The 138,725-nt window shown below is 48.7% G+C and overlaps 2 protein-coding genes and 1 pseudogene across 4 annotated transcripts; 2 read left to right on the top strand and 1 right to left on the bottom strand.

Moving 5' to 3' along the window:
- Positions 1 to 17,789: 17,789 nt before the first annotated feature.
- LOC149324544 (uncharacterized) lies at positions 17,790 to 96,810 on the top strand. Of its 3 annotated transcripts, none has more exons than XR_016286827.1 (3): positions 17,790 to 17,928; positions 73,576 to 73,670; positions 94,014 to 94,053. XR_016286827.1 is itself a non-coding variant. In XM_089565428.1 (3 exons), the coding sequence occupies exons 1-3, from the start codon at positions 23,886 to 23,888 to the stop codon at positions 96,786 to 96,788; spliced, it is 1,410 nt and encodes a 469-aa protein (XP_089421554.1). In that variant the 5' UTR covers positions 23,548 to 23,885; the 3' UTR covers positions 96,789 to 96,810. The 3 variants fall into 3 exon arrangements, 2 of the variants coding, with proteins under 2 accessions (XP_089421554.1, XP_089421552.1); XM_089565428.1 differs by lacking the exons at positions 17,790 to 17,928; positions 73,576 to 73,670 and adding exons at positions 23,548 to 25,205; positions 96,782 to 96,810 and having other exon boundaries at positions 94,014 to 94,096; XM_089565426.1 differs by lacking the exon at positions 17,790 to 17,928 and adding an exon at positions 23,548 to 25,205 and having other exon boundaries at positions 94,014 to 94,534.
- LOC149324545 (uncharacterized) lies at positions 52,877 to 53,457 on the top strand. Its single transcript, XM_089565425.1, has 2 exons — positions 52,877 to 53,200; positions 53,276 to 53,457. Exons 1-2 carry the CDS (start codon positions 53,074 to 53,076, stop codon positions 53,455 to 53,457), a joined length of 309 nt encoding a protein of 102 aa, XP_089421551.1. The 5' UTR covers positions 52,877 to 53,073.
- A 16,355-nt stretch (positions 96,811 to 113,165) lies between the features above and the next one.
- Positions 113,166 to 116,611, bottom strand: LOC149324543 (uncharacterized; annotated as a pseudogene).
- Between the last annotated feature and the right edge of the window lie 22,114 nt (positions 116,612 to 138,725).

The following is a 138,725-nucleotide window of genomic DNA, read 5'->3' as shown; positions in this document are numbered from 1 at the left end:
CATGCTGTTCGCGCAACAGAGAAGGATCCTTCTGTGCACAGTGAGTTCACGCTATTTAATGCGTGCACGATGTATCTTGTAATCGTAAATAATTCCAAAATGCTTTTTAGTTCTTATGCAAGCACTTGAAAGCAGACCACTATCACGCTAAGGTCTTCACTGTACCTGTTTTACATACGACATCAATAGAATTAAATTAACATTCAGATGCACAATCGGCTATGATGATGTGCCAACCCTTCAGCGGACGAAGCACGATGGCTGTTTCGTCAATGGTAGTGATTAAAGCGTGGTTCACAACCACCGCGCCGAAATTAGCGGTGGTGGTGGTGGTGAAAACTTTTAATTTCTGAAATAGAGTTTGGGAGCCACAGAGTGGCCACGCTACATGGTCGGCGTCCCTAGTCCGGGACACCGCATGACAATGCCCCGTCTCTAGCCCGTTTCACCAGAGCCCTTTGGGACTCAAGCGAGGAGCAGTTGAGAAGGGCAGTCTCCCATGCCTCTCTGGAAGGGGTAGGGGAAGGGGGGAGGTGGGGATTTTGAGTACATGCCCACACCATGTGGAAGATATCACAGGTCTCCCCACAGTGTGGGCATCGCTCATCCATGTTAGGATCGTGATGCTTTAAGATTGCAGGACAGAGTAGAGTACCTGTCTGCAGGCGCCTTAAAGTTCGCTCCTCCGTCTTACTCAGCCCCTTTGCAGGGGCCGGGAAAAGGCGGTGGATGTCGCTATAATGCGTTATAATTTCCTTGAATCGCAGCAGCGGCTGGTTAGTCTCCGAGCCAGAAGAGCTGGGATGAGGAGCCCGGTGAGTAAGCGCTCGGGAAGCCGCGTCAGCGGCCTCATTACCTCGTAAGCCCTGGTGGCCAGGAGCCCAAATGATTCTTTTGGGTGTTGGATCAGTGGCAGTCCGTCTTAGAATGCAAGCAGCTAAGGGGGAGATCTCCCCTGCCAAGTAATGATCACATGCTTTTCGGGAGTCCGTAATGATGATTTTCGAATTGGCGTGGGCGGCAGCAAGCGCTATCGCTACTTCCTCGGCTGGGTTCCGAGTAGAGGAGCGCAGGCAGAGGTTGCCTTCTTATCCGTAGAGGTCACGCTGCACCCTTCGCAACTTCGAATGTCAAGAGCACAAACTAGAACACGACCTTAGCTGTACCAGCACCGACATAACTAATACATGAAGGAACAGGACGCCACTGTCTGTGACCGGTTCCGAAAAGCAGGCGCGAGCGCCCGACATGATGCGACTGAACAAGTTCGCGAAACACGCTATGGATGCGTGACGGTTGCATGGGCCGCGCGGCTCCGAAATCTAAGGGGATAGAGAGAAAGAGAGATCTTTTCTACTTTCAGAAACTTCTTACGGTTCAATCTTGTTTTTTATTATAGCCAATAGGAGCCAATTACTTTTTGACTTAAGTTCACAGCGGCTGGAGGCGCCGTTACGGCTTAAGCGATATATGCTTTAACAACAGCTGTTGTCGGGGTAGTTAGTGATCTGAATAAGCCATCTTATATTGCGCTAAAGCTACGACACATAAGGGAATAACACAAGTACCGGACGAGCGCGAACTATCAACTGATTTATTCAGGGCCTCGCCCCTAAATTTTAGAAAAACTCATGCATGGAAACCTTCACAGAAAATGCTCATAAAATGGATATTGCGTTCGGGACTGTAGCGAGCGAGACAGGTTCTTGGTTAAGCCAGGTCAGCTTGAGTCTGCTAAAGCATTCGAAAAAGCTTAACATACATGACAATAAAATAATAGCGTACTTACATAAAAGTTGGAAGTTCAGCACTCTGTACTATCTTCTTCTTCCTGTGTTGTGTTCGCGCTGCTGATACATATACATATACATGATCCATTCGGTGTCAAAAACTCTAAGGATGTAGCAGGCAACCTAAAAAGCTGGATAATATCTGGTACACGTTTTATGTAGTTGTACAGGGCCTTTTTTACTCGATCCCGCATGCTGCCCTGCTGGCGCGAGTTAAAACATGCATTGAGGACAATGGGGAAGTGTCCCTACAGAACTCAACAAGGATGACGGCAGACAATTTTATCGCTACGCTGGAATTTTACCTGAACCGCACCTTCATAACATAGGTGAACAGGTTTTGCTTGCAACGGCTTGGTATATGTATCGGCTCATGTGTGGCACCTGTGTTCTGCACATTTTTTTATCATTGACCAGTCCTTGACGAGGGCTTTAGATGGCTTGCAAATTTTAAAAGTATTGAGCATTGTAGATGACTTTTTAATTCTTTTAGCAGGGAAGAATGATGTGCAGTGTGAGGATTTGAAGGCTGGTATTTTAGATCAATTCAGAAGACTTGCTGAGGGGTGGCTTCAAGCACGAAGTCCCTACCGCGAACACTTTACAGTGTTTGGACATGCAGCTAACTGGTCCTGTCCGATTTTCACCTATGTTTAATGCGCCATCCCAGGCTAGCAAAGGATTTACTTCCATTCGATTCAGCTCACTCGAAAACTGCCAAGGGAGGCATTGCTGCCCTTTGTCTAGAGTAAGCGATCAGGAGGTCGCGCAAGCATAGAATGAGTGATCGCTTTGGAAACCAAATTTCAAGATTGGCCGCTGCAGGTTACCCCTGTGCGAGCGGGACAGCGGTATGTGAATCTCTTCTCCAGAAGTTCCAGAAGTTGAAACAAAAAGCGCGCAAAAGGGCTACAAACAATGATACGCAAGCTGCTGTGATGCCTTACGCACACACTATCGTGCACAAAGTGAAGAAAGTGGCCAGCAGGTACGAAGTAAGCAAGGCAGCTATGTGGGTAAGTTGGTTGTACATTTGAGGGGAATAACGCGCTATACACGGAAAAAACAGCAACTGACATGACGGATAAAGAATAAGCGCGCCTATCCTGCGTCCGTCGTTTCAATGGCTGTTTTTGTCCGTGTGTAGGGCGTTATTCCCCTCAAAGGTGAGAAGTACCGATGGAATTCTCAGCGCCAAAGAGGCTAGGAGAGCTGTACTCACGCATGGCAAAGTATAGGGAGAGGAAAAGTGGTTGTGGAAAAAGGCACCTGAAGCACTTTGTAAAATGTGCGACAGGAGTGGTTTACAAAAAGCGTGACATTGGGGGCGGAGCTGGTTACGAGGCCGACGACGACGCGAAACCCAGGAACGGACGCCAAAGAGCTGCGCTCTAAAAACAAAAATTCTCTGCCTCTCCCGTAACCGAGGGTAGAGTAAGCATGAAATGTTTACGGGCCTAATGTCATCTCGGTGGACACCCGAACCGCACCGTACAGGAAGGGAGGAACGCCACCACCCGTTCAGCGCGATGCCCTGCCATTCGAACGCAAGGTTTTTTGAGGAAAGGAAATGGCGCAGTAATTCTCTGCCATCTCGGTGGACACCCGAACCGCACCGTAATGGAAGGGTGGAACGCCACCACCCGTTCGGCGCGATGCCTTGCCCTTTGAACGCAGCGCTTCTCCCCCGGGCCCCTATGCGCCTGCGCGGCTTTGCTTCGATGCGCGAAGCCCCTAAGAGATCACGTATGACAACGAAGTGTATCGTGGCATTTATGTGCTTTTTGCACGCGTTATTAGAAATCGAAAATTATAATTCCGTGCATTATCAAACGCACAGCGACTGATATCTTGATAAACATTGAGAAGGCACTGGCAGCAGTTCTTTTTTGCGACTCCTTTGGAGACCAACCGGCGCTTGCATGCTGGTCGCGTAGGAGGGCTTACAGAGTCTTGTTAAATCTCGTTAAGTCTCGTACGGTGCCCGGATGTTCTCGTTTCAGAGCCCGGATGACTGGAATTCAGTGCCCGTATGAGTGGATTTCAATGCCCGGATGAGTGGATTTCAATGCCCGGATGAGTGGATTTCAATGCCCGGATGAGTGGATTTCAATGCCCGGATGAGTGGATTTCAGTGCCCGGATGATGGCTCTCGGTCTCGGCGTGACGTCACCATACTGCCGACAACGGGGGCTAAAAGCATTTCATGCTTAAAATTGGCGCGCAGTGCGAACTCATGCCAGATGGCGCGGCGAGCGCACGACGTCCGCCAGCTGCGGCGGTTGCTAGGCAACGGCTCAAGGACGGTCTCTATGGCTCCTCGGAGCACCCTCGTAGGGAAATCGCAGGTGCGTGGCCAATGTAGCTTTCGCTACAAAATGCCACTTACCTGTGAAAGACCTATAGATGCCAGACAGGGCGCTGCGTAAATTATCGTACAGGTGAGTGTGAGCGTTCATTAGGAGATAAGGGTAGCAGGACAAATTTCTCAACATTGCAGAGATTGCAAATATCTACCATGCTTTCATGAGACAAAGATTCTTGGCAGGGGCAGTAGTGCCAATGCACGCTAAAATTTGGAAGCGTTACTGATATGGAACGATAGGAATTGTGTAAGTGGTGCATCAGTTGGCTTGTACAACAAGTAGTCGTTTTTGAGCTGTCTTTTAGGGTTCGATGAGTGTACACGTGTATCAGGGCTTGTCGTGAATGTACCTTGCGCACATGCGCGGTTGTTTTCTATATTTAGGGTCTCGGCCCCTCAATAAATCAGTTTATAGTTTGCGCTCGTCCTGTGTTTGTGTTCTTTTATGTGTCGCCGTTTTCACGCGAATAAAACATGGCTTATGTAGCTTAAGCTAAAGTTCCTCCAATAAGCCGCTAAGGAAGTTCCTCGCTCTCTCTTCCCTCTGTATGAATCCTTTCAGGGTTAGGGTACGCGCAACATAAATATCCCTGAAAATTGAAGATAGGAAAGGGAAATTTGAAGGTCGTGGTTTCGAAAATCACCAGTAGCATGCTGTGTTTTGTCTTCTGCATTTCAGGCAAGTACATTTTGGCGATAAAATAACTGCACTATTAATTTTCCTTTAATAAACACCACAAAATAAAAAGATTAAAGGTCCTCTATATCCCCTGGTTATCGGTAACTGTTGGCTTGCTTCAAGTATGTCTTAACGATCCGCTATTTTCCCTTCTCTTCTGGGCTGAGTTACTTAACGAAAGCCTCATTTTGGCAGTATTGATGCCGTAGGCCCTATAAGAGCATCTGTAAGCATCATAGGTAGGGCCTGTCAAGCGAGATATCGTTTAAAACTCTTTTCGTTCCACGTCGCTACTGGCTGCAGCATCATAAGTGCGAGAGCTAGTGCTACAGAGGCGCACACGACGTACGGGACGACGTCAAGTCACGAAAAAATGCTGTCATGACAACCGTTTCAAAGAAAATAAAAAAATGGACATTTCGGCACCCCTACCGGTACCTTGATCAAACTAGGATGAGCAAATGGGCCACTGCCTTATGTTGCGACAATTTTCGTCGAAGATAATATGTGTATCCCTGGAAGATTGTGTCGTGTTGGTTGATCGTATGTGTTATCATGTGAATGCAGAGCGATTCTGTGAGCAAGCGTGCTGATACAGATTTCTCCTCGGCAGTCACACGAGCCACGTCCCAGACGATGGCTTGGGCAGTGCCTTTTAAGGCGAAAGCCTTTAATGCCTCATCGTTGTAAGCAGCAGTTGTCGACAGAAAATGTCACGCTTTTCAGTTGGTCGAAACGGCCGTGACGTCACAGTGCGCCAATTTCAAACGGGGCCAATTGCACCTCGCCTAGTGACCATGCAACCAATAGACCGATTTCACAAAGCCTACTGCGCATGCGCGCGTTTACCGGAAGTAGCCAGACGCCATCTTGGTTGTAGTCCTTCGTGGCGTTGTCTGCACGACAGCCCACATTACTTTGCGCCTTGACAAGCATTATACCCGGCCGCACTTTCCGCAGTTCCGTTTATTGTGTTGAGCTCTATAAAGGAAACAGAGGCTCCATGGCGTAGTTTCGAGGGGTGCAATGTTGATCGCGGTAGGAGCAGCGCAGAGAGGGTGGTCAGTTGCCCCTTGAAGTGGAGTGAACGTGGTGGCGACGCTGCTCTTGTTACTAGAACCTTGCTTTGGAAAATGCTGCAGGTGACGATGCAAACGCGCTTGACCGCCGTTTTCGTTAATTTTGTCAGCAGAATATTTCAACGCATAGCGATGCACGCGATTTTATTAACGTCTTCGGAGAGTATTTACATTTCTTGCCACCACATTTAGCTGTTCCAGTATTCGCTGTATTCATCTAGGCATTCGCTATAGACGTGTCACACAGCGTTTGTTGTCTTTATTTTTTCGTCATAGCCCTTGCTGAAAACTGGCCATGCGATAGTTTTTTTTTTATTCACATAAACACATAAGTGTATCACGACGTGCTCGGCGGGTCACCAGCAGGAAAGATGAGCATTCGAGCGAGCTATGCCGTTTTTCTAAATGGAGATGTGACAAATGCTTGTGTTCAGTACAGAATGAGAAAAAGACAAGCCAATCGGGGAGCTTTTGAGTACGCTTAATTAGGGTGTAGGGGTTTTTAATTTCGTGACCAATAGTTTTATTTTGATTATTGCTACACTAATTACTTTTTTATTTAGGTTAATATAATCTTCTGCCAGGGCGTCTCCCGTACGACTCACTCTCGCTATTTTCGCAGTACGAGTACAGTAGATGGCCTTTTTTTTTTTCGAAAACAACGGGCAAAATGTGGATGATATCCCGGCATAAATGGTATGTGGCTGATACTGCAATGCCACTTATGCTCAACGACCAGTGAGCTGGAATTATTCCACATTTCTACAGTTTTATAGCCTCGCTTTCTCATTTCGTGAAATAGAGAAAGCATTATCACTAGTATGGCAGCTCGAGACATCAGGAGTGAATACGTGTATCAAAAGAACATTGTGGGTTCCTGAATACGACAATAAATCTGAGCACACTTCTTCCCTTACAACCTTGCGCCGGGCAGAAATCTCTGCAAGGACGGCTTGACGACGCAGCACGAAGGCAAATCCGATCGCCTTCTTTTCAACAATTTAAGGGACCGCCTCAAAGCTGAGCGGCGCGTAAAAGACATTTCATACAGCTTCAGAACTTGAAAATTAATGTCCACTGATCAACAGGGACAATACGGCTAAATGCACTGAACAGGACGTCTTCACCTGCCTTTCGTGAACAGCTTCTACGCAATGTCTTGGGTACTTTTTCTCATCTATAAAACGGAAAATCCGGGACCCTCTGCTTCGCACAGTTGTCGGAGCTCATGACACCCCTCAGGTGTCCACAGTGCCGCAAATCTAGTATTCATGCAGAGAAACATCGTGTGGCGACGCAAACAGGGCTGCTTCTTTCACGTGCGCCACGCACCGCGCCGACGCGGCCGCCGGCCGGAGTACCACAACTCCCAGAGTGCATCGCGGCGGCGGTGGCGTAGCGCAACTGCTTGTGAAATCGGTCTATTGAAGGGATCGTATAGTGATGCTCCAAGTAAGTGGGACTGAGCTTACTTAATTGCTTAATTACCCAATTAGCCTAATTAATTTTTCTAGTTAGGCCATATAAATAAAGAAAACGGAGTAGGAAATTGGTCGAGCTCGGAAATCGAACCCCGGTCTTCGGCGTGCGAGACGAGCATGCTATCCACTCCGCCATGCCAGCTTGATGGTTTGGTATGAACAAAGGCGCGTCTAGTGAATACGGTGTCTTCGCTCACTCCCATCCTCCTACCTTTCCTTCCGGAGAGGTTTAGGTGTCCACCGAGATATGAGAGACAGATACATTTCCTTTCCTCAAAAACCAAATTACCAACGAGCGAGGGAATGGGCAATGGCGTTCTATGGACTCCCTGGCAGCGTTGCAAGATGCTGTCGCGGTCCACTCTTAGAGCCGAAGCTGAACATCTTAACCACACATCAGTGACACTTTAGGTAAAAAAGTGCCCCCTGAATGTTGACGGGTGTTCACCGAGATTTGTGAGACAGTTACTGCGTAATTTCCTTTCCTCAAATACAATTTTCATTTCCTTCATTACGGCCCTCTTTGTCTTCTTTCACTCCCACTTCCTCCCTTCCTCTACGGTGCGGTTCAGGTGTCCACCGAGATGACAGAGAATTACTGCGCCATTTCCTTTCCTCAAAAAGCGTTGCGTTCAAAGGGCAAGGCATCGCGCCGAACGGGTGGTGGCGTTCCGTGTACTCCCTGGCAGCGCTACAACACGCTGTCGCGTTCCACTCCTAAAGGCGAAGCTTAAGCGTCATTAATTAGCTGTTAATTAGTATTCAGGCATTAATCAGTAGTCAATCATTAATTAGTGATTTGTCATCACTTAGTAATTAGTACTCAATTATATGTGACGCCACCAGTGCCACAGAAGCAGCGAAAGTGGTGCGGAAAACGCTTTCGCCTCTACGCACTTTAGACAGTCAAAGTGCCCCCTGAATTTTTGCACTGACAGGCATCATTACGTTGACAGGAAAGGAATGTTTGTGGCACTATATGAACCAGGATCAGCCGATGGCTGTCCTGGGAGACGCCCAAGCTGCAGCAAACTTTATGCCTTCAGTTTTGCGCACGAGGTAACTTCGGACATGCTAGGAAGGACCAACAGCCCTGATCTGCCGAGATAAACCACACATATTCCCTAGCCGTCTGCAAAAGGCACTGCCATCGTAAAACTCCGGGAGCGGTAATTAATATCCACGAGAACAAAAGGTTGCCAGAAATAGCTAGCGTTTAGCACAACTAATACTCAATCGGTGCGGATAAAGTGGTCATATAAGGTATTAGATCATCTCCCTTTAGAGCACGAACGCTCACTATTCATAAAGCGGCAGTCAGCGATAGCAGTGAGCCCCAAATTGCTTCGTATTCCACGCTGGTGACCGATGACAAATAATTACGAGAGCAGTGTTCCTCGCCTCAGCGTGCAGCATTGCGCGTGCCTCTGGCCGCCAGACAATGCGGGTGAAGTGCTTGGCCTGACCGTCGCCGCTCTTCTTCAATGGTGCCGTTAAGGACTAGCTGGTGTAGCTGTTTCAGCATCGTCCATGATTGCGAATTGACGGAATATTTCAGACTTTCGTGGCCGTCTCAGCAGTTTGTGCTGAATATTCAGGTCGTTTCCAGAGCAGAACGGGAAAAATTATTTTATGTATCTCGCATTGACCACAATATGGTGATGCCTAATGTGGTGGGCATCGGGGAGGAGCTCCGGAAAAATGGAGCCTCCTAAATATCAGGAAGTCCTTGCTTAAGCTCTTTGTTTTTAGACAGGCTGATATTCCTGTGATGTCATTTGCAAGTATTGGGAGAGAGTGACGGATATTGTTCTCTATTTCAATCGTCTTATTGCCGATGGTGCGACAGGTGGCTCCATTAAGCCAATCGCCAAGGCTTTGTAGCCAATACTACACGACTGCTAAAGGGATCTCGAGATCGCTCCTATCAGTTCACAGGCGACAGCTAAACTGAACAGTTTATTTTTTACGCATACTTTCAAGGCCCGTAGGCACTACAGATAGGAGTGCTGAATTTGTAGCATTAGCTTCAGAACAACAAAACAAAATTAAGGCAATTACAACCGCGATCTTGAAGTGAATGACATCACAAATGGAGACTTTGTAGGCCAGAAGGTGGTGCCATTCAGTAGCTGTTCTTGGCCAAAAGGAAGAATTGTGTGAATGCTGGCACTCCGGCCTTGTGTTGATGATCGATGCGCGATGAGGTGTAGCTGGGTGCGGTGAAAAGATTTTCTTTCAGGAATGTATTAAAGAAGTACATTTTATAAAAAAGACATTGGCGCAAGTTCTTGAGACACAGAGGAGGGTCGGGCCGAATAAGTGTATGTTCAATGTACATAACGCTGGAATGATTGCACTGCGGCACTGGTTAAGCGATGGGGCCGAGCCCTGCGATGGCAGGTGAGGCAACGGTGGAAATTGGGAGACTTCGGTGTCTCCTCCAGAGCACCTCTCACGAGCATTCATTAACTGAGCTGCCACCCGCCATGGTGGTCACTGCGCATAGGTCAGTCCAAGGGTGATTAACAGGATCCAAATTCACTCTAGGGGGCTTGTAGAGAGGCATTTCTGCCGATGCTGAGTGTCAGTCATGGTTCAACGGGAGATCTGGCGGCAGTGATCGGCATCTTGCGCGATTTCAGACACAGGAGTATATTTTGTAGACGCCAAGTTGGTGAGGGAGAGTGGCATCTACTGTAGCAGGAAGATAAAATTCGTAAAGAAGGAAGAAATTAAAGAAGGCATGTGAAGCACAGAAAAACACGGCGATGGCAATGCCGCTCAGGCGCCGGTTCATCTTCGTCTTTCGCACAAATCTGCATCATCTTTTTACAATACATATTAGGTGTTTCAGGGACAACTTAGAATTTTCTTTAAAAAGGCTTTTTAGGGTAAAGATACACCTTTTGTGGCCAGTTTAACACCACTTCCTGGGCGTGTTGGAAAATCATGCTTACAACTACACGGCACTAAGAGAAACAAGGACAAGTACGGAAACACCACAAAGCGCTGACTTCAAAAAAAAAACTTTCTTGTTGCGCGCAGCGCATGCATATCCCCTCTCGCGCGCATGCGCCGCAACGAATGAAAAAGGGAAGATGACAGGCTTTATCTGGCGCCTGCATCGCCTTGCACCAGGACCCACTCTCACATGAACATGCAAGCAAAACTCAGGATAAAAAATTCAGGAGGCACTTTTACTGTCTAAAGTGCGTAGAGGCGAAAGCGTTTTCCGCACCACTTTCGCTGCTTCTGTGGCACTGGTGGCGTCACATATATTTGAGTACTAATTACTAAGTGATGACAAATCACTAATTAATGATTGATTGCGGATTAATGCCTGAATACTAATTAACTGTTAATTAATGACGCTTAAGCTTCGCCTTTAGGAGTGGAACGCGACAGCGTGTTGTAGCGCTGCCAGGGAGTACACAGAGACGCGCCTCAGCAGTCGGGAAGAGCGGACGTGTCTACCGTCGGCTCCGCCGAATTTTATGATCCTTTCCCGAAGCATTTGCCGAAGCGCTGCGACACCATCTGGCTACACTTCCAGAACAACGAGGAGACCACCCACCCTTGTTCAGGTGGGACCGTTTTCTCAAATTCTTCGAGAATTTGAAGACCAAGCGGATCGCGCGAGTTGCTAAGCCTAACAGTTAGGCCACGACTCAGCTGCCCGCCGCGGCTCCGCGGGCAAATTCTGCCGCAAACCATGACGACCCTGATGGGATACGACCCGGAGGGGATGCAGATTGTCACCATGCCGCAGGCGAAAACCCCAGTTTTCGACAAGGTTACGGAGGCGATTATCCAACGCAAGATAGAAGAGTGGGAACGCGCATCAGCCCGTGACAACCACTCGGCACGGCAAAAAGGTCGAACGCTAGATGGACGCGTCACCGCGGCAGGGGATACGCCGCTGCAGCAGACGCCCCGCACGCAAGTCAAGCGTTGGAAGCCTCCTCCGCAGCCGCGTCTGGACAAGCAAGATGCAGTGATCATAATCAAACCTAAAGGAACGCTGGATCTCAGCAAATTCAGGGGAAGCAACGCGGTCGGAAACGCCTTGCACATTGCTGCTGGCGTCGACAAGGGCTCAGCCGAGCTCAGCGTTTGGCCCATATGGGAACAGAACATCATCGTCGTCGGGGTGCGAGACGCCCAAATAATCAGAAAGATCCTGGCAATTCACGAAATTCAGCTTGGGGACAAGGCACAGGCAGTGTACTCCTACCTCCGCCCCTCCGACGACACTTGCAAAGGAGTAATACAAGTGGACCCGAGGGTTTCCAACGAAGACATCACGAACGCGCTTCGCTCCCCGGACGCACCAGTGGTGAGCGTGAGAAAATTAGGTTCCTCCAACGTGGCGGCCATCACGTTTGAAGGAAGAAAGGTTCCGTTTCACGTCTTCTACTACGGTGAAGCGGTTCCAGTACGCCTATACAAGAAAACAACGCCAGCCTGCGCACTGTGCGGGAAACTTGGACACCAGGCGGATGTTTGCCCTTGCCCTTCGAAGTCAAGATGTCCGCAGTGCGGTCAGCAAGATGTTCCAGAATCCCACGACTGCCAACCCAAGTGCACTGTCTGCGAAGGTCCACATCCCATGGGGTCGAATCAGTGCAAGTACAAGTACCGAACATCACAAAAAACCAAGCCCAAGACAGGAGAAGTCAACCACCGGTCAAGATCCAGGCTTCGGAACCGGTCCGGCAGCAGAGGTCCATCGAGCAGCGGGGACCGACTGACCCACCAGGACCAGTCCAGCAACAACTCAGCACCACCCGGCTCACGCTCTTCAAGCAATGGACCTGGGGCTACCGATAATGTGTCGCACAACAACGGCAGTCGTCCAGCCGAGAAGACAACAGTACCCCATAACAAGGAGCAGCGCAACGTCAGCAAGGTGAGCTGGGCAGATGTAGCTGCCTCCTCCCCCGAAGCGTTGGCTTACAAACGACTTAAAGCAGAGATTGAACAACTAAAATCAGAAAATAGCACATTGAAACAGCAGTTAGTCACCGCAGTCAATCCAAACAACACATTACCTCCATCGACGCAACAGGCATGTCCGATGCAAGAAGATAGGGCAGAGCTACACCCTCCGTCTCCACACCAGTTAGATGCTAGCACCCCCGAGAGGCAAGCAACTACACCAGACGCACCCCACCAGGCACCAACTCCGCAGGCACCACCATCGCAGGCACTAAAGCAGCAATGTACAGAGCACCCCCAAACCCAGGAACGCATCACTCGCTTGGAAAAAACAATTCAAGACCTCATTGAAAATAAATTACAAATTATGATCGAGACGACAATCAAAAGTATGTTCGAATCAGTTATTAAACCCATGATGGAAAACCTCGAACCAGTTTTAATAAGGATGCAATCGCAGGAGATCAGAATTGACCGCAAACTTCAGGAATTATCAGATGTTTCTCACAACAGGGGCACAAAACTGCAGGGTAAAATGGGAACTCGTCGTGTGCCAAGCACTCAGCCAGATCTACAACCTGAGGGCGCACCACATGATGAGGCACAAGTTTCTAGTGTTCAGCATGGCTCCACAACGTAGACATAAACTTACTATCCTACAGTGGAACTGCAGGGGACTAAAACGGAAGAGGGAAACATTACAGCAATACATAGACTCTCATCCCGATACGCCGCAAATAATAGCCCTGCAAGAAGTGAATATGGAGGCTAAGATCACAGGATACTCAACACATCAAACAAATCCCTCGACATGCATCTTGGTCCACAAATCATGCACGGCAATCACTGTAGACCTTAATCTAGACAGCGACATTGAATATACCTTCATAAAAATACTGCCACAGCACAGAAACAGCAAGAGCACCTATATACTCAATATATATAGTCGCCCCAAACAGCACCGCGTAGCCTTCGACGTGATCTTTCTTAAAGCCCTAAGAGAAGCCCAAAAAGCTCCCCTAGCTATAGTTGGCGACTTTAATGCTTCTAGCCCCCTATGGGGATACCCCAGGGAAGACACGAAAGGCAGAAAACTAGCATCCGCCATCGCTGACATGACCCTGACCCTGACCCTACTCACGGACCCGCAGCACCCGACGCGAGTCGGCACCAGCGTAACGCGGGATACTTCTCCCGACCTCACGCTCGTCCGCAATGCCCGCAACTATGAGTGGCTCAATACAGGAGAGACCCTAGGCAGCGATCACTACGTGCTGCAGACCATCTTCGAAAGCAACAAGCACAGCAAACCACGAGGGCAAGCCAGAATTACAGACTGGGAGACATTCAGAAAGGACACCAAACTAACCACATCCGAACAAATAACCAGCTACGAAGATTGGGCGGCTTCCATTCTCGACCTTAAAGAAAAGCTCACAAAGTCTCTTGCCACCACAGAGGGCCACCCAGCTGTTGACAACCACCTCCTACACCTTTGGGAAGCAAGACGTAGTCTTATAAAACGGTGGAAAAAACAAAGACACAATCGTAAACTAAGACTTCGAATAGCCAAGCTTACTATTCAAGCAGACCAATACGCATGGGACCTCGCTCGCACCAATTGGCTAACGAAGTGCGAATCCCTCAAAGGCCGCCTAGACACCAAGGCTACATGGAACCTTCTGCGATGCCTAATTGACCCTCCGAAAGCGAAGAGTGAACAACACAGAAATTTGCATCGAGCCCTACACAGCTTTCAAGGCACAGATCAAGAACTCGTGGATGAACTGACGCGTCGCTATATCTGCACCGCGCGAGACCCACAACCCTACAATAAGGAGTACCGTGGGGAACCGAACGAAGACCTAGACAGAGATTTCACTTCAGAGGAAATCATTGCAGCACTAGCAGATATGCGCCGAGGCACAGCCCCTGGACAAGACAAAATTACTGTCGGACTTCTGGCCAACCTCGGCACGGAGGCTCTGCAGCAACTCACGGATTACATAAACGAATGTTGGCGTACCGGCACCATTCCACAAGCATGGAAAACAGCCAATGTACACTTTATTCCCAAACCCGGCAAGAAAATCAGCATCGAAAACCTGCGCCCCATATCCCTCACGTCGTGCGCAGGCAAACTCATGGAAAAGGCAGTCCACACCCGTCTCTCCAATTATCTTGAGGACAATGAGCTACTGCCACACACGATGTTTGGATTCCGGGCACACTTGTCCACCCATGATGTGCTTCTGCAAATCAAACGTGAAGTCATTGATCCCGCACGCACAAACAATAACCGAGCGCTTCTAGCACTTGACCTGAAGGGAGCGTTTGACAATGTCAAACACTCCACAATCCTCAACAACCTCCACAGCATGAACTGTGGACAGCGAGTCTACTCGTACATCTGCGATTTCCTTACGGAGAGAACCGTCAACATCAGCACCGGCACAAAACACACAACGCAAGTGAAGATGGGCACGAGAGGCACTCCGCAAGGGGCAGTACTATCACCACTTCTCTTCAACATTGCACTCATAAATCTCCCACCTCTTCTCAATCAGGTACAGGGCATACGCCACGCCCTGTACGCTGATGATATAACCATCTGGACAACCACGGGAAGTATGGGAATGATTGAAGAACAACTACAAACAGCAGCGACAACAGTTCAAAATTATGCCCGGGCGTGTGGACTAACCTGCTCACCCGAAAAATCCGAACTCATAGTCTTCCGTCAACGCAAGAATCAAGACACCATCAATATCCGCATAGACAAATCATCCATCAAGGAAGTTCAGACCCTGAAGATACTGGGTCTGTGCATAAATAGCAACGGCAACAACCTTCTTGCCCTCCAGAAACTACGGCTCGTGAGCGAGCAAGTCGCCAGGATGATCGCCAGGATAACGACGCGCAAATCGGGGATGCGAGAAGACGATACTCTGCGACTGGTGCAGGCTTTCGTTGTAAGCCGCGTCGTCTACGTAGCGCCCTACCTCCGCCTTAAGAAGCGTGACATCAAAAACCTCGACATCATAATCAGAACTGCCTCAAGAAAGCCCTGGGACTCCCTCTTGCGACATCCACGGACCGGCTCTTGCGACTGGGTGTGCACAACACGATCGATGAGCTGATAGAGGCACACCTTACGGCGCAGGTGGTACGGCTCTCCACAACTCGAACTGGCCGACAAGTCCTGAGTGATTTAAACATCAATTGCCCCCGACAGCTAGACACCAAAACTGACATCCCAGCCTCATGGAGAGGACAACTCAAGGCAGCTCCACTACCCAGGAATATGCACCCTGATTTTCACCAGTCAAGACGACAAGCACGAGCCGAAGCCATGAAAAGACACTACGGCGGGCGCGAGGGCGTGTTCTATGTCGATGCTGCGGGTCCCGAGCAGGGAATGATTGCCGTCGCGGTAGTGCACCAAAATGCAACAGTCGACGGACTAGTACTGGCTAGCCAGGACATATTGGCTGCGGAAGAGGTGGCGATTGCTCTAGCTGCAACACACACTAGCTCAATATACATTCTCACAGATTCACAGACAGCGTATCGCAATTACCTCAGGGGCAGGGTCGCACCGCTAGCAGCTAAAATCCTGCAAGATAGCTACATCCGTGGCTACCAACCCACACACAAACAGTTAATATGGGTACCAGGCCACCAGGGCATCCCAGGGAACGAGAGCGCACATGCCTCAGCCCGAGCATTTCTCCCCCGGGCACCCTGTGCGGATTCCGTGGAACCTCCTACCCCACTACTAACTTACAATGACATACTTCAGCACTTAAGATTATCCCGTCGGGTCTACCCTCCGCCGGCTAAGACACTAGATAAAGGGGAGGAACAACACCTCCGAAAGCTACAGACCAACACTTACAACAACCCACGAAGACTACATGCCATAGACCCGGAGTCATTTGACTCACAATGCAAATTCAGCGGGGAGAAGGCGGACCTGTACCATATGGTATTGGCCTGCCAACGAAATCAGGCGATCACTGTTAATAACCAGCCAACGCAGGAGGGGTGGGAGGCAGCTCTGTCCAGCTCGGAAGAAAAGAGTCAAAAGCAACTCATCGGAAGAGCCCGGACAGCAGCCTACACCAATGGGGTTCCGGACTGAGAGCTCCAACCACGGCTACAACCTCCTAAACCATTTCATTAAAATATTTTCACCACCACCAGGGAGTACACGGAACGCCACCACCCGTTCGGCGCGAGGCCTTGCCCTTTGAACGCAACGCTTTTTGAGGAAAAGAAATGGCGCAGTAATTCTCTGTCATCTCGGTGGACACCTGAACGGCACCGTAGAGGAAGGGAGGAAGTGGGAGTGAAAGAAGACAAAGAGGGCCCGTAATGAAGGAAATGAAAATTGTATTTGAGGAAAGGAAATTACGCAGTAACTGTCTCACACATCTCGGTGAACACTCGTCAACATTCAGGGCGCACTTTTTTTTACCTAAAGTGTGGTCACTGATGTGTGGTTAAGATGTTCAGCTTCGCCTCTAAGAGTGGAACGCGATAGCATCTTGCAACGCTGCCAGGGAGTCCATAGAACGCCATTGCCCATTCGGTTCTACGCCTCGCTCGTCGGTAATTTGGTTTTTGAGGAAAGGAAATGTATCTGTCTCTCATATCTCGGTGGTCACCTAAACCTCTCCGGAAAGGAAGGTAGGAGTGTGGGAGTGAGCGAAGACACCGTATTCACTCGACGCGCCTTTGTTCATACCAAACCATCAAGCTGGCATGGCGGAGTGGATAGCATGCTCGTCTCGCACCCCGAAGACCGGGGTTCGATTCCCGAACTCGACCAATTTCTTACTCCGTTTTATTTATTTATATGGCCTTACTAGAAAAGTTAATTAGGCTAATTGGGTAATTAAGCAATTAACTAAGCTCAGTCCCACTTACTTGGAGCATCACTATACGATCCCTTCAATTGGTTGCATGGTTACTAGGCAAAGTGCAATTGGCCCCGTTTGAAATTGGCGCACTGTGACGTCACGGCCGTTTCGACCAACTGAAAAGCGTGACATTTTCTGTCGACAACTGCTGCTTACAACGATGAGGCATTAAAGGCTTTCGCCTTAAAAACTATCACGCACGAACTAAAGAGGCCCAGAGTTAAATCCCCACATTCCTGACGCACTGCAAGTTACATTTCTAAAAAATTCAGGGGGCACTTTGACTATCTGAAGTGGGTAGAGGCGGAAGCGTTTTCCGCACTACCTGCGCTGTTTCTGTGGCACTGGTGGCGTCACATATAATTGAGTACTAATTACTAAGTGATGGCAAATCACTAATTAATGGTTAATTACTGATTAATGCCAGAATACTTATTGACTGCTAATTAATGACGCTTAAGCTTCGCCTTTAGGAGTGGAACGCGACAGCGTGTTGTAGCGCTGCCAGGGAGGGACGCCGCGTTTGAGCGCGGAGCGATCGGACGCGTGGTGCATCGGCTCCGTCGATTTCTCGGCTGTAACCGCGGCAACCTGATGTAACGCCTAGCAAACCTGTGCGACTGCAACCGTGAAGTCAGCAGGAACCTGGAGAACCCGATCACACCGAGGTACGCTGAATTTTTAGCCATTTCGAGCAACCCTCCGCATCACCACGTAGCGGTCGAGCCAAGCCTAACGGCTCCGGCTCCTCCGCCGCTGGCTGCGGAGACGCCTGCCGGCCAACCTCTCAACATGGCTCTGCCTGAACAACGCGGATATGACCCCACGACTCTGTCGTGGTCATCTGTCCCTGTAAGCCAGCCAGAGGACGGCCCATCCACCATTTCGGCGCAGCAAGCTGCCCTTTTCCAAGTCGTTGAGAGCCGGCGCCGCCGCCGGCAGAACGCACGAGGAGCGGCAATGCCCAAGACTCCTCTCAACAATTCAAAAACGGGAGACGCTCGCGCTCCGTCTTCTACACCTCCACTGAAGACTTCTCCACCAGTCTCGAAGTGGACTCCCAAGCCAACGGTCAGGATGAACCCTGACGACTACGTGGTCGTGCTGCGGCCACGCAGTACGGTCTCCCTCAAGACGGCCTTCCAGCAAGGTGAGCTCGGCGCTGCCATTTCGCAACTCATCGGTAGACAGCACATGAACACCATCACCATTTCACCAAATTGGGAACAAAATATCATCGTCTGTGGCACGCAGAACCCAGAGGTGGTTAAAAAGCTGCTCACGGACCTTCAACTCAACACCAGCAGAGGATCGCTCGCATTTCACGGCCACCTCAAGCTCACCGGTGATGTGTGTCGCGGTGTGATATCTGTTCACAACTTAGAAACCAGTGAGTCACTAAAACATAATGTGCAGTGGCGCGGTGGTGAACTAGTTCATGTGCGCAAGCTGGGACAATCAAACGTAGCTGTGCTGACTTTTGAGGGACGCACCGTTCCGCGTTACGTTCACTATAACGCAGAACTGACTCCCGTCAAGGAGTATAAAAAACAGTGCCAGCGTGCTACCGTTGCGGCACACTGGGGCACCGGGTGGACAACTGTCCCACCCCGGTCAAGGAAAGATGCGGCATTTGTGGCCAAAACGTGGGGCTTGGAACTGAGGGGATGGCCCCCCACGTCTGCAATCCTATGTGCTTAATCTGCGGGGGCCCGCACCTCACCAGCTCCCGCGAATGCACCGCCAAATTCATTAAGTTGCCGCAGCCAGGGACCAGGACGCCATCCAAGGGAGCCAATGCCGGCGCTACACGGGGAGGGCGGCAGAAAAACAACCAGAAGACGCCTTCCCCTGGCAAGACAGCAACGGTAACGCCACCACCCGGAGCAGCGGAGTTCCCAGCTCTCAGCGCTTCATCTGGCGACGCCGCCTGCAAACAACTCAAGGTAGGCAGCTGGGCGAGGGTCGCCTCCTCTCCTTCCCCTCCTCCCTCCTCCCCCACCAGCACCGCCGAGCCACAGGAACTCAAGCGCGAGCTCGCCCTTTTGCGAGCTCAAAACGAAAAACTAGCCAGCGAGCTTAACTCGCTCAAATCCCAATTCCATACTCCGCCCGCGTCGAGCGACGAGGCAGAAAACATAACAGACAGGGAGATCCCTCCTCCTGTGGAGAGTAGCGCCGCGGTTGGCCGCAATTGAAACACAATTGGCTGACCTCCCCAAAATTATCCATGATACCATCGCGCGTCAGGTGGAGAGTGTCATCGCACAGGTGACACAAGCCGTAACGCACATTATCCAAAAATGGATAAAAGACAATCCGCGCGTCCTTAAACGCGTAGGACCCATCAGGGACGCTAACCGCCCCTCAAAATTCAATAGAGCTATTCCCGATGAGTTTGACTTTCCGGAAGACTCCTGCACGTCTGCGCCGGGCACTAGCGGACTGGGGAGTCTAAACAACGTGACCCCACCCTCCGCCTCCGACCATGGCCCCCAACCCTAAGTCGCGAGCAAGAACAACTCAGCCGCTTACACTAACGCAGTGGAACTGCCGGGGTCTCAAGAACCACAAGAAGCGGACTCATCTCCGCCTCTTTCTTGAGAACCTTGAGTTCCTCGTCGCCGTGGTTGCCCTTCAGGAACCCGGCGCCGGTACCAAACTCACAAACTACACTACATTTCAACACAACCCGCAGACATGTATACTTGTTCACAAGCGATACACTGCGCAGGAGGTCACACTTCCAACAACACCGTCTTTCCCATACACGATGGTTTCAGTGCTGCCCCTAAAACGGTCTTACCCACCTGTACACATTCTAAATATTTACTGCCCACCGAAACTTAAGAACGTCACGTTCAATGAAATTTTCACTCAAGCTATGCAGGTGTCGGGTAGGGATCCCCTCCTAATCGTCGGCGATTTCAACGCCGCGAGCAGGCTATGGGGATACCCCCGGGAAGATAGGCGTGGGAGGAAGCTTGCGGAACTTCTTTCCACACTTGGACTCACCCTGCACACTGACCCCGCCAACCCAACACGTGTCGGCAATTCCATTCAACGAGATACTTGCCCGGACCTCACATTTACACGCAACATACGTCATGCCGACTGGCTGAATACAGAGGACACTCTAGGTAGTGATCACTGTATTATCAACACAACCATTTACATGCGTCCCCTGAAACGCCCACTAAAACAAGCTCGTATCCCTGACTGGACGACTTTTCGCACCTCTCTACCTATCGTAGACCCCCTCCAGTCGGGATACGACGCCTGGTCCAGATCGCTCACGTCTACACTCACACTACACGAAAAGCAGATACAGGTCACAGAAACACAAACAGACGTGGACAACCACCTTCTCCACCTTTGGGAGGCCCGTCGCAGCCTCACGAAGCGATGGAAAGAACAGAAACATAACAGACGCCTAAAGAACCGCATCCTCGAACTCACACAACAGGCAGCGGAATATGCTACTCAGCTAGCCGACACTAGCTGGGTGGACCGGTGCAACGCGGCTGCTCGCCAGATGTCTGGCCGCAACACGTGGCGCCTGTTCCGCGCTCTCATCGATCCAATACAAACACGCACGGAAACCCAACCCCAATTACATAGGGCCTTGCACAACTTTACAGGAACGACAGAACAGCTAGCGCACACGCTCAGGGATCGATACCTGTGCACCACTAAGGACCCCCGGCAGGCGGCGTTCTCGTATGCAGGCGAAGAGAACACGGAGCTGGACAAGCCTTTCCAACTCCACGACCTCCGGGCAGCCTTAAGCAAAATGAAGCGGGGCACTGCACCCGGGCGCGACAGGGTTACGGTCAGGCTCTTGGCCAACCTTCCCGACGCAGCCTACGCCGCGCTTCTCAAATACATCAATAGCATTTGGGACGGAGAGACTCCTCTCCCTCTCGATTGGAAATCGGCTCTCGTGACCTTTATTCCGAAGGCCGGCAAACCTATTGATGTGGAGAACCTTCGCCCCATCTCCCTCACGTCTTGTGTCGGCAAGCTGATGGAGACGATGGTGCGCGACAGACTCTCCGATTTTCTCGAAACACAGCACACTTTCGCGGACACCATGTTCGGTTTTCGTCCTCACAAGTCAGCACAGGATATACTTCTGCAGCTTCACCACGACATCTTAGATCCTGTCGAATGTCCCCACAACGACAAGGTGGTCCTGGCCTTGGATCTTAAAGGCGCATTCGACAACGTCAAACACGAAGTAATCCTGGACCACCTCAGTAACACCAACTGTGGCCACAAAACATTCAACTACATAAAACAATTTCTTACAGACCGTCAAGCCTACATACGCATACAAGATACGGAACACGGGCCATACACCATCGGCTCGAGGGGAACACCTCAAGGCGCGGTCCTGTCCCCCCTCCTCTTCAATTTGGAAATGCTTCATCTTCCCTCCAAATTGTCTTTTTTGCCCGGGATACATCACGCTCTTTATGCGGATGACATTACTATCTGGGCCACGCAAGGTAACCTGGGGCACATGGAATCCTACCTGCAAGCAGCGGCGACCCTAGTCGACGACTACGCGGCCTACTGCAGACTCCAGTGCGCCCCATCTAAATCAGAATTTGTGCACATACGTCCCTCCCCTCGGGACACAACACCGCTTTGCATCAGTCTCCCCTCGGGACCGATCCGGGAGTCCAAGGAGATCCGCGTCCTTGGTCTCTTCATACACCATCAACGCAGGGTCGACACTACCCTAGCCAAGCTTCGCACAGTGGGAGACCAGGTGGGCCGCATGGTCCGCCGGGTCTCCAACAAGCGGGGCGGATTACGAAGCAAGGATGCACTGCGGCTTGGCCATGCTTTCGTGACGAGTAGAATACTCTACTCAACCCCCTACTTGCACCTGCGCAAACATGATGATGACCAACTGGAGGTCATCCACCGGAAAGTCATCAAGCGGGCTCTCGACCTCCCGGTCACCACGTCCAACGAGCGACTTCTGGCTTTGGGCGTGGTGAACACATTCCGGGAGCTTCGAGAAGCCCACTTAGTCAACCAATACACACGTCTTGCACAGACCACGTCCGGTCGCCGCCTCTTGGACCGGCTACACATCAAACATAACTACCACATTGAGGAAAGGGAGAGAGTGCCAGAACCCTGGAGACGCGCCCTCCGGGTCCGACCCCTTCCCCGCAACATGTCCAGAGAAGACCATAGCGGTCGTCGCCAGGCGCGCACGGAAGCGTTGGCGCGATACTATGGTAACCAAGAACACGTGTATTACGTGGACGTTACCGGCCCACACCACGAGGGGTGGTACACGGCCGCAGTCGTACACAACACAAACACAATTAACGGGCTGACTTTCAAAGCCTACAACGCAACACACGCGGAGGAGATTGCCATTGCTCTGGCTCTCACGAATCTCAAGTCAAAACACATCATCACCGACTCGCGAGGGGCCTGTCGGAACTACGAGTTGGGCTGGGCTCCCCCGCTTGCCTGGCGCATATTGGAATATAGCTGCCGATGCGAAGATCCAACTCCACGCAACCTGATTTGGGCCCCCGGTCACCAGGGCCTACAGGGAAACGAACAGGCCGATCAGGCCGCCCGCGCACTCTCTCCCCGGGCTATCTCCCTGTCCTTGGAAGCCTACTCCCAATCAGACAATCTGGCCCTTACATTCAAACACGTCACCGATTACTACAAAGAGGAGCACCGGCGCTACCCGGCCCCTTGTAAGGGACTGGATCGCGCTGACGAGCGCCTCCTCATCAAAATTCTTACTAACACTGTACTGTGCCCGGCGGTACTTAAACATTTCAACGAATCCTTTGATGGCACGTGCCAGTTCTGTGGGGAGGTGGCTGACACCTTCCACATGGTTTGGGCGTGTCAGTTCAACCCATCCATCCCCCCCAACCCCAACCCCACCAGAGAGGACTGGGAGGCGGCCCTGCTCGGCTGTCAGGACCTAAAGACCCAAAAGGCCTTGGTTCACCGGACGCGGGCGGCGTTGCTTGCCAATGGGGCCCCGGAATAGGGGCTCCACCTAGTATTGTTAGGGGAAAGGGCCAATAGGGCCTACCCCAATCACCTCTCTGTAAATATTTATTGCACTATAAATATTTTTCACCACCACTGCCAGGGAGTCCACGGAACGCCACCACCCGTTCGGCGCGATGCCTTGCCCTTTGAACGCAACGCTTTTTGAGGAAAGGAAATGGCGCAGTAATTCTCTGTCATCTCGGTGGACACCTGAACCGGACCGTTGAGGAAGGGAGGAAGTGGGATTGAAAGAAGATAGATAAAGAGGAGCCGTAATGAAGAAAATGAAAATTGTATTTGAGGAAAGGAAATTACGCAGTAACTGTCTCACAAAATTCAGGGGGGCACTTTTTTGACCTATAGTGTCGTCACTGATGTGTGGTTAAGATCTTAAGCTTCGCCTCTAAGAGTGGAACGCGACAGCGTCTTGCAACGCTGCGAAGGATTCGATAGTATGCCATCGCCCATTCGGTTCTACGCCTTGCTCGTCTGTAAATTGGTTTTTGAGGAAAGGAAATGTATCTGTCTCTGATTTGTCGGTGGACACCTAAACCTCGCCGGAAGGGAATGGAGGAGGATGAGAGTGAGTGAAGACACCGTATTCACTAGACGCGCCTTTCTTCATTTCAAACCATCGAGCTGGCATGGCGGAGCATTCGAGCTTCCGGCCACCGAGCGTGACGGACGCAGGATCATGAGCTCCGGCGGAGCGGCGATAGCGGCACTTGCTGGCCGCGGAAACAGGTTAGCTGCCGACGCAGATCAGGAATATGAAATTGTTTTGCCTACCTTGCCTACAGGACGTGTTGTTCTTAATACGGTGTTTCTTCACGGAGACGTGAGAGCGAGGCCCTACAGGGTGGAAGATTTTCGGGACGCCCTGGCCAACGCTGGTGCGCTCCCCGACGTTGTGGCGTTGGGGGCGTATCAGATTAACCACGTGTGGGCGGTGACGATGAGCACCTCAGAATCTGCGAAGAAACTTGCTGCCTGCAAAGAGCTACAAGTGAAAGGGCGCCGGTGCATTATTTTCGACCCTGAAGATCAGCAGGTAAAGCTGCGCCTGCACTGGATGCTGCATGGTGTGGCGGACGAAGACATCCGGACTGCTTTCGCGGCGTTCGGCAACGTGACGGAGGTGACGCGGGAGCGTTGGCGTGTCCAAGGCTTGAAGGAGAAAGGCTCGACCACCAGGACCGTGCTACTGAAGTTGAAGCCGGGAATTAAGGTGGATGGTTTGCCACACCAGGTCCGAGTAGCCGGTGAGCTGGCCCTCGTTGTTGTCCCTGGGCGACCGATGCAGTGCCTGCGTTGCCACGGCACGGGTCACGTTCGCCGAGACTGCAAGGTGCCCAGGTGTTCCCTGTGCAGGCGCTACGGACACGTGGACGCGGACTGCGTCCGTACCTACGCGTCAGCTACCGGGGTCGGAAAGGCGAACGACACTGCGGAACTCATGGACATCGCCGAGGCGGAGGAAGCAGCCACTGGTACGGACGAGGCGGGCAAGTCGGCTTCCACACTTGCGACGTCAGGGACTCCCAGTGTCGACACCAAAGCGGCCGACGAAACAGAGAGCCAACAGCCGACGGGAGGCTCCCTCGGCGTCTCTAACGAGACGCCAGAGAACGGAGCGTGCCCATCAGAGCCCGTAGTCGTCGAGGGAAAGGACCTGAACGAGGACCACCACGAGAATACCGGCGCCCGCACAACAAGCGTCACGCCCCCCCTTAACACCCCGGCGAAGCGTTCCCATGACCAGGCCAGCCCTGAAGGGGACAAAGTGGTAGCACCCGGCGTCGAGGAGCCCCCTGCAAAGACGACTCAAGCCCGGCGTTCGTCGTTACGGCCACGCCCAAACCATGCGGCTGACAAACGGTACTCCTCCGCAGGCAAGGTACTACTCGAGCAGACTGATGTTCTTGCGCCGGATGATACCGGCGGCCAAAGTGGCGTCTAGCGGCGCGCTAGACGTGGAAGGTAAGCACCATGCTGTTGGTTCCTTCCTCTTGCGTAAAAATGGCTCCCGCCTCCGCCTTTAGAGTCGCTACATTGAATGTGAGGGGCCTGGCGGCAAGGAAAAAACAAGGTCAGGTGTACCGACTTATTACGGAGCGCGAGATAGATGTATTGGCCGTGCAGGAGACGAAAGTGGACGGCAACGAAGGAACCGACAGCATGGTGCGACGTTTCACGACTAGATTTTATGCTGTCGTCAGTCAAGCAGTGGCAACATCGGCTGGATGCGTGCTTTTTGTAAAGAAGATGCCGGGGCTAGAGGTGCAGGCTTATTTTTCGTGTGTGTATGGCCGGTGTATTGTGCTTGATTTTTGTCTGAACGGCAATGAGTGGCGCATTGTTACTGTGTACGCGCCGAATGTGGCTGAGGAAAGGGTTGCCTTTTTCCAAAGCCTCCAAGAGCGCCTTTGTACGGAGAGGCGGCTCATTGTATTAGGTGACTTCAATTGTGTTCTTAATGCGCGCGATAGGTCAAGCATCCGGGGGTTTCGAGACAGGAGCACTGAAGTGTTGATGCGAGTGATCGAGAACGGAAACCTTGAGGATGTGGCTGAACTTATTGAGGGTGCGCGGACAGTGCAGTTCACTCATTTCCAGGGCTCAAGCCATGCACGGCTGGACCGCATTTACGCATCAGTCGACCTTGCCCCTGTTTGCAACCATTATGAAGTTGTGGGAGTCTCCTTCTCAGACCACTGTTTAGTTGAGTGCTGCCTGGGAAGTGTGAACCGAAGCAAGGCATTTTCGTGGGAAATGTGGAAGCTAAACAACACGCTTCTTCAAGACGAAATCTACTACAGAGCAGTAAAGGATGAAATAGGTAAAATAAACCCGCGCAAGAACCTGAAGATTTGGCAACAGTGGGAGCTAAGTAAAGAATCTTTAAAAATCAAAGCAATAGAAAGGGCGACATGTATCCGTTATAAGGAAAAACAAGACGAAGCTGAGCTAAGGGCACTGCTTCAAACGCTGATGAAGCAGGAATGCAAAGAGCCTGGGAAATGGATAGAAGATGTCAGGAAAACAAAACAAAAGATTGAGCTTATGGAAGAACGGCGTTATCGCGGAGCACTAGTGAGGGCAAGGGCGGAAGACACAGCAGCTGGCGAAGCGCCATCGAAACGTGCTCTTGGTCTAGAAAAAGCGCGCGCTGAAAGAAATCACATCGCTAAAATAGAATGGGGGGGTATCTTATCGGCAGACACTGACCACATCAAAGAAGCCTTTAAAGGTGCACTGAAGAGGATTCTGAACATGTCTTTTTGCCGCGGGAACTCTATCCACACGTTCCTAGCATTCTTAGAAACAGTGACTTATTGCCCTGTGTGGCCGATTTCCCCAATTAAAACGAACTAACGTCCGGCTCCAGCCTTTTTTTTTTTGAATTCTGCCTCGTACGGTGGGCGGAGTCGACCAACGCGTGGAGCGCCTTTCACCCAGTCCCGTGGAGGCATTGCTTTCGCTTTATTTTGTTTTTTAGGTTTCCATGAATAAATAGTTTAATTCGCAGATAATATAGCCGCAAAATAAGCCCGAAGAAATAAAAATACGCGCGGACTATTTGCTACTACGGACTATTACGTATTACTCCGCCGATGGCAGTGCGGCAAGCCGCCACGGGACTGGGTGAAAGGCGCCCACGCGTTGGTCGACTCCGCCCACCGTACGAGGCAGAATTAAAAAAAAAAGGCGGGAGCCGGACGTTAATTCGATTTAATTTGAGAAATCGGCCACACAGGGCAGTAAGTCGCAGTTTCTAAGAATGCTGGGAACGTGTAGATCGAGTTCCCTCGGCAAAAAGACAAGTTCAGATTCCTCTTCAGTGCACCTTTAATGAATACTACCAGAGGCTTTTTTCATCGACTCCTGTAGACGCAGTAGCCTTTACACATCAGTTTCTTGGTGCAATGCCACGGCTTGACGAAGAAAGCAAAAAGAAAATGGAACTAACAATAACTCACAGCGAGGTAGAGCACGCGATAGATCAGTTAAACCTAGGAAAATCACCAGGACCAGATGGATTCAGTGCGGCATTTTATAAAGAATTTAAGCACGAAATTATGCTGTGTTACAATTTTCAATGAAGCCTATAAAATAAACTTATTGCCTCCGTCTTTTGGGATCTCCCATACAGTGCTCATACCTAAAACGGATGATATAGAGAAATTACAATTGGTTACAGCGTACCGACCCATAGCACTCACTAATGTGGACTACAAAATTTTTATGAAGGTATTGGCGCGTAGACTGCAGATAGTGATATCGGATATTGTTGGACCCCACCAGACATGTGGAATCAAAGGGCGCTCAATTTTTTCCAACATTCACAAAGCGCGCAGTGTGCTTGAAAGCTGTGACGACATCAATGGGCGAGTAGCGATGCTTCAGATTGACCTTGAAAAGGCATTTGATTGTGTTTCTCATGAAATTTTGTTTACCGTATTAGACCATGTGAACGTCGGTTCAGTTATCCGTAAGGGTGTAGCCCTGGCGTATCGAAACTGCACGACGAGACTGATTGTTAACAAGAGTTTGGGGGCCCCCATTAGCGTGCAGCGTTCGGTGCGTCAGGGCTGCCCACTCAGCCCTCTCTTGTTTTGTATTTACATCGAAACGCTGTGCATGAAAATCATAGAAAACAATAGTATTAATGGCTTTAGGTTGCAAGCAGCTGAAGTTAAGCTGCTGGCCTATGCAGATGACGTTGCAGTATTTACGGTTGATCAGGGGAGCATAAGTGAAGCTGTCGGGTGTGTACGCGCGTTCAGCGAAGTCACAGGCAGCGGGGTTAACTGGTCCAAGTGCCTTGGCCTCTGGCATGGATGGTGGCCATCCCACCCGGACCATTTCGCCAACGTACCATGGGCGACGACCCCGGGCAAGTATTTGGGCGTTCCGCTCGATGCTTATCGCGATAGCGAGGACTATTGGAAAGAGCAAACTAAAGACGCACGTGACCGAGCTGGGAAATGGAAAGGCACCAGCCTTTCAATTTTCGCCAGAGCTACAGTCTGCAATCTTTTTTTTATTAGCAAACTCTGGTATGTGATGCAGGTTTTCCATTGCTCGCGTGTGAACGTTCAGAAGCTACACAGGATTTTTGCAGTTTTCATATGGGCGTCCGAATGGGAACGTTGTAGCAGAACGAACCTGTTCCGGAGGGTAAAAGATGGGGGGCTAGGGCTAGGGCACCTCTTTTTAAGGCAGCTGGTGAACCGGTTTTTGTTTTTTCGCGACGTCACAGACCCGTTCTTGCGCACCGTGTGCCAAGTGAAGCTGCGGCGATTGCTGCCGGAGTTTGTGGTATCCACAGATGAGCTCTCTGGTGGAGCTTTTGGTTACTACAAAGAGATTGTAGCAAGCGTTCGGTTTCTTTCGGCACGTTTTTCCACCGATTATTTGTGGAAAAGCAAAAGGAAAAAGTTGTACAATGATCTTTGTGATATTGTTTTCCCAGAGCCCATGTACAGGGCCTTGTACAGTGGATGCCCGGGAGGGGATGTTTTAAAAAGGGTGAAGAAAATGCAGGTGCCACCAGGAGTAAAGACTTTCTTTTTTAAGTTACATACCGGGACGTTACCAGTTAAAAAGTTTCTAGAGGGAAAGGATTTCTTTTTACCGTGGGGATCGAACTGCTTAATTTGTAAACAGCCTGAAACAATAGACCATGTTTTTTTGCACTGCTGGGAAGGGGTTTATTTTTGGGACGTTTTACAAAGGACCATAAAGAAAGAGCTACCACTTGACGCGCACGGAATTCGCTATTTAAGCATTGATAATGAGGATGGGGCACCTTTTGATCTCATAATGCTCTTGGGCCTCCACTGTATATGGCGCTCCAGAATGGCAGGCTACCATTGTGACAAAGACGCACGACCGGCCCGAATTTATTTTCGGGAAAGCATGGACTGGTTTCTTGCAATCCAAAAAGCAGCTGCGGAGCCTCCCGAGTGGCTCTCCAGACTAGAGCCGTTGTGTATGTTGCGGGAATTCTAAGCTGACGAAGCCAGTCTCGTGCTGGCTGACCACGACAGTGTCGTATGTATATAGCGCTATGTGTATTTTTGTTGTGCAATGTCATGAGCCAAAGTCAGGCAATAAAGAAAAAAAAAAGCTGGCATGGCGGAGTGGATAGCATGCTCGCCTCTCACGCCGAAGACCGGGGTTCGATTCCTGAGCTCAACCAATTTCTTAATCGGTTTTATTTATTTATATGGCCTGACAAGTAAAGCAAATTAGGCTAGTTGGGTAATTAAGCAATTAACTAAGCTCAGTCCCACTTACTTGGAGCCTCACTATACGATCCCTTCAATTGGTTGCATGGTTACTAGCCAAACTACAATTTGAAATTCGCGCACTGTGATGTCACGACCCTTTCCACCAATTGAAAAGCGTGACATTTTCTGTCGACAACTACTGCTTACAACGATGAGACATTAAAGGCTTCCGCCTCAAAAATTGGCGCACTTCTTCGGAAGAACCACGATAGTTCACAAATACGTGAAATAAGTGGCCAGGGAGATAGCGAATGCTTCTGAAATTGCTGAGAGAACGAACGATTTTGTTAGCACTCCAACGGTGTTTTTGAATGAGAAAGGACGCCAATTTCGCTGCACAGAGCGAAAATACATGCGCTTTCGAAAGCAAGCATGCAAAGCAACCCGTCCAGAGCAGGTAAAAAAGCCAAGTTTTCTCGAGCCACAGCGCCAAGGGTAATCGCGTTTTCGAAATTCTAAACTCTGATAGGGCTGTTACCAACGACCGTGTACAAAACGAACGGCTACAGTAGCGACAAGGCGCCTAATTTTACTAGTCAAAAAGTTCATTATTAATAACTGATTAAGCATCTTACTAAATTAGAATATTCACCGGTTTTTTGGTATCCGCCAACACTGATAATACTGTCCTGCAAAAGCCATGTTTTTACCACATAAAGCGTATTTTTGAAACTTTTTTAAGTGTTCGCTGAAACACCCGCTATCTGAACGCCTAGCGGGTGGCCCACAACCTGGAGGTACGATTGGCAGCCTGACACAAGGCAGTCTTCCCAAAAATAGATAAGCAAACAAACAAATCATGATTATCAACCTGACTACGTTAACTGCAGGACAAACGCCTCTTCCATGCCTGTACAATTAACCCTGTCCTTTGCCAGCTGGTGCCACCATAGACCCGCAAAATTTTTTATTTCACTCGCCCACGCTACTTTCTGCCGTCCCCTGCTATGCCTGCCTTCTCTTGCTATCCAGGTCGTTGCCTGATGACGACGCGTTGTCTTGCCGTCGCATTACAAGTGACGATGATGATGTCTCAGGCTTAATGGCACATACCCACGGCGAGGCATTACATGTCCTGACTAAGCCCATTTCTTCTTCAATCGGACTAGAATACCATTCACCCTGGTTTGTTTTCTTACCCACTGTGCCCTCTTGCGGTACCTTTCTTCTCTCCTACAAGTACGACCCTAAGACATCGTGCTCGACTGAGGTGAAGCCGTAGGGCTTAGGCCCGTCTTCCAGGTGGTTTCCAGGCTGCTGTATTACTGGCGAAAGAGTGTTTCTCTTCGCCGGCTATGGCCCGGTAGCGCACATGCAGGAAGGAAAGATTATTGAGGAGGAAGCGACGCTGACCGATCTTCGCGTGTTGCACTTGGAACCGACACTAGAGAATTTATGTCTGCTTCCGGTCATCGATGCACGACTGGTTGTTAGCGAGATCCCACTCTTTAGAAATCAGATCAACGCTATCCTCTCACCCTAATCGAAGTCGCTAGGCAGATGCTGCAATTCAAGCACATGGAGCGCTTTCGGCGAATCTATATTTCCCGTCGACGATAAATCAATTTTCGACCTAGATACCTATCTCTTGAATAAACACTTTTATAGTAAAAACATTTCATCTCACCCTCTGTTTTCTGCCGCAGCAGTGTCGGTTGTGTTCACTTTATAATCATGTAGCAGTTTATTAATTTTTAACAACACTAAAAGATTTGTCCGAATGCATGTTTAGTCCTGCATACCGATGTTGCTCCATCCAGGATACTTCTTCTGGCAATTCAGGATCATATTATTTCGCTTCAGTCTCGAGCTCGTGTCTAGCTGCATATAGAACATACGTGATATCTTTTTCAAGGCAGGAGCCAATGCGACTTCCCCGATTACACAGTAATCGTGCATTTGAGCTGGGTGCCAGAATGGATTATTCTACGTCTGCATTGATTCGGAAAGGGACACGGTTTTCACCTGTTCCTGCATATCTGTGCACAGGTTCATCCCACAGAATATGATGGGTCCCAATGCTAATGACTATAAATTGTCGGCTCATATCTATAGATTGCTAATATCATCTCTCAACGAACCGACAGCGATCCATACTTAAACGTGCCCGGTAGTAGTCTTGATAGCTTGTGTATCAGATCGTATAGAAATGTAGTCGACAGCATGCTGGCCGGACCATGAAATTCCGTTTGATATCTAGCGGGTGGTATGTTTACGGATGTGGCGGTGGCGCAGGCGCACATGGCTACCCACTTAGATTCCTGACGAACCTTCACCCTGCCCCGACAAAATTGACGTAGCGCTTCACGACTAACGTCACGTGGCTGTGTTGTATACCTTGCCCACTTCAAGAAATGTAAACGGCAGAGAACCTGGCAGAAAGCCACTGCTGACGACATTGAACAGCGCCTTGTCTGAGCCACTCTACGATTTTATCGGGAAGGACGGCTAGCTTTCGTGCTAGTTGAAAAAATCTTTCTTTGCGCGGGCTTTTTCTGTAGAGTGAGCGCAGCTCGTGTTCGAGGCTTTAACAAAAGTGCGAAAAAGCGCGCGGTTTTTGTCAAACCCAATTATTTTTTCCTCGAGAGTAAATAACCACGTGATGTCGGGGGAATAAAAACTGACATTCAAAGCTGCCTTCAAAAAAAACTGCGGCACAAATGCGCTTTAGGTTTTAGTCGTATCTACGTATTGTATTTTGTATTTTCTCAGCTCGCTCTGCTACTTTTTTCTTTCAGTGTGTCTTTCAGCGGCCGCGGTCTTTCAGTGGCTTTCGCGCCGGGGTCCTGAGTCCACAGTCGCGGGTCGAATGTTGCCCATTTCGATCGAGACAGATTACAAAAATACGCTTCGCAAAGTCGGTGGCTAAAAATGTCGGTGGTGTCCAGGTTGTTCAAAAATATGGTTTTAGCGCGGGCGTAGGGCTTCTGTGTTCACTACAATAACACAGCCTTCCATTACCATGCTTGCTCAGGCGGGTTTCCCGTACAGTCGTAGTTAACGCTTATATTGTGTTTATTATGACTCAGAATTTTCAAAAAAATTCCGCTTAACCCAGAGCCCTCGAATATGGTACTGCCCACACCCTACGTAAAGCCGTCGGGCTGTGAACACGCAAAACCCTACCACTCTAAAGCTTTGATATGCTTCAATGGGGTACGTATCGCTCCGGCGTCTGTGAGAAATCACAGACACCCTAAGGGCATGCGTCATTTACTGATTGTCCAAGAGGTCAGCGGCTTCCTCGTCTTTAGGAAGCCGCGCGCCGCGTCAGTCATCGCTAAACTGACCGCCGCTGAACATCACTGGCTCTTGGTGCAGAAGCTGGGCATCTGCACATATTCTCGCACCCGCAAAGAGAAGGGCTCAAGAGGCGCCAGCTGCACGCGAACATAGAAAGTGCTTCCACAACTGAACATAGACAGTGAAAGCTCCGCGGTGTCTTCGTGCCCGATCAAAGCCTCAGAATGCTAGGCGAAGGAATGCGGGCCGGTCGTGTCGCAGCTACCAGTGTTTATAGGCGTAGCGAAATTTCTGCTGTAGTTCCCTAGTGCGGAGTCCTGATATTGACGCTATTTCCTCAAATATCAACGTTGAGTGGACGAACAGTGTTTACTTTCTCTTCAGGCGTCTCGGATAAGCTCAAGCATTTATTTGCGCTTTTAAAAATTCCTGAGATTGTTCTAAAGTTTTCTTCCTTGCGAATACAGGCACGAGTCTTATATAACAGCTGTGTGCTCTGAGAGCAAGTAAATGTGTACGGTGCGCATTGGGCAACTTAGCGTATATTTTTTTTTTGGCGCACACAGCAAAATAAAGCAACCCTTGTGCAAATTCTCAAGTTTCTCACCATGTCATCGTAAGGCCCGGGAAGGAACCCTTTGTAACTTCCGCCCTTAAATCCTGTCTTCTGCCTTAGTGCCGATGCATCTGCTTGTTAGGAATTTCTGTTAAGGTTGCGTTTTGCTTATAAGCAGACATGGCAAGGAAAATGAGGGGCTTGTTATGAGAGGCATTTAACCAAGGGAGTGAAAATTCCTATACTCCCAAAAGGCCACGAACAAGGAACACTAGCGCCAATCCCTCTTTCTGTTGCGTTGAAAGTAGTTGGAGGCGGAATGATTCGTATTAATCACCTTGGCAACGGATGACCAATATACGCAGGCGCGGGGGGTGTTCGCAAGGCATCTGCTTCAGGCGTGGACTGGTAAAAATCGGGCCACTTAATTAATGGTGGGCGGATGTAGAGTTGTCCGCCTGTTCTGCGGGTGGCCGTGCGCCGCGCTTTACACGGGTTTTAATACAGCATTTATTTATTGCTGTGGCATGGTAACATTGGCTGCGATGCTAGTGAACTGTAGTAACCGGGTTCGGGGCTAATATAGCGGGAGTTGAGGACACATTTCTGCATGCTATTATTGACAAATATGTCCTTGCCGTTACTTTCAGTCCAAAAGAGATATTTCTCAAAATAAACTTGGTCTCGGTTCCAGAATTCGACACGCCGCAGATAATGTGTGTAGACATACTAGAGGTGTTAAGTTTATCGCAAACGGCGCACCTGACATTCTAAGTCCATCAGATTGGGCATCGTTCACGCAATAAGTGTGCAATCATTTCGCGCATACTGTTCGCGCAATAGAGAATGATCCTTCTGTGCACAGTGAGTTCACGCAATTTAATACGTGCCCGATGTATCTTGCAATCGTAAATAATTGCAAAAAGTTTTTTAGTACTTACGCAATGGATCCGCAATGGATCTGCAATAGATCCGCTGCTACTTCTTATCTGACCACCGCCAGTTTGTTCAGTTCGGCGCCCATACTTCCCGAACAATGCCAGTCCTCTCGGGTGTACCACAGGGCTCCGTTTTAGCGCCTATCCTGTTCCTCTTGTATGGAAACTACATAGCTAGTCGGGTGGATTTCGAGATAAGACTATTCGCAGATGACTGCATCCTGTATAGCGAAGTTCTGAACCGGCTAGACCAAATTGCTCTCAACAAGGATTTTGGTTTGATAGCCCAATGGTGCACGGACTGGCAAATGGCCATAAACGTTAGCAAAACAGTGTCAATGTCTACAACAAAAAAGAAATCTAAGCTTTGTTTTTCGTACGGATGTAACAGTACGATCCTCAAAACAGTCACTGAGTATAAGTACTTGGGCGTCGTGGTCTCATCACATATGGGTTGGTCAGCTCATGTAGACTATGTGGCAAACAAAGCGATGCGGAAGTTAATGTATATCTAAAACGGGCCCTGCGGTAGTCTACGAGGGAAGCCAAACTTTTGGCTTATGTGATGTGTATTCGCCCGATCTTGGAATATGCGAACGTGGCGTGGTTTCCGTTTGCCCAAAATCAAATATCTACGCTGGAAGCTGTCCAGCGGAAGGCCGCACGTTTTATCTGCAACAAATTTTCGCTCTGCTAAACGAACTAACACGTTGTGCACCTGGCAAAAGTATTACGCTGCAGAAAAGGAATTCAAATCACAAGCTAACAAAACAAAGCGCCATTTTTATTCTGAAATTCTTCCGAACATGATAAAAACTAATCCTAAAAAATTCTGGAATACGATTAACCCAAAGCGCTCGCAGCCATTAAAACTGTACGACAGCCAGAATTGTCCGATTCCAGACAGTCAAGCAGCCGAAGAACTTAACACCGCATTTTGCTCTGTTTTCACAAAAGAACCTGATCATAATTTACCAGATTTTCCCCAGTGCCACCATTCATTCATGTCCGACATCACTTTTAATGCCTCCGGTATAGCCAAAATAATTGAATCACTAAAGCTAACATACTCATCCGGAATTGATGGTATCAACACTAAAGTACTAAAGAGCACAAAAACTGTTGTAAGTGTGATCCTATGCAATAGTTTTCAGCAGTCATTGTCGTCAGGAGTGGTGCCGGAAGACTGGAAAGTGGGCAAAATAGTTCCAGTCCCGAAAAAAGGTCCTTCACATTTATGTTCCAGTTATCGTCCCATTTCACTAACAAGTGTTTGTTCCAAGGTAATGGAACACGTCCTCTACTCTCACATAGTAAAATTTTTAATATCTGTTAATTTTTTCAATCCTAGACAACATGGCTTTCTCAAGGGCCTCTCATGTGATACACAATTAGCTTCATTCATAAATGACATAAGCTCTAACCTAGACCTGAACATACCTGTAGATGCGCTGTTCTTAGATTTCGAAAAGGCCTTCGATAAAGTTCCCCATCAGAGACTACTACTTAAACTCTCAAGATTGTGCATTAACCCCCTTGTATTAGATTGGATTTCTAATTTCCTTACGAACCGAAAGCAATTTGTGTACGCTAACAACTGCTCCTCGTCTTTTTCTCCAGTCCTCTCCGGAGTCCCCCAAGGTACAGTACTCGGACCATTGCTGTTTCTAATTTATATTAATGACCTGCCTAGTAACATATCCTCTAACATCCGCCTTTTCGCAGACGACTGCGTACTTTACCGCCCCATCCACACCACCTCTGACTCTAGAATTTTACAGGATGACCTTAAACGAATTGAAACTTGGTGCGACAAATGGTTAATGTGCCTAAACACTAAGAAAACGTCTTTGCTTTCCTTTCACCGTCGGAAAAACTATCAGGCATCAAGTTACACCATTTGCGGCTCGGTAATCTTATCTGTCCACTCTTACAAATACCTTGGCGTCATCCTTTCAGATACACTAACCTGGTCAGAGCATATAATGAAAGTTACTAACGAAGCCAATCGCAGTCTTGGTTGCCTCCGTCGAAACTTGCGCCTAGCCTCTGCATCCGTGAAAACACCTACTTATCTTACATTTATCAGACCTAAAATAGAATACGCATGCTCAGTCTGGGATCCCCATCAAGCTAATCTTTCTAACACCCTCGAAGCTCTACAAAATCGCGCTGCAAGGTTTATTTTCTCAGACTACTCCTATTATTCCAGTGTCACTGCATTCAAATCACGGGCTAATCTTACTAATCTTGGAAAGCGACGCTGCATCTTCAGGCTGTGCCTTTTTCACAAATTCTACCATACGCCACTCAATGTTTCAGCAATCTTACCACTTCATCGACAGTCAAGCCGCACCAGCCATCCTAAAGCCGTCTATCCGCCCCCAGCACAGACCACAGCACATCTTCGTTCGTTTTAGAGCGCAGCTCTTTGGCGTCCGTTCCTGGGTTTCGCGTCGTCGTCGGCGTCGGCGTCGGCGTCGGCCTCGTAACCAGCTCCGCCCCCAATGTCATGGTTTTCAATTGGTCGAAATGCTCGTGACGTCACAGTGCGCGAATTTCAAATGGGGCCAATTGTACTTTGGCTAGTAACCATGCAACCAATCAAAGGGATCGTATAGTGATGCTGCAACTAAGTTGGACTGAGTTTAGTTAATTGCTTAATTAATCAATTAGCCTAATTAATATAGAGGAGAATGAAGAGGTCAGAAGAAAAGAAAAGAAAGACGCGCGCCGCAGCGACAACAGCGTCCGCGGAAGGAGACGCTGCTGAAAAAAAAAACAGATAAGTATGAAGCCGCGTTCCCTCCACCACCACGCACTTCCCCACTCAGTAAGACGTTGCTCGTTTCATGTACGTTGTGTCGAACATCCTAGACAGTTCCAACAATTGACAGGTTAATGACAGAACACGATGGATAGAAATGCAATAATGTAAATATGAAATAGCCTAATTAACCTTTCTAGTTAGACCGCATAAATCTATAAAACCGAGAACGAAATTGGTCGAGTTGGGGAATCGAACCAGGGTCTCCGGAGTGCGATACGAGCACGCTAGCCACTCCGTAATGCCAGCTGAATGGTTTGGAATGAACAAAGGCGCGTCTAGCTAATACGGCGTCTTCGTTCACTCCCATCTTCACCCTTCCCCTTACGGCGAGGTGCAGGTGTCCACCCAGATATGCGAGAGAGATACATTTCCTTTCCTCAAAACATAAATTTACCGTCCAGCAAGGAGTACAGCCGAATTGGCGATGGCGTTCTGTGGACTCCCTGGCAGCGTTGCAAGACGCTGTCGCGTTCCACTCTTACAGGCGAAGCTTAACATGTTAACCACACATCAGTAACACACGCAGACAGCCAATGGACGCGTCATTCGCTGGCAGCACTTGATTCATCATTCACAACCACATTCTTAACGTACGCTCAACTTGCCGCACATGCCAAGGACGTACACCACGATCACATTCTGCGCCATCCCTCTGTACTTTGCTTTGCTGAAACCTGGATGGATCCCGAAGAGCCTCTCGAAATCATAGATTTCCTATACTGCTGTGGTGCTCGCAGAGACCACAACACAGCGGCGGGAGTCGCTATCTACTTGCGCACAGGTCTCTCTGCAATACCAGTCGAAATGTTTGGCACGTCACATGAACTTGGCGAACTGTGCGCCGCAAAGTTGCCCAACGGCTTGCTGGTAGTAGCTGCCTACTTCGCCCCTACCGCACTCACGAAAGACGTCGTGCACTTCCTGCAACTCGCATTAACCGTCCATCGATCCACACCGATGTTAGTAGTGGGGGACTTTAATGTTGACATAAAGACAAACAGCAATTTCCTAACACTTATGCGGGAGAACATCCCGTTCCTCTCGCTCGTAACGCGTCCCACGGCTGTGACAACCTCGCGAGGCACTTGTATAGATCTCGTCTTTGAGAATCAAGCATTGGTGTACCAAGTCGAACATATATCAGTCTATTTCTCCGACCACAAAGCTTCCTTCATGACTGTCAAGAACTGTTAGTGGAATCTTTGTTAAAGGAATACGTGTGAAAAATAAAAAAAAACTCTGTGATAGCGCATACATGTGTTGCTCGATTTCTTTGCCTCAATCTATCGAAAAGGTGAAACAGCTTTTTGCTGCGCTCAAATTTCGCATTAGGAAGTAACGTAATCGTCGGTAATTTTTTTTTGTTCAGACCGCTCGGGACTGGAACAAACTGCCTGTCGACGCTGTGCGCCACTCCGACCCACATTCCTTCAAGACTGCCATCGAACCACTCTTCACTTGAACATTATGCCCATCCCTCATGTAATACCCCACACCAAGGGGCATTTGAGGTACTAATAATAAATAAATAAATAAATAAATAAATAAATAAATAAATAAATAAATACCAGCGCACCGACTAACCCACGCAGATGCTGACCGAGATTGGGCTTCATACACTATCCAGCCGTTCGCTGCTACAACGTCTGAAATTTTTGACCTTATCTTGCATAACATGATTAAAGTGAATCCTGATACCTACATTTCTTTCAATACTTGCATAGAAACCCGAAATAAGCATCAATTCACACTCCAAGAATATTTTTGTGCCAATAATACCTACAGTTTTTCGTTTTTCCCGCGAGCTGTGCGTGAGTGGAATTCTTTAGATCAGAGTGTGGTCTCGCAGTCTTCAATGGACAAATTTGTTGAACTTGCTAGCATTTTTGTACTGTCAACAACGCGGATGTGATGTCATCACTTTTGCTTTTTATGTATAAATGTAAATCTGTGATAACGTCAGTGCATGAATGACGGTATCCTAAGTGTTTTTTTGTTTTCTTTTTTTTATGTGCTTGCCTCTTTTTGTTGTAGTGTCTTCGCACACTCTTGTGTACAAACGTGTGCATGGTTCTATGCGCAAATGTATACGGGCACTTAATCCACTCCTGTAAAAATCCCTAAAAGGATTGGCAGTATCTCCAAATAAATGAATAAAATAAAAAACCACTTGAGAACCGACCACTATAACGCTAAGGTTTTCATTGTCCGTGTTTTGCATGCGACATCAATAGAGTTAAAATAACAATCAGATGCACAATCGGCTCCGATGATGTTCCAACCCTTCAGCGGTCCAAGCACGATGGCTGTTTCGTCAATGGTAGTGATTAAAGCGTGGTTCACAACCACCGCGCCGAAATTAGCGGTGGGTTCCGAGTAGGCGAGCATAGGCAGACGTTGCGATCTTCTCCGTGCGTGTCTCGCTGCACCCTTCGCAATTTTGAATTTCAAGAGCACAAACTAGAACACGACCGCAGCTGTACCAGCACCCACATAACTAATACATGAAGGGCCGCCGCGGTGGCTCAGCGGTTATGGTGCTCGGCTGCTGACCCAAAAGACGCGGGTTCGATCCCGGCCGCGGCGGCTAGAATTTCTTTGGAGGAGAAATTCTAGAGGCCCGTGTACCATGCGATGTCAGTGCACGTTAAAGAACCCCAGGTGGTCGAAATTTCCGGAGCCCTCCACTACAGCGTCTCTCATAGCCTCAGTCGCTTTGGGACGTTAAACCCCATAAACCAAACCAAACCAATACACGAAGGGACAGGACGCCAGTGTCTGTGACCGGTTCCGCAAAGCAGGCGCCAGCGCCCGACATGATGCGAATGAACAAGTTCGCGAAACATGCTATGGATGCGTGACGGCTGCAAGGGCCGCGCGGCTCAGAAATCAAAAGGAATAGAGAGAAAGAAACATCTTTTCTACTTTCAGAAACTTCTTGCGGTTCGATCTTGTTTTTTATTATAGGCGCTAGAGCCAATTACTTCTTGACTTAAGTTCACAGCGGCCGGAGGCGCCGTTACGGCTTAAGCGATATATGCTTTAACAAAAACGGTTGTCGGTGTAGTTGGTTATCTCCATAGGCCATCTTATATTGCGCTAAAACTACGACACATAAGGGAATAACACAAGTACCGGACGAGCGCAAACTATCAACTGATTTATTCAGTTCGAGCCCCTAAATTTTAGAAAAACTCATGCATGGAAACCCGCACAGAAAACGCTGATAAAATAGATATTGCGTTCGGGACTGTAGATAGCGAGACAGGTTCTTGGCTAAGCCAGGTCAGCGTGTGTCTGCTAAAGCATTCGAAAAAGCTTAACATACATGACCATAAAATAATAACATATATACAATAAATTTGGAAGTTCAGCGTTCTGTACTGTCTTGTCCTTCTTCCTGTGTTGTGTTCGCGCTGCTGATACATATACATATACATGATCCATTCGGTGTCAAAAACTCTAAGGATGTAGCAGGCAACCTAAAAAGCTGGTTAATATCTGGTACACGTTTTATGTAGTTGTACAGGACCTTTTTTACTCGATCCCGCATGCTGAGCTGCTGGCGCGAGTTAAAACATGCATTGAGGACAATGGAGAAGTGTCCCTACAGAACTCAACAAGGATGACGGCAGACAATTTTATCGCTACGCTGGAATTTTACCTGAACAGCACCTTCATAACATAGGTGAACAGGTTTTGCTTGCAACGGCTTGGTATATGTATCGGCTCATGTGTGGCACCTGTGTTCTGCACATTTTTTTATCATTGACCAGTCCTTGACGATGGCTTTAGATGGCTTGCAAATTTTAAAAGTATTGAGCATTGTAGATGACTTTTTAATTCTTTTAGCAAGGAAGAATGATGTGCAGTGTGATGATTTGAAGGCTGGTATTTTAGATCAATTCAGAAGACTTGCTGAGGGGTGGCTTCAAGCACGAAGTCCCTACCGCGAACACTTTACAGTGTTTGGACATGCAGCTAACTGGTCCTGTCCAATTTTCACCTATGTTTAATGCGCCATCCCAGGCTAGCAAAGGATCTACTTCCATTCGATTCAGCTCACTCGAAAACTGCCAAGGGAGGCATTGCTGCCCTTTGTCTAGAGTAAGCGATCAGGAGGTCGCGCAAGCATAGAATGAGTGATCGCTTTGGAAACCAAATTTCAAGATTGGCCGCTGCAGGTTACCCCTGTGCGAGCGGGACAGCGGTATGTGAATCTCTTCTCCAGAAGTTCCAGAAGTTGAAACAAAAAGCGCGCAAAAGGGCTACAAACAATGATACGCAAGCTGCTGTGATGCCTTACGTACACACTATCGTGCACAAAGTGAAGAAAGTGGCCAGCAGGTACGAAGTAAGCAAGGCAGCTATGTGGGTAAGTTGGTTGTACATTTGAGGGGAATGACGCGCTATACACGGGAAAAACAGCAACTGACATGACGGATACAGGACCAGCGCGCTTGTCCTGCGTCCGTCGTTTCAATGGCTGTTTTTGTCCGTGTGTAGCGCGTTATGCCCCTCAAAGGTGCGAAGTACCGATGGAATTCTCAGCGCCAAAGAGGCTGGGGGTTCGTACTCACGCATGGCAAAGCATAAGGAGAGGAAAAGTGGTTGTGGAAAAAGGCACCTGAAGCACTTTGTAGAATGTGCGACAGGAGTGGTTTACAAAAATTGGCGCGCGGTGCGAACTCATGCCAGATGGCGCGGCGAGCGCGCGACGTCCGCCAGCTGCGGCGGTTGCTAGGCAACGGCTCAAGGTCGGTCTCTATTGCTCCTCGGAGCACCCTCGTAGGGTAATCGCAGGTGCGTGGCCAATGTAGCTTTCGCTACAAAATGCCACTTACCTGTGAAAGACCTATAGATGCCAGACAGGGCGCTGCGTAAATTATCGTACAGGTGAGTGTGGGCGTTCATTAGGAGATAAGGGTAGCAGGACAAATTTCTCAACATTGCAGAGATTGCAAATATCTACCATGCTTTCATGAGACAAAGATTCTAGGCAGGGGCCGTAGTGCCAATGCACGCTAAAATTTGGAAGCGTTACTGATATGGAACGATAGGAATTGTGTAAGTGGTGCGTCAGTTGGCTTGTACAACAAGTAGTTGTCGTATTTGAGCTCTGTCTTTTATGGTTCGATGAGTGTACACGTGTATCAGGGCTTGTCGTGAATGTACCTTGCGCACATGCGCAAGGTACATGCGCGTCGTGGTTTCGCAAATAAACCTGTATCATGTTGTGTTTTCTCTTCTGCATTTCAGAGAAGTATACTTTGGCGATAAAATAACTGCACTATTAATTTTCCTTTCATAAACACCAAAAAATGAAAAGATGAAAGGTCCTCTATATCCCCTGGTTATCGGTAACTGTTGGCTTGCTTCAAGTATGTCATAACGATCCGCTATTTTCCCTTCCCTTGTGGGCTCAGTTACTTAACGAAAGCCTTATTTTGGCAGCCTTGATGCCGTAGGCACTGTAAGAGCATCTGTAGGCCTCATAGGTAGGGCCTGTCAAGCGAGATATCCTTTAAAACTCTTTTCGTTCCACGTCGCCACTGGCGGCTGCATTATAACTGCGAGGGCTAGTGCTACACAGGCCCACACGACGTACGGGACGACGTCAAGTCAAGGCATGATGCTTTCATTACAACCGTTTCAAAGAAAAAAAAAGAATGGACATTTCGGCACCCCTATCGCTACCTTGATAAAACTAAGATGAGCAAATGGGCCTCTCCCTTAAGTTGCGACAATTTTTGTGGAAGATAATGTCTGTATTCCTGGTAGATTGTGTCGTGTTGGTTGATCGTATGTTGTATGATGTGAATGCAGAACAATTCCGTGAGCAAGCGTACTGATATAGATTTTTCCTTGGCAGTCACACGAGCCACGTCCCAGACGATGGCTTGGCCAGTGCGTTTTGATTTTTCGTTAAAGCGTTTGAACTATTATTGCACTGACAGGCATCATTACGTTGATAGGAAAGGACTGTATGTGGCACTATATGAACCACGATCAGCCTATTTCTGTCGGTGGGAGACGCCCAAGCTGTAGCAAACTTTATGCCTTCAGTTCTGTACACGAGGCAGCTTCGGACAAGCTCGGAAGGACCAACAGCCCTGATCTGCCGAGATAAACCACAGATATTCCCAAGCCGTCTGCAAAAGGCACTGCCATCGTAAAACTCCGGGAGCTGTAATCAAAATCCATGAGAACATAAGGCTGTCAGAAATAGCTACCGAATAGCACAACTAATACTCAATCGGTGCGGGTAAAGTGGTCATATAAGGTTACAGATCCTCTCCCTTCAGAGCACGAACGCTCACTTTTCATGAAGCGGCAGTCAGCGATAGCTGTGAGCCCCAAATTGCTTCGTATTCCACGCTGGTGACCGATGAGAAGTAATTACGAGAGGAGTGTTCCTCGCCTCAGCGTGCAGCATTGCGCGTGCCTCTGGCCACCGGACAATGCGGGTGAAGTGCTTGGCATGACCGTCCCCGTTCTTCTTCAATGGTGCCGTTAAGGACTAGCTGCTTGAGCTGTTTCAGCATCGTGCATGATTGCGAACTGACGGAATATTCCAGACTTGCGTGGCCGTCTGTGCAGTGTGTGGTGAATATTCAGGTTGTTTCCAGAGCAGAACGGGAAAATTTTTTTTGATGTATCACGCATTGATCACAATATGGTGATGCCTGATCTGGTGGACATCGGGGAGGAGCTCCGGAAAAATGGAGCCTCCTAAATATCAGGAAGTCCTTGCTTAAGCTATTTGTTTGTAGGCAGGCTGATATTCCTGTGATGTCATTTGCAAGAATTGGGAGAGAGTAGCGGATTTTCTTCTCTATTTCAATCGCCTTATTGCCGATGGTGCGACAGGTGGCTCCATTATGCCAATTGCTAAGGCTTTGTGTCCAATACTACATGACCACTAAACAGCTCTCGAGATCGCTCCTGCCAGTTCACAGGCGGCGGCTAAACTGACCATTTTATTTTTTACGCATACTTCAAGGCCCGTAGGCACTACACAAAGGAAGGGTGAGTTTGTAACATTAGTTGCAGAACAACAACAACAAAAAAAAACTAAGGCACTTTCAACCGTGATCTTGAAGTGAATGACATAACAAATGGAGACTATGTAGGCCAGAAGGTGGTGCCATTCAGTAGCTGTTCTTGGCCAAAAGGAAGAATGGTGCGAATTAGTACGGCAAGCTGACACTCCAACCTTGTGTTGATGATCGCTGCGAGATGAGGTGTAGCTGGGTGCGGTGAAATGGGTTTCTTTCAGGAATGTATTAAATAAGTACATTTTATGAAAAAGACATAGGGGCAAGTTCTTGAGACACAGAGAAAAGTCGGGCAGAATAAGTGTATATTTAGTGGAAGTGACACTGGAATGACTGCAATGATTGCACTGGTGCACTGGCTATGCGATGGGGCCCAGCTGTGCGTTGGCAGATGAGTCAACCGTGGAAATTGGGAGACTTCGCTACCTCTTCCCGAGCACCTCTCACGAGCATTCATTAACTGAGCTGCCACCCGCCATGGTGGTCACTGCGTATAGGACAGTCCAAGGGTGCTGGATAGCATCCAAAGTCACTCAAGTGGGCTTGCAGCGAAGCATTCCTGGCGATGCTGGGTGTCAGTCATGGTTCAGCCGGAGATCTGGCGGCAGTGATCGGAATCTTGCGCAAGTTCAGACACAGGAGTATATTATGTAGACGCCGAGTTGGTGAGGGATAGTGGTATCTACTGTAGCAGGAAGATAAAAGTCGCAAAGAAGCAAGAAAGGAAAGAAGCCAGGTCAAGCACAGAAGCACGCGGCGATGGCAATGCCGCTCAAGCGTAGGTTCATCTTCGTCTTTGGCACAAATCTGCATCTCCTTTTTATATTACATACAAGGTGTTTCAGGGACGACTTAAAATTTTCTATAAAGAAAGGCTTTTTGGAGTAAAGCTATATCTTTTGTGACAAACTATTATCAGTTTGTCACCACTTGCTGGGTGTGTTGGAAAATCATGCTTCCAGAGCGCAAAGACAAACACCGACAAGTACGGAAACATCTCAATGCGCTGACTTCAACAAAACTTTATTGCTGCGCGTAGCGTATACATGCTAGATAAAGCGTGACATTTTCCCCTTTTCCATATGGTTGCTGCGCGTAGTGTATACATATACCCTATCGCGCACATGCGCAGCAACGAAAGGAAAAAAGGGAAGATGTCACGCTTTATCTGGCACCGGCATCGTATTGCACCAGGACAAACTTTCTCACGAACAGGCAAGCAAAACGCATGGTAAAAAACTATCACGCACGAACCAAAGAGGCCCGGAGTTAAATCCCCACATTCTTGACTCACTGCAGGTTTCTTTCCCAAAAAATTGGCGCTCTTCTTCGGAAGAACCATAATAGTTCACAACTACGTGAACAAAGTGGCGAGGGAGATGGCGGAAGCTTCTGAAATTGCTGAGAGAGTCGACGATTGTGTCAGAAAGAGCGGCAGTTTCACTGCACAGTACGCACATACATGCGCTTTCGAAAGCATGCATGCAAAGCAACCCCTCCAGTGTAGGTAACTAGTCGAAAAAGCCAAATTTATCGAGGCACAGCGCCAACGGTAATCGCGTTTTGGAAGTTCTAAACACTCATAGGGCTATTACCAACGACCGTCTACAAAACGACCGGCTACAGTTGCGACTAGGCGCATAGTTTTACTAGTTAAGAAGTTGATTTTTTAATAACTAGTTAACCAGCTTACTACTCAAGAATATTCACCGATTTTATGGTGTCCGCCAACTCTGATAATACTATGCCACAAAAGCCATCTTTTTACCCTAAAAAACCTTTTTTTGAAAACTTTTTAACATGTTCGCTGAAACACACGCTATATACACTCCTGGCGGGTGGCCCACAACCCGGAGCGACTGTTGGCAGCCTGACACAAGGAAGACAGGTACCCCGCCGCGGTGGCTCAGTGGTTACGGAGCTCGACTGCTGACCCGAAAGAGGCCGGTTCGATCCCGGCCGCGGCGGCCGAATTTCGATGAAGGCGAAATTCTAGCGGCCCGTGTGCTGTGCGATGTGAATGCACCTTAAAGAGCCCCAGGTAGTCAAAATTAACGGAGCCCTTCGCTACGGCATCCCTCATAGCCTGAGTTGCTTTGGGACGTTAAACCCTACTAAGCCAATAAAACACAAGAAAGGCTCCTGACAAACAGACAAGAAAACAAGCAAATCTTAATTATCAACCTGACTACGTTCGCTGCAGGACAAAGGCCTCTTCCATACCTGTTCAATTAACCCTGTCCTTTGCCAGCTCGTGCTACCTTATCCCCGCAAATCTCTCTATTTCACTCCCCATCGAAATTTTATGTCTTCCCCTGCTAAGCCTGCATTCTCTTCCTATCCAGGTGTCATAAAATTCGGCGCATTTTGGAAACAAACAAAATCAGCGGCGCACGGACGCGTCTCGCCGGTGCGGTCGTAAAACAGGAAAGAAGGGAACCCCACTGTGCGACTAGCCTGCTGTGCGTTGATGCCCCCTCCCCCACCGCTTACCGACACGGAGTGCGGGGAGGGAATGAGTGATCCATGGCGAAGATTTTTCTCGAACGTCCGACTCGCTTCTTCTGCTAACCGGGGGAAAAGGGAGTAGCCTTGCATGCGCTAAGACATGTACCCCTCCTCTGCACTCGGACGTCGGCGACGGCGCCATGCCAGAACCAGCCCGAACCTTCGAGAAGCGGCCCTGGACCTCTGACCAATGCAGACGCGCGGCCGGCGACAAAAAGGAAGGGAGACTGCTCGGCCGATACTACGTGTATGTGGGCGCCTACTTTGGCGCGTGGAACAAACAGACGCGTACCAAGCCTATATAAGAGGGGCGTTGACCGCTGTCAGGTTAATCCCAGCCGCCGTTATGCTTCGGAGAAGCGCACCCGCTTGACTCCCGAGACCAAACCACTCGACCACAACGGACCAACGAGGCATCGTGCGCCAGTCTGCGGCACGGCATCATCGTGCACCTCTGGTCGGACTGTCGCAGTGCCCGGTGAACGAATTGTGTTTTGTTTGCTTGCCTCTCTCTCGTGTTAGTGCACTTTAGGTGCAATATCGTCTTTGTATTGTATTCTCTCTCGTGTTTAACTTTTCACGAGTTACGTTGTTTTGTTAATCACTTTGTATGTGTTTGTACTAGTGATTGTGAAATCCTCTGTATCGTCTCATTGCTGTATAGACTGTTTTGTTCGTGAACCTTTGGCTCCGACCAATTCTCTGGCTTGCGGCCGGCGAAAGCTGGGCACCAAACGACCAAAAACGTCCTGTCACTTGGTAGCTGGTTTCCGCTGAGCTCGCCACGCTGAGTCGAGGGCATCTCCTTTGAGTCCGAGATCGCCCCCCCCCCCCCCCCCCCCCACACGCTTTTATGGTGTTTGGGAGCTTCACGCTTAAGAGTGCGCGGAGTTGGGTGCCACCAGGCCGTTGCCTGATGACCACGGGTTATCTTGCCGTGGCATTGCCCGTCCTGACCAAGCCCATTTCTTCTTCTTCACTTCAGCTAGATTACCATTCACCCCGGTTTGTTTTATGACCCACTCTGCCCTCTTCCGGTAGCTAGCTCTCTTGTCCTCAATTAAATTCGAATCCTGATCGGTACCCAGCACGTTCCGGCCTCATGGGTGAGTACCGGTAAGAAAAAGCTGTTGTATACTTCTCTCTCGCAGGATCGTGGTGAACTGCTTTTCACAATGTGAGGAAACCGGCAAACAAAAACACATCGGTTAAAGACAGGGAATCCACACTATAGGTGTTACCGCACTATAGTGGCCATGATCCCAATAAATGGAATGACAAGCATTTCTTCTCATACCATGGCTAGTTTTTTAATTATACCTTCTGTAACAGGTGTTATATGCTAGGAGTGCAGGAAAACTGGTTGCTTATCGCAACAGCGTTGCACGTTGTTCGGTCCTTCATAGTTCTAAACGTGGTGCTGCAGCAGTAGGACATGATAGAGGAGATGGTGGTAACCCCGGTTCTGAAGCGCGTGTCTTTGAAAACAAAGCGGCTTCCTGACGCTCTGGTAGATTCCTTAGTAAGGCTGCAAGTTACCGCGTGCTTGAGAATCGATGTACAGTCTTTGTCAAAAGTAACCAGGCAGCATGGTTTGCTTCTCATTCGTATAACAGAGCCCTCACCGCGTCCTTAAAGATCAAAAATTTACTTGAAGGTGTGGACAGGGGTTCTTCTTACCATACACAGATTTAGAGCTTGAAAGCTGGCATAGCGGCTTTAATATACGAATTCAGAAGAAAAATGTGCAGCCTGGTTACTTTTGACAAAGACTGCGTAAAAGCTCTCGCGCGCACATCTCGAAAAACTTTTGCAATGTTGACATACTAATTACTGGTTTGGTTAGGTTTATTAGAGTTTAACGTCCCAAAGCGACTGAGGCTAAGAGAGACGCCGTAGTGAAGGGCTACGGAAATTTCGACCACCTGGGGTTCTTTAACGTGCACTGACATCGCACAGCACACGGGCCTCTAGAATTTCGCCTTCAAGAAATTCAGCCGCCGCGGCCGGGATCGAACCCGCGTCTTCCGGGTCAGCAGCCGAGCGCCGTAACTACTGAGCCACCTCGAATTACTGTCAGCACTGTAGCTGTTGAAGACGCACAAAACCTAGACTTATTTCCCTTTTTCTTTTCAGGGTGGTCTCCATGCGTGAATGAATTTCATTTGGTGCGCTCGGGTGTTATACCAAGCACAGAAGCTGATAGCTTGTCTCCAGCGTACGTTTGCCAGATAAGCGGTATTAGAAAAAGAAATATGCCTTACTGTTCGAAGCAGCTGCTAACACGGAGAGTTGAGCTAGTTAGACAGCGCCGGTGCGGTTGTCTTCTTCTTTCTTTGTCCGTCGTCTCAGCACTGTTGTTTTTTTCCACAAGCAGCAGCTAAAGATTTGCGCGCGAGCTTCACGGCAAAGCAAAAATTCGCAGCCATATTGTTTTTTTTTTTATTTTACTAGCAGTACTATGAAAAGCACAGCGATCGAGACACAACGCCATTTTTCATGAAAAATGCGTGTTTATTCAGCCATTTGAGCTGTGCATGCAAGAAGCGGAAACGCAATTGTTAATTACCCGCCATTCACGTCTTTTAGTTTTTTTAGTGGCAGAGCTGGAAAGATAGGCTATTGATTACGATCTGAATCGACTGGCGCTTCATGACAATTGCAATCAGGACTGATACATGGTAAGGTTACGTTACGGTAGGGATGCGAAAATAAAAGAAACAAACGTTCTTTCTGAAAACATCGACAGCAGAATGTCACCAATATTTGGTTCACATAATTTCATAAGGCCGCCTAAAATTTAGTCCCTATCACGGCAGTTCGCTATGAAGGATGCGATAAGACAGTTTTAGCTGACAAGTTTTACTATCCCCTCTGATTACGCTGGCTCACTCAACATAAGCACAGCGAGCTAGCAGCGAGCATGTTTTATAAAAGCAAATTGTTACGCTGGTTAGCCTAAGTGGAGTGGTTTTGACTTCTGACGCCATGTAGCGGTTAAAAATAGCACCCAATTGATGAATAGAACCAAAATTTGTGCATCTAGTTCATATCTCTCTGTTGCTGTTTCCCTGGAACTTCATTAGTGTAAAGTGAACAAGCTTACTTGAAGCGCATCTGATTGGGCAGCTGAGTGAAAAAAAAAAAAACGCGACTTGCTTTGGTAGTTGTTTGATTCACCCAGACCAATGACTAGAGACCGGATTTTAGGCAAATGCCTATTTTTTTCAACGCTTCGTAGGCGCACCATTTTTACATATGAACACAAATTAGGTGTTGACAATATGTTTAATACTCTTTTTATAGTGCCTATAAATGCCTATTTTGGGTGTCAGCACCTATAAATGCCTATTTCCGACGTCGGTGCCTATAAATGCCCTATTTTCCAGAAAAGGGGCCTGAAATATGCTGTGGTTTTGCTTTCACATTCTATTTGCTTTCGAATCCATTTCGGTTTTGAGTAGAACACACACGTGGCAGCATTAGATGACCTCGTCAGTTGGCTGCGATGAACACTGCACCTACGCCGGCTGCGTACACAATACCAACCACGTCAGCCGAAAGTATCGAAGGAACCTTTTTCCTATTTGCTACCATTTTATCGTGGCAGCTTATTGATGACTTTGGCTGTTGTAGTGGTAGTTGGCCATATGGCACCACATTTCGGAAAGTATACGGAATAAGTTATAGGTTCGTCCAAATAATTCCCAGTTGGCTCCAATTGGCACCAACTGTAAAATGTTCCATGAACCTGCTGGAAACAGTTTAACTGATTAAAATTTCCACCTGGGTAACCCGCCTTATTTTCGTTTCTTGTGCCCCAGCCGCATGACATCTTCATCAAATGGCATTTGACGGTAATCGTGTTGGAGCAGGCCACACTAGACAGCTGGCAGTCGTTCGTGCATACGAAAACACATTCGTGCACTCAAACCATAGAGTAAATGACTCAAACAATGTTTATTTAATGCTTGCATGGAGGCCACTCTTCCGGCGTCGCTCCCGGAGGAGTGATGAGAGTGAGAGTGAGACAGTTCTCAGGTGATGAGAGTGCTCTAGTCAGGAGGGCTCAAACTGCCCTCTCTCAGGACAACCTCCAAGGAGACCTCGCGTACTTGTGCGCTAACTTCACTTTTCTTGCGAGCACTATAAAAAAATGGAATGGGGGGGGGGGTGTAATGCTCACTACCAACATTGGACTAATTGAGAATGTGCAGCAACGAGTCGCTGCTCTTCCTCACGGAGAAGTTGCCGAGAAAATCTGCGCAAAGTTGCAGTCCGTCTTGGACAAAAACGAGGGATTCTGAGACCTCGAGCAAATTTCAGGAGTACTTACCGATGAACATTCTATGATACCGAAAAGTGCAAAGCCATCAAATCAATCTTCCTAAGTACAAGCACGCTCCTGTAACATCCGTTGATGTTCAGCGTTCCTTTTCAGCATACAAGCTTGTTCTTACTGATAAGAGGGATAAATTTGAGTCCATCGACCTGGAGATGGTGCTTGTCTGCTACTGCTTCCACAGCTTTAACAGTGATTTCTAGATTTATGATGTTTATTTTACCATGGATCCTCGTGGATGTACGTAGGCCCGTGCAGAACTATGATTCTTTTCGGCATATTCCGCATCAAGCAGCACTGTGTGTAACATTTTCTAGCATCTCGTATTTATGGTTTCCAGACCCTTCTAATGGCAGCCCCATTAGATAGTCGTGTGGCTCCAGACACGTGAAGCCACAAACTATAAAACACTGTTTACACAAATGACAACATATGTATTAATGTTGAAGCATCGTGTATGCCTGCAATAAATAAGTTCAATTCCTGTGTGAGCGAAGACTGAACTCATTTGTCAGATGCTTTGAATTGACATTGTTTCTATCAATTTCTAAATACATCGCCTTCTGTTAAGGTGTTCATTGTTTCTACTTTTGTACACGACAAGCGAATTGTTTGTTTCGAGATATACCAAAGTGTTTTAAAAGGGTTGGTAACCGTCCCTTCTGCTCTGCTGAAGCATGTCTATTGTACGAAAAGTTGTGCGACAGCCTTAAAAGAAACGGCTTCTAATGTTCGCACCTTGCTTAAGGTCCCAAATCATTCCTGCTGTGTTTTTGTTTTATTTTACGGCAGATATTGCGCGCTGAAGTTCGGAACTGTGTGCACTTTTGATAAAGTTTATAGTGCCTATTTTCCTCTGTTAGGTGCCTAAAATGCAATTTTAGCCGCCTATTTATGGCGCCTAAATCATGCTTTTTATTGCCCAAAAATCCGGCCTCTACCAATGACGCACTGTTCGTGCGAAGCGCCGCTTTCAGCCGCTATTTCAGTGTTTTCCTGCTTTCTACGCGGCGCACATCAAGAATTCAGACTCTGGCATTGTATGTTTCTTTTGTCGCTACTAATCTGGGGATAAATAGACAATCTCTTCAGTTCGAAACCTTGGCTGTTTGTCGGGGTGAACACTTCTGCATATGAGTGCGGGGACGTCTACTCATTAGGAAATGAAAATTAGAATGGCTAGAACGCAGCGATTTTCTAAAATTTGATCTGCTTTTGACTGCAAGTAGCCTGTAAGGAAGTTAACGCGGTTTTTCGCAGCTCGCATCGTCCAATCGCTCTTGGTTGCGACTGCGGCACTTTCAGACACCCGCTTCCACATCCGCTCACAGTCGCGCCAGAAGATTGACCATGACTACGCCATACTGCAAGCAGGGATCTTTGTCGATTTTGAAGTGCTTTAAAAGAGTGTAGTCTACAAAATGAGCGCTTGAGACAGAGAAACTGGGAAGAGCTGTTAGGCGCGACCGTCGAGCGATTGGCAGACATCTTGAACTAACCGGAAATTTGGAGGCATTTCCTTACGACACAGCGCTGCACTAAAACGGCAAGCCTTCCGAACATTGGCGCTGCTCCGCTGACCCGCTAGCGGGTGCGCGTACTGCGCATTCGCACTTGGGCGTCCACCGCGCTCAGCCGTGTAATGGTACGTCCACACTAGCAACAAAAACGCGCGCGACACGCCGCGCGCGGCGAGCGGTGCTGTCGCGCGCGGCAAGATTCACGAAAAGCGGCAGCAACGCGCGGCAAACGCGCGAATGGGTGCGAGACCCATTTTTCGTGGCAGCCGCAAAACGACCACCAATCAGAAGCGAGCGAGCCGCGCTGTTGTGGCGCCACCTGTGGCATATGCTAAGAATCATAATGTATCAGCACCGTGATCCGCACACCGTAAATCTCAGACACGCACGCCGTAAAATCTCAGAGGCCATTTCCAGTCAAGGGGGCTGTTTTTGTTAAGCCTTCCCATACTGCCACCGAGACGTTCGACGACGATGGAAGCGTTTTTAGAAACTGTACGCGATTATCCCTGCCTATACGATAAATCGCACATCGATTTTAAAGACAAGGACTTGCGCGCAAACCGCTGGCACATTATTGGGCAGCAATTTGGGATGACAGGTGAGTAATTGGTGAAATTTTCTTAATGTTTCGGGAACATGTGTGAGCATGTCATTGTGTTTGTATACCATGCAGGCGAGCAGGCAGCGGGGAAGTTCAAAAATTTCCGCGACCGCTGGCTGAAAGTAGCGCTCGAGAAGAGGAAGGCATACAAGAGTGGTGCTCCTGGCAGAGACGGGAAACCGAAAAGCGATTGGACATATTACCATCTGCTTGACAGTTTCCTGCGGCAAACTCCGTACTACGCCGATAAGTAAGATGCACTTGTGAAGTGTGGCTTCCGATGGAACGAAATTGGCCGAACAGAGAGCGCGTTATCACGAGAAGTATCGAATGGAACGAGACAGCGCGTGACTCCACGCGCCGTTGCCGCGTGCCGCAAAACGCGACTGTGGACTTGCCCGCGCGCGTCTGCCGCGCGGGCGCTTGCCGCGCGCGCCGGGTCGCGCGCGTTTTTGTCGCTAGTGTGGGCGTACCTTAACGGACCGCAAGACCGGTCAGCTAAAAGTGTCTAATAAAGTGTCAACTGTAAAGCATTAACGACGCGGCTCGTAACGTCAAGAAAGCAATTCGCTCAGAAACATACTGGCAAAATCGCTGAAGCGTCTTTCTGACCGCTCTGATGCATATTATGATGGTTTTCGATCTTTTTTCTCGGCGACAGCAAGTTTACATTTTGCAGTTTCTTCTCGGAGCGTTCATCCACTTGCGTAGCATGAAATAGCAATAATATTTTAATATATCACAAACATAAACATACTCACCCTTCAAATCATCGCTGCCGCACGCGCTGCGGAAACCGGTCACCATATCGCTGCTTCAGGAATAGGCCACGTGAGGTTGGCAGAGTCGCTGGAACGGTCGGGGCGCCTTTCTCAGAGCACTAGCTTCCCCGTCAAGATGTGGACGGTGCGATTGAGTGTTATTCCAGAGCAAGTCAACCACGGCGCCGTTTTTATCAACGGCAAAATCTACTCGTTCGGCTCCTTTGAAGTGGACAGGCCTCACCCCTTAAGGAACGTCGTCGACGTGTCCATCTTTAACCCTGCAACGTCGCGCTGGGATATCTTTGAAACACATTCATCGTCCAGTGGCCAGCCGAATGACATTTTCCGTCGCACCGTTGTCGCCTACGGTCACTGCGCGTACCTTTGGGGCTTACGGAACGGCTGGCAGTCGGCAAGCGTCCTTTATCGTTTCGACACCAACACCATGACGTGGAGCCGCCCTGAAGTGTCTGGTGAGGCGCGGACGCCGAATTGCGGCGCCTCAGCTTGCATGGTCGGTCAGCGAATGTATATCTTTGGTGACCAACATCTTTCCCAAGATGTAAGCGCGCTCGACCTGCATACCATGGAGTGGTATCGCGTCCCCACCGGTGGAGAGGTCTTTGCTCCGGGATTATTCCACACGGCCTCTGCAATAGGGACCCGCGTGTACGTGTGGGGAGGTGGCGCAACTGCCACTTTTCTCGCCCGACGCTTTGAAAATGTCAACTCTTTATACTATCTGGAAACAACCACCTCGACCTGGGTGCGCCCACGCGTACAAGGCATTCCCCCCGTGGGTCGGCACGGGCATTCAGCCTTTGTGTACAGAGGCGAGCTGTACATTTTTGGAGGGTACAACAAACTTACGGACACTTTCTGTGCAGACATGCACAAGTACGACCCTGAGACATCGTGCTGGGCTGAGGTGAAGCCGTGGGGCTCAGGACCGTCTCCTAGGTGGTTTCAAGGCTGCTGCATTACTGGCGAAAGAGTGTTTGTCTTCGGCGGCTATGGCCCGGTGGCAAATATGCAGGAAGGGGAAATTGTTGAGGAGGATGAGACTCTGACGGATCTTCACGTGTTGCACTTGGAACCGACACTGGAGAATTTATGCCTGCTTGCGGTCATCGATGCACGACTGGATGTAAGCAAGATCCCACTCATTAGAAATATGATCAACGCTATCCTCTCACCCTAATCGAATTGTCTAGACAGATGCTGCACTCCAAGCAAATGAAGCGCCTTCGGCGAATTTATCTTTCTCGTCAACGGTAATTGAGTTTTCGACCTAGATACCTGTGTCGTGAATAAACACTTTTACTGTAAAATCTTTTCGTCTCACCCTCACTATTCTGACGCCGCAGTGTCGATTGTGATCACTTTATAATGATCTAGCAGTTTATTACTTTTTTATCAACACGAAAAATTTGTCCGAAGGCACATACATATACGCCTGCATGTCGATTTCACTGCGTCCTGGCTCCTTCTGGCAATTGAGGATAATATTATTTCGCTTCTGTCTCGAGCTCGTGTCTAGCTGCATATAGAACATATGAGGCAGCTTTTTCAAGGCAGACGGCAGCGCGACTTCCCCGATTAGACAGTAATCCTGCATTTGTGCTGGGCGCCAGGATGGATTCTTCTACATCTGCATTGCTTCAGTAATGAACACGGTTTTCACCTGTTCCTGTATGTCTATCCACATGCTCGTCCCATAGAATATAATCGGCCGCAGTGCTGACGACTATATATTGTCGGGTCATGTCTATAGATTGCTAATAACATCCCTCAACGAACCGAACACGATCCACGTCTTAACCTTGCCCAGTAGTACTCTTGATAGCTTGTGTATCAGATCGTATCGAAGGTAGTCGACAGCATGCTGCCCGGAACAAGAAATTGGCTTTCATATCTGCATGTCGTATCTATACTTGTGTATGAGATCGTATAAAAGGTAGTCGACAGCATGCTACCCGGAACAAGAAATTTCCTTTCACATCTGCATGTCGCATATATATGGATGTGGCGGTGGCGCAGGGGCACATGGCATATCGCTTAGATTCCTGACGAACCATCACCCCGACAAAATTGGCGACGCGCTTCAGGACTAACGTCATGTGGCTGTGTTCTAGACCTGGCCCACTTCAAGAAATGTAAACGGCAGAGAACCTGGCTGGAAGCCGCTGCAGACGACATTGAACAGCGTCATATGTGAACGACTCTACGCATTTTATCAGGAAGGACGGCTAGCTTTCGTGCTAGTCATAAAAATCTTGCTTTGCGCGCGCTTTTTCTGTAGAGAAAGCGCAGCTCGTGTTCAGGGCTTTAATAAAACTGCGCGAAATCGCACTGTTTTTGCCAAACCTTTTTTTTTTCTCGACAGTGAATAATCACGTGGTGCCTGATATGAAAACTGATATTCAAAGCCATCTTCAAACGAAGCTGCAGCACAAATGCGCGTGAGGTTTTCTTCGTATCTACGTATTGCATTTTCTCAGCTCGCTCTGATACTTTTTTCCTTCAGTGTGTCTTTGAGCGGCCGCGGTCTTTCAGTGGCTTTCGCGCCAGGGTTTTGACTCCACTGTTGCGGGTCGAATGTTGCCGATTTAGATGGAGACAAATTACACAAAACACGTTTCGCAATGTGGGTGCGCGTTAATGAACCCCAGGTGCTTAAAAAATATGTCACCTCTGGCGTAGGGCTGGTGCGTTGATTACAATAACACAGCCTTCCGTTACCGTGCTTACACAGGCGGTACCACCGTACAGTCGTTAACAATTATAGTGCATTTATTATGACTCATATTTTTTTACAAAATCCCACATAACCAAGAGCCCTCAAATACGGTACTGCCCAAACCCTACTTAAAGCCTCAGGGCTCTAAACACGCAAAACCCTAACACTCCAAAGCTTTGATGCTCCTCAATGGGGCACTTACTGTTCCCGAGTCTGTGAGAAATCACGGACACGCTAAGGGCATGCTTCATTTACTGAATGTCGAAGAAGTCAGCCGCTTCCTCGTCTTTAGGTAGCCGCGCGCCGCGTCATTCATCCCTAAACTGACCACCGCTGAGCATCACTGGCACTTGGTGCAGCAGCTGGGCATCTGCACATATTCTCGCGCCCGCGAAGAAAATGACGCCAGAGGCGCCAGCTGCACGCGAACATAGAAAGTGTTCCACAGCAAGTGAACATGGTCAGTCAAAGCGCCGCGACATCGTCGTGCCTGATCAAAGCCTCATAATGCTCGTCGAAGGAATGCGGGCCGGTCGTGGCATAGCTACCAGTGTTTATAGGCGTAGCGAAATTTCTGCTCTAGTTCCCTAGTGCGGAGGCCTGATATTGGTGCTATTTCTTCAATTATCAACGTTGAGCGGACGATAAGAGTTTACATTCATGAACTTCTACGATATTCTCAAGCAGTTATTTGTCTTTTTCAAAATTGCTGAGATTGTTCTAATTTTTTTTTCCTTCCGAATAGAGGCGCGAGGCTAATATAAGAGCTGTGTCCTCTGAGAGCAAGTAAATGTGTATGTTGCCAATTGGGCAATGTAGCGTATTTTTTTTTTGTGCACACAGCAAATTAAAGCCTCCCTTGTGCAACTACGCAAGTGTCTCACCTTGACATCACAGGGCCCGGGAAGGAACCCTTTGTAATTTAGGCAGTTAAAACTGCTCTTCTGCCTTAGTCCCGATGCATCTGATTGTTAGATATTTCTCTGAAGCTTGCGTTTTGCGTATAAGCAGACATGACAAGGGAAATTAGTGGCATTTTATGAGAGGCATTGTAACCAAGGGGTGAGACTTCCTATATCAACAAGATGCCACGAACAAGCGACGCTAGCGCCAATCCCTCTTTCTGTTGCGTTGAAAGTAGCTGGAGGCCGAATAATTCGTATTAATCTCCTCGGAAGCGGACGACGAAACCACGCAGGCGCGGCGAGTGTTCTCAAGGCATGTGCTTCAGGCGTGGACTGGTAAAAATCGGGCCACCTATTGGAAGGTGGGCGGATGCAGCGTTGTCCGCCTGCTCGGCGCGTGGCCGTGCGCCTAGCTTTACACGGGTTTCCCTACACCATTTATTTCTTGTTGTGGCATGGTAAATTGGCTGCGCTGTTAGTGAACTGTGGTAACCGGGGTCGGGCCTAATGTAGGGAGAGTAGAGAAGTCATTTCGCGATGGTATTATAGCGCCCGGCGACGCTATAGAGCGCCGGCGCTCAGATCGGCGTTACAGCGCGCGCTAAAGAAAATAAAGATGGACAGCGCGTGCTCGGGGCGCACACCCGGCACGGGCAGTTCGGAACGAGAAGCCTGCCACGCTGGTCGTCTCTCTCTGGTGCTCCGCTGCGACCCCGCAAATCCTCAACAGTGGTGACCCGGACGTGATCCGCCCCTTCTACATCAGCGGCGTTCCAGGATGGCGTACTGGCAGCACCCAAGTTTCGACCCGCCGCTCCCGGCGTTCCGGCCTGCAGGCGTCGGCGGGTGGTTCGCCCAACTGGAGGCTGCGATGTACCTGAACGGCATCACCATCCAGCCGTTTAAACACGCAGTCCTTTGCGACATCCTCCCGCCCGACCTCCTGCGTCGGCTCACCTACTCTGCCTTCGGCTGCCGGCCATACGATGAGCTGCGGGCGGCCGTCTTGGCGCACTTCGGCGCCTACTACGTTCCGCCGCCGCTCTACGACGCAGCGGACCCGTTTTCGCTGCCGCCAGCCTCTGGCCCTGCACCGGCCTCGCTCGCGCCCATGCAGCCTTCATCTGAATCCGGCCCACATCAGCAGCCCCTCGCCGCCTCGCCGCCACTCCAGTCCAGCGTCTCCAGCCCGGCTGTCTCTCTCGACGCCACACCAGGTGGGATCCGCACGAGCTTCGCCTCGTGTCCTGCTCCCACTACTTTCCTACCCGCGTCTCTGGCTCTGCCTCCTTACGCATCAGTGACGTTGCCGCCAGAGCCTCCTGCAGCCAAGGACGACTCTGCGGCAGCAGCCGTGCCGAGGCTTCCGGCATCTCTATCTACCTCGTCACTAGCGCCAACAGCTCTGCAGGCCTCTGCTGTGAGGTTGAAGCCGCCACCGCAGCATATGCCACATACCAGCCCCCCCTACCCCGGCGGCCACACCGCCTGCCCAAGAGGCCCCACCCAAGCCCTCAGTACGGTCAACCGCTTCCCGGATTCTGACCCTGGCAGCTCGACACTGCCGCAGCAAGCCTCTGCTTTGGTGCTGACTTGAGCCACCTTCGGCAACAAATGGTCGAGCTACCCACACCGAGTAGTGCGGCAGTTGTCCATCCAAAAGCTGTGTCTTTTGCTCCCAGCCAGCCATCTGATGTAGCAGTCTCAGCTGCACGGCCTGTCACTGCAACCACCCTTTTTCACCCACCTACCTCCGCCCATGCTCCCACGCGCATCATCCCTGGCCAACCGCTCCGGACTGTCGATCCCGCTTCACCCAAGCACCTGACATCGAGCCCTGCAACTTCCTCCGCCATCGTCACGGCTCTCACCGTGTCGTAACTTTCGGTCTAAAAGACATATTTCTCAAAATAGACTGTGTCTGGGTTACAGCATTCCGCACGACGTAGATAGTCTGTGTCGACATAGCTGAGGTGCTACTTTTATCGCAAACGGCGCACCTGCAATCTAAGTCCATCCTTTGAATAGAAACAGCGCAGTAGACGGGACCAAGGAGAGAGAACACACAGACAGCGCTTGTGTCTGTGTGTTCTGTCTTCTTGGTCCCGTCTACTGCACTGTTTCTATTCAAATGATGTACCAACTAGCCCGGCTAATTGCTCTCTTGGAAGTCCATCAAATTGGGCATTATTCACGCAATAAGTGTGCAGTCATTGCGCGCATACTTTTCGCGCAATAGAGAAGGACCCTTCTGTGCACAGTGAGTTCACGCAATTTAATGCATGCACGATGTATCTTGGAAACGCAGATAATTGCAGAAAACTTCTTAGTACCTATGCAAACACTTGAAAGCAAACCACTATCACGCTAAGGTCTTCATTCTCCGTGTTGATATACGCGACATCAATAGAATTAAATTAACACTCAGATGCACAATCGCCTCCCGTCATGTGCCAACCCTACTGTGGAACAAGCACGATGGCTGTTTCGTCAACGGTAGTGATTAAAGCGTGGTTCACAACAACCGCGCCGAAATAAGCAACGGGTTCCGAGTAGGCGAGCATCGGCAGAGGTTGCCGTCTCATCCGTTGTAAGGAGCCAGCGCCACACTGCGGGTACAGAATACGCACGGGGCGGCGGACGAAGAAGAAAAAGGGAATGAGAAGAAGGGAAGAAGGCACCGAAGGAGAACAAGAGTGCGTGCTCAAGGCACAGCTTTACAGTATCAGCCTCAGCCGGACTGCGTCTTCTCGGACTGCATGCCTACCTGCTTTGGTTCGTAGTGGTGCCGGGCGTTTCTGTTTGGTGAGGCCGTTCGGGGGTTTTTTGGTCCGGATTCAGGGTAGCACTTGTGGGGATCAATGTCGCCCCTCGCCCGCCGGATGCACCCTTCTCTCTCTCTTGGCCTACCGCGGCTCTTCCTCTAGCGGCCCGCCCACTGGGCGCAGCAGCGGAGGGAGCGGAGGGGAGGCGCCCGCGACTACGCGTCGTCACATGGGCAGCCCTCCTTACCCACCGCTCTCGGTTTCGGCGGCCGCACGGGCCGCGCGCACGGGACAGTCTGATGGAGAGTTGACAGCGAGACGTCAAAGAGAGCGGACGCGACACCAGCGGCGGCCTAGGTGACCCGAACTGTTCTGTGCCTGTTTCCTGTGCCCGTTTCCCGTGCCTGCCCCTGCCTGCTGACTGCGCGCGACCGAGGCAAGCCATTGGGAGATCCCAATAAAAGGTTTTGCCTGCGGGCTTACTCCTCGGAGGTGTGTTCTTCGCGGCCACAGGTCTGGTCGATATGGCGGAGTGGCGTTGGCCCTAAGTGCAGGGTCCAAACCGTGCCTGTAACTCCACACACTGTAGATTTGAGTAATGTGAGGTTGCCTTTGCGCTGGCTGTAGGCATGGCTGGGGGGGAAATCTGACTGTGCAGCCTGCTCGTGCCCCCCCCCCCCCCCGCCACCGAATACGGGCCGGTGTAGTTTCGGCTACTAGGCTTTGTTTCGGTGCAATGCCAGCAGTGGGGATGGGATGGCCGGGACCCATCCTCTGGGGATGCAAACCCCCAATGGGAGTGGCAGCGACTCCCAGACGACTGTGAGGGCCAGTCGTGCACGTGAGGTCCGATGTTTGAGCGGAGGCAGGCCTGGGTTTATACTCAGGTTGGACCCACGAAATCCGGCCCGGAAGGCATGTCAAAACGCCAAAAGGTTTTCAAATACATGCTACCTTCCTTCCTCTGCGCGCGGGGGCGTGCAAGTCTGGCTACCGACGCGTCGGTTTCTGGTTACGGAGAAACCAGGTCCGCGCGGGGGTTCATAGTGGCCAGGCTCTGAGGACCGCAGCCTCGGGGAAGCGGCCTTACGGCCGGCCGCAGGCTTAACCGCCTGCGGGATGCCGGGGGATGAGGGCTTAGTACTGCCTCGTAAGAGTCTGGCGAAAACCGAAGATGTGTGGAGTACCGGTGGAGTAGGCCCGGGTCATCTCATCCTAAGCCACGTTCTTGGTTAGTGGCCCGGTCGCCCAGCCTTGAACACTCTCTCCTCAGTAGGAGAAGCTAGGAGAGGAAATAAGTGCATGGATGGTTGGAGGAAGCACAGATGGACCCCCCGGAGCGACCAGTTCTGAGGCCGCGAGGCCGTTGACGTTCTGGACCTCCACTGGCACGGAACTATCACACATACTTCCGGTGTCCGAAAAACCGTTAAACGTCTTCGACGGCTAGTAGCCGGCAGGTGGGAAAGGCCTTCTAGTGTGCGATGAGGAGCCCCAGGTAGCTACTGACCCCGTGTTAGGTTTTCCTGTCTCCGACGGTCGGAGCCCGTTGCGTATGGTGGGTGGTCGGGCATCCCGTGAGTGGGGCCGAACCATTGGACAATCTCGATGCTCTCCCTGCCCTGGCCAGGTGGGCAAGTAATGGAGTCGAGATAATTGTAGGATCAGAGCAAAAAACTCGCTGTCCCCATTCCCTTCCCACGTCCCATTTCCCTTTCCGCTACTTCCCAGGGGAGGTCAGGGGAGCCTCCCCGGGCCCGCTCTCTCGGCTGTGGGTCGCTAATGTAGCATTTTCCCTATTATTTTATTTTTCCACCCACGGGTGGTCAAATTACAACTTGCCTACGGGCCTCCTCTTTTATTTTTCAATTGGGTTAAGCCTGTTGTGAGTAAACGGTGCAGGCAGGGGCCTATTATTTTTATTTCCTTTTCGGTTGCCCCACCCTATTAAATGTAGGCATGGCTTTCACCTCCTCGGGTGGGGCTGGGCAGCCTGGTTCGCCAGCCTGCCGGTCGAAAGCTTGCCTCTTACTTCATTTGGGAGGAATGGTGTCGATGCAATTCCGGTGGCGCTTGTACCGTTAGGTGATACAGTACTAAAAATGAAGAATTCCAAAGGAATCCAGCAAGAACTGAAGAGTGTCGAATCAGAATCTCGACATCTCTGAAGTGCGACCTTTCGGGAGGCGTGGTATTCTTTGCAAGTCGGGAAACATTGAGTGTGTGTCGGATCTGCTCGGGTGTCGTACTTTTACTGCTGTTCCCGTTAAAGCCTTCATTCCGGAACAGCTTGCGTGCACCAAAGGAGTGGACCCATCTTCCGCCCAAGAAATTCTGGAGGAATTCTAGGATCTAGGAGTTGGGGTTATTTCTGTATACCGTTGCTCGCGCGAGGTCGCAGGAGTGCGTGTTGCTGCGGAGTCAGTAATTACAACTTTTGCTGGTCTCACCTTCCCCTCTGAGCTGAAAATATGGCCTATTGTATATCGCGTGGATCCGTTGCAACCTTGTCCTCTGCAATGCACACACTGTTGGCGATCTGTACAAAGTGGTAAAGCCTGTACGTCGGCGACTAGATGCCCGGTGTGTGGTGAAGGGTACTCTTTCGACAGCTACACTGCTGGTCAACCCATCTGTTGCTTGTGCAGTAACGCCCACAGCGTTGATGATGCCACTTGCGAAAAACGGTCACAGGAGCAGAGTTTATTGGAATTAATTGAGCAAAATAGATGTTCCTGAGCAGACGCTCATGCGCTCCTTAACCGCAGAAATCACTCTTACGCCAGCCTTCTGCGTTCCTCTGCTCCTGACCCTGAAGCCACACTGTCTGCCAAGATTGTGTCAAGCGTCGAAAAAGCACTGTCAGTTATGGTAGAGCGTATGCTCAGCAGCTTTACTCAGGCTTTGTCTGATATTGCTGTGAGTCGGGCAGTTTGTCACCCCCACGTGTAGTGCCGCCAGTGGCAACTTCTCTGCAAGCCTGTGCTGAAAGTTCAACTGGACCACCATCTTCCAATATACCGGCATCCGTGCCACCTCTCTATAGAAGCCGCCGCGGTGGCTCAGTGGCTATGGTGCTCGGCTGCTGTCCCGAAAGACGCGCGTTCGATCCCGGCCGCGGCGGCTGAATTTCTTTGGAGGAGAAATTCGAGGCCCGTGTACTGTACGATGTCAGTGCACGTTAAACAACCCCAGGTGGTCGAAATTTCCGGAGCCCTCCACTACGGCGTCTCTCATAGCCTTAGTCGCTTTGGGACGTTAAACCCCATAAACCAACCAACCTCTGTATAGCGTCCCAGTTAGTCTTCCTTGTAGCAGTGTCTCTGCTACTGATGTGGAAATAACCTGCCCTACACAGAAGTGTCGTGCTTCCACCTCTCCCTCTCAATCCTCCGTCCCCCAAGTCAAGTCTAAAAAAGGGCCTGCTAAAGTCTCCTCAAAGTCTGATATGGTAAAATAAGCTGCTTCAGTCTCTATTCTCGACTTGTTATCATGGCTGCTCTAAAAGTGCTACAATGGAATTGTCGATCTCTTGCTACTTCTCTTACAGATTTAAAACTTCTTTTATCTTCCTGTAATCCAGATATAGTGCTCTTACAAGAAACTTGGCTCTCCACTGTAAAATTATTTTCATTAAATAGGTTTCGTGTTTTCGAGAGGACTGCATACATGGTAGGGACACTGGGTTAGTGACCCTGATTTCTTCAAATCAACGCGCATCAATTAATAAAAAGGTTATGCTTCCTGACTGCGAGCTCTTAGCTGTTGGTATTACTTTACCGCACTATGCTCCTGTCACAGTTGCTAGCGCATATTATCTAGCAATAGTAAACAGAACAGACCGCCTGGACAGCTTGCTTGGCAACTCTAATAGTGTGATTATTGCTGGAGACTAATTCACATCACGTTGTCAGGGATACCTACACTACTCTCATGGTCAGATTTTATGGGCATAGATGCCGGCAAATAATGTGCGCTGCTGCAATTCTCGGGCCATAACCTTCATCCGTGGAAATGCGAGTTCAGTTTTCGATTTGTCTTTTGCAGCAGGTGGGGTAGGTATAGGGGCATGGTCCACAGTTGACAGTGGTACGTCTAGTGACTAGTTGCCAATTATTTTCACCATCTTGGTGCGCCCACTCCCTCATCATGGTTCTGTCCGAAAGTTAGTTAATCTTGCAGCCTACAAATCATCTTTACGCGCCTTCCTTACATGTGATGTTTGTTCCAACGGAACCGACAGCGCTCAGCGAGTGTTTCATTCTGTTTTGAAGGCTACGGATAGTTCACAGTTCATTGTGCGGTCTGCTGTTAGTAATAAATCACCATCCCTATGGTAGAATGCTGCGTGTGAGACAGCCTTCCGCCGTAGGAAAGCAGCATGGAAGAGCCTTTCGCATAACCACAGCCCTGCTAATTGAATCAACTATCAATTTTTCTCGGCCTCGTTTAAAAGAACAATAGCAAAGTCAAAGGATGAATACAATCAAAAATGGCTGAGGCTTAGCTAAGGTTAGGCCTAGTCAGATGCGAAGCATATTGATGGCTAGGCTTGGTAAAGTTCCTCGCTTTGTTCTTCAGTTGTTGTAGAACGTTGTCGCCGAGCCGCATATTCAGCACGCCGCTTAGCCAGACGTTTATCCCGCTCTTCATCGGTCTCTGTGGCACGCTGAAGCTTTCGCTTCTCGTTCAAATCAGCCCTGCTTCTAGGCGGCATCCCAACACCTGGCCGCCTCGTAAGTGCCCGGAGAGCGAGGCAAGCTGAGCTTTATACCGCTGCTCTAGCGTCACGTGGTCAGCTGCAGCGCCTCTGATGTGGAGCCTCCACCGCCGCGGCCGACCGCGCGAGCCGGCAGCCCATCTCTCCTCTGCTGTGACGTCATGTTGTCACGTGGTCAGCCGCCGCGCCTCTGATGTGGAGCCTCCACCGCCGCGGCCGACCGCGCGAGCCGGCAGCCCATCTCTCCTCTGCTGTGACGACATGTTGTCACGTGGTCAGCCACCGCGCCTCTGATGTGGGTGGTGGGTGGTGAAAACATTTATTAAATCATAGGGAGAGGTGTTGGGGGTCGTGACTTGAAGGGTCACGCCCTTACAACTACTAGGTGGGATGCCTAGTCAGGTACCCCATTGGCGTTTGCCGCAACCCGGGCGCGCTGCGTTAAGGCCCTTTGGGCCTCGAGGGTACAGCAACCGGACAGGGTCGCCTCCCAGTCCTCTCGGGTGGGGTTTGGGATAGGGGGTAGGGATGGGTTCTGCTGGCAGGCCCACACTATGTGGTAAGTGTCAGACACCTCCCCACAGTGTGAGCGCCGCCCGTCGAATTGAGCATCGAAATGTTTCCGAGTTGCCGGGCACAACATCGTGTTGGTGAGCAGGCGCAGGAGTACCCGCTCGTTGACCTTCCCCAGCCCTTTGCACGGGGTGGGAAGAGTTTGGTGCGTGGATTTGTAATACTCGCATATTTCTTTAAAAGTATAAATCGGATTGAAAAAAGTGTCCTGGTCGGCTTCGGGTCCCGTGGGAAATGCCCGGAGAGAGAGCACGCGGGCGGCGGCGTCGGCTGCCTCATTTCCGTGGACGCCTTGGTGACCTGGAGCCCAAACGAGAGATCGGTGCGCGGGATCCGAGTCTCGGCTACAAATTTGGTAAATGCGATAAGCTAGGGGAGTAACCCACCCTTGCGTGACGTTACGGCAAGCTCCTCGCGAGTCGGTGATTATGTATTTGGAGGAGGTGTGAGAGGCTGCCAAAGCGATGGCAACCTCTTCTGCGTGAATTGCTGACTGGGCCTTGAAAGTAAGGGCGTCTACAGTTTTACCCTCGTGGACAACCGCGGCCGTGTACCATCCCCTCGGGTCCGGGCCGGACGCGTCCACGAAGAAGACTCCTGGTTTGCTCCGAAAATGGCGGTCCAAGGCTTCCGCCCGCGCCAGGCGCCTGCCATTATGATCCTCTTTGGACATATTGGTGGGGAGAGGCCGCACGTGGAGGGCGCGTCTCCAGTGTACGGGAAGGCGGCATCTCTCCTCTGTGAATTGAGTGTGCTGGATGTGAAGTCGGGCTAAAAGGCGGCGACCCGACCCTGTCTTTGTGAGACGAGTGTATTGGTGGTTGAGGTGGGCCTCCCGAAGCTCCCTAAAAGTGTTAACCATCCCCAGTGCCAAAAGGCGGCTGGTAGAGGTAGAGACCGGGAGGTCCAGCGCTCGTTTCATGATTTTGCGGAGGATGACCTCGAGGGCATCCTCCTCCTGTTTCCGCAAGTGGAGATAGGGAGTCGAATGCAAGATTCGACTGGTCACGAATGCGTTTGCCAGCCGCAAGGCGTCTTTGCATCGTAACCCACCGCGCTTGTTGGAAACCCGGCGGACCATGCGGCCCACCTGGTACCCCACCTGCCGGAGCTTGGCGAGTGTTGTGTCGCAGCGTCGCTGGTTGTGTATTAAAAGTCCGAGGACTCTGATTTCTTTGGATTCGCGAATGGGACCGCTTTGCAACGAGAGATTGATTTGGGTCGAGCATGTGGGCGAGGGACGCAAATGCACGAATTCCGATTTCTGCGGGGAGCATTGCAGACCACAGTCTCGAGCATAGCGGTCCACTATGCTGGCGGCCGTTTGCAGGCTGGTCTCCATATCCCCCAGGCGCCCTTGCGTAGCCCAGATGGTGATGTCGTCGGCGTACAGCGCGTGCTGGACCCCTTCGACCGCACCCAGTAGGGCGGGTAGGCGCATCATGGCAATGTTGAATAGCAGAGGGGACAGCACCGCGCCTTGTGGAGACCCCCTCGTGCCGAGCAGGAAAGGTCCGTGCTCTTCGTCCTGTATTCTGATGTAGGATAGTCTGTCCGTGAGAAATTGTTTAACGTAATTGAAGGTATTGGTGCCGCAGTGAGTTTGACTGAAATGTGTGAGTATGTTCTCGTGAGTTACGTTATCGAACGCTCCTTTCAGGTCGAGTGCAAGGACTATTTTGTCGTTTTGGGGGGCGGGGGGGGGGGGGGGGGTGTAATGGGGTTCAAGATTTCGCGGTCGAGTTGGAGCAGGACATCCTGTGCGGATCAATGTGGGCGAAATCCGAACATTGTGTCCGCGAAGGTGTTGTGTTGTTCGAGATACTCGGACAGCCGATCCCGCACTATCGTCTCCATCAATTTGCCCACACACGAGGTGAGAGAGATGGGGCGGAGGTTGTCCGTGTCGATCGGTTTTCCGGCCTTAGGGATGAAGGTGACAAGGGCCGTTTTCCAGTCAATGTGGAGCGGGGTTTCCCTCGACCATATCGCATTGATGTATTCTAGAAGGCACTGGTACGCTGAATCAGGAAGGTTCACCAAAAGTTTGACGGTGACCTTGTCCCGGCCCGGCGTGGTGCCCCTCTTCATTTTGGCCGGACCCGCCCGCAGATCGTGAAGCTGGAAAGGCTTATCCAACTCCGAGTTTTCTCTGCCAGCGTAGGAGTAGGCCGATCTGCGGGCGTCCTGAGTTGTGCACAGGTAGCGATCCCGGAGCGCCTGTGCCAACTGCGTTGTATTTCCTTGGAATGAGTGCATGGCATTGTGTAGTTGCTTCTGCGTTTCTGTGCGGGTATGTGTTGGGTTGATGAGGGCTCGGAAAAGCCGCCACGTGTTGCGGCTCGACATCTGCCTCGCCGCCGTGTTCCAGCGGTCTACCCAGTTTGAGTCAGCGAGTTGGGCCGCTTACTCTGCTGCCTGCCGGATGAGGTCCGCAATGCGCGCTTTGAGCTTCTTGTTGTGTTTCTGGCGCTTCCAGCGACGCGTGAGGCCGCGGCGCGCTTCCCAGAGGTGGAGGAGGTGGTTGTCCACGTCCGTGACCACCTCGGTGAGCTGTATCTGCTTCTCGTGGGAGCGAAGGTGCGATATGACTGACCGGGACCCATTTGCGTATCCCTGGTCTGTGATGTTCGTGTTGGTGTCGGACGGGAAATTTTGGCGAAAGGTGGTCCAATTGGGGATGCGTGCTAGTGTAGTAGGGCGCTTCAGGGAGCGTGTATAAACAGTGGTGTTGATGATGCAGTGGTCGCTGCCGAGGGTATCCTCGGTGTTGATCCAGTCTGCGTGTCTTATGTTGCGAGTGAATGTGAGGTCCGGGCATGTGTCTCGGGTCACCGAGTTGCCTACGCGAGTAGGAAATGCCGGGTCGGTGTGGAAGGTGAGGTCCAGTGTGGACGCCAGCTCCGCCAGCATGCGTCCGCGCACTTCCTCCTTACGATAGCCCCATAGCTGGCTAGGGGCGTTGAAGTCGCCCAAAATCAAAAGGGGGTCGCGACCCGCCTCTTTAAGTGCACGGCTAAAGGGGTCCGCGAAGGTCACTCGCTTCAGTTTCTGGGAGCAGTATACATTAAGTACGTGCAGGGGAGGATCCGATCGGCGAAGGGTAAGGATCCTTACCATGGCGTACGAGTACGGTATGTTGAGATCGAGGTCGATTTCGGTGGCTGTGTACGACTTGTGTACGAGGAGACACGACGAGGGGTCTCGCTGGAACGTCACGTAGTTAGTCAATTTCGCCGCCGCTCCTGGCTCCTGGAGGGCGACCATGGCGGGTAAAGCCTCGAAAGTTTCTAGGTAGAGGCGCAGCGATTGCTTTGGGGCAATCGGCTAGACATTGTCGCTATTCAAGAAACTAAGATATAAAGTGAAGTGGATACAGAGACAGCCCTGCGACCTTTCCTACAAGATTACAACGTCTGTGTGTCGCACTCAGTGGGTCTTTCGGCAGGTTGCTTTATTTTCTTAAAGAAGAGTCTACCTATTTCTGACTTTTAGTACCAGGTTGACATAGAAGGGCTTCTGATATGTTGTGACTTTCGACTGCATGGCGAGTCGTGGACGGTTATCAATGTGTATGCTTCAAATAATCCGGTGCAACGAGCAGTTTTTTTTTCATGACATTGCAACTCTCCTAGGATGTGATCGTTATGTCGTTTTCATGGGTGACTTCAACTGTGTGTGCGACCCACACGAACGCACAGGTCCTAACCAAAACGCCTATAAGAGCTCTGGTATATTATTGTCTATTATCGAAAACGCAGGTTTAATTGATGCCGGATTGTCATCCGCCTTCACATACATCAGAGGAGCCTCACATTCACGCCTTGATCGCATTTACGTTTCTATAGATCTCCTTAAACGGCACATTTCATGTGATGTCAAGCCTGTTTCTTTCTCAGATCATGCTATGGTACTTGCGCGGATTGGAGAATGCGCCCGTCCCAATTTTCAGCCGCAGTGGGAAGTGTGGAAGCTTAATTCCGAGCTTCTAAATGATGAGCATTCTCAACACCGAGTGATGACAGCTTTGTAATCTTGCTTGGTCATGGATGTCCCATTATTTGCAGCTTGGGAGATGTTTAAGCTAGAAGTTCGTAGCATAGCTTTTGAGATCGGATCCGTGAAGTCTTATCTTAAGCATGGTGAGGAGAAACGGTTACTTCAGAGTCTTTATAATCTGCATGCGCTTGAATGTGAGGCTCCTGGCTTGTACACAGAGGAAATTAGTGCCGTTAAGTGCAACCTTCAGAAGTTTGAGGCAGAACGCTATCGTGCGGCCCGTGTACGATCCCGCAGCAACCGTCCTCTGCACTCTGTGGAGCCTACTTGACAGGCCTTGCTAGATGAGCGTCGTCAAGTGGCTGCCAAGCGAATTTCTGAGCTCTACTGTGGTGGTGTCCTGATCACAAGTACAGATGCCATAGTTACCGAGTTTGAAAACCACTATAGCTCTCTGTTTGCTGCCACGTCTATCACTGCTGATGATGATCATATAGCGCGATTGGTGTCCATGATTAACCCACTCAATGAGGATGAGTGCAAGGCAATAAGTGACTCTTTAAGCTTGGGTGAATTGCAAGATGCAATTGATCAATTGCCCCTTTCGAAAACCCCGAGGCCTGACGGCATCTCAGGTAAATTTTACAAGGCATTTAAATCCGTTCTAGACCCTGTCCTGCTCCAAATTTTTGAGACAAGTATTGATGTTGAATTTCTGCCTCAGTCATTTACGAAAAGTCATATTGTCTTTATACCAAAAAACGAGGATAAGGAAAAACTTCGATTTGTAGATGGCTACAGACCAATTACGCTTTCTAATGTAGATTATAAAATTTTTCATAAAGTACTGTCAAATCGGCTGCAGCTTGCAATGTCTACTTTGAATGGGCCTCATCAAACATGTGGCTTGCGGAGACGATCAGTACAGTCTAACCTCCATGTAGCGCGTACGGTGTTGCAGTATTGCAGTGACGCTCAACAACAATTAGCAATGCTGCAAATTGACCTGGAAAAGGCATTTGATCGAGTGTGCCATTCATTTCCTTTTGCACTTTTAAATCACGTCAATCTCGGTTCAATACTTTCTACTGGCATACGCCTTTGTTGCAAATCCTCTACCACGCGCTTGATTGTTAATGGCTGTCTCTCGCAACCAGTCCCAATTCACTCTTCGGTGAAACACGGGTGCCCACTGTCTCCGGTCCTGTTCGCATTATACTTGGAGCCACTTTGCATAAGTGTTATAAACAGTAGAGCTGTCAATGGTTTCCGAATAATGGGCCACGAACTGAAGGTATTGGCATATGCAGATGACCTTGCGTTTTTCTTGCGTTTTTTTGTACTGATAAGCCAAGCATCGATGAGGTTATTCGTTTAACGGAGGACTTTGGTTCGGTGTCAGGAAGTCGGATTAATCGCTCTAAAAGTTGCGGTCTTTGGTTTGGTAGCTGGGCTTCGACACCTGCTGAATATGCTGGTATAACATGGACATGCAGGCCACCAAAGTACCTTGGCGTACCTTTGAGTGCCTATAAGCATAGCGCACATTATAGGAAAGACCGCGTGTCAACTCTTCAGCGCTATGCTCAAACGTTTGTCCCCCATGGCCCCTCAATTTTTGGCAGGGCGACCGCCTGTAATCTGTTTCTCTCCAATAAAATATATTATGTACTGCAAATTATTCATTGCGCAAGACTTCCTATGCAGCGTTTTCACAAGGTTTTCGCTACTTTTGTGTGGGATTCGTCTTTTGAATCCATGAGGCGTGATAACCTTTTTCGGCCTGTAAGAGCTGGCAGCCTTGGTCTAGTTCACCTGTATGTCCGACAGATAGTGTCACGTTTCATGTTTTTCCGTGACACTACACACCCAATAGTACGTTCATTCCTGCAAACAAATTTAGTTCATGTTTTACCCAACCTCATTGTGTCTTCCAATCTTTGTGACCGTCCGTGTTTGTGGGGCATAATGCAAGAGGTGTATTGGGCTGTCCGTTTCCTACTTGTTCGTTTTTCTCCTGAGTTCCTTTTTTTTAGTGTCGATGAAAAAGTTGTATAAGGATTTGATTAGTATGCTCTTCCCTCCGCCCATGTACCGCTTTCTGTATTTTGGTTTACCGGGGCATGACGTACTCAAAAGAGTACGTAAGATGCCAGTCTCGCCGTGTACAAAGACCTTTTCTTTAAGTTACACACCGGTACGTTGCCCGTTAGAACATGGCTAGATAAAAAGGGCATTTTTGTGTCTACCGTTAATTGCCGCCATTGTGATGAACCAGAAACAATTGAGCATGGTTTCATCAGTTGCAAAGATGCAGTACTCTGCTGGGATATCCTGCAATGCACATTTAAAAAAGAATTCATGTGACTCCACATTCTGTTCGCTATCTCACTGCGCTGCCATTTGTTGCTGAACCCCTGGACATGTTCTTTCTGATTGGACTGCACAGCCTCTGGAAAACCCGCATGATGGACAGACACTGAAGAACCTGTTGTGTCTACAAAGGATCACTTCAGTCGAATGGCTGTTCATCTAAGAGACGTGTATGCCCACACGGAGTACGAACCCGAGTGGCACTCACTATTAGTGATGTGCTCTGTATTGCCCCTTTTCTAGTGCATGGTCTTTTCAATATGTATTGTTTAACACTGTTTTCATAATGGCTTGTATATGGTTCATGTACATAGAACATTACATCACTGTAATAAATACCATGTTGAAGAAAAAAACAAAGAGCCTTTGTGGCGGAGTGGTAGCGTCTCCGTCTGAAATACCAAAGGCCCTGGTTCGATTCCCAGTCACGACGCAGTTTTTTTTTAAGTAGTAGCACTCCTGTCGCCTGGTGGAGCGCGGCTGAAACGGTTGCTATGGCAACGGTGCTCCATCTGTTTGACCTCGGCCCCCGCCGGGAGCTACGCGACGGCTCGAAACCTGGCGCAGTATTGCTTACGCAATAAAAATCGGCAGAGACACTTAAGAATGCTTGCGTGAGGAAATACAAAAAGCGTTACTGTTCCTGGGCGCATTGACACCCATCCACGCCGACACCACCGATACACACTCAAACGCTCGGGCGTATTGTATCACGCGGAACGTTGTTTGACGAACCGTAGCTTCATATTTTCGCTACAACAAAATTGATTTCTGTGGGAAGGAAATGTCGCAGTAAGTGTCTCACGTCTCGACATACACTTCAACCGCACCTTAATAGAACAGGTAAAGAGTATAAGAAGCCACACAATTTAAGGTACATATGCTATCGGTTGGAAACCCTGTAGCACGTCAGCCTCCGACTCTACTGACACGAGTAAGCTATTTTCAGCTAGCAGTCGTATGACGACACGCGGAACCCTGTACGACAAACGGCTGCGTCACAATCTACGTACGAATTTTGTCGGAGAAATTGGCGTCACATTTAGGTCAGTCTGTTGGGAGTATATGTAGACGAACGACATGTAGGTCATGGTTGAAGTGGTGGTGCTCCGGTTGGTGTGTGCGTCATACGGCCGGTTTAACACGTCGCCCAATTTTTGCTGCTATCGCCGGGATTTTCAGCCCTTTTTTCGACTACACTAACACATGCCGGAATCATTTCTCGCAATGGGACTAGCATTACTTTCGCATTAAAATCAGCCTCAGCTGGTGCCCTCGCAAGATTTCCCCAGAGAATGTGATGGGCGGTGCCATAACCGTGAAGCTCCTGAAAAAAAATTGGTAAATATTTACTTTCTCTCTCACCCGTTTCGGCAGCAGTTGTTGCATGATTCTAAAGTGCTTGTTGTCAACCCTACGCCGCGCGTAAGTTACCAGCGGCAATAGGGAGGCTTCTTTGGAGGCGAAGCTTCCGCTGAGTTCGGAGCTTAGGCAGCAGCGGGCGACTTTATGGTAATTTGTCCTTCTGTGCAGGGTACGCATGGAGCCTTTGGTACAACACAGGCGACCAGCAAAGAATTATGTCGCTGCACGTATCCAACGAATCTGGGTATGAGGCGGACCGCGTTGTGAGTATTCGTGTTCATTTGCATAATATTTGCATAGACATAATATTTGTACGGTGCGTTTTATCAACAAATGAGTCATATAATCCCAAGCCACCGAAAAGTGATCCACCGAAGGCATCAAAGCAAAATAAAATACCGATTGCTTTTAAGAAAATGGTCACAATGAGAGAATTTAAAATAAATTATATGGCCCGATAATAAAATTAATGCAGTTCCTGCCAGTTGGTCCGGTGGACAAGAAGGACGGATCTCGACGACGTGTTCGAAGTGCGACATCGACCAGACTCTACGAAGGCAGGGAGAGCAGTGCAGCGAGAGAATTATTTCAGTTAGAAGCGGGCTGAAGACAACTTCGGCTCATCTCTGGTTCTTATGGGGGCGTTTCTCCTCACACTACAGCGGAACTGAAAAGTATTGCCGTGAAAATCACTATAAAACTTTTCGCCCTACTAGATTAAAAGTTTTGAAGGCCAACCAGAAATGGCCTCTGCGATTTGCTTTATGAAGTAATTGGTGGTGTGGCTTAATCCCCCCCCCCCCCCCCCCTCCGCCCCGATGTGTGCCCAAAAAGCTGCGCCGAGCCTCCGCAGTTTGCGCGCGAGGCTCTCTGTATCGATCACTTGGGTTTTCATTCGTCAAAAAAGGTTTTTTTTTTGTTTTTCAAAGCCCAAGAAGCCCGCCTGTGGCTTTTGCGTGTCCATAGTTTACGGTAACTACACTGAATGAATATTTTATTATTATCATTATTGTTATTAAAAAAGCCTACTTAGTCGTTAGAATACAGTAAATTATCGAAAGAGGCCAGCTTAAATTTTTCTTCACTTCCCATTTCGACCGAGTCAGAATTGCTCTTAGAGGAACACCGATTCTGTTATAGTTGCTGTAAGACGCTTCTCAAGTAAACGCTGTTCCACAAGACACCTTGCTGCAAACCAGACCGAGAAATAACAGAGGGATTTTTCATCGAGATGGCTAGAACACCTTCCATTAGCATCACTTGAGTACCGATAGTCACGTCATACTGCAGAGTAAGAATAAGACGAAAATTGATACAGCAAGGGGAAGTATACAGGATGTCCCAGCTAATTTTAGTCCAAGTTTTAAAAATATTGTCACGTTGTAGTGACGGCAGTCGAGCGGTCAGGAAGACACCAACCAGTCTTGGAAACGAAGTTCTTTATTTGGGCTGACTTGCGCCCGCAAATGAACTGAATCACTCGGCGGTGGCGTAAGCAAAAAACGTGCTCGTCGGTCGTCGAACTACGAATGCCCGCTGCTCGTGCCATCGTTCAATTTAAAGCCGCCAAGGAAACTTCGAGATAACAGGTCGAGATCATATAGACTAATCTGGAAACACGTAGATGCAGCTCTTCATGGCTGTGATCAATAAAGATAAGTCCGGTCGCTTCTCGCGTCAAGAACAAAAATGATAACATCCCTTTCCTGCGGCCTTGCGCGGACGAACGGACACTACAATGATACGTGGCATTACCCCCCTCCCAAAGAAGCATCGCGTCGATGTTTTAAAATGAAAATAAACGCGGAGAATGCTAACTTCGAGTCCTTTAGCGTTCATAACAAGGTTTGAGGGCAGCAGTAAAAGCTTCAAGTCTGGTTGTGTCGTCGTCGTAGTTGTCGTCGTCGTCGTAGGTGCCGTCGTCGGCGTAGGGGCCCGTCTTTGTACGGGTCGTCGTCGTACGGGTCGTCGTCGTACGGGTCGTCGTCGTAGGGGTCGTCGAAGTTCTCGTCATAGTTGAGGCATAGTCTTGTGTTTTCGTCGATGGAAGATCTTAGTTCTTGCGCTATGAAGCAACCTCGGCTCCAGAGGCTGCTTTATTCAGTTTAACCTTCGGGGGCTGGGGGTGCGTCCACGCACTTCGTAGCCTAGGCTAGGATATACAAAGCGCGGTGACGATGGCGACGGGGAACGTGGTAGACGGCTCGGCGATGAGTTTCTTCCCGGCGCAAGAACTCCTCAATTTCGGCTGGTCGCTGGCCGGGTCGAGGTCGTGGGGCGTCGTAAGAAAACCCTCGGATGCCCATTCTGCTGTATGGGCAGTACCGGAGAATGTGAGCGGCTTCGCCGCAGTGGAAGCATAGTGGGCGGCACTGGTAGGGAGTTCTCCACTCGTCGCATTTTCTTGGCTGTGTGCGACGCTCGTAGGACGGGCAGGTTGGGGCGAGAGGGCGGCGGTCCAGCGCAGCTGGATGAGGGCGATAGGGGCTTGGGTCTCGTCGTCGAGGTGCAGGACGGCGGACTGCTGCGGCGTAAGTCATGGCTGGTGGCTGCAGAGGCTGCGTGGTTGCCGACATCACACCCAAGGCCTGTTGAACCTCGTCCCGAATGACGTCAGTGAGCGATGCAACCTACGGCTGCATTCCTGTTGGCAGCAATCGTCGGAGCTCTTCTCGCACAACATCACGTATAACGTCCCGGAGGTTATCGCTGTTAGCGGTGTCCAGGCAGCTTGCTGACCAAAACCGCTTCTGGCGGTCATACTGGCGGGCTCTGGCATCAAGAGTTTTTTTTCCATGGTGGATGCCTCTTCGACGAATTCCGCGACGGTTTTCGGGGGGTTCCGTACGAGGCCCGCAAAGAGTTGCTCTTTAACTCTTCGCATAAGCAGCTTGACCTTTTCTTCCTCCTTCCTGCTCGAGTCAGCACGCAGGAAGAGACGCTTCATCTCCTCAGTGTACACTGCAACGGTCTCGTTTGGGTGTTGTATGCGAGACTGTAGCAGCTGCTGGGCTCTCTGCTTTCTCGCGACGTTTGTGAAAGTCTTGAGAAGCTGCTCCTTGAAGGTTTCCCAATCCGTAAGGCTAGCTTCCTCATTCTCAAACCAGATTTTTGCTGGTCCCTCCAAGGCGAAGAAGACGTACCTAATTTTCATGGCGTCGTCCCACTTGTTAAAGAGAGCCACCCGGTCGAACTGTTCCAGCCATTCTTCGGGGTCGGCGCCAGGCGAAGCGTCGAAGGTTGGTGGCACACGGGGCTGTTGAAGAATGATTGAAGTCGTCGCGTGGGGCAAGCTCATGATGGGCGTTACTACTGGTTTTCGCTTCCGAGTAGGGTTGAGCAGAGTCCCGAACTCAGGTGCGTCCCCTAGTAGACGTCGGCTTGCGCGATGGACTGGAGTCATGTCCTCCGGTGAACGGCTCAAAGGGCTGGCGTCACGACTTGCAGGGGGTGTCCGGTACATGGAAGGCTACAAAGCACCTCCACCAGATGTCACGTTGTAGTGACGGCAGTCGACCGGTCAGGAAGACAACAGCGAGTCTTGGAAACGAAATTCTTTATTTGGGCTTACTTGCGCCCGCAAAAGACCTGAATCACTCGGCGGCGGCGTAAGCAACAAACGTGCTCCTCGGTCGTCGAACTACGAATGCCCGCTGCTCGAGGCATCGTTCAATTTAAAGCCGCCAAGGAAACTTCGAGATAACAGGTCTAGATCATCTATACTCCGTTTCATACATCATGTGTAACGCTGTCAAGCCTACGTAAGTAGTCCGCAAAACAAAATTAGGAGAGGTGTATCACTCCGCGATTGGTTTCCTCTCATGATGCGCTGTATATCTTTACCGGCCTTTTAGTTATAATATGTTACTATTATGTTTCTGCCACGTAGCGCCTACCTAGGTGCTCTGTAAATAGTTTTTTTTGTGTGTGTATATACACACACATATGTATATATATGCTTTGTATACAAAACCATGTAAATAAATACCATGCAAGAAAAAAAAAAAAAGTGTCACTCCGCGCTATTCTGTGGCCGTGTGGTCTAACGCGTCGCCCCCCAGAGTCGGCAGGCAATGGGGGTGCATGGGTTCAAATCCCGCTTGGTGAAACTTTTTTTCGCACATTTTTTTTCTTTTTTTTTTCATCGCAAGTTGCATTTCGCGTGACTTGAAAGAGAAATCTTGTTTTGTTCAGAATCGCTTGAATATTATGGCATGTTCTCAAAAAATCTGCATGCATCTGTTCATTTGATGCATACCGCGTTAATGTGAGGTGTCCGAAATTCGTTGTCAGTGAGCTCGCACCGGCTTTCGGTCAGCAGTGGCGGTTTTCTTCCCGATTCTGCAGCATTTTGACTACACTTTTTAGATGCAAGCTAGAGATTTGAGCGAAAGATGACGTTCATTCGTCGGGTTTAATTAATCAGCACAGTGGTGAGTGCTCCGCCGTGGCCCGATTAACAAGTGGCCGTCTGCAACTTTCGATTTCGCTGTTGCCGAGGAACCCACTCTTTTGTGGAGCTCTCTTAGGGTATCTGGCATGTTGTGAATTGTTCTGAGCTACCGGTTAGCGGATGATCCAGTCTTCGCCAAAAGAGTCTGGGACCGACTTTGGCACTGTGCTGTAGAGTAGCCCGAAGGACTTGGCGACAGCAGTTATTTTTTTCTGATCGCAAAGTTGAGAAGCAAGATGTCTGTTAATTTAGAATGCTGGTTTAGAATATAGAATACAGGCGCGCAGAAAACATAATCTAGACTTCTTAATCGCCTATTGTCTGACTGTGTATGCGTAAGATTGTTGTGTATATCGGCAATTCTTTTGTTTTTGTTAGGTATCTTTCGTTTTTATGCAAAGCGCCTTTTCCTTTGTCATTGAAGGTAGCTCTATAACTTGGCTATTACATACTGCAAAAGAGCAGTATGTTTAAACTGATGGGTCAAAATATTTTTACGCACACCACCTCGATATGGCCTGTTTCCTCTGTTGTGTTAAATTTAGAACATATTGTTGATTCACACAGTGGCAGAAAATAGTACTGCCTCAAGAGTTACAGATTTGTTGTCGTGCACAAGGTATATGAAGGCAATACAGAGGCAAGCGAGCTTGTCTCTAATTCCCTGCTCACCTAGAAGTGCAGACGCTGCTCAGGCAGGATTTTCATGCAGCCAGGTAAAAAGAGTTCCAAGCTGTATGAGCGTCAAGTAAGAATGCAGAAAAAGTTGTACAACGTCAGTAAAAAATATTCGATAAATGAGACAGGACAATAAAGAATGTTTACCCCACAGTGTTTGCGAGAAATGGCTTATTCTGGAAACAGCCAGTGGTCCCCTTTTTTCATTTCATTTCATTTCATTTATTTTCTCCTTAAGGGCCCGAGGGCATTACATAAGGGGGAGGTGAATTAGCATGATGTACAAAATCTTGAACGTGCCCGAAGGCGCAGCCAATCCCGTTGTTAAACCTTTCAGGAAGGCATCCTGAGATGACTTCACAGTCTTGTCCTGCCAGACGCATTCTTTTGTGTGCCCTGCGTTGACCCAGGTTTCACCTAGGTAGATGATGCACCTGTAAATGCGAAACAACCGAGTGCACGAGTTAATGCTATTAAGTAAACAAACATACTCAAAGAAAACTTAGAAAAATGATTATCTCGGCTTTATTGCTCCCTTGTTCGGGATTATATTTCGCGCCCAGGCAGCATTTGGTAGCCATTTTATATTCACTGTATGTTTGCATGCATAGGTTACTTGACTAATTCGGTAACATTTGAAATCTCTTCACTTCTGGCGACTGCGAAAAAAAATTCCCAACGTTCCCAACTCGCACCACCGGAGCAACGGGTAGTGTACGGTTGGTGTTTATTCGTTCCTAACGGTGACGACGAGATGGCACTACCCATTGCGGTGCTACGACGTTTTAGGCAGTTTTGTTGTTTTTGCTTGCCGGACCAATTCGGATTTAGTGATTAAATCTGACCCATGCAGGCACGTACCGCACCCAAACGTAGCGCAAAACTGGCCGCGAAACGTCACCTATGCGCAAAAGGTCCGCAACAGCAACGTGGTTAAGACGATTTTCTTTAAATGTGTCATTTTCAAGCAGCAATCACTGTTACGACTACGAGGTTGCAACGCTAACATCAAGCTCTATGTGAAGCCAGTCTAAACGTGTTGCGTAAGAAGATAAGCAAGGAACGATTCGTACCTGCCCTGTTTTCGGAATTCATTGATCGCCCGCAGGTACCTGCGACGCCAGGCAATGATGTCACTTCGCTCGATCAGCGCAAGGTTCCGTTTTCTTTTTACAAATGTGAATCCGATGTCTTTCATCAACCTCCACAACGTCGTTTTCTTGAAATTCGGCAGGTCGTCGTCCTCATTGACAGCCTTTAGCACACTGTCCAGTGTTGGGACTTCCCTCTTCGCGTACATACTGTGCACTTTCAGACGACGCCGCCGCGGTGGCTCAGTGGTTATGGTTCTCGGTTGCTGTCCGTAAAGACGCGGGTTCGATCCCGGCCGCGGCGGTTGAATTTCTTTGGAGGAAAAATTCTAGAGGCCCGTGCACAGTGCGATGTCAGTGCACGTTAAAGAACCTCAGCTGGTCAAAATTTCCGTAGGCCTTCACTACAGCGTCTCTCATAGCCTGAGTCGCTTTGGGACGTTAAACCCCAATAAACCAATAAACCAAACTTTCAGACGGATGGCATGGACTGTGAAGCTGTCATTCTTGACTGTTTGCGAGCTTGAAATCTTCACGTCGCGAGGTCTTTTCTTCGGAGACGCCAAAGGCCAACACAGACGCTCCGCCTTGATTTTGGCAAAGGTACGGGGAGATACTGCGGTGTCCTCGCTCACAGCACTCAGTACTTCCCGAACAGACTTCTCCGGAAAATAGATCCTGGTACGGGAGTGCCTTGACAGCTTGGATGCACGAACCTTCGCGAAAATGCGTCCAGGAGAGGTGGCCGCGGCCGCTGAGCAGGACGCCATTTTCTCAAAAGTGAAAGGGAGCCAGACGGAAAGAGTAAACACGGCCAGGGTTGCGGAGACAGCGAAAACGTGAAATGGAAAAATACGACAAGCGCAAAACACAAAATCACAGATCTCGATCGATTCGCTGGCAATACAAGCGTTTTTTGTCACGCTGATGACAAAAGTATTATTCACGAAGCCTACCAGCAAAGCATTTGTTATTTTTAGCTCACCAGAAGTACCGCACTATTTTGTGTCACGGATGCAGGTTGCGCAAATAGGAGCGCTAGCTTTGGCAGCGTTGCACCTGATGCATGAAACGGAGTATAGAGTAATCTGGAAACACGTAGATGCAGCTCGGCATGGCTGTGATCAATCGAGATTAGTCCGGTCGCTTCAAGCGTCACGAACACAAATGATAACACCCCTTTTCTGCGGCCTTGCGCGAACGAACGCACACTAAAATGATACCAGGCAATATGCCGCGGCACTCTAAGACGCCACAACCAAATGCATGTTGCAGGCTGTTGTATGGAGCAAATCACACTATTTTGGTAATGTCCTTAATTGCATAATTAGTCGATACGTATTAAACAGCTTCGCAAACACCGAAGAGAGGCGAAAGATTACAATGAAAAAGTTGTGGAACGGCCTACAAACACGCGATTCGACAGTTTCTAACTTCCCATATATTACGTATTAGCTTGCTTTCGTTCACTCCAGATGCCCGCGAAGTACAAAAAGAAACCATGCGACACGTCCTCTTGCTCGCCACGATTGCCGCGCTCCCAAACGATCTGCTTATGAACGACCAGCTCGCTTAGCCAAGTGTGCTTCCGCTTAAGGTGACAGGGCTGCCACATAGGCCATCGCAGTGTGGTTTACGCCAGCGCAAGCGATGAGCACTGGGTCCGCTTATTGCGACCATGAACCGCCGCGAGGAAAGACACTGGCGTAAACCGACATCTGCAGGCATCTGAAATGATTGAAAGTAATTAATACGCAATAGTTTATGGTTTGTGCGTTATGTGTTATGGAGGTTTAACGTCCCAAAAGCGACTTTGGCTATAGGGGACGCAGCAGTGAAGGGCTCCGGAAATTTCGACCACCTGATGGTAGACCACCGCCATCGCTCAGTACACGGGTCTCCTTAATTTCACCTCAATCGATATTCGACCGTCGCGGCCGGGATCAAACCAGCGTCTTTTGGGTCAGCAGCCGAGGGCCATAACCACTGAGCCACAGCGGTGGGAGAGTGTGCTAAGTGATGCCCCCTCCCTCTTTACTCGCGTGCCGGGCGCGGCGCACACAAGAAAGATTTCAAAGCATCTCAAACCCAGTCTTCGCGCCTGACCAATGTGGACGCGGGCCCGGCGTGAGTGGGAAAGGAAATTGCACAGCTCATACTGCGTGCATATGCGCGCGATCCTTGGCACGAAGAACGAACCGACGTGCAGCTTGCCTGCATATGAAGGGCGCTGAGCACTGTCTGTCAGCCCGAGCCACCGTTCAAGCTCCAGAGAAGCGCTCCCGCTGGATTCCAGGGACAACACCACTTGACCAGCTACAGACCAATGAGGCAGCGTGGGCCGACCTGCGGGACGGCTCCGTCGTAAACCACTGGTCGTCGGACTGTCCCAGTGCCCTATGAACAAATTGTGTTTGTTGGACTGGCTCTCTCCGGTGTTAGTGCACTTTAGGTGCAAGATTTCTTTTGTATTGTAATCTCTGTCGCGTGTTACTGTGCAAGAGTTGCATTGTATTGTAAATCACTTTGTATGTGCTCGCACGAGTGATTGTGATTTATTTATTTATTGAAATACCCCAAGGGCCCACTGGGGGCATTACATAGGAGGGGACAAATCAAATCACAGTTTTGAAAGGTAAAAAAGGACTTTAGGTGGTTAATACGTCAGGTTGAGAAAGAACACAACAACGTAAAAACTGTTACAAAAAATGCACAAATAACAAAGAAAAGAGAACATACTGGTTTGCAAGTAAGTGATATAAAAGAATATCTGGTTACTGAACGCGCTGGGATTCCAGATAAGTTAGCAATTCCGATTGAAATAAGGAAAACTGGGTTATAGTAGCGATGCTGGAGGGCAACTCATTCCATTCTTTTATTCAGAAGCTTAAAGGCTAATTCTTGTACTTTTCCGTGCGAGCGGAGATGGGGTTAACTTTGTAGATATGATCTGTGCGACGTGAAGTATGAGGTCGCGGTAAGATGTGCAACCGGGCAAATGATGTACTGCTGTGAAAGAGAGCATGAAAACAAGATAATCGGGCAAATTTTCTGCGCATTGCGAGGGGCGGCATGTAGAGCTCTTCCTTCAAATATGAAACACTTTGAATTCTCGAGTACGATGATAAGATGAATCGCGTGGCTTTATTCTGGACGGCTTCGAGTATATTGGTGAAGGTGATTTGGCAGGGATGCCAAATGATTGACGCATATTCCAGTGAAGGGCGAACAAGAAAATTGAATGCTTGAAGCCTGGTGTCCCTGCCGGCTAGATATAAGTGCTGCTTCGGAAAGCCCGGTTTTCTTTGTGCTTTAGATGTAAAAATTCAGGGGGCACTTTGGCTCTCTAAAATGCTGCAAGGCGAAAGCGTTTCCTGGCGCACTGTTTGTTTTTATTTATTTATTATTTTTCATTATTTGTTTTTATCTTTTCTTATTTTTATTGTTTTTATTTTTATTTTCTTTGTTATTATTGTTTGTTTTTATTTTTGTTTATTTCCTTATTTTTATTTTTATTTTTCTTCGTACAAAAGCTAGCGCAAAACACGACACACACAAGAAAGGTAGACAGGACAACACGTTGTCCTGTCTACCTTTCTTGTGTGTGTCGTGTTTTGCGCTAGTTTTTGTACGAAGAATAATGCACCAACTAGCCCAGCAACAAGTGTTACTTGAGTATTTTATTTTTTCTTTCCTTCACTTTATTCCTTTTATTTTATTTGTGAAACCCATGCATTCACTAGATGCGCCTTTAATCATGCTCGAAACTTGAGCCTTCGTGGCGGAGTGGTAGTGTCGCCGCTTAAAATGCCAAAGGCTCTGGTTCGATTCCCACCCTCGGCGCCGTTTCTTTTTAAGCAGTGACGCCGAAAAGCGGACAAATCTGCCGACGCGTCTGTCGGCACGGCTGCCGACGCGTCTGTCGACAAGGCTGCCGACAGCGTCTGCTAACGACAGTGTGAGGCATTAAAGGCTTTCGCCTTAATATATTCGATGTGGTCTGTCCATGTTAAGCTAGAATTTAGCAGGATGCCGAGGTATTTAACCGATGAAACCGAGTGTACTATGCTATCATTTAATCTGTAGGTGTTTGGTTGTGATTCTGAAACAGAAGTGAATTTCAAATGTTTAGTCTATTCTTTATTTATCTGCACCAGCCATTTGCCGCACCAATCTGTTAACTTGTTCAGGTCAGAGTGCAAAGCTATATGACGTCGTTAGGACTAGATGTATCTGTGTAAATTACACAGTCGTCGGCAAAAAGGCGGACTGTCAAATTGACATTTAGTGATATATCATTAATATATATTAAAAATAAAAGCGGTCCCATTACTGAGCCTTGAGGGACACCAGACTTGACAAGGGTTAGGCTGGAAATATGATTTAATTTAACCGCTTGAGAACGATTTGTTAGAAATTGTTCAAACCATCGAGTTGCTTTGGCGTCGAGTTCGATGCTGCGTATTTTCAGTGTTAGTCGTTTATGACGTACATGGTAGAAGGCTTTTAAAAGATTAATACAAATATCATCTACATAATGAGACAGGCGCAATGAATTATGAAGGTCCGTTCATCATCATCATCATAATCAGCCTGACAACACCCACTGCACGCAAAGGCCTCTCCCATGTCTCTCCAACTAACCCTGTCCTTTGTCAGTTGCTGCCACTGTATCCCCCAAACTTCTTAATCTCATATCGCCCAGCTAACTTTCTGCCGTCCCCTGCTACGTTTGCTTTCTCTTGGAATCCACTCCGTTACCCTTAAGGACCAGCGGTTATCTTGCCTTCGCATTGCATGCCCTGCCCAAGCCCATTTATTCCTCTTGATTTCAACTAAGATGTCATTATCCCGCGTTTGTTCCCTCATCCACTCCGCCCTCTTCCGATCTCTTAACGTTACACCTATCATTTTCCTTTCCATAGCTCGCTGCGTTGTTCTTAATTTTCTTAATTTAAGGTGAACCCTCTTTGTTAGCCTCCACGTTTCTACCCATAGGTGAGTACCGGTAGGATACAGCTGTTGTATACTTTTCTCTTCAGGGATATTGTTAAGCTACCATTCATGATCTGAGAGAACCTGCCATATGCGCTCCACCCCATTCTTATTCTTCTAGTTATTTCCCTCTCATGATCAGGATCTGCGGTTACTACCTGCCCTAAGTAGACATATTCTCTTACTACTTCCAGCACCTCGCTACCAATTGCGAACTCCTGTTCCCTTGCTAGGGTGTTGAACATTACTTTGGTTTTCTGCATGTTAATTCTTAGCCCCACCGTTCTGCTCTGCCTGTCTAACTGATTGATCATGCTTTGCAGTTCTTGTCCTGAGTGGCTTAGCAAGGAAAATGTCATCAGCGAATCGCAAATTACTCAGGTATTCTCCATTAACTCTTATCCCCAACTATTCCCATTCCAGTCCCCGGAATACCTCCTGTAAACAGGCAGTGAAGAGCATTGGCGAGATCGTGTCTCCCTGCCTGACACCTTTCCGTATAGGAACTTTATTGCTGACTTTAGGGAGAACTATAGTAGCTGTGCAATCGTTACAAATATCTTGCAATATTTTCACATAACACTTCTACACCCTGATTCCGCAATGCCTGCATGAAGGTCCTTTACCAACTCATAAAGCTGTGCTGGGCGTCAACTGTGTTTGGCAACTCATAAAGCTGTGTATCGTCTCTTTGTTGTATAAAATTTCTTTTCTTTGAGAACCATTGGCTCCGACCCATTCTCTGGCGTGCTTTCGACGAAAGCTGGGCACCAAACGACCGCCTCCCGTCTCACTTGGTTGCTAGTCTCCGGCTGAGCTTGCCACGCTGAGTCGAGGGCATCTCCTTCGAGTCCGAGACCACTACCCCCACACGCTCTAAGGGTGTCTGGGAACGCGCGCTGAAGCGCACGAAGTGATTACAGACGTCCTTGCTCCGGGCCATGGATTTCTGCGAGGAAAGCCGGTCCACCTGATTGTCAGAGAAGATGACTGGGCCCGGTTTTGTAAAGTTTGGACTGTGCCGTACGCTCGGAAGCAAATGGTGTCAGAAGAGGTACATACGCCAGTGAACGAAGAGGTGTTATCACCGGTGACATCGCCAGAATAGGCCTCGCCCGCCGTGCCCATCATCAGGAAGGATGGGCTGCTACGCTTGTGCGGTTACTTCTGTCTCAAGGATAATGCTGCGACCGTTATGGAGCAATAGCCGGTAGAACGGGTTGGCGACATCTTTGCGAATCTAAGCGACGGAGAGCTTTTCAACACATTTGATTTTCGCAACCCCTATAATCAGCTGCCCACAGACGAAGACTCGAAGAAGCTAGCTGTTCTCAACTCGGTCAAGGGCCTAATCTCTTTCACCAGAATAGCCTTCGGGGTGTCCTCAGCGCAGGAAATCTTTCAGCGACACATGGAACCCGCGCTTAATTTCCTTCCCGGGGTGGAGGTTTATCTGGACCACATTACTGTGGCTGAAAAGCCGAACGTCTACAAGATCCTGGAGGAAGTGCTACAACGTCTGATGGATCACGTCCTCCGTCTACAGCAGAAAAAATGCAAGTTCCGCAGTAACAAGTTATGTTTCTCATGCAAGTTATGTTTCTCATGCACGTCATTGGTAAAAATGGCCTACGTCCTAAAAGTGACAACATCATAGCGCTGCTCGACACCCCACGACCCAGCTCGGTGAGTGAAATGAACGCTTTTTAGGCCTTTTAAACTACTGTAAGTTTTTGCCAGACGTGTTAACTACAGGTGCCCTTATACGCTTTGTGGGAGAATATCATAAACGGTTCTGGGACAAACGACAGCAGATGGCTCTCAAAGCACACAAGGCGGCAGTAGAGAATGCAAAACATGTGGTGCATTTCGACCCCAAGAAGCCCCTTCGTTTAGAGTGTGATGTGTTGATAATAGGTCCGGACCCGTGCTGTCGCCTTGAGTAGTCGGCGTTGTTTATCTATGGGTTTAAGGTGGCGAGCGCTAAAAAATGGCGAGATTTATTACCAGCTAGAGAAGGAGGCGCTGGCTCTCGTGTTTTGCGTAACAAGGTTTAGATTTTCTGTATGAAAACCACTTCGAGCTGCTAACGGACCATACACAAATACAAATACCTTTATTTCAACATCATAAATGTTAGGGGTGCACACAAAAAGCCTATGACTGGCTTGACACAGGGTCGTACCCCCCTAGTAAAAAACCGGCAGCAAAAGAACATGGATAGAGGAATAAAAGAAGACTACAGTGCATCGGTAAACACCATATTCAATAAAGAATAGTGAACATCCTCTTTCCTGTTCAGCCCGGACAAGAATCTTCCGCCGATGGTCACTGCCCGCATTCAATGCTGGGCCCCGCTGCTGGAAGGATATTGCTACAACCTGGCGTGTCGTAAAGTGTCAGAAAACATAAACGCCGATGCCGTCATCCGTCTCCCTTTTCCGCTGGAGTAGCACCAAGAGGAACAGAAAGACGCGCATCAATATACATTATATGCTTCTACTGTGCAGGCGGCGCCCATAAGGGCCAAAGAGTTGGCGGCCCTGCACTGTAAAAAAATTTGCTCAAGTTTACGTAGAAACCTGGAGGCAATGCGTTGCCGAGCACTTTCCGCAATTCATAAACGGACACTTTGAGAAATACGGCAAGTCCTTAAAAAGGACTCAGTGCTCTTAATCACGGATATTACGCAGAGCTTAGTGCGTACACCAACCGTAAAAAATGGTTTACGTCTTCCTACGTTTAACCTCTTTCGTACCCTTCTCTGTGTACTCGTACGTAAACTGTGTACTCGTACGTAAGCCAACCGTATAAAAATTATTTACGCATTCTTACGTTTAACCTCTCTTAGAGCCTTTTCTGTGCATTCAAGTGATGCGAGACGAAAATACCACATCAATTTGAAATTTCAAATTGATGTGGTATTTTCGTCTCGCAGAAAATTAAGCAACATTTGCCGAGCTGTGCAGCGGAAGCGAAAGGCCCTACTAGGAAGGAGGATCGGTGGTGGTTGTACCACAGCACACGTAGAGATGAGGGTTGAGTGCATCGAGGGTGTTGTTTATAAGATTCCCCTTTCTTGCGGTGGGTGGTATGTTGGCCAGACTGGGAGATGTCTAAACGAACGCCTGAGGGAGCACCATAATTCTTTGGACAAGGCAGCCGGTTCGAATTTGGCGCTTCACTGCAGGCAACCTGAGCACACGTGCGCCCCATTGCTTCATCAGACATCCGTCGTCTTCAAACATAAGGATCAGATAGTAAGGGAAATAGTAGAGGCATATCACATTGACAAAGGGGGTACAGCATGCATTAGTAAGCCCTCATTATCACTGGCTAACCGCGAAATCACCTTTTTGGAGCATGCATTTGTAGATATGTAGATTTAATATTTTCAGTGATGATGCAGTGTTTCTTTTTTGTTCTGTTTAGTGTTTGGCGGGAATGCTATATATGTACACATGTGCGTAATAAATCGTCAGTTGAAAGTCAGCGCTCGTGTTGTCGTGTTTGTTCCGTCCACGTGTTTTTTCCGCGCTGTTTTACCATGTATAAGAGTTAATTTACCACGTCGTCATTATAACGGAAACGATTCACACGCGCTCTGCACCAGGCCGCCAGTCAACGCCAACTCTTGGATCACGTACTGCCTTGATGCGGTACATGATAGTTTGCACCGAGTGCGCGACGCTACCAAAAAACAGGAGCAAGCAGTGTATCCAAGTGAGCGCAAAGCAGATGTAGCCAAGCACATGCGGCAGCCGATGAGCAACCTAGATTATGAAAACTGGCGCACTAAGGCGCGCGTGAAAGGGAAAGGAGCGCGAATGGCGCGCACGCCAAAGGTCCCTCCTGAAAACGATACCCCACGGCGATAATCGAGGCGACGATGGCTGAAGCAGGCAGAAGCTCGAGCTGGCACGTTAAGGTGCGCGCGGAGCACAGCACGGACAAGATCCGACGACGCAGAAGAGTGCGCTGAGAACATGTCGAGAAGAGAGGAGAAGAAGAACCGCGGCAGAGGCATGGGGAGGGAGGCGAGCGCTTCGAGAAACGTACCGCCATGGCCGACGTTGTGTCGGGCAGCGGCACCCGCCAGCAGGATGAAGGGCCACTCGGGCCACTACAGGAGCTGCGGTGAAACGTTGTCGGCGTAAGACGCGCGCAAAAACAGTTGAGGGTTACTCTGGTTGCGCGTGGAAGGAAGACTGGAACGACGAAAGTGGCGCAATGGCTGGCGTACGCCGGCGTGGACCACAAAACAACCACCGGCCACCGCCAGCCAAACGTATACAGTGCTTGGCTTAGCTTGGCTTGTTCAACGAACGCGACAGTCGAAAATAGAGGAAGTCGCATGGTACGGTCAACCTTGGAATGCAGAGGGAAGGTTTTCTACAAAGAAAGGAAAAAAAAAACTGACCGCCGACATTCACGCCGAGGTTGAGAGGAGAGATGCCCTCTCCCGAACGGCACGTGCGGCGTGCTCTCTGGTTGGAAAGGTTCCTTTTCACAATGGGCCCATTCCTCCCTTCTGAACAGATTCCTCCCTTCTCAACAGCATCTACCCCTGCGAAAAAGAAAGCTTTACCCAAGGAGAAGCAGAAAGGAACTGGACGCACAGCCTCCAAGTAGTTACGTGCTACTCACTGCAAGACGCCTCAAAGAGCAGTGGTAGTGAGCAATTCTCTGCGTACTGCTTTCTTGTTTTCCAATGCGTTAATTAAATCAGTTGGTAAAGTTTAGTCGTATTTATAATTGACCTAAAGCGAAAGAAACAACTTTGCTTTACGAACAAAACAGGTCGTTTTTCGAAGGTTGCTGGAAGCGGCTGCAAGCGGCTGCGTTCGTCCTGTCTCGTCTACCTTCGTCCGTGTCTTTTTAGCCGCTGGAATGTATTGCAATATAAAGTTGTTTCTCTCTCTCCGGAAGCTGCTGCACTCTGCTCGGTAATCTACGCGACGCATTAGGGCATTCCGTAGTAAGCACTAAATGAACGCAAGATTCTTGTGGGCTACTGACAACGCTTTTTCATGCCTGGGACCTGGAATGTCGTTTACGCAGGAACACCGAGCTGTGCGCGCTTGAGACAGCACCTGTCTTCGCAGCGAAAGGTGAAATACGACTCCGGCACGACAAATCACTTGATGCAGAGCAGTGAAATTACACTTACCTTTCACACATCGGTCTTCCGTGCGTCAAAGCGCATTTGCGCCACTGCGTCTACAAGAACGCAAATTGTCGTTGAAAAGAGAAGCAAAGCGGAGCCGCCACCACAGCAGCGCACTCAGTGGCGTAGGGGTATAAAGGTGACCCCAAGGCACCGACCGAGTTCAAAGCGAGTACCTCTTAAATTTCGGGGGAGGAGGGGGGAGTGGGATGAAGGGTGTACCAGCACCAGCACAACTTGCTCGGCTGCGCACATGCCCCTGGCCTCCCCCCTTTCGTTCCCAGAGATCGCAAATGTAGCAGACATGCAATTTTTTTTCTGCACCAATTTTGCAAAGAAAGGGTGCTGCGTAAGCCCATTTTCACATCTGCTGTCGGACCGTAACGCTTGGCACCCCCTGGAAATGCGGCACCGTGCAAAAAAAGGCTGTCAGTTAACAAAAATGCTTCCAGTTATAATTATCGATTTCAGAGGCAATATTGCATTTGCAAAATAGAATTGAAATTTAATGGAATGTGTTTTAACCCAAACACCACTTTTAAAAAGTCTTAGTAGGTGCTACGGCCTGGAATATTTCGGCTCTGTGGGCAGCCCTGAACCGAAGCGAATATTAAAAAAGCGCGCCAGTGACTTCTCTCCGCTCATTTGCAGCGTTTGACAAATGCTATAAAAAGAATTTAACAGCAATGTCATTAACGTTTGACCAAAACAAAAACGTAACGCTGCTGTGATGGTTCCCGTATTAGCTGGGACGGCTCAGGGGCCCACCGAAACAGTGAGACAGATATTGCACCCTCTCCAATAACAAATTATTATTGATCATGCAGGCATGAAAAAGCAGCGGCGTCAAATCATGACAACCTTTGCTCTGTTTTTGTTGTCGTTAATTAAGTTATTAATGCGTTTGGCGGTAACACAATGCCGAAGGAGTCAACCGCTGTGTGGTGTTAAGCTTTGCTGCCTAACAAAATGTTCAAGTTTTCTTCCTTGCAACTTCTTCGGACGAATAATGACGATTCCTCCGTGATTGAACTGAAGTACGGTCTCCTCCTCCGTGTTGTCTAAAAATGCAAATCGTCCTTTTTTTCCACGTAATAAGTCTCCGTAGAGTCACGGACTTTTTTTACAGTGTGACCATCCGTGACCTTCTTTTACAGCTAGTGCGGAATTGGATCCCGCATGGATAGCCGACCTACCTGACAGAGACAGAGGGGCAGTTCCGGCAGTTCTAAAAAAAAAACGTCGTAGTTGGATGTCATTCGTGATCTCACTTAGTGGGGGCATGCAACTGTCGTGCCGTCAGCGGCCGCTGTAGGTCTTCTCAAGCTCCTGCAAGAAACATTCAAGAATGGGAGCGATGAAAACTTTGAGCGAACCATTTTTTTTTTGGTTGCCAGGGCTAGATGCCGCTATCGAGAAGGCATTAAGCGAATGTAAGATATCTGCGCAAGCTAGAGTGATGCCTCTTGCGAAGATAGCGGCACCATGGCCGAAAAGAGTCCAGAACTGGTTCAGAGTGTTGGCTGGAGTGGTCTCAAGCACAAAATAAGCTCGGATGGTGATGGTAGCCTCAGCGAACGGGAAGCAACATTGCCACGCGGACCAAGTGCCATCGCACATCCCCCAGGGCCCCGACACGAAGCCGCCAGTTTGCAGCACAGCACTTGACACCCCTGACCAAACCTGGCCCAGACCAGCCGACCTTGGGCGCCCCACTCCGGTGGTGTCGCCTCTCAATGAGCCACCGCCTCTTCGCCTGTCCACCACGCAACGACGTCCAGACGTCCACCTCAATGGCTGAATTGGTAAATGGGGCAGAAGTGCCCCGTGATGCAAGCTTGCCGCCAACCAGCCAGCAGGCAGCTATTCCTGTGATGACATCGAAAGCGAGAGCATGCTGCCTACCGCCCATAATGTCGCCACGAGACAGGGGCGTAGCCCGGGGGTTGTCTGGTTGTCAGAACACCACCTCTCCCCCCCCCCCCCCCCCGACAATGTTATTCGCAACGCGCCGGTATATTAAAATATGAGAACGAAACAATGAAAATAAGAACAGTATCGGTTTCTTGATAGCAATAGTTCTTGTCATTGAAAAAATAGTCAGCTGTCACAGTTCACCAAATAAAACGTACCCTTTCAAGTCAACCTACTTTTTCATCCATTGCACTGCATCTCGTCATAAACCAGCGCGAAAATAAAAAGAGCATTTTTTTAAAGCGCCCCTGCGTCCGGGCGCAGGTTCACACGCAATGGGTAGAAGAGAGAGAGAGACTCTTTAATGAAATACAGAGAATTTAGCCGGCGTTAAAAAATCGCTGGTATGCTACTCTGCCTAGGGAGGGGCATTAGGGAGATAAAGACAGAAGGAGAGCAGTGTGGAAGAGATAAAAAAAAACGAAGATAAAATGCGGCCATGAAATGGGTACTAAGGATGCAATGGCGAGTATTGATGTAACCTAAGGAATGATGGAGTGCATAGTCCGACAAATGGGCTGACGAAGTTCACTGCATGAAGAATGCATGAAGGTAACGTGCAAGTGAATTTAAAGCTTATCGAGATGTGCCCCTAACAATGGGCAAAGTTTTAGGTCCCTTAGCCTGCCTTAGGCAACAGAGACTTGCAATGAACTTTCTATTCACATATTTAAAAGCTTCTCACGAAGATGGAGGATGCGCTCCAAAGACTGGAACTATTCACATGTTTTCGGATCGGCAACACTTCTGGATTAGCTGAAGTGTAGTGCATCCTCTCGTTGGCCTTGAACTGGTTGCGATTGCAATTTGCAATTTTTTTATTGTTAAAGAACGAGTAAATCTCGAACGACCAATTGACGGGGCGTAGGCTTTTTTATGTCATATGGGCGACTAATAGCAATACTCGAAGCACACGCTGTCCTAAAAGCGAGTAATCGCAACGCGGCGTGAGAAATCGGTAAACTCTCATGCAGGTTGCATAAACGCATTGTCACGAATCGGCATCAACAAGACTGCAGAAATGAAGAAACAGGTTGAGTCCTTCGCCAGTAATTCCAACCGTTTTGATTTTTTCGCCAAGGAATCAAGCGCTTGAAGTCGCTTGCAACTGCTCCTGTTTTCAGTGATAATTAGAATCTAAGGATAACGTTCGGCATTACTCCTACAATGTCTCCGGAAATTACTTTAAATGCGAACCCTTGTCATCCCTTACCTCCCGCACTTTTTGTGACCCGTTGATTTTCAGCAGTTTTGCACGACCTCGGATTGCAGTTTTTTTCTCCACACGCTGTCGCGAGCAAAGCAAAGGAGATGCTGTTTGTTAGGTTGCTTACTTAGTTATTTCGAGAATACTGCCGATTGGCTCTCAGTGTTATGGCAGAAATAGTACATCATATGAAAGTACACAAAATGACAGGAAAGAGGAGGTCAAGGTGAAGTGTGCAGCGGTGTACAATCAACCAAAAGTGTAAGAGCAAAGTAGAAACAAGCAAATCATACAATCCCAAAAAGATAAGGAGCACAACAGCAAATAAAATGCACTGAACATTATACGCTGTTGTATATTTTTCCGTCCGCCAAGTGCAACGAAGAGCACAACCAGTCTTTCGTAATGCAGTGGCGGAGGGAAAGCATCGCAGGTAAATCGCATATTTCAAAAAGCCGGAACCTTGCTATCCTCTTGCTTTTTTCAGAACAGTCAGATTTTTTAAAAGTTTAACAAGCTGCTGGCCTAGTTCGTTAAGTAATTAAAGGTAAATTATTTGTCGCTTATGTAAGATAGACGCATATAGCATACAATGGACAGGACGGGCGCTATTTATATCTTTACGCAACAGCGCCGAACTCTCATATCACGCATTCAGGACAGCCGACGCATAGCGTTGTTGCCAGGAAGAAACAACGGCAAAGATGGTTCAAAGGCTATCCCCAACTTGGTAAGAAAGCCGTCGGCGCCACGGCATCCATCCGTCCCTTGTGGTTCATTGCGTGATTGCAGCATGCAGACAACACTGGCTGCCCACACATGCCTACCGCAAGCGTTTTGATAAACGTCGACAAACGTTTTTTGCGTGGCGGAATGCATGCATCCGGCAAGACAACCACGTGCTAAGGAAACTGTTTCAATTCGGAGACTTTCACTTAAACATTGTGCGCATTATTGCTGGCGCGGACTACGCGACGTTTCTGCGGTAGTTTTTATTGCTCTATGTCTATTAACTATCCTTTATTTTTCTTCCCTTGGCAGGAAGGCGCTCTGCATGTGGACAATTTCTGGATGTCCCTAGGAATCTACGGTATCTTCAGCCTAAAATTTACCGGCGGCGACAAGTAAGTCCGTTTAAGAGCGCCTGTTCTCATTGCTGACGTCCCTGGCCTACGTGTAGGCGTGGCTGCGATTGTCGGGAATCCGCATATGGCTGTTTTTGCCGAAAGCGTTATGCGAGGAGTATTACTTGCAGGGACCCTGAAATGGTTTCCTCAATCATATTCTAATGCAACAGCTCTGTAGAGGTGATCTCTGCGGGTATTCTAGTCGAATTCAAAAAGCTGCGCGTGGAACGAAGAATTTACAAACAATTTTTAAATCTTGCCGCTCACAGCCGATTAGGCCGACACCTCACCGCACGTTTTTAGCCGCCCCTGCCCAGTGACGTAAACTCGGGCCGCCTGGGCATAGACTTGGCGACCCTTATCATTGGCTCTGTCCGCTAACGACGCGCGCAATTTTTGCGACTCTTCCGCAACTTAGCACTGATATTTCTTGAAATACAATTTTATTGATTGCTTATTATTTTGTAAAACACACGTATATATACGTGTGTAAGAATACAGAGGTAAGAATCCAGAGCTTTTCATGAAAGTAATGTAGTACTCCCGGCGGACAAGGAAATCCATCTGCTCACAAAAGCACGTGCTATCGTAAAATCTTTGCGCCCGCCTTTGCGAGCCTCCTAGCTGCGCCGACGAGTCGCTGCTGTCGTCCCTGTCGTCGTCCTGTCGATTTCGGTATGGCGTGCACTGATAAGGCTCGAAGACCATCTAGCGGTGCCTGCACGCCGCCGCGCTTCGAGCTCCGGATGCACGCCGTTCGAGCAGATAGGCTAAAGCAGGGGACACATGTGCGAAACGCGCCGCACCAATCGTCGCTTGCGAACTGCCGCCCCACAGCAAGCAGGGACACACGGAGCGGTGAGCATCGCTGCGCCGCTCTACCCAAGCGCCGCCCACAAAAGATGTCGCACTTCGCCGCCGGGCAGCAGTGCCTGAGCGCTGCTTGGGATGGTGTACAAATATCGCAAGAAAAGACCAGATCGCCTTGTTATCAGAAAGACTTCCAGCTATACCCCAGCAGCGACAAAGCATGACTTCTTATGTTGGGAGCTTTCGGCAACGGCACCGCTCGCGGGCTCTCCGAGCGATGAGCTCTGCTGCTGCCTGGCTGCCGTGGTCGTCGCAAGGCCAATAGCCTGTTTCGTATCGAAGCCGCAGCGGCCGGCGCTTCGGAAGTCGCCTGCGCTATAATAAAAGGCCTACTCTTCACATCTCTTTACTGCGAACTCTTCCCATAATAGAAGATATGTTCGATTTCCACGACGCCTTCAGCAACGCAGCTAGCAGATGGCAGGCGAACCGCCCCAAATAGCAGCAGCACCAAAGTGGCTTGGGGATGAAATTTGCTCATATCGCAGTCATCACTTATAGCAACTCGCTATTGGCCAACGATCGTCAGAAATTATGCATTTTTGACAGCCATCTATCCCTGGGCTTACTAAGAACGTGAACAAGCAATACTAGCGTGTTTTTCAGTCGCCGGCGGCCAACATCAAGGCTGACAGGCCAGCCCGGCGTTGCTCTGCCCCGAGCTCCTCGAGGAGCGCGCTCTACGTCGTCATCACGCTGCCGCTCTCCGCGCTCGCATTGGCTCCCGCTTCCCGTCATTGCCTTTGCCGCGCGCGGCTCGTTCGCAACGCCGTTCGCAACGGCGCGCCGCAGTGAATGACCTCACTTTTCGCGCATGTGTCCCAGCGTTTAGGACAGGCGGCTATGTGGTAGTGGCTGAACGACGAAACTCACGCGTGGGAAAATGGCTGCGACCACCGGAAGTAAACAAGCCGAGCGCCATTGCTTGACGTATTCATGGGCGGAGCATCGCCCCGTCTTTTCTTTCTATTTTTTTTTCCCGAGAGAGCCTCGCGTGTATGAGTTGATGGCATTAAGTGGGGAGAGTAGGAACATCATTTTTAATAGGCGATATCTTCGGTGTTGAACTTCGCTTAACAATTTTTGCGGCGCGGTGAAAAATGATGGAATACCGATCTCTCGTGCGCTTCTGCTATATCCTTGGGAAATAGCTGTTCAGGGCTCCTGTAAGAAGGTCTGCACTTTTTAAAAATGAGGTTCTGAGTTATAAGAGCTCTTTTTTCGACGTAAGGTTGTCAGCGGTGTAGCGCATCGCAATACAACTATGATGTGCTAACTAGTAGGCTGGCTAACTAATACTGAAAGTTAACGTTTTAACAATTACTGTTAGTCTCCTTATATAAGGAGAGCCGTGTATTCCACAGTAAATAGCATACATAATGTTTTTAGAATTTTGATAAGGCATTAACTCTCGGCGTTGAGGCCCTGCAAATTTTGTTTACATTGCGCCAAAATGCATGCGCTTTTCGAAAAGTTTACAGGAAAAGCAACCACTCAAGTGCACGTAATTTGAGAGCAAGGCAAAATAAGTTGCGCCACAGCGTGCAGGGTTGCTACGTTTTTGAATCTTTAAAATCTGATATGAATATTACGTAGGCTGGGCAACGCGCATCTCATAAATACAGAGACTAAAACTCCGGACATGAACTGCAAAGCATGATGAATGAATTAGAGAGGCAGAGCAGAACGGTGGGGCTAAAAATTAACATCCAGAAAACGAAAGTAATGTTCAAAAGCCTAGCAAGAGAGCAGTAGTTAGCAACTGGTAGGCAGGGGCTGGAAGTAGTAAGCGAATATGTCTATTTTGGGCAGGTGGTGACAGCTGATCCCGATCACGAAAAGGAAAAAAACTAGAAGAATGAGAATGCGGTGGAGCGCATATGGCAGGTTCTCTCAGATCATGAATGACAGTTTACCAATATCCCACAAGAGAAAAGTATAAAACAGCTGTACTTTACCGGTACTCACTTATGGGGCAGAAAGGTGGAAGCTAACAAAGAGGGTTCAGCTTAATTTAAGGACAACGCAGCGAGCTATGGAAGCGGGTGAAGTGGGTGAGGTAATAAACGCGCGTTAATGACATCCTAGTCGAAATCAAGAGGAAGAAGTGGGCTTGGGCAGGGCATGTAATGCGAAGGCAAGATAATCGGTGGTCCTTAAGGGTAACGCAGTGGACTCCAAGATAAGTCAAACGTAGCAGGGAACGGCAGAAAGTTAGTTGGGCGGATGAGATTAAGTTTGCAGGAATACGGTGACCGCAACTGGCGAAGGACAAGCTTAATTGGAGATACATGGGAGAGGCCTATGGCCTGCAGTGGGAGAGGTCAAGCTGCTGCTGATGATGATGAAGCTGGAACTTATGGAACGCTTTCTGCAGTTTTTCGTGCAGGTAAGTTTTGACGTTTCCTAATTCATTGTTTTAGCCGTAGGGCCTCTTTATATGACGTGCACAGAACAGCAGGTGACACGCATGCGAGCGAAATCGCCTCGAAGCAGGTGGGAAGCTAAAGCTTGTAATAAAGGAGTAATTACTCATTGACATCAACTCGAGCGCAGTTATGCGGCTACAAAGAATAACTAAACAGATTTCTCAGGAACTTCGTAGTTAAAGAAAAATTCCTCCTGGTTCGGGGTTCGAACCCGGGACCACCGCTTAACCAGAGCAGTCGCTCTACCAATTGAGCTGACAGGGACGGCAAGCGTATGGTAGAGAGCGAATTCATCAATAACTCGAAGTGGGAACAGTGTTGGTCAAATGTGTAGGGGAGCTGGTTCGATCCCGGCCACGGTGGCCGAATTCCGATGAAGGCGAAATTCTAGAAGCCCGTGCACTGTGCGATGTCAGTGGACGTTAAAGAACCCCAGGTGGTCTATATTCCCGGAGCCTTTCACTACGGAGTCCCTCATAGCCTGAGTTGCTTTGGGACGTTAAACCCCAATAAACCAACCAATGTTTAAGGAATCCCCCAAGGTAGAGTATATTTGAAATTAGGAAGTAATTACGCATTGACATCCACCCGAACGCAGCCATACGGCTGCAAAGGAAAGCTAAACAGCTTTCTTAGAATCTTCGTTTTTAAAGAAGAACTCGACCTGGTCCGCGGTTCCAGCCCGTGACCCCCGCTTCACCGGAGCAGTCGCTCTACCAACTGAGCTAACCGGGACGGCAAGCTAATGATAGGGATAGAGCGAATTGATCACTAACTCGAAGTGGGGACTCTGTTGGTCATATGTTTAGGGGAATTCCTCAAGGTGAAGTGGATTTGAAAAAATTCAGGAGGCACTTTGGCTGTCTAAAGTGCGTAGAGGCGAAAGCGTTTTCCGCACCACCTTGACTGCTTCTGTGGCACTGGTGGCGTCACATGTAATTGAGTACTAATTACTAAGTGATGACAAATCACTAATTAATGGTTAATTAATGATTAATGCCTGAATACTAATTAACTAATAATTAATGAAGCTTAAGCTTCGCCTTTAGGAGTGGAACGTGACAGCGTGTTGTAGCGCTGCAAGGGAGTCCACGGAACGCCACCACCCGATCGGCGCAATGCCTTGTCATTTGAACGCAACGGTATTTGAGGAAAGGAAATGGCGCAGTAATTATCTGTCATCTCAGCGGACACCTGAACAGCACCGTAGAAGAAGGCCGGAAGTGAGAGTGAAAGAAGAAAGACAAAGATGGCCCGTAATGAAGAAAATGAAAATTGTATTTGAGGAAACGAAATTACGCAGTAACTGTCTCACATATCTCGGTGGACACCCGTCAAAATTCAGGGGGGGGGGGGGGGGGGCACTTTTCTGACTTATAGTACGGTCACTGATGTGTGGTTAAGATGTGAAGCTTCGCCTCTAAGAGTGGAACGCGACAGCGTCTTGCAACGCTGCCAGGGAGTACATAGAACGCCATCGCCCATTCGGTCCTACGCCTCGCTCGTCGGTAAATTGGTTTTTGAGGAAAGGAAATGCATCTGTCTCTCATATATCGGTGGACACACAAACCTCGCCGGAAGGGAAGGGAGGAGGATGGCAGTGAGCGAAGACACCGTATTTACTAGACGCGCCTTTGTTCATTCCAAACCATCGAGGCAATAAAAACAAAAAAAAAAGCTGGTATGGCGGAGTGGATAGCATGGTCGTCTCGCACTCCGAAGACCGGAGTTCGATTCCCGAGCTCGACCAATTTCTTATTCAGTTTTATTTATTTATAGGGCCTGACTATAAAGTTAATTAGGCTAATTGGGTAATTAAGCAATTAACTAAGCTCAGTCCCACTTACTTGGAGCATCACTATATGATCCCTGTAATTGGTTGCATGGTTACTAGCCAAAGTACAATTGGCCCCGTTTGAAATTCGCGCACTGTGACGTCACGACCGTTTCGACCAATTGAAAAGCGTGACATTTCTGTTGACAACTGCTGCTTACAACGATGAGGCTTTCGCCTTAATAAGGAAATAATCACTCATTGATATCCTCCCGAGTGCAACCTACGGCTACATAAGAACGCTAAACAGCTTTTTCAGAAACTTGGTATTTAAAGAATAATTTGTCCTGGTCCAGGTTTCGAACCCGGGACCACAGCTTCACTGCAGCAGTCGCTATAATCTAAATCTACTTCACCTTGGGGGATGCCCCTAAACATTTGACGAACACAGTTCCCACTTCGAGTTATTGATAAATTTGCTTTCGCCCTGCCACAACCTTGCCGTCCTGGTTAGCTCATTACAACCAATTTCTTCGAGCTAACCGGGACGCCAAGGTTCTGGTAAGGTTTTCTGTTTCTTTCATGGTATTCACTTACATGGTTTTGTACAGAAAGGATATGAATATATATCCTTTCTGTACAAAACCATGTCAATAAATACCATGAAAGAAAAAAATAAGTCCCGGTTAGCTCAATTGGTAGAGCGACTGCTCTGGTGAAGCGGTGGTCCCGGGTTCGAACCGCAGACCAGGACGAATTTTTCTTTTACAACGAGGTTCCTGAGAAAGCTGTTTAGCTTTCCTCTGTAGCCGTATGGCTGCGGTCGGGTGGATTTCAGAGAGTAATTACTCGCTTATTTCGAATCTACTCCACTTTGGGGGATTCCCCTAAACATTCGAACAACAAAGATAAAGCTTGTTTGCAGACTGACACTTAGAGAACGAGGTATCAAGGTATGCACCGAGTCGTTGTGCGGTTCTGTCGTCGTGACGCACCCTTTTTTACTTTCTCGGGGGTTACCTAAATTAATATCAGCCGTTTTCCAGTGAGCGTATTGTCGATATTCACAAACTCTAGCCAGCACCGCAGTTGAGCCAAGATGGCTACCGTAAAGACGAATCCGTCTTTGACCAGCCTGGGCGACTCAGCAAGTTCCAGAATGTCACCCTTTTTGAGTAATGTTGAGCGGTTTGTTCCAGCTAATCAATTTGTATGTTTGTGTAAAGCATAGAACCGATGACGTACTGTGGTTCGTCGACCTGTGTCTCAAAACATATCTTTGACCTTCTTCCAGGGCGTTTTTGGCGATATCAAGACTGCCAGCGCTGAGTTCCTATACTAGGGGCAAGGGGAGAAAATGCACACGCATCTCGTGTTTAATGCTACACTGTTGCAGTTAATCAAGGCTACGAAATTACTGCAGAACACTGAAAGCTAAAAAGCTTCGGGATAGTTTCGCTTTTGATTGCGTTGTGCTCGAATTTCATTTTAGATAGCTGGATGCCAGAATAATTAATATATGACCATCAACTCAGTCAAACAAGCAACGTCCTTGTTTGTAGATTCGTGAACAGGCTTCTTTAGAGAGCTGGAGAGACCTGCTGCGGAGGAAAATACAACGTGCATGTGCTTTTTTAAGGGCGGTCTGCTCGTTCTTTGTTTTTCATTTCTATTCAGCGCCGTTCGGCCCAAGCATCATCCATAAATGCCAATATACCTGCAGTAAAATTTCGTTTGTGTTGCTATTAACAGGACGAATCGAGCACTACGATGCAAGCCTGCTCAGTGCTGTACGTTGCGGCGTGAATTCGATGCCATCGAGTCGGCTAGTGCCTTCGAAGGAGATATGGCGCGTGCAGTAGACGCTGACTCCTGACCCTGCTCTCATTTGCAGGTAGACCTGTTTCCCAGGCGTGAAACGGCGATCGGCTATAGCGTGTAAACCAATCCCTTGCTGGCCAGATAACTCATCATGCCTCGCCACTTTACTTTTTTTCTTGCTCGCTGACGTTCTTCTCAAATGCTCTCGTCTATCGCCGCTTCGGTCTCGTAGCTTTGAGTGTTTATTTGGCTGTTCTCGAAACACTGATGTTTAGAATGAACAGGCATAAATAAGAAAAACTGCAGAGATTGTTTACTACATTCGAATAACTGCGAAAGAGGGGATTTGTGCTGCGTAGCAGATGACGAGCGTGCAGCGCCGCGGAACGCAGTGCTCGCACTTCGCGAGCTGCGAACAGACAACGATTGTGTTCTGGTTTGCTGCCCATCGGATAAGCGCTTACGCACTAATATAAAATGAAGAGCGGAAAAATACTAATGGCGGTACTTTAACTACACCTGTGCTGCTGCACCTTGCTTACGCACTAATATAAAATGAAGAGCGGAAAAATACTAATGGCGGTACTTTAACTACACCTGTGCTGTTGCACCTTGCTTTAAGTAATTCTCTATCTCCGTCTCGGTGGATTGATGTTACGTCGTGCGGCCTTAGCATCGTGACGTTGTTATGTAACCACATTTAGAGATTTCAGCCGCGCAACTTGCGCGAAGATCACGATGCCATTTCAGAAGACATATGGACGCCCTCTGCCGCGGGTATCTCGGGAGATCTACCCACAAAAGGCAACACTTTCCTAGCGCCATGTACACCCCATTCAGCTGAAATAAATTCTTCGTCAGCTTCAGGCCTCATTCATCTCCTGTGGGGCAGACACATGGAGGCTATGGAAAGAAAAATGATAGCTGTATGGTTAAGAGACCGGAAGCAGGCAGTGTTGGGGAGAGAACGAACGCCGGCTAATGATATTCTAGTAGAATTCAAGAGGAAGAATTGTGGTTGGGAAGGTCATGTAACACTAAAGCAAGATAACCGCTAGACCTTAAGGGTAACGGAGTGGATTCCAAGAGAAGGCAAGCGTAGCGGGGGGTGGTAGAAAGTTAGGTGGGCGGATGAGGTTTAGAATTTTGCGATGGTACGGTGCCCGAGTTGGCAAAGAACAGGGTTGATTGGAGAGACATGGGAGAGGCCTTTACCCTGTGGTCGGCGTAGTCAGGCTGATGAAGATGATGGTGAGGAAGGAAACCCTTGTGACCCCAAAAATTATATCCCTTGAGGAGATATCTCAGAATATTATTGCTTGTACATCTTTACTATCTGCATCTACCTCTAAGCACTCACTTGTGACATTTCTTTGCTGTGCGAACTGGTATTAAACAAGGAAAAACTGCTGTACCTGGCGTATAGGAGAACTAAAGTGGCTGTTTGGGCTTGTTGGTGAGTTATCATGGCTAAAGAGTGCAGCGCGAAAAGACAAGGACAAACGAAGAAGTGGCCAGGACAGGCGCTAAAGGAGAGCGCCTGTGCACTTCTTCGTTTGTCCTTGTCTTTTCGCGCTGCACTCTTTAAATATAGAACAACGTACTGCAGCCTTGAGATATTCCTTTCGCCACGCCCAGAAAAAAAAAAACTTACAGAGGCACTTAATCTACTGACGTACTTTAAATGAAAACTATTGTTTTTTTCAAATATACTATAAATGAAAACCGTTGTTTTTTTTCAAATTTCAGTACCCTTTTATTTTTATTTTTAGTTTTATTTTTCTTCCTGCCGGATGACACTTCCATATTGAGCTATCTTTTGGCTCCCTTCGGTTTGCGCTACTCGGCAAGCCGCGAAAGCTGCTCTCGCTTAGTTTCCAGAGATGCCAAGCGTTTCTTTCTTGAAGCGGCCACAAGCTCCTCCCACTTCGTACCGCTGCATTTCCTTCGGCATGATTCCGGCCGTTTTGTATGCGACAGCATTAATGGTGACAAACCAGTGTAATTGTGGCCATCGGCGATGTGTCGAATATTTCTGGATTGTACGAGAGGATCGTGAGGTCACAACCGCATGAACTCGCGGGGGTAATTCAAACACCCGACAATGATATCACCCTGAAGACGTCAGCATACAATTCCTCAATGTTCTGTGGGGCCGCAACGTCATGCCATCACTTTTATGCAGTGTCTCTGAAGAAAAGAAATCAGCTGAGGTAAAATAAACAATGGTTTAGCCGGAACTCGAACCGCTGCTGCTCGGCAACTCAGGGGCGCTTTTTTTCGTTATTGCATAGAAATAGTGCCGAAAAGAAAATCTAAGCACGCTTACGCCACAAAACACACACATGTATCTAGATAAGGGGGCAAGCAAGGCGACTCTTGCAGGACAGCATATATTCCCCGCACGAAAGCGCATTGTTCACGAAACAAAGATTTCGACGAGCGTGGTGATTCGGCGTTGCGGTCCCTCATGAGGCTCTTCGCGAGGCCAAATAGCCCCAGCAGCATCAATAGATCATATGGCACAGCACAGCTTTTATCCATAGGCAAAAAAGAGATGCTGTAAGGTGTGATGTCAAGGTCCTTCTAACTGATCATTGTAATATGTCCCAGAAGAACACAACGTCAATGCCCCGGTTCGGCTTAAGTTCACGGAGCCGTTGTGTGTCCTATGGTAAAAAAAAAATAAAAGGCATTCAAACTATAAACCAAAAATAGAGCAGTGCCCTAAATGCAAGCAGATATTGAAACAGTATCACAAGTCGATGAGGAGACCCAGTAATGCTTTCCTTGGAATTTTCGCACTCTTCATATGCAGTAATTCTGGACAAAAGCATTTTTCAGCGGCGAAATCTTTTATCAACGCATATTTTTGATATAATGTAAGATTTCACTGTAACAATCATTATATCTGCAGATCACCCAACGGCAGTCTTGCACTTGTTTTTCTATTCACGGTTTTGCTATCGTCAAAAGCGTTGCCCGTTTCTTTTGTATGGCAGTCTTAACTGTTCGATGCGATCGATAGAAACACTTTAAAATAAAAAAATTCCAACATATCAAAATAATGGACCATTGCCTTCAAGTGATCCAATTAAAGTGTCTTACAATTTTCCAATTTTGGAATTTTTTTCCCGCGAAACCTAGACATTTAGTAAAACACGTTGCGGGGCTAGTTGGGTATGCATTTTCTTTCGTTCAAATTTAAGCAGCGTTAACTTTTAGGACGAATACACAGAGGACATGACAGGACGGGCGCTGACTCCAACTAAGTTTATTGAACACGTTTTTCGTAGAACATACAAGAAAAGACGACCGTGAGCGCATGCGCACCTGCGACAGACCACAAAAGGAAAGGCCAAGATGACCAAGATGACAGCAAAGGTAGATTAATGTGGGCGCACGCATTTCGTCCCTTATTTTTAAGCAATCTGTATTCGCTGGCATGCAGGGAGACAGAAGTGGTGCTGACACACATGTCGCCTTTTGCCTTGATGAAAAATGCTTCGGATAATTCCCGAGCTAATCTATCTTTGCTCCTGGTTAGAATTTTGATTTTGTCAAGCCGTGGCTCACAGTTCTCATCTTTTTCGTCCTTGCAAGAACGGCAATGGGCGAGTAGATTCAGGCATGAGTCTGATGTGTTTCTCAAACTTCGTTCATATTCCCTGGCATGTTCATTCACACAACGCCCTGTCTGGCCAACGTACACTTTGCCACAAGAAAGGGGGATCCGGTGTGCCACGGGTGTGGTCCATGATATCCCCGTTTCTTGTGGCAAAGTGTACGTTGGCCAGACAGGGCGTTATGTTAAGGAACGTGCCAGGGAACAAGAACGAAGTTTGGGAAACGCATCAGACTCATGCCTGAATCTACCCGCCCAATGCCGTTCTTGCAAGGACCAAAACGATGAGAACTGTGAGCCATGGCTTGACAAAATCAAAATTCTAACCAGGAGCAAAGATAGATTAGCTCGGGAATTATCCGAAGCATATTTCATCAAGCCAAAAGGCGACATGTGTGTCAGCACCACTTCTGTCTCCCTGCATGCCAGCGAATTCATATTGCTTAAAAATAAGGGACGAAATGCGTGCGCCTACATTAATCTACCTTTGCTGTCATCTTTGTCATCTTGGCCTTTTCTTTTGTGGTCTGTCGCAGATGCGCATGCGCTCACGGTCGTCTTTTCTTATATGTTCTACGAAAAACGTGTTCAATAAACATAGTTGGAGCCAGCGCCCGTCCTGTCATGTCCTCTGTGTATTCGTCCTAAAAGTTAGCGCTGCTTAAATTTTAACGAAAGAAACCTAGACATGTACGCATTTACCGGCTTTCCTAATAAAACTTAGTTTGTTGCTTCTTTTTTCTACAGCGCAGTAACATACTTATGCCCCATTTTGACGGAAAATTACTTAGAAAAGTAGCGCCGAACCGGGACAAAATGTTAAAGAAACATAGAGGATCAAGTGGTTGTATTAGAATTATAATTTGTCCAACCGTGTAAACTGCCATGCGTTCCTAATGAAGTTAGCAATCGTCAGCGAATATGCAACAACATTCTAAAAAACATTCATGAAACGGCGCCAGCCGTTGTTTCGGTGTCCAGTAATATTTGTCGACTAAAACACAAAATCGCTACTCAGTTACCGAACCAAGAGGCTCTCTCGGCGGCTGCGCCATGCTTGCCATCACACGGCGCCTACAGGGCATGCCTTTGTTTCAGGGTGTACGTGAACATCCACCAATCTAACCACAAGATCAGTAGGGAGTTCAATGTTGGCAACACGAAGAACGGTGACCTGGTCACCTGCAATATCCGGATGACTACGAAATACTTCTTGATATTGTTCTCTTTCTCCGACAAGCCTACTCCAGTGGAGCCTGATAATGTATTCCACCTACTTCAGGTGGATTTCTCCGCAATCTGACCGTGCGGCGCGCAACCTATGTAAGTCTGCGTGATGTGATAATTCAGTGCATGCAGCATATTGCAATAGTGTATTCTTACATTCTACAGCTCTCGATGTGCTTTGTTATTATTACTGATGTTGTTAGAACAACAAGGTTGCGTTAGTTTGCTGTCACGCAGTCGCCTCACGAATTTATGCGTAAACCGTTACGTCACCGGCTGCTGTGGTCCCCTCTTTTCTACGGCACGGTTTGTCCCATTTTGTCATATTAGCATGAAACGTTGCCTCTGAAATACGATGTGTCTGTGGGCAGCACACTGGTACTAGTTATGCAGTTCACTTGCCATCCACTTGTAGCATAAGTTGGCGCGAACAACGAGAATTGTCTATCAAAAGGTAAAAACAGCACTATATTTAAAAAAAACCACACCTAAAGACATACAGCACGGGCGCTGTCCTTTCCGTCTTTCTTTGTGGTTTGTGTTATATTTAGCGCTTCTTTTACATTTTGTTAGACAATGCTCCACCAAGTAGCCCAGCAAGATGTACTGTTGAGCAACGAGCTTGGCAGTGTACGGTTTGTTATTGTTAGCTTCAGTTGTACCGCTAATGACGGGTGGTCTGGCATCGCGGTAATCGTCAGCCACATGTCCCCAACGCCAGACCAGTTCTATTCTAGTTCTCCGGCCTATCCGAGTTGGAAGGTGCGCTAGAGACCTCCTTGCCGTAGAGCGGCAACTGCACGTGCAAAGATGAGCTGCCACGGATGATGTGGTCAAAAAACGTCATGAAGTAAGGTAAGGCCACAGGTCTAGTGAGGCTGCCCGTGAAATTTTGCATTAAATTCTGTTCCCACAAATCTGAACTCTGGTGACCGACGAGTGGCCACAGTGCTGTAATGTACGAACCAGGAACTACGTGTTTAGAATGCGTGGGTGAAAGTTAAGTCGGCAGCAAGAAACGTGCCTCTCTCTCTCTCTCTCTCTCTCAGGAGGGGCTAAAGTGGGAAGCACTGTTGTCCAAGGTGTGTGCGGGTGCTCTTTGGATCATTGTCACATTTTGGAAGGTGTTCAGGCTGACAGATTGTTTTTGCCTGCATACAGAAAAGAGCCCAGGGACTGTGGCATCAGCTTGCCGAATGTGAAGTGGCGTCTTAGATGGCGCCTGTCGCATTATTGAAACTTCAAAATTTCACCACCGCTGTGACTAGGAACAAGAACAGAAAAGGAAGGACAAGGACAAGCGCTTGTCCTTGTCCTTCCTTCTCTGTTCATGTTCCTAGTCGCAGCGGTGGTGAAATTTTGAAGAAGTACCAACTAGGTCAAACCACGATTTTATTGAAACTTGATGCTAGGACTTGACAATCTGCAACTGATGCGTGTCCTAGTAAGCTGATGCCTCGGAAGGATCTACTAGGACAAGAGTTTGATGTAGATAGATTGTGGTCTCAGGCGTGAACAACGAGGTCGCTAGGCAGCCTAGCAACTAGAATCTCCGGGTTGCGAACGAGTTTACTGTTGACTGTTTCAGCTACATGGGAATTGACGGGTCGTGCGGTGTTCTGCCTGTCATCGAGCAGCTTGCCTGGATGCCGGTGCAAGGCGCTACGGATACAGCGGAAACCAGTCGAACTCATTACGCTAAATTCTGAACTGCGGAGGCTCCGAGAAGGGTCGCTCGCATACCTGGGAAACATCGGCGGGCCTGGCTTAGGCAATAAAGCTCTTCGTATCTAGTTAATTCAACTTCCATTAATTCAGAGCATTGTCTAATTCACACCCCAAATCTTGGTAGCTTAAATGTATTTATATTTACCCACACTCTTCTCAAGAGCACTCGAACGACGCGTATTGTGTGTGCATTTGTGGCAGTCACTGCCTAACAGGCAAGATATAGCTTTTAAAGACATCAGGAGTGAAACCTGATTTGTGGCAATGTGCATGCGCGATAACGTCTTATTTAGAGCGCTCATCCACTCAAAAATTACACGTGCATACTCCATGGCGCTTCGTTCAAGTGATCTAGACAGGTATGTGGACGACTGCACTACTTTAAGGCGTTCAATTATGATAAGTCGAACGCTTTTCGTGGCACTTAAATGAAATTGGCGAGACAGTGGGGCTCGCATTAGCACGAGGGGGTGATGACGCTGGTAAAAACATCGGCACAAATGACGCCGATGTCCAAACGAACTGTAAAGAGCCATACTCATCACTATGACCATCAGTTGAGAAGCTACGACATGATGTCCTCTAGTTTTGTGCGAAGCTTTTTCATTTCCTTACGTGTTTACATTGTTTCCGGCTTCTGGCCGCTGCCAGCGTTTTTTTGTCTGGGCCGCTATAGTTGTTCGCTTTACACCTTGAGCACTGGCACATGGTAATTTGTTTCCGCGGTGTGCGCACGCCTGCTTGACTGCGTGCGTAGACAGGAGTGTGGGAGGCTGCTCATGCCCGGAGTATTCCGAAAGGCTTATAAACTAGTTCTTCCATCCCTGTGCACGAACTGCACCATTAGGTGGAAATGTGAACAAATAATTATTGCTACTCAAAATTTGTCTTTAGAAACAATAAAAAGTCACATTTCATCCAGAAATAATTTTTTTTTGCTGGATGTAAGGTGGGGTTTATTCGGAGAAGCTTCTTAACGGGAGCAGGGCCAACAGCAGTCCGAGGTCAGCTAGTAAAGCCAGGAGCGTGCACCAGACGATGGCCATGCGGCTCGCGCGTATGCCCGGAGTCTTCCTTACAATGATCCCCGGACAGAAGAGGAGCCATCCTGGCTACACAAGGGGCGGACAAGACAGCGGGGGCGTAGTATGTCTTGAGGCCCTGTATATCGACACTCTCATGGATGCGGCGTCTGAGATCCTGTGAATATGTGAGGGGCTCAACAATATAGTTGAGTGGTGTTGCGACCCGGGTAGCATGGCCGGAGACCGGTGATGGCATGAGCAGGATGGAAGACTGGCTTAAGAGGAAGGTAACGAAAACTTTATACACTTATTTACATTACTTACAAAGAGGGTCTGAGAATGACTCTCAGTAGAAGGGAACTTCTTCGTCAACCGGAGTCGACTGGAGCTAGCAGGCTTCTCTCGTCCACACTCACAGCTGAGTTAAATAGGGTTCGGATTCCCCAGAACCCTGGCTGGGGAATAAAGTTCGAAGAGCACTGTCCAATCGGATGAACCGAAGTGGACGCTGGTGTTACCACCCACGGCAGGGGCGGTGCGGGCTCTTCCGCTCTCTCTCGCAGCTCGGTCGATTGGAAGGGGTAGATGCTGACTAATCCGACACGGCTGGAAAAGATTCTCCCGCAGTCTACCAGCAGGTGAATGAACGTGCTTCCCAGCCGGATGTCCAGAACACGAGTCGGAGACACAGCCGTCTTCAATTAACAGCCAGCGTGACTGTGCGTAGCACCCCTCCGTCCTTCGACGACCCGAGGGTATACACTTGGCCTGACTGGCGCCGCCACGTCGCCTCCGCTTCCGCTGTGGTTGCCGCTGACAATGCCTCCTGCGCTTCTCCTGCCTTCGCCGCTGCTGTCGTGGTTACCTCCGCTCAAGGAAGTCCGCTGCACTAATCCACTTAGGCTAGGAGGGGGGGGGGGGGGGCATCACAAGCACTACACTGCACCACCGCCGTCGCGAGGTTGTCGGCTTCGTCGACTGTTCACGGTTCCTGCTTGATCGGTCCCACGTGGCCAGAAGTACGGTCATGACACTGGAGATCTGTGCTTCAAGATGCGACAGGGCCCTTTATATTTAGCGCGCAGTTTTCGGGTGAAGCCTGGAGGTGTCCGCAGCCAGACAAGAGTGTAGGGCGGAATATGGTGGGAAGGTTGATCTTCGTCATGGCGGGTTTTCTGAAGGGACTGGGTAGCTGTCGTGAGCGAAAGGCGATCTAGCGGCAATCTTCGGCGTGCCTGACGCCTTCGGTAACGGTGGTCAGGGTTGTAAAAGAGAACAGTATCAGTGGGATCGGAGAGATGTCGACCAATAAGGAGAAAGAAATGAGAAAATCCTGTTGTAGACTGCGTAGCAGTATTGTACGCGATCGTAATATGCGGACGAATCAGGTCCCATTTCGAGTGGTTCTAACTGACGTACATAGCCAGCATGACCCAGAGAGTGCGGTTAAAGCATTCAGTGAGGCCGTTTGTCTGAGGGCGGTAAGGGGTGCAAGTCCGATGGATGAGGTTTCACTCACAGAGCAGAGCTTTGATGACGTCAGATAGAAAGACGTCGCCTCTCGCTGAGGAGTTTACGAGGGGCACCGTGTCCAAGAATGAACTGACGCAGAATAAAGTATGCCACATCCTGTGCCGTGGCAGCAGTGAGCGCGGCGGTTTCATCATGCCTCGTGAGCTAATCGACGGCAATAGTGACCCATCGTTTGCCAGAAGCAGTATATGGGAGGGGCCCATATAAATCAATGCCAACGTGGTCGAACGGGCGAGCCGGACAAGATAGCGACTGCAACTCGCCAGCAGTACGGTTAATGGGTGTCTTACGGCGTTGGCAGTCGAGGCACGAGCGTACGTACCTCGAAACTAAATGTACATGCCACGCCAGCAGTAGCGAATACGGAGGTGCGTGTAAGTCTTGAAAAGGCCGGAGTTATCGCATTGCAAGTCAGCGCTTAAACATCAGCAGATATAGGACCGGCGGTGGTGAGGAATGACGAGGAGCCATTTTCGAGCATCAGAGTGAGAATTCTGGCGATAAAGCAGGTTATCTCAGATTTCAAAATGTGAAGCTTGACGGCGCAGGGTTCGGGATGGTGTAACCGCCGATGGGTCGTAGAGAAAGTCGAGAAGAGCACAAATCCTGGGTTCCTTGCACTGTTCAGAACGCAGGTCACTGATGGAAGGAGACGGCGTAGTGGCTTCGATTTCACAAATCTTGGCAAGTTCTGTGGGTAGCGGGGAGCGAGACAAGGTGTCGGTGTCCTGATGCTTGCGGCCCCACCGGTAGACAATTCGGATATTATATTGTAACTGTTGTTACACTGAAAGGGAGCTGCAGCGGCTGAACGAGGGCATCGAGAGCTGTACAAGGGAGCGAGGGCATCAGAAAACGGACCTGCACTTCAGCGTCGTCTACTTCTAGCGATTGCGCTCTCTTTCTTCTTCTATCACGTGTCACTGCCCCCTCCTCTGCAGCATCCCCCCGATGCGGTGCTACCGTCAGACAGAAGATAGGGAAGAAAAGCGTTCAAGAGTTAGGATGGATGGATGGAAAAAAACTTTATTCTTAATAAATTTAAACTGTTCTTGACCCCTACGGGTCACTGGGCGCCGTGGTCGATCCTTGGTCCAGGATGCCGCACTTGACTGCTGCCATCGTGGCTCGGCGCACAAGAAATTGTTGCGCTTCCTCGTCCTCGCTAGCCAGCAAGTGCTCCCACTGCATCACACTCGGATTGTTTATTCTTGGCTCTAATTCTGCTTTAAGCCAGGTCTATGTGACATGCTCTAGTGTAGGTTTACCCTGACACCACAGACATTCGTCTGCATATTGTGTAGAGAAAATCTTGTGTAGATTGTGCAGGTGTGGGTAGGTACCGGTCTGTAGTCTGCGCCACTGTATAGCCTCCTCATTGGTGAGCCTTTTGTGTGGGGCAGGGTAGCGTTTCCGCTGACCCCTGTAATGATCGAGTATATCTGAGTACGTGGCGATAACTGCGTCAAAGGTGCCTGTGGTGCAAAGTGTTGAGTCTGCTCGATTGACGTACCCTCGAGCTAACTCGTCTGCTGCCACGTTGCCCCTCATGTCCGGGAACCCACACTATACTATGTTTAGTGTTTTTGTGTCTTCTCGTCATGTCTAGAATATGATTGGTGATGCTGTCTATCCTGCCTCTTGTGTAGTTTCTATATGCTTGTTTGGAGTCCGTCACTACAGTGAGGTTGTGTCCTGTTGCGTTGCCGTGCGATACTGCCAGAGCAATGGCCGCTTCTTCAGCTGCTTCTATGTTTGGGTCGTTTATTGTTGCGCTGGTTATTTCTTACCCTCCTTGGTCTGTTACAACGACGATCGTTTTGCGTTGGTATCGGTACTTTGCTGCGTCCGTGTAGACTACGTTGGGATTGTCGCTCAGTTCCCTGGTGAGTGCTTGGACTCTGCCTTGTCGTCAAGAGTTACACCACGAATCTGACATCACGGAATAGACTACATGAAGCCTGAAACTCAGTCGGGGGGTCGCTCGTAGTTTGTCTTCATTCGCAGCACATGCACAACGTCGCTGCGCTTACTGTTGTGCGATGAACGAGCTGGCGAGGCTGGTGCAACTTCGTACGTTACGTTGCTGAGGCGGCGGACAGCAAGGTAATAAACGATGTAGCGGTGCAGCAACTTTTCGGACAGCCAGCGGCGACGAAAGGGCGTCCAGATCCACACATAGTCGCCTGGATTGTAGGTAATGCTGCGGCGTCCAAGGTTGTAGCGGTAAGCATCGATCTGCTGCTGAGGGTGAATGCGGTGTCTTGAAACTTGCCGCGCTTCTTCCGCGCGCTGAACAAAAGTGGCGTCGACGACAAGTTCACTCTCACTGTCAGGGGGGTCCACGGGTAGCATAGCCTCCAAGGGGGGTGGTAACCTCTCAACCGCGTCGTTTCTTGCTGCGCGGTATTATGCGCGATTGTTGCGTATGGACGAATTTGACCCCATGTTCTGTGCTTGATGTCAACATACATGAAAAGCATGTCGGTCATGATCCTGTTGAGGCATTCCACCGAGCCATTTGTCTGCGGGTGGTACGCCGTTGTACGTCTATGGCTGGTGTGCGTGAGCTTGAGCACAGAGTGAGTGAAGCGGGCCGTAAATGCAGCTCCACGGTCAGTAATGATAGCTGCAGGAGCGCCATGCCACGGTATGATGTTATGGGCAAAGAATTCGGGGACTTCAGCAGCAGTACCGTTTGTAAGCGACGTGGTCTCAGCGTACCGTGTCAAATAATCGGTCGCGACCACAATCCACCGTTTTCCTGTGAACGACATCGGAAAAGGGCCGAGGAGGTCTATGCCAAGTTGCTGAAAAGGGGTCTTTGAGGGTGCTATGGGCTGGAGAAAGCCGGCTGGTTTCAGAGGAAGAGATTTGCGCCGTTGGCAATCGCGGCATGTTTTTACGTATTTACGCACTGATAGTAGTGAACTGGGCCAGTAATACTTAAGCCGAATCTTTGCCAGTGTGCTCCTGACTCCCAAGTTCACAGCGGATGGTTCATCATGACAACGCTCAAGATTTCGGAGCGTAACTAGGATGGAACAACAAGCAGCAACATCTCCTTGTTGCTGTCATAGTAGCGCTTGTATAGGACTCCACGCCGCAGAATGAAGGACTGTAGTCCACGGCGGAACACACGAGGTGCACTAGCATTAAAACCCTTCAGGTACTTAATGAGTGGCGCCAACTCAGAGTCACTCCGTTGAAGCTGCGAAATATGGGAGACGCTAATGGCACAAAGAAGGGGGTAATCTTCGGTGATGTCCTGCGTAGCCGGCTCCACGGGCGCTCGTGATAAACAGTCCGCGTCCTGGTGCTGCGGACCCGATTTATAGACGACCGTCACATCGTACTCCTGCAAACGGAGGCTCCATCTGGACAACTGGCCAAAAGGGGCTTTAATGCTGGCTAGCCAGCATAGAGAGTAATGATCGCTGACAACACGAAACGGTCGTCCGTAGATGTATGGTCGAAACATACGCAGAGCCCAGATGACGGCAAGACACTCTTTTTCTGTAGTCGTATAGTTCCGTTCCGATCGAGAAAGAGTGCGGCTCGCGTAGGTGATTACTCGTTCTGCACCGTCCTGCCACTGTATGAGGATCGCTCCGATGCCGACAGTGCTGGCGTCAGTGTGGACATCAGTCTCTGCATTCTCGTCAAAATGAGCTAGTATTGGTGGACTTTGAAGGCGGCAGCGGAGTTCCTCGAAGACTTCGTCTTGGGCACATCCCCATACGAAGGGTGCGTCATCTCGAGTCAAGGCTGTCAATGGCTCAGTTAGGCGAGAAAAATCTTTAACATAGCGACGGTGATAGGAGAAGAGGCCCAAAAAACGTCAGAGTGCCTTCTTGTCGGGTGGGCGTGGGAAACTGGAGACGGCGGAAGTCTTGTCGGGGTCTGGGAGAACACCTTGTGCGCTAACAACATGACCTAAGAAACGGAGCTCCTCGAAGGCGAAATGACATTTCTCTGGCTTGATAGTTAGCTGTGCAGACTGCAGAGCTTGAATGACAACGCGCAATCGCTGCAAGTCTTGTTCGAAGCTAGACGAAAAGATGACCACGTCGTCCAGGTACACAAGGCACGACTGCCACTTCAGACGAACCAAAACAGTGGCCATCATGCGTTGAAACGTGGCCGAAAGTTGAAACGGGAGCACCTTAAATTCGTACAGACCGTCGGGTGTTACAAAAGCCACTTTCTCACGGTCTCCCTCGTCCACCTCGATCTGCCAAAATCCGCTTTTCGGATCTAAGGAAAAGAAAAACATGGCATCTCGGAGTCGGTCAAGCGCATCATCGATCGTAGGGAGTGGGCATACGTCCTTTTTAGTAACATTATTCAGTTTCCTGTAATCAACGCAGAATAGCAACGTGTTGTCTTTGTTTTTCACCAGAACCACCGGCGACGCCTACGGACTTCTTGACGGCTGTATAACAACGTCTGCAAGCATTTCATCGACTTGCGTTCTAATAGCCTCCCGCTCTTTAGGCTAAACACGGCATGGACGCTGACAAACTGGTGGCGTGGCCGAATCGTTGATGATGCGATGCTTGGCTACCACCGTACGTCCGACCTTCGAGCTCACCGCGAAGCAATCTTTAAAATCAAGTAGCAGCAACGACAGAAGGTTCTTGTGATGAGGTCAACACCGGATTGATTTTTACCTTCTGAAGGGCGTTACGTGGTGCGGCATCGTTATTAAGTCATCTCTACGGGACACAGATTCGGCAACCCATCCACGTCGCGGAGGAAGGCGAAGACCGCTCCCTTGGCGAGGTGTTGAATTTCATTGCTGAAATTCGTCAGAAAAACTGTCGCACAGGCGTCATTCAGTTCTAGAAGACCGCGCGCCATAGCCACTCCCTTCTCGAGCAACAGAGAAGGGTGACTGTCCGCAATACGTTCGTAGTCGTGAAACGAGTCGTTCCTCACTAACACCAGCACACTGGACCATGGTGGCAGCACTACGTCGTCTTCGACAATACGCAGAGCGTTCACTCCTGGGTCTTCTGTGTCACTGTGCGCCACGGCTTGCTTCATCAAAAATGTGACTAGCGCCTCGTGTAGGTTGATCACAGCATCGTTTGCGTGTAGAAAGCCGAGGTCCAGGATCAAATCTATCGAACACTCGCGCAAGACGACGAATTCACCGACGCAGACGAAACTGCGGATGCCGACTCGGGCTGTGCACCTTACGGCCGAGCTAATGAGGTGACCTCCAGCTGGGCGAATGCTAGGACCCAACCATGGCGTCAAAACTTTGCCCAATTCCTGGGCGAGGGCGTGGTTCATCACTGAATAGTCCGCGCTAGTATCAAGTAAAGCGATCGCGTCAGTTCCGTATATTGTCACGCACAAATCAAAAGTACGCGTCGGATGCTGTCGCTACCTTGCCCCTGTGAGAAATCGGCGTATCGGTATATCAGGGACGGATGATCTTCAGTTTTCCCGACAGCAGTGGCCTTGCCTCCAGAGGTCGCTGGTGTTAGTTTTTCCGACGCGTACTCGGCAAGCGACGGCCAGCAGAGCTACTCTGGCGGCAGGGGCTGGAAGCCCGATAGCGTAGAGGTGAAGGCGAACGGGACTCGCGCCTTCCGGAGTAGACACGGCTCTGGCGCGCTTAGAGAAGCTGCGCAATCTCATGCGCTCGTTCGCCGTTCTAACGGGAAGGTGTGTCGGGATGGAAACCGCGAAGGTCCACCTGGCGGTACGGGCATGCTCGGTAGAGATGACCGGGCTTCGCACTGTGGTAACAGAGAGGCCTGCGGTCCGGTGTACGCCACAAATCCGACTTCCGAGGGCGTGGCCCAGCTGTAGCAGGTGCGGTTGCGGAATATGCGTCGATGTTACTCACGGGAGTCGTCGGGGTAATACCGTAGTCAGGCACGTTTGTGTGACAGGTAGCGATGTTGCTCACGCCAGGCGTAGGGGAAATGGGACCGTAGCTAGTCGTGCGACCCACAACGGATGCGTACGTGGGTCTGAATTGAATCGGGGTGGCGCTTCGGGGACACGAGGTGCCTGCGCAACCTGTCGCACCTCATCACTGAGGACTTCGGTCAGCGCTGCCAGCGGTGCAGGCGCAACCTGGGGCAGATGGATTCGTTGAAGTTCCTCCCGGACAACTGAGTGAATTAGTTCGCGCAAGGTGTCGGCACTGCCGCTGAAACAAGACGAAAGCCTTCGGGCACCATGCTGTTCATGTCCTGATTGTACTGGCGGGCCCGTTGTTGCAGCGTCATCTCCATCGTGGTCGCCTCGGTAAGAAATTCCGCCACCGTATGGGGCGGGCTGCGCACGAGGCCCGCGAACGGCTCCTGCTTAACCCCACGCATGCAAGAGGTGGCGCAGCTTCTTCTCCTCTGTCATGTTGGGGTCGGCGCGCTTGAAAACACGGGCCATGTCTTCGGTGTACATGCGCACACTTTCGTTTGTGCGCTGACTTCGGGAGTGCAGCGCAGCTTGAGCCTTCTCCCGGTGGTCAGCGTTGGGTAACGTGGCCAGGAGACTCCCGCAAATCGTCTCCCAGGTGAGAAGGGTAGCCTCGTGGTTTTCAAACCACGTCCCGGCAGACTCTTCCAAGGCAAAGTAGCCGGTATTGTGCTTGCGCTCGTCGCGCCAGCCTTTGTCTCGAGCCTGTGTCGAAGGTCTCCAGCCAATCCTCAGCGTCTTCGAACACGTCACCGTGAAAAGATGGCGGTGTTCACGGTGGGTGGCAAAGGATCGCCGCCCCAGGGCCCTGGTGTCAATTACCATGGGAGTGGGACTCGACGGTCGAGGCTGGATAGGCGCCGGGGGCCTGGTGTCAGCGGCCATTTCAGTTGGACTCAGCTGCCGAGGCTGCATCGTCCTTGTTGGCGAGAGGAGGGGCATAAATTCAGGCGACTCTCCGCGGAGGCGGCGGCTTGGGCGCTGATGAGCCGGTATGAGGTCCGTTTTTATATCGTAGGCGTACGCAGGTCTGGAAGCATACCCAGCACTGCTGCACCAGATGTGTAACAGTTGTGACACTGAAAAGGAAGAGCAGCGGCTGAACGTGGGCACCGGGAGCTGAACAAGGGAACGAAGGCACCACAAAACGGACCTCTACTTCAGCATCGTCTACTTCTACCGATTACCCTTAAGGATCAGCGGACTGGCAAATGGTAGAGTTAATTGGAGAGACATGGGAGAGGCCTTTGCCCTGCAGTCGGTTTATTCAGGCTGATGATGATGATGACTTATACCGATTTCGCTCTCTTTCTTCTTCCACCTCTAATCCACGTGTAAATATTCTCGAAGACGCAGCGCCCACCACGCCAGACAGCCAGAAGTATCTGTCAGTGACAAAAGCCAACAAAGGGCGTGATGATTCGTAAAGACGTCGAAAGGACGGCCGTACACGTAGGAGCGAAACTTGCCTGAGGCCCACACAATAGCAAGCCACTCTTTTTAAGTCACAGAGTAGTGAGACTCAGCCTTGGTAAGTGTACGGCTGGCATAGGCAACAACCTATTCATTGAATCCATATTTGCGCTGGGCGAGCACTGCACCGAGACCAATACCACTGGTATCCGTGTGGACTTCAGTGGGGGCCGCCGGATAGAAATGGCGCAAGATGGGTGGTGCCGTGAGGAGACGACGCAAGGTATTGTAGGCGTCATTGCATGCAGATGCCCAAGCCGAAAAGTCGACAATGGGGCCGAGCAGCTGAGTCCAAGGGGCAGCAATTGAGGTAAAGTTGAGAATGAAACGCCTAAAATCAGAGCATAGCCCTAGGACGCTGCGAAATTTCTTATTGGTGGAATGTTTGGGAAACTCAATCACAGCACGAAGTTTCGCGGGGCCAGGGCGTACACCGTCTATCTACACAGCGTGACTTAAATTGTCAGGTCACGGGGGCAACGGTGCATTTTTTTAAGTTCATCGGCAGGCCTGCGTTTGTGAGGCGTGTCAATACGTGCTTCAGGTGACACAGATTCGTTTTAAAGTCGGTCGAAAAGTTAACTATATTGCCCAGGTATCACAAGAATGTCTTCCTCTTGAGACCACGCAAAATGATATTCATCATTCGCTCGAAAGTAGCAGGAGTGTTAAAGGCTGAAAGCGTCATATGACGGTAAAAGGCATGACGGAAAGGCATGACGGTGCCATTGGGACCTGCCAATAACCGGACCGCAAATCAGGGGAAGAAAAGAGCTCGGTGCCTTGTAGAAAGACCGGAGCGTCCTCACTACGAGGCAGAGGGTAGATGTCCTTGCGTGTGTGTTATATTATTGCGGCGGTAATCGACGCAAAATCGAACGGAGCCATTCCTCTTCTTGACGAGGACAATTGGGGAGGCCCATGGGCAGTTATAAGGCTGAATAGCGTGGCTCTGAAGCATGGCGTTTACCTGTTCTTTAATAACTCGTGGTTCAGTCGTGGAAACACGATATGGTCGCTATCGCAGAGGGGCATGGGCACCGGTGTCAATGCAGTGCTCGACAGCCGACGTGCGCCCCAAAACACGTTGGTGGCAATCGAAGTAGGAGTGAAAATTCTCAAGAAGCGCAAGAAGATGGATTCGCTGTGTTGGAGGATGAGTGGCGTCGATAGATCGGTCGAAAACGGGGCGGGCACAGGAATAGGTGAGCTGAGGACGTCCATGGCGTTAGGCGGTGATTCTGCGGCAGTGTAGGGTTGGTTTAAAACAGGACCAAAGAGCTCATTCCCCGACGTATTTCCTGAGGCGCAGAGCGAAGGGGCTTGAAAGCGGATTGACGACAGAGTGCGGTGAGGCCGGTGGATATAGTGAGCAGGGAATAAGGCAGCAGCACACAATGGCGTCGCAGAAAAGTAGGAGACGGCGTGAAGATGACACTGGCATCGCGAACACATTCACAGGAGAGAGGCACAATCACGGAAGAGCACGCAGGAATATCGATACTGTCGGCGAGAAATGCTTTGGCAGAATCAGGGGACCACCAATTTCAGTCTCTGGCACGGGATTCGGCAGCATAGAGAGCGCTACTTGAGCCCGAGCACAGTCAATGACTGCGTCGTAGAGCGATAGGAAGTCCCAGCCCAAGATGATCGAATCCGAACATTACGACAGAACAAAGAACTCGACCAAATATAAAATGTCTCCTACGACTAGTCGAGCAGTACGCGCTGCTAACGGCTGGATGAACCAGGGCACATACATTTCGTAACGACAGGCCATAAAGGGGCGTCTTCACTTTCCTCAAAGAATGGCAAAGGGCTTCATCCATGACAGAAACTGCAGCACCGGTGTCGACAAGCGTCATCACAGATACGCCCTCTAAAAAGATTTCAATTAAATTAGCGGCAGAAAAAGGAGGCCTTTCAAATTTCGACGACTGCACAGTGCTCGCCTCACGAACTGCGGCACCTAGTTTTCCTCTTGAGTGGTCGAGGGATGCTGTCGCATTGAAGAGATGGAGCGCCGACACGGAGAAGATGAAAGGCGTCCAGTGAATACGGTGCGGTTAGGAGACAGAGAACGGCTCAGGGGCGGCTCAGCAGGAGGTGAGTACTGACGCTGCGGCCAGTAACCGGAAACTTCAGAAGGTGGTCGTGAGACGTTCATGCGTGGACGGCAAAGCTGCGGCACATGACCTGGAAAGCCGCAGAAGTAGCAGATAGGGCGGTTGTCAGGCGTGCGCCAGGAGTTTCCCAGTTGAGCAGGCTGTCGAATATTATGACGCGTGCCCCAGGAGTTTCACAGACCAGCAGGCGGTGGAATAAAAGCAGCGGGCTCTTGAACGGGACCAAAAGGCGTAGCCTTTCATATTATCCGGAAAGATAAAGGGTGCGTGAGTGCGCCATCTCTAACATTATCTGTTAGGGAAATGAAAATGCTACACAGTTGATAGCGGTTCTGTGGATACACACGTGCTTTTAAAGCGGTTTTACCTTTTTTTAGTATTATGAGATTGTTGACATTCCGCATGTGCGCTGTTTTTATGTGTGTGTTGTTTTCGTGTGTGTATATTATGACATGCTTCTTCCTAATAAAAAATCAGCTGTAAGTTCAGCGCTGTGTGTGTCTTGTCTCCTTCTTGGTCTGTGTGTGTTTGCGCTGTTGAACCATCACTATGAATCTACACCAACTAGCCCATTCTGCAGTTCTTCTTGAGAATATGCCTGATCTTGTGCGCTTCGGACACCTGTGCGTTCACCCTCTTGCACAGGCCTACGACATCCTTGATGTAACTCGTGAAATTCTCTCCTAACTGCTGCGACCGCGCACGCAAGCGCTGTTCGGCACGGAGATTTCTGACAGCCGGACGGCTGAATACCTCCGAAAAGTTTGCTTTGAAAATGAACTATGATGTAATGTGCGCCTCGTGGTTCCGATACCACAGATTTGTCGCGTCCGTCAGCTAGAAAATCATTGTTCAGTTTGTTTTCTGCGTCCCACTTGTATGCGCTAACCCGCTCATACGATGTCAATCCCCAACATCATGGTCGTCCGTGCCGCTGAAGATGGCGGGGTCCCGCTGGCGGATTAAACCAGCACAGACGACGGCGGTCGGGCTCACCTGTACGCCTTGGTGGTTGACATCCGAAGGCATCGCGGTACGAGGTAGCGTTCGGCTGCGGTAGTTCCAGGGCAAGAGGATATTACCCAGCACCTGCACAAAAGAAACGTGGGGTTTATTTGGAGAAGCTCTTTAACGGGAGGAGGGCCAACAACAGCCGTGGTCAGCTAGTCCAGCCAGGAGCGTGCACCAGGTGATGGCCATGCGGCTCGCGCCTATGTTCGTTGTCTTCATTACAACAGAGAACAATTAGGGTTTTTTTTGGTGCTTCCTAGATAAGGTTCCCTCTCTCTGAATCTTGTGGAGGGAAACTGGGTTGATGAAGATTGATGTAGGATGCTTCACGTTTGCAGATTCCAATTGCTCAATCACATTGCTAAAGGACGTTTCTGGAAAGGTTAGCTTTTTATAACAATTAAAAGCACAAAGGAAGATACAAGGAAGGAGAAAACATATTTACGCTTGACTGGCTCGTAGTTCTACGTGACGAAACCAGCCCTCGGTCTTGCCGAAATAGCCAATTTTAAACCCTATGTCCCTGCTCTCAGTGGGGAGAATAACCAATCAGCTAACTGTACAAACGTCCACCAAATAGATTATTGGGAAAGGAAAACATCACCAATCAACCACTCGGAAAGCGTAACACAACCAATCAATGATTGGGGAAAGAAGGTAACTCATCGCGACACCATACACATATGTACACTTTCTACAATCACGATTTCAGATAATTATGCTTTCTTGCAGCGAGCTTCGCGAACACTCCCTTTCCCAGCGTCTTGTTGACCCCAGTTCAAGGAAAGTCACTTCAACCCATTTGCTCCGCATCGTCGGTTCTCATGCCTGTAGCTAGCGCGGCAATATCCTCTTGACCACGCTTCAAGCTGTCAACGCACGCCGCTGCAGACATGGGACAAAAGCCACGCACTGTGACGCGGGTCCGCCTCGCCGCAAACACGTGCACACAGGATGCGACCTAATGAATCCGTCCCAGAAGGGAGTTTGACCTTTCCTGTAATCCTCCGCTATCCGGCGCCCCCCTTATCCCGCTGGGTTGACTCCCCCCACCCTCTCTGCGGTTGTGCGGAGGGCCCAAGAGAAAGAACGTAATGGGCATTCCATTAACGCGAACCGGATGCGGCAAAACAAAGTACAGCACCGCGAACTTCACTCTTCCCAACCAAGAATGTCACGCGGACACTTGTTGTCAGTGGTACATTAAAGTTCAGCCTCGGTGTCCGGCAACAAAACTGCATACACATACACACACGTACGCCGGCTGTCTAGTCCGTCAACCAACACGCACACATGCGCGCACACAGCGGTTATTTCAACCCGCACACGCAAAGCTGGAAACCAATCTGCACATTCCAGAACCCACCATGTCAGATCGGTGCCCCAAACTGGCAGAAACAAATTCTAGCCACCTACATCTCGAAACAAAGCTTCTTTTCGGCTTTGTCCAGAACACTGGACCAAAATTCCGTATAATACGGCACAGCGCTGGTTGGAAACAATGGAGTGCATATTGCAACCGCGCAAAACGACGCAGGACGAAGAGAGGAAAGCACAGGACAAGACGCGGAACTTCAACTAAAGTTTACTACGGGAAAACCACATTTATACAGGGACCGTAATCACACCTGATAAAGAGCCGAAACCATCAAATAACACAGGCACGAGGGCCCGCGTGGCACAAGTTAGCATCTAGATAGTTTAACTCTTTCTTAGATAAAGATACTGAAGTGGAGCTGATGCAACGGTCATTTTCTTTTTTTATGCAGTAGGCTTCGAAGATTTCCCTGCTAAGCTGCGTCATCAATTTTTTTAAGACAATTGTGTCGCGGAACCTGGGTGTGCAATTACTACAATGGCGACAATGTTTTGCCAGTTCCCCGCCTCCCGCCAGTAATTCAACAGCGGCGCGATGCTCCTGAAGTCTGGCATTCAGGCATCGTCCAGTTTGCCCAGTCAGCTCATTCAAAGCTTATTAAAAGGGGAATAGCAAGAAACTGCCTGCGCGCTGCTCTTGATAAATCTTGCCCGCATGAAATGCAGGATAGCGTGCGATTTCAGTTACAACGTCTGAGTAGTGCTGGTTTTCCGCGAGGGATGGTCACCTCGGTGATAGAAGCCCTTGCCAAGGAAGCTCGTTGCCCACCGAAGCACAGCCCAAGTGAAGAACCGCAACGCCGGAGTCCCGTGGCGATGCCATACTTCCACCAGATCTCCCATCGCCTCAAAAAAGTGGCCATGAAATGTGATGACCCGGTGGTCTTCAAGGCGCCCAAAAAGCTTTCGGGCATGTGCAATATGGTGCACGGAAGGGGAAAAAGAACGAGTGCCGCACTAAGCACGTAGACAGGTTCGTTCCCTGCGAAACGGGGGTGGTGGACAAAATACCCCTCACATGTGGGAATTGCTACATAGGGCAAACTGGACGATGCCTGAATGTCAGACTTGAGGAGCATCGCGCCGCTGTTGAATCATTGGCGGGAGGCGGGGAACTGGCAAAACATTGTCGCCATTGTAGTAATTGCACACCCAGGTTCCGCGACACAATTGTCTTAAAAAAACTGACGACACAACTTAGCAGGGAAATCTTCGAAGCCTACTGCATAAAAAAAAGAAAATGACCGTTGCATCAGCTCCACTTCAGTATTTTTCTCTAAGAAAGAGTTAAACTATCTAGATGCTAACTTGTGCCACGCGCGCCCTCGTGCCTGTGTTATTTGATGGTTTCGGCTGTTTATCAGGTGTGATTACGGTTCCTGTATAAACGTGGTTTTCCCCGTAGTAAACTTTAGTTGAAGTTCCGCGTCTTGTCCTGTGCTTTCCTCTCTTCGTCCTGCATCGTTTAGCGCGGTTGCAATACACACTCCATTGTCAACCACCAACTAGCCCGCCTTTACTTGTTACTGGTTGCAAAGGCTGCCGCCGGTATTCGGTCTACCTTGTCACTTTCCTCAAGATTGACAGAGGCCACATGCTCCATGCGCTCTACGCAGACTGCTGCCGTCGCGTTTGCGGTCGCCCCTATGGAATTCACATTAGGGTTACGCCTATCATCAGCTACCTCACATGCAGTTTTGCATTGAGATTCAGGTAACCCTAGCTCTTCGTACAGCTGCCCACCGACGTTCGCTTCAAAGAAAATCGTGCGGTCACGCCTTCTTTTCTGACAGCTACCTTCACCAGCTTGCTTCCGCCCTTCTGGCAATGAAACATACTGTCTCTCTGCCACGCTGATACCCACAGGGACAGGTGCATTATCCGAGTCCCCCAGTTCCCAACCTGCCGCGAAACACATTGCAGCAATCTGTGTTAGCTGACAATCTGCTGTAAAAACTTTTGCAGCTTCCGGATCTGCCTCAGGTTTGTCTAGACAGGTTCGTAGGAAATTTCGAAATGCTCTTCACAATGAGCTCTCTCTGTTTCTTTCTGTAGCCGCTCTCTTTCTGCCTGCTCGAACAGTGAGAGTTTTTCAGGTGTTATCAACTTGCTTACACCTTCGGCTACATCTGCTGCCACTGCGCCGAGTGTCAGCTCCGGCTGGCTAACATATTCATCTTCGGCAGCCAGCTTACCTTCGCCTGCAAAGGGCGTTCCCGCTATTGGTGCCTGCTCTTGCTCTTCGTCGAGCGTTACTACTGCCTCAGAGTTAGCGCCAACCTGATCTGGTACAGTGCTCAACTCTTGTTCACAAACAATACACTCATGTGCCTCCTGGGTCTGCTCTATCTCAACTTGCTCTCACAAGCATTGCTTCACAGGCGTGACTAACGCCCCTATGCCCTCAGCCACCTCTCCTGGCACGGCACACACGGTTAAGCCCTGCTGCCTAACCGCTGCAGCTTTCACCCCTATAGCCATTGGCACACAGGTCATTCTCACCACGGGAACATGCTGTTCTTGCATCGATTTCGGACAGTCAATCATTAAATGCCCAAATTTCATGCAATCAAAACATTGAACTGCAGCAAATTTGATCTCGCTAGCAACTTTCGGTCCCTGCTGTAATTTTGATTTATCTGCGGAAGCTTTATCTTTTCTCGCTCAATTGCGAGTTTCAACTTTTCAATTTCAAGCCGCTGCTCTGCCTTCTGCTCAACCTCCACGCGTCGCATAATGCGCTCCCGATTACACCGTACGGCAGCCATCTCCATTTTCCGTGCTATCACTTCTAGTACGAAAACACTACACCGACATGGCGAATTCGGCGAAAGCAGAAAGGTCTCCTACCTCGCTGGTTGCTTTCCTCTGCCATGGTATCTCGTCGCCCTGAGTGGCGACAGCGGGCTCCTCCACGTGGATGAGTTGAGCCCCGGATCTCACGGAAACTCGTTGACTTGAACCTCCCTGATGATGTCGCCTTCCAGCTTGAACATTCTCGATGTGACAGCCCGGTTCATTCAGCAGCTTGCTGACGTCTGCCTCGTTTGAATCGCTGGTCGCCTGGTTCTTGTCTTGAACCTCAGCGCGAACGCTTGGTTCCTTCCGCAGCTCACGGACTTGGCACCTCCACGACACGTCGGTAGCCTGGCTCTTTCAGCTCCTCGCTGACTAGAGCCTCCTACGTGGCTCTAGGAGTACATAATACCCTCAAAGAGATGTGGGAAGCACAATGGCTCTCACAACTCAATAGGCTCGCACTCACAACACCCGGCAGAGAACTGATCGAGAAGATCCATGTTAATCAGCCCTATACAATTGACCAAAGGGAAGAGGTCCCACGCGATGTGAGAAAACGCATCAACGTGCACTCCATTCCGCGGAATATGCATCCCGCATATAACATCGAGAGGAGGAAGGCAAGAGGGGAAGCCCTGCAGAAGAAATGGGACAAGCATACTAACACGCTTTACGTGGACGCAGCAGGACCACAGAATGGAGTCATGACTACTGTAGTCTCAACGCCTTCAGGGTCGATGGTGAACTGCGCCTCGGTGAAAACATCTAACCCCACTCACGCAGAGGAGGCAGCTATTGCATTAGCTGTAGCATCTAACCCCAACGCCGTTGTGCTCACTGATTCCCAGAACGCCTGTCGCAACTTCAATTACGGATTAATTCGTAAGTCAGGGTTGTCATTGCTGACTAAGCATCCACCCAACCAAGCCTCAATCATCTGGTTTCCCGGTCACCTGGAACTACCAGGAGGAAACGAAGCCGCTCACAGGCATGCCCGAGCTCTCCTATACCGGGCGTCTCCCCCTGATGACCATGAAGGGTGCCGTGACCTGATAGGTTTAGCAGTGTATGCTGACAATCTCGCGCCATACAGAACAGCCAGAAAAGAGTACCCAACACCACACAAATCCCTCAATAAGTTAGAAGAGAACACCCTTAGGAGACTAAAAACCAACACGTACCCAAAACCAGCTAAATTACACCTGTGGTACCCTACACTATACTCTCCGCAGTGCCCACACTGTGGAGAGGTAGCTAACCTCTACCATATGGTGTGGGCATGTCAATTTAATCCCTTACTTGACCCCATTCCCAACCCCTCGGAGGAGCATTGGGAGGCTATTCTGCTCAGCGATGATCCTGACCGTCAGCACTGGCTGGTGGGGAGGGCCAGCGCAGCAGCAGCAGCCAATGTACTACCGGACTAGGCGGCCCACCCACATGTTCTGAAAATACTGAATAAATAAAGATGTTTTCAATCAATCAATCCCGTTGACCTTGACCAGCAGTCTCCGAAGCTTCCAAAGTCAATCTATGACGCTGACTCACTTTCCTCATTTAGGACGGACCACTCTGCAGCTTCTCCACCGACTTGATCTTCCGCCCCTCGGTCAGATACCTCGAGCAGAAAGACGTAGCAAATCTTGTCGTCTGCGCCAGTTGAGATCCTAACTGGAGAGGTTATTCGTTGAAAACACAGAGTAATTGTTGTAGGATGCTTGACGTCTTGCAGATTTGAATTACTCAATCCCATTTCTAAAGGACACTTCTCGAGAGGTTAACTTTTTATAACAATTAAAAGCACAAAGGAAGATACAAGCAAGGAGAAAACATATTTACATTTGACTGGCTCGTAGTGCTACGGGACGAAACCAGCCCTCGGTCCTACCGAAACAGTTTGTTTTAAGCCCTATGTCCCTGCCCTCGGCGGGAGGATAACCAATCAGCTAACTGCACAAACATCCACCCAATAGAGTATTGGGGAAAGGAAAACATCACCAATCAATAATTCGGAGAGGGTAACACAACCAATCAATGATTGGGGAAAGAAGGTAACACATCGCGACACCGTACACATATGTACACTTTCTACCATCACGATTTCGGATAATTATGCTTTCCTGCTGCGAGCTTCGCGAATACTCACTTTCCCAACGTCCGGTTGACCCCAGTTCAAGGAAAGTCACTTCAACCCATCTGTTCCGCATCGTCGCTCCTCATGCCTGGAGTTAGCGTGGCAATATCCTCTTGACCGGGCTAAGCTGTCAACGCACGCCGCTGCAGACATGGGACAAAAGCCACGCACTGTGACGCGGGTCCGCCTCGCCGCAAGCACGTGCACACAGGATGTCACCTAATGAATCCGTCCCTGAAGGGAGTTTGGCCTTTCCCGTAATCCTCTGCTATCCGGCGCCCCCCTTATCCCTCTGGGTTCACTCCCCCCCCCCCCCCCCCCTCTGTAGTTGTGCGGAGGGCCTAAGAGAAAGAACGTAATGGGCATTCCACTAACGCGAACCAGATGCGGCAAAACAAAGTACAGCACCGCGAACTTCACTTTTCTTAAAAAAGACATTCCATTAATTTGGACAATTTTTAGGGTATAGTAAAATCGGAATTAACGGGAATTCTTTCGATTGAAGTTTTGGACCGTGGCCCTCCTGGGGAAGCAGAAATGAATGGCCTACTCACGGATTGGGGCTCGAGAAACTGGATGTGAATGCGTCATATCAAAATCGTTTATGGAAAAGCGACTGTGTCTGACTCCGTCATGGCTCAGGACAGCGGCTCTCAGGCAGTGGTACAACGTGGACCTTGAAAGTGGTAAGGCATGGAAAGGTGGCATAAACAGTTGGTAGTGTGCGCATGTGCTGTCACCTCTCTTCTTACGGTCCTTGTTGCGCCGCCGTTCATTTCATCATGCACCAAATCGCCCCTCAGGCCATTCTTCTGAAGGTGCTATACATCTGACAGGAGCTTGACTCACTGGAGGAGAGTGGATACTTCGAGTTTAGTAAATGAAGTGCCTTTTCTTCAGGCAGTTTCTACATTCCAACTTTTAAGGCCTACAAGAATTGATCCAAGGAAATTGGTCTCTAAGAAAATGTTTGGATCCTTCTGGGGCAATTCTTTGTTCTAAGATTATTTCATGAATGACGACGATCATTTTGTGCAACCAACTAATCGTTTAGCAAGCGATTAAAGCAACCGGACTTAACTGTACGAGTGTACACTATAGTCTGATCATCCATCTTCCCGAGACCCGAAGAGTTACTGTTCCATTGATCTAGTTCAAACGTTTATAACATGCATAGTTTTGGCCTCGGAGAGTTATATTTTATGACTCCATTTAGAAAGTTTAGCTGTGTTAGAAATGTCTAACCCGCACAAAATTAAAACTTGTGAAGCACTGAGAAAAATGCAAGGCCCTTATCGGTTCAAATATGCCCCAATGCGTGTTGGTTCCATTGCCACGAGTGCTTGTTAACGCCTGAAACTGCTTTGTGAACAATGAAAATGCGTATGAATCGGCTCGCTTGTGCTTACCGTCATCTTAGAGCGGGCTCGCACTTACCTAGAGTTTTTTGTAAGTGACGAAGAATGAAATGTGACATGACTTTCATTTTATTTGAGCTACATCTGGAGAACGTGCTGACTAAAGATACAGAACCAAAGACGAGAATGGAGAGATGAATGAAAATAGGTTGGAATCACTATGGCAAGTAATTTCGGATGCTGAACAGTTGATTGCAGGTAGCCCTGAGAAAGAAAGTGTAAGACTGCATCCTGCCAGTACTCCCCCTATTTTGGTGGGTACTCAGAGGTTGAAGAAAGGTTTTAAATAAAATAGACAGTAGTGTTCAGAAGTATAGAAGCACAATGTTAGGGTCACATTTGGTCACCGGTGAAGACCAGAGTGAGTAAGAGAAGCAACGCGAAGTAACGATATGATACTTAAAGGGAAGCTGAAACGGTTTTTTTCAGAATTCGAGGTTATTGAAGAATTTGAATCTATCAAGCTTCTAGATAAACCATGCAAAGTATTTTTGCACTAGCATTTAAAATGTAGACGTAATCGTCGATTAAAACCGCGACGATATTCAGGCTTCTCCTCACTACGTTGGAGAAGTGCGAGGAAACTCGGCAGTGACGTCATCATCTCCAAAACCTCAGATGTCCGCTGCTTACGCTTGCATGCAGCTGTGCGTCTTCAGATGGCGCCAAACAACGCATTGTGAGCTTTACCTTCGATAACGTCGGTTGTCTTCCATGAAATAACCCTTTCTTCGCTGGAAACGTAGTGCCGTCATACGTGAGGTCATTATCGGGGCCTCTGCTCGTCGCTGCGCACTTTAGAGAAGCCTGAACACCGATGACGACTTTATTCGGTGGTTACGCCACCATTTCAAATGCTAGTGCAAAACAATTTTGCAGGCTTTACCTGCACATTTTGCACATTCGGCAACCTTAAACTCATGGAATTCTAAAACCGCTTCAGTTGCCATATACGGCCCTGAAAAGGAAATGCCTCGCGGAGGACATTTAAAGTGGGCAGCAGGTAACGGATGGCCGATTTGGGTAACACGGTGCGTTCCAAAGAATAGCTTGCGTAGCAGGCGGCAACGCAGAATGAGGTGTGCGAAAGAGATTTGGGTGATCGTTGCGATAGCGCTGCAGCTACTGAAGCTGGGCAGGATTAAATTAATATACACGGGACAGGATTTAGTCCTCCAGAAGTCGTTGAGCAGGTCATGAGAAGATGGCGTCACACTAAGAGAGTGAATTTCAAAGAAAAAGAAACATGACTGTCAGGATGTCAGATGCCGAGACGAGATTGTAGGGCAAGAGGGATTCGCATAAATTGCGTGGCCCCTTACAGGAGGGTGGAAATCAATGTCTTCGACAAAGTTCTGCACATTTAATTTTTTGTACATCGGCTGAAAGGTGACTTTCCTTCGTAATTTTTGTCCTCAGGGGGTGAAACGTTCTTCCGTGATCTTTTTGCCTTATTTTATTGCTCGAACAATACAGTAGATGTCCAGGATGGCGGAAGAAAGGGTGGTATCGTATTCAATATTTCACTGCACCACATCTAAAGGAAAAATAAAGATTGGTGGCTACCAAAGCGGCAATTTCACTCGTGCTTTGCCGGAGTCTTGAGTCACTGATGCTCTTAGCCATGTTTAATTGAAAAGCGAAGAACTTGTGAGTTAAGACCTATAAAGCACCAACCACAGTTTTAAACATCGCAGAAACGATGAAATATGGTTAAAATATTTCCAGAGAGATCTGGTGGTTTTTCGCGTGGCAAAGTTGTAAGGCTGCGTTCATAGCAGCTTCCAACGAAGTTCAGTCATGTGTACGAAACTTCCATATTGAGCACTGTTCTGCAAATCCAGACGTCAGCGCAACCTCCTCTCACAGCGGCCAGAAGGCAGCGAACTGGTGAGTCGTATTGTTCGCCACGACAACGGTATCCAGCATAAAAAAAAATCTTCATCCCCGCGAACGATTCGAACCACCCCTGGAGAAAAAAAGAGCACCTTCACATCCAGATTCTTGAGACAATTCGGTCCCCACCACCACCTTATAGCTCTTCCTGACGCTTAAAATCGTTCACTTTTAGCATCAGTTCTCCTCAAGTCGCTAGGTGCGCTGAAATAGTTGAAACTGAATCTAATATGAATTTCCTGCCTTGGGTCAATCGCTCCTACAAATATCTGAGGAACGCTGCTGCGTTCCATTTGAAGGCGCTACTTGCGAGGGAGTGAAAGAGTACTGCACAGATATAAACGAAGACGAGAAAGGCGCACAAGAACAGGCTCGCCCCGGTTTTGGCTCAAAAACATTTTCTGGCTTTAAACCGCCATATAAGTGACCAGGCACAGTCGAGAAACCTGCCTTCTTTTTCATGCATGTTGATTAGTTGGTCACTGACGCAGTCATTCCTTATTTTCTTATAAAAAAAGGCATTTGCAATTTCAAGCACCACCTGGTAACGGCTTTTCCTCGAAGCCTTTTTTTTTCAGCATCATCCGGGCTTGCGCCACAGTGCAGGAGTAAAACACCTTCTCGGCCTTGCGAGTATGTACGCAGTACCCTTTATTGATCACTACTGACCAATTCGCCCAACAATGCACTCTCTTGGAATTTCTTCCGTCTATTCGCCACCGCACAAGACATTTCTGAACGTAGTAAACACGTGCCTCGTAATTTCCGCTACGTTGTCAAGCGAGGAGTTTGATACTCCAAAGCATTAACGGTGTTATCATGAAACCGAGGGTGAATAGGAAAACAAGGATTGAAAGCACTAGTCTCTATATGACGCTTACTCTCTCCTACGTTCGTCAGTCTCGAAATCTTTCCTGGCGTTATGCACAGGGCCCGACCAACTACACTGCCTGTGTTCTCCTGTCTATACTTGCAATTCTTCTCCGACTGCCAGGAAGCCTGCACAGCTTTATACCCAAGGAGCCACCGTGTGGGAAAGCCTCCCAAGCAAGTGGCGGGTCCGTGTAGGATCCCTGACGTAAAACTTCTCAAGCTGTTTCGCAGTTAGCGCTGCAGGTTACGCACAACTGCCCTGGAGCTGCGTCTGCTCGTTCTCAATGCATGAAAAAGAACCTTCAACAGTGTTCTACCTGCGCCAATTGTCATTCACTTTATTTCAGCACCTATTGGGGTCAGCTGGACCATGTCGCAATTGCATGTTCTGAGCCATGTTGGAATAATAACTTTTAGATAACCAGGGTAGAGACGTAGGGTTTATTGTGTATCGCTTCTTTTTAGCCATGGACATCACTACAGTAGCTATCATGTCGTAAAAATTGGCATGAAAGCTGTTCGAAATCACACCTTAGCGGTGTTCGAAAGCCTGGTATGCCTCATTTTATGGCACTGAACAGCGAGTGTCAGCCCTCCGTGAGCACCATAGCTGTCGTTTAACTTGAACCACTGCTCAGGCTTGCTTTGCGGAACTGTAAGGGGTATATTATACGACGCCACAAGGAACATTTTATTTGAAAACATAAAGGCGCTTCGTATATATCACCGTGCACGCTTCTGTTTTCTCGAAGAGTAAGTGAAACATCGCGCTATAAGAGCAAGCTCATCGAGAGCGAAAATATATGGCTCTGTTTGCTTATGTCAACCCGTTCAAAGCTTTCAATACAAGGTTGTCTCCAAGGCTCTGTAATATGCGAGTTCGCAATATATGGTTATATCCTCTGTGCACACCTGATGAAACATCATAAATGTATGGAATATGAGTGTCATACCTAAACCGTTGGTGTTGTAATACATACTCATTTATAAGGTTGGAGCGTTTTCATTGAGTCACGCGTTTCCTTCTTTCTGTTTCAGGTTTCACCAATCTGACCAAAAATATCAAGGCATTTGGAGGTAAAAACATCGCTTTTACTTATCAGATGCTTCATACTTTTTACTGCATTTAATAAACAGATACTGGAAATAAATGTCGCCCTTTGTAGGAAGCAGTTATTTTCACCATCTTCATCATAATCATCAACCTGTGTACGCCAACTGCGGGGCAAAGGCATCTTCCTTGTCTCTGCAATTAACATCATCCTTTGCCAGCTGCAGCTACCGTATCCCCGCAGACTTTCTCCACAGTTTCCTCTCATTAAAATTACTTTCTCTCTCTCTCTCTCTCTCCCGCAGACTCATTAATCTCATCCGCCCGCTTATCTTTCTGGCGCCCCTGCTACGCTTGCCTTCTCTTGGAATCCACTGCGTTACCCGTAATTACCAGTAGTTTTCTTGCCTTCCCATTACATGCCCTGCCCACGCCCGTTTCTTGCTCTTAATTTCGACTAGGATTGCCACTGACCCGCGTTTGTTCTCTCACCCACTTCGGCCGCTTCTCGTCTCTTAACGTTACACCTACCAGTTTTCTTTCCATATCTCGCTGCTTTGTCCTCAACTTTAGCTGAACCTTTCGTTGGCCTTCACGTTTCTTGCCCGTAGGTGAGTCCGGTAATGTACAAATTTTCTATGCTTTTCTCTTGAGGAATATTGCCAAATTGTCATTCATCATCTGAAGTAATTCTACAGGGGCTGCTAAAGAGTGCAAAAGCAACACAATATCACCGCAAGATCAGGAACTCCCTAAATTCGTTGAGAAGCCATATATAAGGAGAGAGCAGATGATGCTATTATAATACGCGTCGCCGGTGAAAAGGGAGCTTTTGAACAAGGATCGACAAACATACAAAAACTTCTCCAGTAATGAAAATATGTGATGTCAGCCCGGCTACATTTCATGGGCTACCATCAAGTAGGTACCGAAAGAACAAAGCGTTGGTCTTTCGACGCCTGCGACGCCACAGGACTCAGGTAACACGTGAGAATGCGTTCGGAAGACGGAATGGTATTCCATGGAAACGAGCCAATTTATGTGTGACATTCTCTCAGCATCGTTGATAGGATCGGTGGTCAGTGAACATGTTAAAAACTTTGGTCGACGTTTTGAAACCGAAACGAGTTTCCTGTTCACAAATAAGAACCGGCAGCGGAAGATCCAGCATATTACAGCCTTTGTCAAAAGTAACCTCGCAGTGAGGCTCTTGTGGCCTCTGTTAAAGTTCCTACGCCAGTTGTTCGCTTTACTTTCGAAAGAGTTGAAGGCTCGGGGTGCGTAACGAGGAGAAAAACTTCTCGGCTGTAAGGGTCACACAAACACTGTACCTTTACCTCTCCGGCCGAATCACTTTGCATGAGCAGGCTGAAGATTTTGCATTTTTCTGTTAGGCGCATTTTTCGTCGTACGTATTATAAATTGTTGCTGGTGCAGCCGCATAGAAATATTTTTTCTCGGTAGCCTGGATGGCGGCCCTATCCCAATTGATTTCATATCCTGCTTTTTCGTGTGTGTTCTGCGTGTGTTTAGCCCCAGAATACAATCAACAGAACAAAAGGAAATATTTACGCGCCTCATACAGAATCATTATGCGAATTTTTTACGGCACCGTCAGTTAAAAAAGTGTACAGTCTCTCGTGCATTTAATTCGAACGGTGTAGTGGACTGTAAATGTTTGCAGTACATTATGGATATGCTGCATCTTACACGGGCGGTTCCTGATTCTGAACAAGAAACCCGTACATTTCCTCAATGGCAAACAACTTGTTTGACTTCATCACTGAAGAAGGTTGTTTCTGATTCCGAAGAAGAATTCAGTACATCTCCTAAAAGTCAAACAACGGGTACGATTTTATCATTTTACAAAGGTTATTTACACTATACTCTGAACACAAAAAAGCCTATAAGCGAGTAAAAAGCCTGTAAGCTGTTCTCTAGCGCATTCGGTTTTAGTGTCAGGCTGTGCTGCCCAAGCCTACGGCGCTGGCCCTGTCGTGTATGTTTCTCTTTTGCCGCCGCATTTCGCGCCGTTTTCTTTGTGAATCGTCAACCAACTAGCCCAAACTAGAGTAGTTCCCACTGTACATTGTGATCGCTAAAGAACGGATTAATGCTCTTGGAGGCAGATTCATATTCCCCACTACAAAGCATTGTCACTTGCTGGAGATAGCGATTGAAGAAAACACGGTACCCTAGATATTGAGGTTAACAAATCGTGGAGATTAAAGCCTGTGTGAAAATCTTTATAACTGCTCGTAACTGCTTCGGAAATGCTCAAGAGCAAAGTCTGTATCACTAGATATACGGAATACCTGGGGTTGTTTCAATTGCAAGCCGCAAGTATTCCATATTTTTAGTCATACAATCTAAGCTTTCAGCAGCATATAATGCCCCTAGAAGAAAGTGCGCTAGAGGACAGCTTACTCTCTATTCACTGCTATGTAAGCTAATTCGGGCTCAGGGTGTGTGGTACCATCTGACTAAACGCCTTTAAGTCAAACCCTGCACTAGTGATATTTTCTGCATTTTGACAGACGCTTCGTTTTTAATGAATGCTCTAGGCCAGCTCATCGGCTTTCTTTAGCCTCAGTTGGCCACTCGCCACTATGCCACCCGATATTGGTCCTCGCGCGGGTGCCAATGTCTGGTGTCTTCGACGTAATGCTCATCAAAACCTCAGCGACTAAGTAAGCGAAAGGAAGTATGGGCGTGGCTCGATCAAGGTGAAGGGAGTCACAGGGGCTCCGCTGTGGGAAGTCAATAGGCACGTTGCGAGGGAAAGGTAGAAAAGCCCATCTAGCTCTTCAAAAAACTATTTGGTTATGAAGGGCTGTCTGGGATCATCTTACTTGCTTGTAATTTTATTACCCTTTTCCACCTGCCAGAGCTCACTCAATGTCTTGCAGCATATTTTACATACATAATAAAATACAGCCACTTATATCCTGACCAGCGCCTTTCTCACTCCCCTCCTATTTGTGCAATGACGCCCAGAAAAACAATATTTACTACAGTAAGTTTGAACTTGTTCAGATCCTGACGCCCGTTGCATTGCAACGTCGTTAGCGAAAGGAGCTATGCCATTTTAGCTTCTCTTTTTTTGCATCTCTGGACCGTAACTTCCGAATTTTAAGAAAAAGTGCGCCTGGTTCGCGGAAGCACCGAGAGGCGTGAAGAAATCAGGGAACAATGCGAAAGTGCGCGGTGCTCCTGGAAGAAAAGTAATTCTTTGCGCATTCCGCATTTTACCGCGTCGGGAACCCTTCTGCATTTTGCACTGTTGCCGGCTTATCGGCAGTGCCGGCCGAGAGCACATTTTATTATTTATTTTTAAAGCAGACTGCGACGCGGAGACGTCATTAGAGGTGAATAGATTAACTAAAATGCATTGTGCAGTCTGAACTAGAAACATGAAAAAGATAAAAATAAACTTGAAAAGGTAAGTTGTTGGGCGAGTTTGTTCCGATATTCCATGTTGGGCGAGTTGGTTCCGATATTACATACATACACATACATACATACACATATTGTTTATTTCTCTAAAAGAGAAGAAGGCCCCTAGGCAAAAAGCTACTTCAGAGTACCTTGACTAGGCCTGGGGCTCATTACAAGGCAGCAGGGCATGCAGAATTCGGACATAATAAAGCACAGGGTCAATTTGGCTAAGCACTGCAATTTCGAACGCAAAAGCGGCGAAACATGTAAGGGTTTTTTTTTACCAATTCAATCAAATTGAACATGACACAATATAACAGGAAAGAAGAACAATAAATCAAATCATAATCAGACATCTGGAAAGCAACGCCACTAAATAGTTCTAAGCGACAGACATAAGTACAAAATAAGATGTTCACTATGAGATAATAGAAATAGGGAGGTAGAATTTTCTGTTTGTGAGGAGACACAGTGAGGATGTACAAGCATGCACACAAAACAATAGTTAAGAGAAAATACTCTCATTATCCATACGGCTGAGAAAAGTTTTCATGAAAACATTTCTTTTACAGCCGGCATTCCCACACCACCATTCATTTGAATTAAGTGTGTTAGGAACTAAGAATTGCATCATTTGCCTCCCATAGTTTGTGCGAGCCTGAGGTACCGACGATTTGTTTCATTGACGTGTATATCTGGGTGGGTCTATTTATTGCAAGGATGCAAGTTTGAGGAGGAATTTACTGCGGTGGGAGGTCGTGGATTTCATAAGAAGCAGAACGTTGTACTCTAACATTTTGTTTACTGGTAGAATATTGTGTAGGATAAATAACGGTGGTGTATGTGTCATGTAATCGGCGGAGGAAATAACACAGACGACCTTTTTCTGCAAGATGAGAATGTGAGTAATATGTGTACGGGCTGTGGTCCCCTAGATTAAGTGGCAGTAGTTAATTCGAGAGTTAAATAATGCATGGTATATCAGTTTCTTCATCGCTACGGGTAGTATATCGCGACATCGACTGAGGACCCCTACAGTTTTTGATAAGTTACTTGTAAGATATTGAATATGATCAGACCACTTAAGATGTTCGTCAAAGATGACTCGTAGATTTTTGTGTTTGGTGACGACTTCAATGCTATTTCTGCCCAGAGTAAGTTACATAAGTGCAGATACTGGGCGGTTTACTGGACGGAAGATTATTGCTTTAGATTTTGTGTTGTTAATTTTTAAGGAGTTCGTAATGGACCAGTGGAGCACTTTTTCTAAAACAGTATTTACTTTCACAAGTAATTCACTTGCAGATAATCCCGAAAGACACAAACTAGTATCGTTGGCATAAATTACAAATTTTGTCATATCTGTAATCTCTGCCAAGTCATTAATATATAAAATGAAGAAAAAAGGACCCAATATACTTCACTGAGGTACACCACATATAATATATTCAAAGGAGGAACACAAGTTGTTAATGATAACACACTGCTGGCGTTTATCAAGATAGGGTGCAATCAGCTGTAATGCACTTCCCCTGACTACATATTTTTGCCATTTGTCTTGTAGAATATGATGATTAATGCAGTAAAAGACTTTGCTGAAATCAATAAATATGCCTAAGTTTAATAGTTCTATATTTTGTAAAATGAGTTCTTCTTGTGTCAGCAGAGCAGATTCAGTTGATAGCCTTGGTCGAAAACCAAACAGGGAATCGTCTATGAGGGAGTGCTGATTAGAGAAACATTCTAAACGCGTCAGTAAGATATTTTCCTGTGGCTTTGAAAATACGGGTAGAATCGACACCGGCCGGTAGTTGCTCATGTCATGCTTTGAGCCCCCTTTATGAAGAACAATGACTTTCGCCTGCTTCATTTTATTTGGAAAAACACTGGTCGAAATGGATAGGTCAAAAATATGCGATAGACATGGTGCAAGAAGGTCAGCAATAAATAGTGAAACCCTCAGCGTCGAGCTAGAGCTGTCTTTTAATGCCATAAGCGTAGAGGAAACTTCACATGGGTCAGTAGGCTGAAGAAACAATGAATTTCTTACTTGCTTTGCAATGCAGCGAGCCGCATCTTTATTGTAAGTAGTGTTTGGCAGGTTGATAAAGTGTTGATTGAAGCGGTTCGCCAAGGCGGCACCTGTTACTGGCGATCCATCAATGACAAGTTCACCAATGTTCTCATTTCTGTTTGGGCTATTGATTAACTAATTCGCAGCCCGCCTCATTAGTTTCGGATTGTCGCGCCTATTTTCCTGGAACAATTGCTGATAATAGCCTTTTCGTGCCCTTCGTAATTCCGTATTCAGAGAGTTCCGAAACTTTTTAAAAACAACTAAATCTTCTTTGTTCCTGCCTACCGCAAATTTTTGATAAAGTTTATCTTTTGTTTTAATCTTTTGGTAAAGTTCAGGGGTAATCCAAGGTTTCCGTAATTTTTTGTTTCCGCTTTGTTTTCTACGGAAAATGGGAACAGTAGATACCCCTAAACCTTTCAATGAATGAGGGGTATGCTTCATTCACACAGGTGTGATTATAAATATCTGACCAATTCATGTTCTCTGTGGCTTGTCGAAACGAGATTAGGTTTTCATTACTAAATGACTGAAACTTTCTAAAATGATATGAATTATCACATAACGGCGCATCTTTGCGGATACAAAAATCGGACAGTGGTCACTAATATCACTTGACAAAGTGCCAGCAGAATGAATGGTGATACCAACATTAAATATGAAAAGCCAATGGTGCTTAAGCTAGATGGCGTAACTCTTGTTGGAGAAGAGATCATATTAGTAAATCCACTCGATTCAATTACGGTGGAACATGTTAATGATGTTGGGCTCTTCTAATTGATATTAATATTGAAATCTCTACCCATAACTAAGCTGTATTGGTTTAAAGAGCAGAATTCTAGAAGATGGTTTTGATTTTGGCAAAAGATCATAGTTTCCACTAGGAGGCCGGTAGACTGCAGATATTATGTATTTGTTACGACGTAATGTTAGTATTTCATAGTTTTCTGTCGAGGCTGAAAGTTCTGCAATGAGTTCAAA

Source organism: Amblyomma mixtum, unplaced genomic scaffold (assembly GCF_055824585.1).
Source record: "Amblyomma mixtum isolate Tamu unplaced genomic scaffold, ASM5582458v1 scaffold_24, whole genome shotgun sequence".
NCBI lineage: Eukaryota > Metazoa > Arthropoda > Arachnida > Ixodida > Ixodidae > Amblyomma > Amblyomma mixtum.
This window is presented reverse-complemented; position numbering and strand designations above follow the sequence as displayed.

What these genes read in the sequence shown, in the direction of transcription:
- LOC149324544 (XM_089565426.1), top strand. Translation starts at nt 23,886, where the DNA reads ATGAGAGTGAGTGAAGACACCGTATTCACTAGACGCGCCTTTCTTCAT. An exon ending in GGTACTCCTCCGCAGGCAAG is followed by an intron (nt 25,206 to 73,575) that starts GTACTACTCGAG and finishes CCTTCTGTGCAG; the next exon opens with GGTACGCATGGAGCCTTTGG. An exon ending in GGTATGAGGCGGACCGCGTT is followed by an intron (nt 73,671 to 94,013) that starts GTGAGTATTCGT and finishes TTCCCTTGGCAG; the next exon opens with GAAGGCGCTCTGCATGTGGA.
- LOC149324545 (XM_089565425.1), top strand. Translation starts at nt 53,074, where the DNA reads ATGGAAGCGTTTTTAGAAACTGTACGCGATTATCCCTGCCTATACGAT. An exon ending in GCAGCAATTTGGGATGACAG is followed by an intron (nt 53,201 to 53,275) that starts GTGAGTAATTGG and finishes TATACCATGCAG; the next exon opens with GCGAGCAGGCAGCGGGGAAG.